Source organism: Anarhichas minor, unplaced genomic scaffold (assembly GCF_050575085.1).
Source record: "Anarhichas minor isolate MPS153535 unplaced genomic scaffold, ASM5057508v1 ptg000027l, whole genome shotgun sequence".
In the NCBI taxonomy this organism is placed as follows: Eukaryota; Metazoa; Chordata; class Actinopteri; order Perciformes; family Anarhichadidae; genus Anarhichas; species Anarhichas minor.
In genome coordinates this window covers 9,553,915-9,682,965 of record NW_027466473.1, presented here as the reverse complement: position 1 = coordinate 9,682,965, position 129,051 = coordinate 9,553,915, and the positions used below count along the sequence as shown (strand labels likewise).

Below are 129,051 nucleotides of genomic sequence, written 5' to 3'. Positions count from 1 at the left end.
ACCGTGAATGGAAATTATAAACCAAGCCAAAACATTTAGCATGAAAATGAAGAAAACTTCCTTGTGTCATTTGTTCCCAGATTACATCTTGTGATGCAGACATGCGAAGGGTTTTGCTTGTTCTCAGATATTTAGAAATGAGTGTAAGATTTATTTACGCCATTTTAAAGTTTGAAGTTTAGATTTTTTTATTTTATGCTATTTAGATTTCTCTTATTGAATGAACGTTTGTCATTTGTACCAAGATGTATTTTGATATACAGTATTCTCGCCCATTGCTGCGTAAAGTTCTTGTACCATGAAATGTAAAAGTGCAGTCGTTGCCATCTTTGGATGCTCTTCCATGCCTTTGACAATAACTTGCATCATGCTGCACTGTATGTTCTACCTGAAGCACCGTGTATCGACAGCCTTCTTTTAAGGATCAAGTGTAATTTGAACCCGAGTCGTCGTGTGTAAAAAAAGAAATGTATTAAAAGACGCTGCTCAATATTTTGTCTTGAATCAAAAAGGGCTGAAACGTAATATTGTAAATTGACAGACAGTGCCTTGCCCAGGTTTTCCATCAGATCTTGCTGCTTCAAGTCTTCCTTTCACCGATGAATAAAAATCTAAATAAACAGATTTCTTTTCCTGACTATTTTCTTACCATTATAACCATAGAACCATTTCAACTGAAGTAGGAAAACAGTTTAATTAGTCGTGTGTAATAAGCATCCTTTTACTCCATATTTCATGTCATACATTTAATCTGTTAAAATGTTTACATTAAGTCTATAATACAGTGATCACACTCATCAGATCCATCTGCGGCCCACCATCTAGGCTTTAGTTCCCATCACACCTGCTGTCGTGCACATAGTTGCAATCCTGCAATGAGCCACATGATGGCAGTTTACCCTCAGTCTTCAATCAGGGGGACATGGCAACGATTGGAAAGTTCACTCATAGTATGTACATAGTATGAAGATGTCAAGAAATTGGGCTTTGAGGTTAATTTTTCTCCAATTTAGTTCTCAGAATAGAGTTTAAAAACTAGCACAATCATCAGATAAGAAAACATACGTACATTCATACATGTGTACATACATGTGTACATACGTACATGTATACATACGTACATACATAGATGTATACATACGTATATATACATACATGTGTACATAGATACATACATACAGACATACGTACATGTATACATGTATACATGTATACATACATACTTACGGGCGACTGTGGCTAAGTGGAGAGCAGGGCCGTCCTTCAATCGGCGGTTCGAACCCCGGCTCCGCTAGTCGCATGTCAATGTGTCCTCGAGCAAGACACTTAACCCCCCCAACAAAGTTGCTCCTGCAGCTGTGCCTACGCTGTATAAAATGTGATAGAATCTGAATTGTAAGTCGCTTTGGATAAAGGCGTCTGCTAAATGACTGTAATGTAATGTAATACATGTATACATACATAATTACGTCTGTACAGGACATCCAGACCCCACGTATCAAAAATTGTTCTGCAAATTATTTTGACAATGCTAAGCAGTATGCACGTAATTATCTTCCACAGCTGATTTATTTTCCGCTTGGAAAAAGAGTTCAATGCTATTTGTTACATTTTTGAAATCCTACTTGGAGACAGGTTTGGGCTCAAAACTCAAATATATAAAGTAAAGCCAGTGACTAACAGGCAACCAAATGAAAACAACTCTCTGTTTGATTTTAGCTTTAAAACCCATGAATCTGGATGCAGCTCTCATTTTCTCACGAGTACATTAAATGATAAAGAAATAGAAAGTAATAGAAATATTTTTTTGTTTTCACCGTGTGCACAGCGCTTCTCATTTCTACTCGTGGTAGCTCAATAGTTTACATTATTAATTAAATGAATCATGAAAATAAATATTTCACCAAAAACATTCAGGTAGTCAAGAGAATGTTCAGCAATTTTTGCAAGAGGAAATTCAGTTAAGTCTTTACTTGATGGAAATCAACCATCTCTTTCTTAACACCGAAGAGAGGGTTGTGTTTTTTTCATCTCCCACTTCCTCTATATTTGTGGTATTAGTGGCCTGAAAAGGGTGTTGAAATGGTTCACACTCTGAACTGCCACGAAGAGATAAGCTACCATGAGTCTTAGTGTCTGAACAAGACTCAGTATGTAGCTCAGTGTTACACATACAATGAGTCGGGATCTCTGTAAATAGCTTTTCTCGCTTGATTCTTCTTCAGGTTGTCAGATGGGAACTCTAACAACACACCATAGCCCTTCAAGTCCTTCACTGTAATACCTTATTCTCATATTGCCAATATCTTGTTCTAAATAGCACCAAAGGGTTTGTCTCATGACTGGAATTCTTAATCCTTTCACAGCACTGGTGACTCACAAAACGGCAACAGAATTGCCAACTCTGTGGAGTTAAGGAGGGAACAAAAGGTACTTTAAAAGGGCGGACGAAAGCCAATTTGTTTTAAATTTGTCTTAAAATAATATATATAAGAACAATATGACTGGTGATATGACTATCAAGTATAGGTCATAGCATAATGGTGCACTGGGGCAATCTGGGAACTCCAAACCGGTCTATATGTGCCCAGTCCTTCAAAACCTCCACTGGCTCCCCACACAGCAAATAATCCAGTTCAAGATTCTTCTCATCACATACAAAGCCCTTCATAACCTCACCCCTTCATACTTTTCTGAACTCCTGCATCGACACGCTCCCAACTGCAACCTCAGATCCGCGGATGCCAACCTCCTTACCCCCCCCCCCACTCTGTCCAAGCATCGGACCTGGGGAGACAGGGCCTTCTCCATTGCTGCCCCCTCCCTCTGGAACTCCCTCCCCCAGCACCTCAGACACTCTCCGTCACTCGCCACTTTCAAAACAGCACTTAAAACCCATCTATTTAAATCTGCTTTTTACCTGTAAAGTCAGTTATGTATGTTTTTTCTTTCTTTTTTCGTGTTGTTCCTTACTGTTATGATGTCATATGTTTTGTTTTTATTGTAATTACTTCTATTGTTTCTGTTTTTACCATGTAAAGTGTCTTTGAGTACCCTTTAAAGCACTATACAAATAAAATGTATCGTTATTATTATTATTAATGTAAACATTTTCACTGCCCTCTGCACATTTAAATCCTGTCTCATGCCAAAACAACATAATAATGTGCTTGTCAGAGCCTTTCTTAAATCTTTAAAAGGTGCTGGTTGCCGCATTGTCTGTTCTGCAACAACTTAAAAAAGCATATTTTGAAAAAAAAGTCAAACTATTCCTTTAAACAACAAATTTTAGGGCTTTTCATCTGCCACTGCTATGCTATGCTATATTACAATATGTTACTTGCTCCATTTGGACAAGAATCAGTGTAAAGTTTGCTTGTAAGAGCTTCTAAAGTACATGATGTTATATCTGAATGTGATGATGTAGCATGGTTGCTTCCCACACTGCATACTGTCTAATATCAACTTCAGTTTTGGCATTTTACCCGCTATTGGCTTCTCCAAACTCTCTGGGTTCATTAGTCGGTCCATTTCTTTTCTGTATACTTGTGGCCTTCTGCATGCTGCTGCTGCATTTGAGACTACAGATGAAAAATAGCCTCTTGGCTAACTCTGGTGCATTTACAGCGATGTTTTTATTAATGTGCACTGTCCCTTATCAAATAAACCAATACATATATAAAAATACAGAGTGGCTGAGCATCCACAAGAACAATTGTCCACTTTGTCACCCGCCCTGAACAGTTGGTATACAGAAAAATTCAATGTTCAGTCACTTTGAGCGGTAAGGAAGTGCAAATTACAGTACACTTGTTGCTGCAGGGGGAAGTCCAGTGAGTGAGTCATCATGGTGCATTAGTCCAGATTAAAATGAGGAAGTTGCACAGCTCTGTGCAGGCGGCGCCTTCTGGTTGTTGCAAAAAACATGTAATGTTAGTGTTTATGTAAAAAGTGACAGTAATAACTTTTGACAGTTTTGAGTGTTACTTGGAAGTTAAGGATTCCAGACATTCTGAAATCATTGAGGTGAACTGACAGACCACCAATCAGCCGTGCAGACTAAATGCTGATGCTCGTCTTTGAAGCAGGAAGGAGCAGATGACAGCCAGCGAAGCATGATTTGGATGAGAATTAGAGCGAAATAGGACTGACATTGCCATTAATGGAGATACTATAAAGAATAGTGTGATTATAGAATAATAAAACAGACCATTTGATCTAATAGTCATTATTTAAATCTCCCAAGAGTGGTTGCTACTTTCTTGGCTTTTAGTGTTCTAAGCCTGCATACATGCAGTTCCATAAGCACGTTCTTCACAATAGTTGGGACACATGCAACTGTTGAAAACGTCTCAGCAAACCATTATCTCTCAAAGCCGTGAGCCTTCAACGGCATTTCACAACGATGACATGTTGACACTTTATTTCCACACATTTCCTGAGAGCTAGCTTTGCAGTTCTCTTCCTTGTTTTGACTTCCTCTTTGCAGCTTCAGGCTCGATGGTCAAATGAATTGTCTTGTGCGCGGAGTCATCACTGTGATCTCTTGTGAGAGAAAGAGGAGCGTTGCACTCTGACTCATCTGCTTCAACATCAAGAGATGCGAGCTCGCAGGTAACAGATTGGCATCTGGTTTCTGTGAAAAGGAGATTGTGTGCATGTCTTTTTTGTGTCTTTGATAATGTTTGGTTGGAGCGACACCAGTGTCTTTGTTCTTTTATTCCACAGAGCCATCTTTGACGTTGCCAGATCAGGCCCCCCACTTAGTGTATTTGACAAGCTGAGTTTGACACTCTGTATCTCTGAGTGTCAGTTTGTCAAATACCCCAAGTGAGGTGTCACTTGTCTACAAATGTGACCCATCCCGGGTTACTCCACAGACGGACCAGCCAGCTCCTCAGGGTGCTCTACCGCACCATGGACACTGAAAAGCACCATGTTTATTGTATTATCTGTTTAACTGCCATTTATTTTGTAAATCACATGCAAGTTACTCTCATGCATATCATAGTTTTAATGAATTGAAATATTATATATGCCGTGAGAATTTATTTTTTTCTAAAATAGAGGTGCTAATAGATTTATTGACCAAAAAAAACCACCCTAACCTCTTTTTTCAGTCTATTTATTTCTATGCCTGCAGCACAGTCACTACACATCTCAGCCAAAACATGCCACATGTTATTTTCAGGAGAGGTAAGGCTGCTCTGAAATTCCATCATTTGTTATGGTTCCTCGGATCATTTTTATTTCCAGAATTGTTTTGACACAATTTGCATCCAGGAGGTTACAAAGGTTCAAATAAAGTTCTGAGAAGCGTTGCTCCAAACCCCATGAGAACAACCTAAATGTGACGTCTTGAGTTTGCTGATGATCTGTTGCCAAACATTAAAATGCATGCTAAATGTGACGTATATGTATTCGCACAATTTCTTGTGAAAGAGCAAATCCATGTACTGGACAAAATGATCGGTTTCTGCCACACCTAAAGGGATGACCAGCCTTTCATAAGACTGCACACACGTCAACATTTCAGGTATTTGCCTCATATCTCCCATTTAGTCTTTTGCTTATTTGTTTTGTTCAGCCGCGATGGACGTGTCCTTTCCCTGCCAACATGTGGGAGTGCCTCTTTTCAGTTTCCCCTGTGCAAACTGGACTCTGACTCGGGTGACTTGAGGTAGAGAATAAATAAACCGTGCCCCATGTGTCCCCTGAATCTTTTGGGGACTTTTTGCGTGCAAAAATGTGTATAACAGTGTATAAGGATTGTCATAGGCTGATGTGTGATATCTCAAGGGTTCTACTTATGATCTAAAGCTGCTGGAAGTGGTGCAGACAGAAGCTTATCAGACAACTGACTGCACTTATCGGTGCACCTTGCATTTCCTGTTCCTGTGGGGACACGCTGAGTTGCCTGCATATGTGTGTGTGAACAATTGTGTATACCTGTTTGGCATTTTAAACGCCTTAACTCACTAACTGTTGTCACGAAGGTTTTTGAAAAGCACTTAGTCATTGTGGGTGAGAATAGCCAGAAAAGAAGGCTCGCTTGCATACTGCAAAATGTGACCCGATGCTGTAGCACATCCTGGTATTTTTGGCATACTGCATATGAAATACTATGCTTTGGGAAATTCTGAATGTATTTTTTTTTTTCTGGCATACTCGATGGTATGGTGGTAAGGGTGATGGAGTGCACAGTAAGTGAATGTCTACTGCTCTGCGTCATTGCACGGGTAGGCTGGTACCACATGGTGTAAATCATGAGCACTCTGTCCTGGCTGCAGAAATGAAAGCATCCATCCCTCCGTCTACCAACACATGCTTGGTGTAAACAAAAATAAGTGGATAATGTGCAGTCGGGTTTCATCTGCACAGCGTTACGTGCAGATTTTACAGATCTAGTTTTTAAGGCACACCCATATACAGTTTCATGGATAAACTGCTTTCTGGCTAGTTTGTTTAATTCCAATTCAACTATTTATGAAACAAACATTTTCACATCGTTAAGCTCTGCAGCCAAACATTGTGTCATGTTGCTCTGATTAATGTACAGATAAAGTATTTTGAAGGTTGTCCAAATTTCAATTTGTACTGTACAACTGCAACCAATCTTGTCTGGCCTCCCGAGACGGTTGGAAATGTTCTTAAATTAACATTGGTCTGGAGCGGGACTTCACCAGAATGTTTTCAGGCCATTTAAATAACCGAGTGTGTAAAAGGATCCTTTAAATGTTTTGTAAGATCAGGTCAACATCAACAATTGGTGCACCGTCATCAAACTGTTTAGACACCCAGGCTGTAGGCTTTATTTGGAAATGCAATCTGTCCTCTGCTGTTTTCATTGCACAAGAGCAATGAGGCCTCCAATGAGGCCGCCAAATTGCACACTACAGTGTTTAAATGTGTTACAGCCCCCCTGTTTCCAAGATGAAGTCTAAACCACACCTGCAATACAACCGGACCTCAATGGGAATCGCAGTAAAAGTGTTTGTTTTGTTCTCCGGCAGACCAACAGTTCCAGTCTGTCAAGTTTTAACACAAACTCCAAAGGTATCTGTGTATCTGGTGGATTCACGGCACACATTTCTCTCACATATAGTATATAGTGGAGTCATTTAGGTATATTTGGTCAATTGTGACAGCAGTGTGAAATTGTTTAAAAAAAAACTAAACATATAGAGTATTTTGTTTCAAACCGTCACTCCATTCCTAGCTTTTCTATATTTCTTCATTATTTCCTGTCTCTCATCTGTTGCTGTAATTCTACCAGTAAGTGGTGGTAGAGCTCTATTCTTTGATTTGCTTCTAACACGAGGCCAGCTTCACATTAAAGAGCCGGATATCGAACACAATACACAAATAAACATATGCAGTTTGTCGAGATGTTTATTCTTAACTGGAAAGAGAAGCTCACGTCAACAACACGACTTAGATCAATGCAACCGCACCACATCAAATATCTTCTTCTGTCTATAACTCTGAGTACACAACTGCTTGTCTATAATGACAACAACAATGTCAACTGTTGGTGTGAGTGGAATGTACTTCCTTGTGTTGCATTTTTAGTTTGTTGGAGATATCTTAAAGAGATAAAGATATCTACAGGTATAGATCCTTCTGAACCATAATGTATACATCACATTTCTTGTTATTTTTATTTGTAATTTTGATATTACCTGGTAAATTACTCATTTATTCATCTATATGCAATATCAATATAAATGTATACCACTGTAGGTCAAACGTACTACGAGGGCTGCTTTGTCGAAATGTTGTAGGGGGCGCTATTGAGCTGACTTATTGAGCTGAATATCTACATTTCATATTATGTGAAATAATGTGATCTCATGTAGTTAGATTATATCTTATTTTACTTTTTGTTAGTTTTACAGTTTAGTTATTCATCATCCCTTTACTGATGCATCTTGCCTTTGCACTATCCCCTTTGCTTCTGTAACACTGTAAATGTCCCCACTGTGGGACTAATAAAGGATAATCTCATTTTATTTTATCTAATTAATATGGCCTGCTAGCGTCCAATGATTGTTCAGCACTTTCAGTTTTGACTCAGTGCTCACGATTGAATAAACTTTTTTTGTGATTCATTTCTCATTGAAAAAAAACCAGTCAAAGTTAGTATTTCTTTTTAAATGCGACATAAGTCCTCCTGATAAGTGGTGCAGAGCATTTTTGACATGTAGTTTTCTGATTCTGACTGCTGTGCTCAACACGAGTAACTTGAGGTTCACAGTCACAGGATGTTGCTTGGTTGCAGTAAAAGCAAATACTGTCCAGAGGCCGACATATGGGATCAATTAGGGGAAAGAAAAAGATTTTACATAAAGTTTGTAACTGCTTCCTGAAGAACAACATGACGGGTGCAAATGTATTGTGTTAAGGCCAACAAACCCGGAGCAAAAACGCTATTTATGCACGTGCATGAGACGGAGATTACACATAACTTTAACACATAGATGCTTCACCATACATACAAGCCAGGTCCAAATTCTTTTATAATATCCGATAAATGACTCACAAATAAGAAGATTGAATGCTCTGAAATTCAGGTTTAATTATTGAGAAGATTCAATGTAAACATTTATGCATTTAGAGCTGAACGCCATGAGATGAAGGCTAAAGCGAGCCTGTGAATGACATGGTCAGTCAACGGTTAAGGTTCAAGGTTTAATTTGGTCAACTCAAAAAAAACATGCACATTACAATGCTTCCAACCAATGCTGATTACCTAAACACAGAAAACAGACACACGAAATAAAACTAGGAATGAACAAATCAAAAAAACTGCATCCCATTATAAAAATTGCTCAAAGAATCATTCAAACAACAGTAAGCAAACGAAATTAGCGTTCAAATTGAAATAAAATGACAGTGTACATCCTCCTGATAGATATCTAGTCGTAAGCGTTAACACGTGGATAATTGGGATCTGACCTCTGGTTGAAGCGCCACGCTGGTACGTTTAAAGTGTCGGACTGAATTGGGGAGATATCATCATTCAGCAGAATCCCTGATTTCGAAAAGTGGCGTCTAATGTTTTCAGTGAAAACGCTGAAGCACAATGCAGGGATGCATCATTCTCCCGAATGTTCTCAGAATCCAGTCGGTGATATCAGAGCTATTACCTTTAAAGAACAAACAGATAACCTCGGTTGAATACAAAATTACACTTATTTCAAATAAAGATATATTTGCAGGATCAAGAAATTCATTAAACTTCACAATGAGGTGAAAGACATTTAGAAAAAAAATATTTCTTTTTAGGTTTGAAAGATTCTTTGCTTTCATACAAATGTGTGAATTACCACTTTTCCCATTTTCAAAATCTACTGAAATCTGATATGCATTTGTAATAAACAGAATATGTTAAATGAGGGAAATGAAAGGGTGTCTCTCAGAATTCAAAGTTTCCTCTCGTCACATCTTTTCCTTCTGATTTAGGATTCAGGTTTCTTTGCGGCACAAATTAGGGTTTCAGTTGGATATTTGATATTTTGACTAATCCTGGTCTTAGTGAGGTTTTAGACTAAATTATTTAGCAATCGTATTTGGTGAAATTTGCCACTAAATGAGAAACACATAGTAAAGTATTGACTTCTCAATCTCACATTTTACCTGCATATGACTTAGTCTCTAATCAGAGGAAACACAATCTGGGGGGGGGGGGGGGGGGGGGGGGTAAATCACAGATTTACGACTGGATAAGAACATTTTAAACAAAAGATTCTGCTGCAAAACGTTTTAGGAGTGTGAATTGCCCTTGTGGAGCAGCAATCTTTGATACAACTGAAGAAGAGCAGCGTCTGTCATTCAGAGTTATTTGTTCTCAATATTAATGTATTTTAGGAAACCTTTTTGGACCTAATATTAGTGTCACCACTTGTGAATATGAATTTGTTGCTGCATTCCAGATTTGGGTCATTCACTTGGTGCCACATGTAATACAGCTGAGACGAAAGGAATCTGTGAACGAGCAGAACATCTCTATAATAGCAGGGTTCATATTTATCTATAATCCTGAAAGGAATGTTCAGTCCTGCTGTCTTCACCCCAATATGTGAATAAGGACTGAGTCCTGCTTTGGCCAGGCATTGTCCCATGTAAACATCGCTAAAGAAGCCTGGGAGCAACAGCCATCACCCCACCGCTCAGTAATAGAGTACGTGGACCAGATGCAAGGGAGGATGGGTAAAATATGGCCCCTAGTGCGGGAGCATATGCAGCAAGCACAACACGCTCAAGCCAGAATCTACAACTGGAAAGCTCAAGTGCGGGAGTTCCGGCCCGGTGAGTTTGTCCTGGTCCTGGTTCCCACGGCTGAATGTAAGTTCCTGGCCAAGTGGCATGGGCCCTATGAAGTGATTGAGAGGGTGAGCGAAGTTAACTATAAGGTGAGACAACCTGGGAAAAGGAAGGCCTGTCAAATCTATCACATCAATCTTTTAAAGAAATGGCACGCCCCTGACGGTGTTCCGATGGCAACATTAACCGTTGAAATCCCAGACCCTGTCCCTTCACAGGTACCTCTAAGCCCCCAGTTGGGCCCGGCTCACCGGCAAGACGTGTCAGACCAGTCAGTTCAAGGATGTGTTTTCTGACCTACCTGGACGCACCGATGTGATCCAACGTGACATAATCACCGAGCCAGGAAAGAAGGTGAGGCTCCGTCCCTATCGCATCCCAGAAGCAAAAAGGAAGACCATCAAGGAAGAGGTGAGAAAGATGTTGGAAATGGGGGTTATTGAGGAGTCACATAGTGCCTGGTCCAGCCCAATTGTTCTGACTCCCAAATCGGATGGCATTGATAGATTCTGCAATGACTTTAGGAAATTGAATGAAACCTCAAAATTTGATGCCTACCCCATGCCGAGAGTTGATGAGCTAATCGAGCGATTAGGCCCAGCCCGGTTTGTGTCCACTCTTGACCTCACCGAGGGTTACTGGCAGGTTCCCCTCACAGAAGGAGCCAAGGAAAAGACGGCATTTGCTACCCCGGAGGGCCTATATCACTATAAAGTCCTGCCCTTCGGAGTCCAAGGAGCGCCAGCCACATTCCAAAGGATGATGGACCAGGTGCTCCGACCTCATCGCGAGTATGCAGCGGCCTACATAGATGATGTAATCATCCACAGTCCTGACTGGACCTCCCATATAAGCCATCTGAGAGCTGTCTTAGGAAGTCTACGGAAAGCTGGCCTGACTGCCAATCCCAAAAAGTGTCACCTTGGTCTAGAAGAGGCAGAGTACCTCGGCTACACTATTGGGAGAGGCAGTGTAAGACCCCAACTCCGGAAAGTGGAAGCCATCACCATCTGGCCTAAGCCAGAAACGAAACGGCAAGTAAAAACGTTCCTGGGACTGGTGGGCTATTATCAGTGTTTTATCCCTCACTTTGCTACCATTGCAGCCCCCTTACACGAGATGACAAAAAACAGCCACCCACACCATGTACTCTGGAGCGCCGAAGCAGAGGAAGCGTTTGCAACCCTTCAGAAGGCCTTATGCACCGAGCCGGTCTTAAGTACACCAAACTTTGAGGACGTTCGTCGTCCATGCAGATGCTTCGGGATCAGGGGTTGGAGCGGTGCTGTCCCAGGTTAGGGGAGGGGAAGAACACCCAGTGACCTATATTAGCCGTAAGTTACTAAAACACGAAAAGGAACTATTCAACTGTAGAGAAGGAATGTCTGGCAATTAAATGGGCGCTAACCAAGCTACGATATTACCTCCTGGGCAGAAAATTCACTCTGGTAACAGATCATGCACCATTAAGATGGATGTCAACAGCCAAGGACACTAATGCACGAGTTACACGGTGGTTCTTGGAATTGCAAAACTTTAATTTTTCTGTTGAGCACAGGCCTGTAAAAGCCCATGGAAATGCGGATGCCCTGTCCAGGAGAGAGGAATACTGGTTGGTCGACGCTCCTAGCCCCCACCTGGAGCTGGTGGAGGTGGTGTGTGGCAAACCAGGGGGAAAAGCCGAGCCGACACAGCACAGGAGGCGGATGCCCAAGCTCAGGTTGGGGGAGGTGATAGAGGGAGTATATCCGGTGCAGGTGCTGCAGCCACTAGGCACGTGGCAGTGGTCACACCTGCAGCCCATGAGCTAATTACAATGAGCATATATTCCCAGGGCTGTGAAGCAGGAGCGGCGGACAGACTGGGCAGAAGAATACGAGGATCTCCTGAACCTTTGGAGAGGAGCTTCAGCAGACCGGAGGTAATTAAGCGGACTCACCTCTCTCCTCTGCTCTGCCCAAACAGGACGGAGGAATCATCTCACACTGGGTGTAGACCGAAGGCCAAAGACCCCGACCGGGAGGAAGCTTTTGTTGAGTTTGACCCTATCCCGCTTTACACTACCCTGTTTATTAAAGGACACTTTTTGTTACATGGCTACTGTCTCTGAGTCACCTGTTTTATCTCTGAATCTTGCCTCCACGTCCCCCGGGTTGCCACACTACACATACTTACCTAGTGAGTGGTGTACCTACTTTTCTGTTTTTTTAGCATTCAACAGCCATTGCATTTCTTCCGTGTGTGTCTAAGGTGTTCATTACGGATTTAAGACCAAAACACAGTGGAAGACTTATCCAAGAAGCATCAGAAAAAAAGGTGCTGTGATTTGAGATTCTCTATTAACTCACCCCTATAATCTATAGGAGAGTTGTGGATTGTCAGCACTAGGAGGTTGGCAGACAGTGAATGCTAAAAATAAGTACTTCTTCTTCTCTGCCTCTGTATAAATATATGATCAGACACGAGGTTTTGTTTTTCTTTTTTTAAGGTGGCTTTGGTGAAAATGCACCATCCAGCATTGAGCAATAATAAAGACCCGGGAATTATAGACTTTATAATATTTAAATATTGTGTTCTTTGAGAATGAATTAAAAATGAAAGTTTTCGCCATCACAATTAAATCCAAACCTCCAAATCAAAACATGCTGAAAATATTAATTATGTTTACACTAGTGTAAAAGACACGTCTGTTTTATAATTCAATCCATTTTTTCAAACCAGAGGAATGAAACTCACTATAAACATGTAGCACACAATGAAACCAACCTCCATTCAACAACATTACCTGATCATGTTGGCAGATAAATGCAAGCGCTTGGTGAGGGTCCCTCTGATCAGTGCAGACTGGGACTGTAGTAAAGGTAAAGGTGATACCTGCGCACGTGTGGCCCGGGGCTCAGCCATTCAGGCAGTCTCTACGCTGAACGACAGAGCACGTTCCCAACACATTGCATAATTCAATTAGTTTGTGTTGCAAAAATGCTGGTTTGTGCTCAGTTAACAGGAAAATAAACCTAACCCGGTCTGGTGTGCTCTGCAGTCTCAAAGGATCTGAAGTGGAGGTGGTGATGAATCCCGAATGGAGTCAAATCCATTTTAATCAACATTAGCAATCAATAATCATGAGAAATCCACTCTCTAACAAATGACACCCATTTGATCCCAACATTCCTCTCACTTGCTCACTATTTTTAAGCTTAGTGCCACCGACCAAGCTGCGTTATTTGACCCAATGATAGAAGTATAAAAAAAACTTGTTGAAAATGTAAAAGTGACAAAGTATGAACACATAAGCAAACTGTATATATTTGTAGATGCAAGATGGGCTTCTGTAATATCTACCTGGCAAGCGACGAAAAACCGCAATAAATGTACACATACTTCTACAGATTCTGTGTCACCGCTGCAACAATATGTTTTGGGGTGTCTAAGTATTAATAAAACGCAGTCATTTTACTTGAAAAAGTCGTGACAAACTGTTTGAATGGAACTAAAGGAATGAGATGAATCGGGTGCTGCAGCAGAGAAGAAGCTGCAGGTGTGTCTGCGGCCGCAGGAGGGCGGAGCTGAGCGCTCCATATCGCTCTGCGCACGTCCCGGAAAACACAATAGATACAAATGTTCAGTGCGTTTTCAGGGCCACGGACTGTACAGTATATAAGAAGGGCACGGGGCTAGCAGTCAGTGAACGACACAAAAGTTCACAGCAATGAAATCAAATGAAGGAGGACGTCGCCATGTGCTATGTTAAAGATTATTTGTTGTACCTTGCATATATTTTAAAAAGCTAGTTTATATCAGCCTGTGATTGAAAGCACCAAAACAAACGCACCTACGTTGTTACCTGAACAGGTGCATGCAGGGGGTTATGGCTAACGTGCTAAATGCTAAACTGCACACACAGAGACTGAGACTTGAGACTGGTCGTATCGTCCGTGGATAATGAGCAGACAGAGAGGCACAGCAGATAGTGGAGGACCTCTCGGTGCACGAGACTCGCAGACTGACGTCAGGTGAGTAGCCGACAACAACAGACACACTGTATAGAGGAGGAGGTGTGTAATTGTGCAGTCTCCCCTCTTGTTTCAGTGTGTGTGTGTGTGTGTGTGTGTGTGTATGGGCTCTAACGTTAGCGGCTGTTTATGTGTTATCTGCTTTTGTGATGTTTTACAAAGAGTGTCGGGTTATGTAATGTATGTGTCTTAATGATGCTCGTTGCCCCCGCATTATGTATTGAGGACACAGGGGAATGCATCTGTGTAATTGATAAGCAGTTGTATAAACAAGCTGCAAATGTCGGTGTGTAGAAAATATTGACAGTTTGGACATAAGGGGTCTCTGGTGTGATGTGTATACGTCATCATCATCATCATCATCATCATCATCATCATCATCATACCCCCCACATCCCTGTACATTTTTACACCAGTCATTTCAGTTTTCGTAGAGTAAGGTTTCTTTATAGTTACAGTATTGCTACTTAGATAAAATAAACTGAAACTTCCTGCTGATGAGTAAATGTGGAAAATAACATAACTAACCGGCTAATAGACGCCTAACATGCAGATACAAACTGACCAATGTCCACAAACCTGTTGCCCCAGTGCATGCTGGGAGACTTTACACTACACACTCCCGAGCAGGGATGAAAGTAGATGGAAGTTCTTGCCGGTCGTCCAAGCCCAACCTTTATCGCTTCATATTGATTTTTTTCTCACACCCCTAACTTCATGCATCCCTGAACGCATGCACCGAAACGCCTATTTGGTGTAATAAAAAATTAGAAACACTTGACATAATGTATAGCAAATTATTTATTTAACTCAGACCGACGGGTCCCCGCTGACCCCAGAGGTATACCTATATCATTCCAGCTTTTCACGACTTTGCCAATCAATTTGTTCTGAATGTCTTCATTTCATTGTTTTCTGTGTTCATTAGTGCTTTTTTTATAAACTATTTGAAATACCAATATATTGGGGTTTTAGGGCACCCAAGTCAAAAGCACCCAATCGCAGCCTATACAGTTTTAATTGATTAAAATCGAATAGATAAATGAAGTGTTTGCCATGGGTCCTAATTTGAAGTTTCAAACACTATCAGTGTAATTTTTAAGGAGACAGACAATGGTGCATTCTCCTGCTCCCCGGATTGTCCCGTTTCAGGAGTTGGGAGATCGTGCGTCTGACTTTGCGTGTTCATGAGAAGCCAAAATGTGGAAACAAAGAAGATGTGTTGTATTTTATTGCTTGAACAACACTTTAGCTGTTTTTAAGTTATTGTTACGATTTGATGGGACGTTCACCTGAATTCTCCTCAATGAGAACTCATTTTTGTTGATTATTTCGAAACTAAATAAATCTCACAATGTTTATGAAAGTGAAACATTATGCCATGTGTGCACAAACAAAGCACCTTGTGTAACAGTCTTTGGACAACAATAGAGGCCTATGGCCCAGAGGAACACAATCTATCAGGCTCTGGGTATGCAGACTAATCATCGTAGGATCTTGTTGTTTTTGGTCATTTCATGGGATTTGTTGGCAAAGGAGGAACTCGTGCACCTGTGAAATGTGCTGAATGTGCTGGTGAGATGCGTTATTTCAGCAATGGCTCAATCAAACACAAATAATTTGCCATAAAAGTTGTTGTTGCAGGAAAGAAAACTACCTAAGCCCTGCCTTTCCTGCTCGGTGGTTCAGTGTGACCCCATTAATCGTGGATGTTGCACTCTTAATGTCACTCTGACTCGTGCCTGGAGGAGACAAGCATCCTTTTGGAGGAAATTGTTAATTGAGGTAGAAACATGGTTGAAGGAGGATTACTTGTTCCCTGCCTGCTATTAAAAAAGTAATTCAAATAAAAACATCATTGAGCTCACATAATTAGTTTTTCAGTGACTGGCTGAATATCATTATTATCTTTAGCTCATGCAATGATACTTAATTGAGGAAGATCATTTTATTTTTTTGAGTGGATGACTTTGGGTTTGTCTGAAAGACAACACAGAGAGGTGCTGCTATGGTAAGAGGACTTACACAAATGCTACCGTATTAGATTTAGGACTGCACCTGTTGGACCTTCTCATGCGGAAGAGTATTTGTTCAGCTGGTCCATTTGATTAAAACAGACATTTGCGTATTAAATACTGTATTATTGACTTTTGCATTGTGAGTGCCAGAGGTTGTATTTGAGGTCATGAGACACCCTGAGCAAAGTTTGGCAAAGGCAAAGATGTTTTCCATATCTGTCAAATGGAGAAAAGTTGGAATGAAGTTTCCTGTTAGAAAGATTTTTTTTTTTTAGCTTAAGCTGCTGTCAAAACAAACCTTTAAGGCTTGATCATAGATTCAAACTCCTATTTTGTAACATACTGTGCATTCACTAAGCCAGAACGAGAACTTTTCACCCTTTTTTAAATGCTCAAATAGTGAACATTAAAATGTATTTTTCCTCTTACAGCAGGTGAAAGAAACCCCAAATCCTTTTCTTTAAAAAAAATAGGCCCACATTAGACATTTGCCATACTTTTGGTATTTGCTCAGTTGCTTTACTGCACCAAAGTGGGATAACAGTGGGACCTAATGACTTAAAGGACCATACAGGTTTGCATGTTTTTGTCTATTTACTGCTGTACAAATGATCAAATCTTAATCTGTTGCTGCTGAATCAGTTTGACATCCTGGACATGTCCTTACAACACATATTGAAGACCCTTCTGTCTGCTTCACTCTGAAATCGCTTCTTCTGTTTCCCCAAAACATAGATTCATACAGGTGATGCAGGTTAGTGACAGTGTGGGCTCCATGGTAGCTCTGGGGGCGGGGCTTAGCAAAGGGTCAACTGTACTTTAAGTAGCAATAGATACCATGCTAACACTTTTAACTGAGATGGTGAACATGGTAAACACTTGCTTAAAGGGATACTTTACATTAGCGTCCACTCATTTTTAATAGGCCTACAAAATAAACATTTTTTTTTTTAGCACAATCTTGAAATTCGCTTTTGTGTTTTTGAAGTAACCTGGTAAGATGAATATGCAAAAGAGCATCACTCAATTTTGAATGCATCACATTTGTAAAGAGGCTGTCAGTTAGACCCGTGTTGACCTGTGCGGGAGGATTAAACACCAAGTGGATGATTGGATTAAACAATTATTTTCCTGATACATCCCACTGTATTCATTTTACAGTAATTAACTTCTCCGTTGTTCAAAAACCTCACATAATGCAACGTTCAAAACAGATTGTTTGTTCGGTTTCCTAAATAGATACAGCCCTTCAGTCCTGATAGCGCTAACGGCGCTTCGGGTCGATATATTTCTGATCAGATATCAGTGTTTAATCAATATGCTGTATGCCTCACTGTGTGGAAGTCTTTTATGTGTAAGGCAGCATCAGGCTCGACTTGCACATTGCTTTCTTCACTTTTGTAAAACAAAACGTAAAACAAATATATGCATAGATATAAATATATTAAATTGTTATTAATTCAAATAATGGTATCTGATACCAGATCAGCCCATTGTACCTGATCCAGCTCTCAGTATCAGATATCAATGATGCCTCTCCGTGCTTGCTTTCACATCTTGCACGTGTATATCTAACAACCAACAGTGTGATTTCATTACCCTGATGAAGGTGAACTGTGCTAGACCTGCTCACACAAGACTTCCCTGCAGTTCAAGTTCATTTTTTTAATTAAACTTTGTGCGTAAATTACAAATCAGCAGAACTTCTCCTATTTCATTTTCAGGAGGAATGAATGTCATATTTGACTTTGGTACAACACAGACCTTTTTTGATATGTTTAGGTGTTAAGACTTCATTAGTTCATATCCCTCTCCACATTTCTTCCACTAAGTCTAACAAAAAAAAAAATCAAATGACTTATTAAAAAGTAATTCAAAACTTTGTAAAAGAATCTCGGAGTCTAAAAAAAAATTCCACTTTGCTTTAGTTGGAGACTATATTAGCGATTTGGACTGTACTTCTACATTTGTATTTTTGACAGGTACTGTATTTAAATAAAGACTCTACACACTCAGGAGTGGAAAAGTTTGTTGCATAAGACTGTAGCGCTTTCACTGACAATGTGAAACAGATGTGACCTAAAAACACCAGCAAGCAGGATATGAATCGATGCAATATATTAGAATACATGACGTTTCCTTCAGTGTGATCATTCTAAAACCTCCCTGATGTCTGTAGTTCCATGAAGAGCCCGAGGGACAAATAGGAAAAGCAACTGTGTGACTCGCCTTAAACTCATTTCAAAGAGTCTAAACTTTAAATTGGTTGCTTTATTCAGAGTAGACACCTGTAGATGCAGACAATACTGTAGGTGTGAGAATTCGCAGGGACATTTACAGTATAGGATTAAAATAAATCATTTCAAATGAATTTGAATCCTGCAGAACATGGCCTGGTCTTGTACAGCAGCTTTATGCAACAACTCTGAGCTGCTGGAGAGTAAATAGGCTCAAATGCAACAACACAGGTCAGAGCATGCAGTATCTGGTTATCTGGAAAGACCAGTTTCTCCATGTCTCCATGAGTTCTGTGTGAGTGTAATTTCCTTTGTTTGTGGTATATTGAACACCACAAATAGAAGTCCATTCACTTCTATTGAATCAGGATATTTAGGCTCTTTAGCTAGTGATCTTTTTTACGCTGATGCATTACGGTTGGTGGGAACTTCAAATCAAGTTTACTTTTAAGATAAAAAAATATATGAAAAAAAATGCGTGACTCCCTGTGGATATCATGATGATTTACTCTTTGACTTCTTTGAGCTGCAATGTTGATTCATGGTCTGTCGTTAAGATGCGGTTCCTCCATTAGCCACTATGCTGGGTACAAGGAACGTCAGATTGTAACTGAAGTTCTGGAGAAAACTCCCTAAATGTCACAGTGATCTCAGTATCAATGTTGAATGAACCCCTTCATCTAAAATATGTTAAAGCCTAAAGAGCAGTGTGTTTAGGAATGATTTGCAAGAGTATAAATTAGGTTCAAATCATTTTTTAAAGTCTCAGAATCTGTGTCTCCCCCCCCAGGCAAGATCTCTAATATCAGTCGTATTTGTATTATTTTAGCCAATACTGGTAAACGTGCAGCCTATCAAAATGTAGAACATACATGGTACATACCATACTGTACTGTTTACATAACAATGAACAAGCTGTTTCTCTCTACTTTTATTTTTTTCACAGTCTTCCAAAAAATGTGCAAGAAAATCTTTCGAGACGTAGCACACTACTGACCACCATCGCCTGGACTTAAAGTCAATTATGACTGACTGTGTGTAACGTTTGTAGATAGGCAGTTTGTATCGTCTGCTGTGGAGTTTTTTTTTTTTTTTTATATTATCTGGATTTAGGAAAACAAATTTCAAGACAGGAGAAAGACTGAGGTATTTACAAAAATGGCTATGATAATATTTAGAAACTGTTAGACGGGAATGAGAATAAAGAACCTTTTTTGATTATTTTTCTGTGTTTTGACTGCCACACAGGTGCTCCCGTGCCATGCTGGACTATGGGACATAAAGTACAACCAGTGACTGCAGAGTTGGCACCTGTAATGCAATATAAATGTCACTGTTCTAATATATAAAATGCTTTACAACCAAGAAGTCTTGCAGTGCGGAAGGCTAGACGCAACATGCATGAGGAAATTAAACTTTTCGTATTTTAATGCTTAGAATTGTATCTGTTGTTTACTATTAAAGTGCATGAAATGTCAGATTGACCAGATTAGGACTTTGCAACACACCATAAAACAGCTCAATATAACATTTCACTGTAAAACAAGTACCTCGTATGTCACCAAAAGACGGTTATAAATGAACCGGGCTCAACTATTACTACACCAATAAAATACATTACAACTTGGCTTTATATTTATAGGAAATTACATTTATAGGAAATTGGAGAGTGAGCAAGGAGATGCTGTATTGAGATATTTAAATTCATATTTGCTCGTTGAATTACATGCACAGAAACAAGAAACTATGCCTTCGATGTATTACAGTATTTTTCAATGCACTTGTTTGCAGTTTTGGCAATATAAATTTAGCTTGCCTAGTATGATGATGTACATCAATTGTTTGTATCATATTTTCCACATCTAAGCATCAGAAAAAAATCTATTCTAAGTAAGTAGTGCGACTTCCAATCCGTCTGTTACTCTGAGCCAAGACGAGCTTTAATGCAGGTCACCATGTTGTGTTCCATAAGAATAACTGAGAGCACCGAGGGCTGCTTTGTTTTCAGCTATTTGTAGTATCGTAACGTGAGCGTTGGAGGCTCTCGACCAAACTGAAGACTAATGACATGACCACTTGTCTGCCTTTATCCTTAACGTTGAAACACATGTCCCATCTTACTCACAATCTTTTCCCTGTGCTTTGACCATGATGATTTACAGTCAATCATTGTACCCAAAAGGGAATTTCATGAATTCACTCGTAATACTTGTTCCACAACTGACTGCCAGTCTCTGTTCACTTCCTGCTTCCTCAATAGTGGCAAATGGACAGCTTCCATGAGATATCCAACTAGTAGATTTGACCATCTCCGGCGTTATGGGCGGGTCCCCCAGGATAAATCTGCATTTAGTTTTTATCATCTATATTTTGTTGTTATTGTGATTTATTAATGTCATTGTTGTTGTTACTGGGTGTGCTTCATCCATTGTATTCAACTATCTTGCAATATTAGTGCGTATGGAATATGTTTTTATTGTGAGACACAAACTCTCGCTGTACTCGGCTTCTTTTCAGACCTTTCTAGAGCGACTTGCTGCTCAGAGTAAACTCGAGCAGCAACGTCTCTCCTCTCTCCTCCTGCCTGCACGCAGGAGTTAGTTACTATGGTTACAGGCATCAGTGTATGTAAGTCGATGTGAAACTCGACAATTCTATGTTTGAATTTGAGATTAGTCCACAGCCTGTCAAAATAAATGCAGGTCTCTGAGCTAACTGTGTGTGTGGGTCTGGCGACACAACAGTTGTGGAGAAATGGCAAAGCGCACATATATTCTTTTACATCATATTCAATCTGGAAAGTAAAGAAATGTTTTTGTGGTAGGCTACAGATTTAAAATACATTTAAATGATTAATACAAGGTATTCCAAGAAGGTACCAGAGTGCATGAAAAACCCATCAAAATAGAGCTTGTTGACAGAAAATGTCTGCGTCTCATTTCCTCGGCTTTGTTATTGGTTGACTGCGTTGAACTGTTCTGACTTCACCGTTGTTTCCAGATTGTTGGACATCCAGACCCGCATTTGCTATGTATGCAGCAGATAGGGAGGATTGTGCTCATTAAATGAAATGCCCGCCCACAGATTCATGTCTGCTGCCGTCGACTGAATGTTACGCTTGAAAAGGATCCATCAAAAAAAAAAGGTCTGTTTCCAATTGGTCAAATTACTTTCAAGCCAGAGAGTCGCGGTCATCACGAAACGCTCACATTTCAGTTTGTCTAGTAATAAATAATCAGTTGAATCGAATGGAGCTCCAGAGCTATAAAAAGCACAAACGCACCATATTTTTCTAAGCCAGCCAATCATCAGTCATCTGATTACCAGCTGATCATAGTAAATAAAGTCCAAAAATCATCTTAAGCTGTTTTTAAAGATCAAAACAAAAGTGGATGTATGTCGACCAAGGACATCAAGTGACCTGCAGTATCCATTCAGTTTGTTTGGTACAGACCATTACATACTGTGTGTGTACTTGAGATTTGGAGCTGAGCAGGTTTGGCATGAGCCCATAAAGACATTTTATAACATCACGAGTTTCAACACAGCGCTACTTGTTGTCATTCCTCTTTAATTGTCCACTCTCTTGAAGGACTGCATTTTGTTCCAGCAGAAGCGAGCATTATGAAGGCCACGAATGACTGCCAGACAGAAACGTCCCCGATAAGAACGCCCACTGCAACGTTTAACACCTGCATGTTCTACTTTTTTCTTCTTGCCCTATAGATGCTGCGGGAATGATGCATTGTTTTTGAAGGCCAACCCAGAAGTAAGCATCGCCCTCGACAAAGAGCCATTGGGCTTTTCCATTCGATTTTGGATTGTTGCGGAAAAGTTTGATACTTACTTGTTTTGTTCAGCAAGATTATCTTCAGAAATGAACACCACTCTTATGATTTTGAAAGCGTTAAATGCTATCGGCAGAAGTAAAACGCTAACGTTAGTGAGTTTTCATAACGATGCTTTGAAGGCAGACTTGTCGCCGTGATGAAGTTTAATGTCCCCTATAACCTCTGTAATCGCATTTAGCCATTTGTTAGCAACCTGAGTATTTAGTGACGTATTTTATATCCCAAATGGGAGTCTACTGTAACAAATGGAGTTTTTGTAAGAGATTTTTATAAGCTAAGGGAAATTGATTTAGTTAACTTGCCGCATAATGTGAAGACTTTTTTAATTGTAGATGCGAGCCAAAATGATTTATATTCCAGTGCAGTGACATTAAAATGTTCTATTTGTGTTTGCGCTGGCTTAAACCTCGCAGGCTCCGCCACTGAGAGAACCAACAAGGGATTTACACTTTCCCTGCTTAAATATTTGGCAAGAATTCACATTAACAACTTACTGTCACTATTACTTTTTTTCTGATACTATATGAAGCGTAATATTAACTTCCCTCTCGAGCTGAAAGAGGGACGAGATAAAGGCAGGAATGTGTGGGAGAGAGGGGAAAAAAGCAAGGTTTCTAAGAGGCAGAATGCCAAGGCTGAGACTTTAGACTGTCTTTTCCTGAAAAACAGGGACATCTGTGAAAGTGGAGATTCAAGGTTACGAACAGCATGGGGGTTCCCAGTTTGGACTCTTTGCCCTCACTGGGGAGACTGATAATATCTTTAGCAGTGTTGATTTCAGTTTATAATGCACATGTGTATCATTTTCTGCCGTTGCTCACAGAATAATAAGAAACGCAGCCACCGAGCATTCTTTTATCACCGCAAAATACAGTTTTTCAAGTTTAAATGTGACATTTATTTTTGAATATGTCCACCTGCTGTTTTTTCCTCAGTTTCACCTCGTCTGACTGGCTTCGGAGGGACCTCTTCTCTTGTCCTCCTGGATTAATGGGCTCCGACTAGTTTATCTCAGTGGCAGCACTGCAGAGGCGGTTGTCCCGGACAACATCAAGGTAAATGTGGATCAAAAGCGCGGAGCCTTGGCCTACATGTACTGCTTGGTAACAAGCCAACGCTTGGTCACATGGGTGAGGGTTTTTGATGCTGTAACATCCAGACACTTCGTGGCCTCTGGTTCCTTTACTGATAATGTAATCTGTATAACACATTTTATATGTTATATATTTCTTCGTATTATAAATCAAACTTCTTAATCAAGACTTTTAAGTTAACTGACTCAGAAGTGTCTGCTTACAGTCAGTTAAGACAAAAGAGTTGATGTTTTCATCTTGGTTCTTTATTTATTGCGTGTAGTTAAGAACAGGCCTTTTGCCTTTATGTGATAGTTGCTAACGGAGAGCAACAGGAAACAGAAGAAGGCAAAGAGGAGGATTTTACTCTTTCTCAGGTTCCACTTATATAATAGATCAATAGATCACAATAAAATACCATGAAAAGCAACAATCTCAGAAGATGGTGTCTGCTTGAGCAGTTTGCCTGCGGAAAGGAATGGAATGGAAGACGCCTGTGCAGCAGTGCCACAGCAGTGCCACAGCAGTCACCGTATCATCCTTGATAACATTTAAAGACATGACAGCATACCATGAAGTGTGGAAACTTCATCCTAGACTTTTATTCCCTTCACTGAAAGTGGAGCTATTTATTACATGCTACTTTCTCTGTTATTTTGTAATACCATTTAAACAGTTCTTCTTTTCCTTTTTCCTTCGATTTTTTGATGACTCACGTCATTTTAAGCCCTATGCGGTGTGTTTAAAAGAGTCTGTCTGAAGCAATCCATATTAGTTAATGTGGTTATGCTTGGAGTCAGTGGTATTCTTGTTTGGTATAATAGCTCAACACAGACTAGACAAAAACAAAATTCAGCACAACACCTTTACTGTGGTTTGTGTTGGGATTTTCACGAAAGTACCGGGGCTACTTTGACATGCGTGACCAACAACATGTAAACTGTTTGACAAGAAAAAAAGCCAGATGAACATATTTTCCAACTTATGTAAGCTCTTCCATGGCAAGAACTACTTGTGTTATATAATAGTTATACCCCACATGGCGTCTTGGTGTTAGCCATTTGAAAGGTTCCACCGGTGATGAGAATCCTTGACATTTTTAGGGAGAGCTGCAGGACAAATGTCCGCATATTTCGAAAAGACAAAAGGCCCTGCTCTTGTAGCTACAGCTCATCTAGAACAACCACAGTGTCAAATTGACAGAAGGCTGCCTCCCACACCGAGTCATGTTCTCCCAGCTGGCAATGGGTAAAATGGTCAGATAAGGGAGTTATAAAAAAAACTCAGTGAAGGCCATCTTTAAAGAAAAGTTAAGATATGTACTCAACCTTATGAGAACCCTCAGATCCACTGTAATGATCAGTGTCAAACCAAGTTCACAACATCAAGGACGCAGCACTAGCAAGGGAATAACCCAGACTTACAAATGTCACTGCTGTGTGTAGGACAGATGTTCATGTAAATGTGCATGCGCTATATGTCTTTGGACTGGCTCTCCGAGTCGCTAGTCAGCCGTTTTTATGAGCCGTTAAGCTCCTTCAGAGTTGACTGTTTGCTTGGCTCCCGGTCAAAGACGTGCTGTAGGGAAGTGAAGAAGAGTGCACGTGGCACGGATTAAAGACATGATGTAAGGGGCAGGGCAGTGGTGTAAATACATACAAACTGTAAATGTATTTAAAAAAAAAAAAAGACTCATCTAAGCCTTTAGCTAGCGTTTGAGGGAGGAGGCTCAGGTGAGGATTAACTCATAACTTGTGTGGGCGTTCACTGCATCACCATGTCCCTCAACATCCAGAACATCAACACCCCGAGCTGCATTCACTTTGCCTCTTCCTGCCACCTGTTAATTACCTGCCCAAAATTGTATGATTGATGTATAATTGCCCAAATATATAAAATGGACATGTGTTCATAAATCGATAAGCAATTCTAAAGCTAAAAACAAACATAAACAATCCTCTCACAGAGCACCTTTTTAAAGAGGCACTTGAACAGGTTAATCATGTACTGACATAAAGTTGGGTGATTTGCAAGAGACGATTTTAAAATTCATAATAGAAATTGAAGCAGATGAGGCTAAATTATCCTGACTTTAATTATCGGTCAAGCTCCTAAACTTCGGAGTCATGCATTTCCCATAATGCAACTCAAAAGCATATTTTGTCTGAACCTCCTCACTTGTTATGTCATCATGTCCCTCAAACTCCCTGACTTTGATTCTCCTTCCACATGTTTTAACAAGCTACGCCCTGCTCATGAGAAATAATCTGACTCTTGTGTAAAACTGGCGGAGTGCCCCGTGAACATCGGTTGCCAGCCGCTTTTGAATGGAGAGAAAAAGAAGAACCACACACGACTTAGTTAGCGGTTTTCAGTAGCAGTCAGGTCAGTTCGACATCTGACCTGCGAAGTTATTAGGTTCTCGATTCATTCATTGAAAATATGTTTCCATTATTTTGTCCCCCAGCAGTTGGCTTCATTTGTAATCGTTTTAAATGGATCTATTGACGATGGGTTGAGTTGTGATCTTAAAGTTTCACTCAAACTCTCTTCCTGTTTGTGCTGAGAAGACATGAGAAGCTTTGAGGTACTGGATCCAGTAGGACGGGTTACCCGAAGCTTTTTGAAATGTTTAAGCCGTGACTCTGTGTGTGTCTGTCATCGGGGGCAAAGTGGTCCTGGAGGCGACTACTGTGGCGGGAACTACCACAGATGCCGGTTGGAGAGTACTTGCTGTTTATATTTCTGTCTGTCTCAGGGCAGATTTTGTCCCCGTGATTGCGTCACAGCCGTGCGAGATGCATTCGTGAAACTTTACAGGTGGGCAATTGAGATCAAAACGAAGGCAGAGTTCAAAGATGGGAGTGGTCCGAGCAAGGGCGCCGGAAGTAGGAAGTGGAGTAAGGACCCCCCCCCCCCCCCCCCCCCTTTTTTTGTTTTGTGGCTGTAAAACGGTTCTTAGTTTCAGGACATTGACAACAGAAAGAATCTCTGGTTTGTAGAAGTTATAGCATCTGTTTATAGTCGAGACTGGGACCAAAGCAGTGGCACGACATCTCATTGATTTCGTAGTTCCAATCCCATTTCCCATCCCACAATAATTCTTTCAGAAGATTACATCATGATGATGAATTATATATATGTATCAATCATTATTTAAACATCATTTTTTAGGTCTTGATATTGACATATTGACTGCACCCTGCTGGGTTTCAGCTTCTCAGGGATCCCTTGTGAGCCTCAGTCACGCTTGAAGCTTCAGTCATCGTGAATCATGTGACGCGATAGTCTTTTGAAACAAGCATGTGACACAATGTATCGAGCAGGACACTTTAGAGAGGTGACACAAGTGTCGGCGCCTCGGCTCGCCCTTGTGTACAGAGCACCGTGAAGCAGCCGACATGGCTGTGTGTGTGCGGTTCTGGCCGAACTGCTCACTTGATTTCACGGTCGCGTCCGCGGCTGCCAAGAGCTGCAGACCAGCAAATCCTCCTGCGATTCACAAGCACAAACGTGTCTACACAACAGGGAACACACCACGAGATGGAGGAGAATCACTATTTCAGAATATCTTATTTAGTAAAAGGAAAGGTCTGCTGCTGTTGGTCCTCTATAGCCTACACTTTACTGCTTTCTGAACTTTGGGGAAATCTGAAGACCAAAAGGATACACAAGATGTCTTGAATATTCAGATGTGCTTTCATGGTGCAGTGGTCACATCCACAAATGACGGAAGAAAACAGCTACTTGTGATATTGTCACAGTGTAGAAATGTTATCCGATTCTTAAATGCACACCTCAGCTGTTTTGAGCCCTCGATAGCGTCACCACGGTGCAAGGTATGGTCACCAAACTGTACGGGTGTGTAGTTGAAGTCAAAATGAAGGCAGCGTTCAAAGATTGGTGTGGTTCGAGCAAGGCTGCCTGAAGAAAGGGGGTAGGGTAGTGGGGAATGAGCCATTGCCCCCCCACCACACACACTTTACGCCCCTGGCCCAATTTGGTGTTGCGGCTGTTGTGATCCCATCGCAAGATGGTCTCTAGTTCATGATGAAGCACTCGACTCCATGGTATTCCTCAAACTATGTGTTTAACAATATCCTGGTGGCAAAATGTGAAAAATGATAAAGCATACTTTTTTTCTTCTGATTTTCTCTAAGAAGTTAAAATGGTCGTTTGGGACCTGTGGCATGCAGGTAATGTTTTCCTGCTTGGCCTCATGATGGCGCTGTTGTCTCACTGTGCAGGATGATGAACAAGTTTATGTACATTATCTTACTGTCACAGTATTGATGGTGCAGCACCTGAGTGCCAGGTTCAGTGCAGAGCAGCCTTTGTTTGATGGTGCAGGGTTTTGATGACAGCGGCTCTGGGAATGAAGATGTAGGCTCCCCGAGTCCTCTGACGATGAGCAATTCATTCTTGTGTCACTTAGGAATCCTTTAAAAGCTGGAGAGTGAGAGTGAGGAAACTATAACTCTGATGACATGAGCTGTGAATGTGATAAAGGTCAGGAAGGATGCTGTCCAAGTAGCAGTCCCAGGAGATGTTGGGACTAATGAGGGAACCTCATTGCATTTCTCAACTGGTTCCATCCTCACTGTTACACATGCAAATAGTTTTTCTGGCCATATTTTCAACTTGGGAAGCCAGAGGATCTAGCTTGAAGAAGAAGAAAAAAAAGAGAGGTGCCACAATGTTGAGAAAAGCCGATGGGTGCTCTAGAAGTCATTTAGTAATGTTTAAAAAGTTTCTCCCAGAAACAGAAATTCAACCCACAAAGCAACGCTTAAGGGGCCACATCTGTCCTTCCCAGACAGTGCATCGCACAGCTCAGTCGGAGATGTTTTGTTGGCCTAAATGCTGCCCATGTGTTGTCAAATTGCAATGGCTAATTCGTTTGTTCATGGCCATTTGCATGGTGTTTTCTTAATACGTAGTTTGGTCTGTGTGTAGCGTGGTGATTATTGTCTGATGACTGTAGCAGTCATCAGACAATAATCACCGTAGATTCACTCCTCTGTTCTGCCTCAGCATCTAACATTTTTTAATTTGACTAATGAATCACTCAACGCTCTCATTTCAGTGGGGGGGAAAGTTCCTGCGTTTGCCAGATAGGCTACAAAAGTCCTCCGCTGAATTCACTTCTCATCAAAACCAACCCGAGCGCCTCTGACTCCGCGAATCTCCGTTTAGGAGGAGTTTGTGACTCCTGTAGCTCAGGACCTCTACCAACAGGCTCTGCGCGAGAGTTGCAGCAGAAACATTTGTCCTGCAAACTTCGGTCTCTAGGCCGAGTATACACTTTTTTCTTTTTGGGAATTGAGCCAAACTAAGTTATCTCGGAGCAAAATTTGGTCAGGGGGGGGGGGGGGAAATAAAAAGGGGCGACGCCGCGAGCGCTCCCAGCATGGCGCTAAAAACTGACGAAAGTCGGGTGTATGTCACCAAAACCTCAAAGGGAAACGGCGTCGGCAGGCTGAAAGAGCGCAACAATGCAGACGCAAACGTTTTTGGCTCCGGACATGTTGATCTGCTAGCCCGTGACATGGACAGACCCTGCTGTCAGACAGCTGCCGCTCCTCAGGAGGAGTTATTAGACGCTGACTGCCGTGTGGGCGACAGTCGCTCTTTTTCTGCCTGCGCCACAATCTCGGAAACAGCCAGGGAGCTCTGCAAAGCTGTGTCCGTGTCGCTGGGACTGGCCATGGAGTCCAATGACACGAGCGACGTGGATGCCGCTCTCCCCCCGTGCGCCGCCGCCAATGACCAAATGCGCGGGGAGTATTTGTACATGCCTCGTAACTGTCCCGGAGCTCACGGCGCCGTCACCGAGTACAAGTGCCCCGAACGAGACGACCGGCCCCCGCACGACCAGAGGCAACTGGTGGAGATGTTCAAAAGTTCCGAGACGGCCGCGCGTCTCCAACACCTCGCCCCGGATCGGACATCTGTGCATGAGCAAAACTTCGCACTGTGCAAGTCCGATGACATAACTTCAGAAGAGAGAGAGCATCTGGACACAGCGCGCGCTGCCTCTTGCCCCTATGCGCCATCCGCGCCAGGTAGCGTATTGGCACACTACGGTCAGAATGCCGGGGAGAGACCGTGCCGGGTCTACGAGCCCCCCGATGAGGCGACGGACTTCGGAGACGCCATGGAGAACAACTTCAGCGGTTATCAGCCGGAACAATACAGCGTCAAAGTGAAGTGCGAGGACGGCGAGTCTGCCGGGGCATCGTGGGGCAGTAATTACCACCCTGATGAGAAGTACAACTCTCAGTGTTGGGGCTCGAGGCAGTGCATGAATGCGCACAGCACGGAGACCACCACCGCGTTCATATGTAATCCATATGAGAGGAGCGTCGTGCGTCCCGAGCAGTGGTACCCCGGCGGGATGCTGAGGCCGCCTTATCCCAACTCCAACTACGTGAAGACCGAAGTCGGCGAGTGGCTGGATGTCGCCTACAATGACCCCAGGTAAGCTAAAATAATAATTGTGACGATAATAATAATATGTGTCTTGTGTCATGTGATGACGAAGCTGAAATAATGTTTAGGGAGCAGAGAAGGGGTGAGCTTGCTCTGACTTCTAGACGATATTGCGGCTAAATGTTGACTCTGATTCAAGTTTAATGCTGCAGGTGTCCAATGTGACCACAGTCTGACCTTAATGTGACCACAGGCACGAGCGTTAAGAGGCTGGCATGGGTGGATAAACTCCCACGTAGATTAGATGTTTTTACTCTGCGGTAAGGGCAAACAACACTTCATCATAATATAACGCCAGCTTCATAATAGATATAGATGGATTTATTCTTATTTTATTTATTTCTCGCAGACAGCTGTTTAAGGTCTTAATGTTTCTTTATATTGAAAGGAATATGTTTATTTTAAACTTCTTTTTTTTTTGGTCAGAAACCAAATGTCATCCTGAACACGTTTTCTACGGCTTAGACAAAAAGCGTACAAAAGAGTACTTTATGACATTATCAGGCTACTTTTAATAAATGCTTTGCAAACTAAAACTCAACTGAGGTTGCACTGCATTTTGAAACAGACGTAGGAATGTTTGTCTGGTTCACATCCTTGACATTTTAGATTCATGTGCAACCCTGAGCAGATTTTATGTTATTTAAAATATCACTGACAAACATTTAAAACAAAGTTCCTTTAGATTACAGGTGAGTGGAAGCAACCCTCGTTAAAATACGTTTTCCACTTTCCTTTTAATTTGAGTAATCTCCCATTGTAAAGTCATTATAAAGTTGTATTAATGTCCACACTGTAAAATAACAAAACAAAACGATAAATATACAGATAAAGTAATAATATCTTTAAGATTTGTCAATAATCAAATTCATAAACTTCTGTTCAAGAACAAATTTTGGAGTCTGTCATCAAACATAAAACAAATATAATTGTCAGTGTTTTGTCTGAGGCACCTGCTCATAACATCCACGTGAAAAACGAATGAAAGTATTTCTGAATGTACTCTGTGAAAACAATGTGTATCACTGGAAAGCGGCTTTGCTGACTATCACCACTGAATTTTGTAATTCCAGCAGAATAATGTTTGACTTCAATTTGTGTCTAAGCGGAGGGAAACATTTATAGTTCTGACAATTTCAGACGCTTGTCAATTTTACAAATGTTTCCAAAGCTGTCAGTTTTTTTTTTTTTCGTGTTGGGGTCGACGATTTGCTTGGTCTGCTAAATGAGAGTGTGGCCTTCAGGATGACAAAGCACACGGAGTGGACATGTTAACTGCCAGCCACAAGCTACCATGTGTACGGCTAACTGACGTCATCATACCTTTTCTCTGACCGGCTGTGATTGATTGAGAACTTGACACCAATCAGCTCGGTGCATTACTGTGTGTGTGTGTGTTACTAAATTAGAAATGTACGAACAAGGAATATAGATGAAGCAGCAGCAGGTGTTGTTGTTTTTAAATGAATTATTGAATTTCAGATTCTCAAAACCAGATAATAGAAAACCAAACAACACAATCCCTGAACAACAGCTGACGTAATACAGACTGTAATACTAAAATAAAAATAAGTGAGAATTTACTAATATTTAAAGATAAATAAAAGCAAATAGACAATAACAAAATAACCAATAAACTAAGGTAAATCAAAATTACAGCATTAAAGGGAAACACGAGGGGAATAGGTAAAACAAATGTAACTAAACGATATCAACATGAAACATCCCCAGTTGATTACTTATATTATGACAATTACATCTTATATTACAAGTTTCTGAAAATATCTTTAAATATGCAAATTAGTGCGAATTTGCATACATTTCCAAAACAGAAATCTGAACATTTAATAAAGCCAGGTTCAAAAATCTTCTGAAAATAAAATCATTTTGTTCTCTTTGTATCACTTCATAAAGAGAAACACGACAGACATTAAATAAATACATTGTGGCCATGTTTTTAGGAATAAACTGTTCTATAAATCTGTCTATGAATGATTTATAAACAAAAGCCTCGGTGAAGATCTTCAAAATATAGATAGGAAGGAGCTCTTGGTGAATAAGAGTATATTCATGGCTCAGACTATGAGGGAAAACGGCCTTTAAAAGTGTGTATTGCGAAATGCACTACAATTTGGAAGACGCTACAGGAGTAGGGTGAAAAAATGAACTAATAGAACTCACCATGAAACTTCCCCAGTTAATGACTTGCATTACGTTAAGACAATAACTTTTATTGTTTTACATGTCTTCTTAAATGCTATGTTTAAATGTGCAATTAAAGCATTATGTAATGCAAATGTTTGGTAAATTTATGAGAATTGTTTACAGACGCAAATAGTCAAAGTAGTAAAATAAACACCTAAATGTGTATTGTTGATATTTTCTTTCCACTCGTCTGAGGGAAGACATGTCATAGCAGCAAAATCTTAAAGTTGACCAGTGTGTGAAAACGTTTTTTTTTTTATGCCTGTGGTGTCTAACTTTACATGTTAAGTAAATGTGTCCGATGGAAACCGTGACACTGTTAACTGTCCACTCGCAGTCCTAAAAGGGGGAATGTTGAAACAGTCTCCATGTTTCCTTCTGCTGCGCCATCGAACACATCCACCCTCCGGCAGGCATGGCAGTCTCAATAAGAGCTGTCACTACAGAGATCTGTGTGTGTTTGCAAATACACACGGCAACATGATGTATCAGTCAACTATCAATACAAGCGCGCCCCGTGTGCTCTATGAGCCGTGCAGTAAACTAAATCATTCAACCTAATGCCAGAAAGGTGTGTTCACTGGTTCCCCTGTAGTGAGGGAAACTGCAGAAACGCTCTCGTGTTATTATTGTATTTCTCAAACTAATTTATTAGGCTATAGGATTATTTCTTAAAAGCCGCCACCATGTGCAGGTCTGAGATCAATTCCTGGAATAAAGTTTTCCATTTTGTCATTCTCATGTGTTTATTAAGCATAACACTTTTGATCAGTGGCGTTCCTAAATGTGAAACCAGTGAAACCAGTTGCAGTATCCCAAACAAGGAGCTGCTCCCAAACACGTGGATTTACGTGCAGACCTACCGAGCTGTGCTCCGACTTCATCTGCTTCCAATCAAGAAGACATAGAGCCCTAAACATACTTGGCCTAATGGCAAAAGGTACACGCTGGTTTTATTTTTATGGTATTTTCCTTTATTTGAATCTTTGGACTGTAGGCAAAGATAGGAAACACTGGAAAATAGAGAGACGATTCATCTGTGGCTGAGGTCCCGAGCCAGACCTCAGTGTGAGTTCACAGGGTTTATGTGGTATTCAGTTTAGACTTCTAGGTTAGCCGGATGTCACCAAGTGCAAAAGCATAAAGACATTAGAGCCCTGAGAGATCCAGCTTTCCTCTTTGTTTATCACCCCAAGTTCTTCGGCATGTCTTAAGAGGCAGGTTTTTTGAATTATATTACTGTTGCTGAATATAACCCAGAGCAGGTCTTTGATCTTACCCTGTTCCAGATCTGAGCTTTACTCTGCGGAGTTATTAAGAAAGAGTCCTTGAAATCATACAGCTGTTCGGGTTTTTGTTGCCAATTTCTTTCCCATTTAGACAGTCTATTAATTGATTGAAACACAGCTCATCGCTGTACCTACGGGGATGCAGGTTTGCTTCAGCCTTATGTAACACTTTTTGTTGTAAGAAGACAACAACCCCCTGCATTTAGGCAGCTCTTAGCGCTTAGTACGGCCCTGAGCAGGTGGAGATGGCCCCATGGTATAAATACTGTGGGGCGTAATTGGGGAATGAGGAAGGTTAGTCCGGTGACATTCAGAGTTCCCGAGTAATGCAGTGAAGTGAGACGGGAGCAGGCTGAGCAAAATGGAAACAAGTGATGAATTTGTGCCTCGGTGTTATTGGCAGAACAATATATCAATGCAGGAGATAAATGTGTTTCAGTTTTAACCGGTCTAAACGTGGAAAATCCTCAGCAAGTAATTCACTATAGAGTATTATTCATTTTGGCAGTGGTGGAATGTAACTAAGTAGTAGTACTCTACTTCAGTGTTTCCATCTTATGCAGCTTTGTACTTGTACATCACTTAATCTCACAGGCAATACTGTACTTTTTAATGCACATTGATCTGACAACTTTAGTCACTTTTCAGTAAATCATACCCCTCCTTTCCAGTGAAAACCATGTTTCTCCAAATTTAGTGATTTGGAATTTGTTTTTTTCTTGAAGGATCAAGTGTTCCTTAATGATTCTACCTCTTAAGATAAATAAACTATGTAAAACCCTTTTCAATTAGCTGGAAAATGATAGTCACAAAGGTGTTTTTCTGACTTTTTAGAGGTACGTTGTTCAGCTGAGCGACTCTTTTCGGATATGATGCACTGCTTTAGATTAAACTACCCAATCATAAACATTTAGAGCAGTAAAATGTAACATACACATTACTCCAGCAGTAATATTAAGCCAGTTTACTGCACAATGGGATACTTTAAGTACATTTTGCTGATAATACTTACATACTTGTACTTAAGGAAGACTTTGAAAACAGGCCTTTCAGACGTAGTGGAGTATTTTCACAGTGTGGTACTGCTGCTTTAACTTAAATCAAGGATCTGGAGAGTTCTTCCACCACTGTGTTTTTGGCCTTGTGTGGCAGTTGAACCGGCTCAGCTGGCTGAGGGCGTATATGGCACGGCAGTCATGTAGCTGCAGCTTTGGTTGAATTTCGGGACTCTGGCCGACACTGGTCCATCTGTGTGAATTCTTCGAACAAAGACTTTTTTAATAGGATTGCTTTGCTGGCATGTGCTGTACTTTTGATTATCATGTTCACACAAACAGACAGAAGTGATGAATTTATCTTCAATCAACCAGATTTTAAGTTTTTTTTTTTTTTTTTGCAGAGAGCGGAGTGTGAAGTGAACCCTGTAACATCTGTGTGTGGAGTGAAGTGAATTATGTCCAGAGTGTAGTGTGAGAGAAAATCCTGCTACAACCCATGAACAGAAATGTACAGTGAAGGAATTCAGTGAAGATAACTGGTCCGTATTGACATTTATGTCTTGTGACAGAGGAGGAACTGCATGCTGTTAGCATGTCATGAGTGAAAACAGATGTTTCTTCTTATTTAGCTGAAGCAACAACAGGACACGCAGTTTCCAGACTCACAATTACTTCAATTTTGACATATTCATGGACGCATATTAGTCTAGTAACTCATACAGAGTAAAATCAAGCAAGCTGAAGCAAATCTGTGCAATGAAGTCATGTATTTCAAACTCCGTGTTGATATTTATCTGACCATCAATCACGTAAGTGGCTCATGTAGCATCATCTGGTCCTCGGGCAGGGGGCTCTGCTGGCTGTTTCTAAGTCCTGGTTCAGGACTAAAAGTGGCTCAGAGCCCCTCAGCTCTGAACTCCAGTGACTTTATGTGATTCTGCAAAGTATTTCATTTTGTCTTGTGCATCTTATGTTTTGATATTTTTGTAATACAATAATTCCTGTTCCTGAATACTTGCATGTATGCAATACGTCTGGTTTGTCTCGCTCTCCAAAGGTGTGAGTAAACAAGAATATGATCATGATCTACAGCAAAAGCATTCAAGCAAATCAGCTACGATGCAATATGAGAATCATCTCAAAGATGACAGAATAATCTGTATTTAAGACCGTATGTCAAAGAAAAACGTTTAACCTCACAAGACGGGAAGAAGAAGAGTGAATGTGAAATCTTCCCCCAAGCCCTGACAGAATGAGATACATCGCATTTAAAAAGTGTAACAAATGTAAACTATATACCAGGATCTTTCATCCCTGCATGCTTTTAAATCCAGGAACTTCCAGGTCACTGGACTCGTTAATCCTACATTCTCTTCACATAAATACCACACGTGACACGCGGTTTTCTTGTACGACACACACTGGAACGAAATCAATAATAGCGGACATTGAAAGTGAGCGTGGCTTACTTAAAGCTTTAAATACTGCAGTTCTATAGGTAAATATGGGTCAGCGCCCATTTTACCAATAGAAAGCCTCAGAGCGTTGCCATACAGATCTTGACGTGCACATTTTTTAACATTTATTGTTGATGGATCCTAAACCACATAAGAATTCTCGCTATTACAAAAAGTCCCTTTTCAAGTCACTATTCATTACATCCCTGATCTCTGATCTCACGCTAGTCTGGACATCAGTCTAAAGTCTATATAATACAGGTTTCAGAGCTAAGATTAATGTTATAAAGGAAATTGAATGTAAGATCTCCATTGTTTCATAGTGTTATATAGATAATAACTTGAATACTAGACGTTACTAGACATTTTTCTACATCACTGTTCCCACTTGTCTGAATCATTTTCTTTCCTGTTGTCACCTAAACTCTACCGCGACACAGTTGAGCTTCATCCTCGTCTCTTTTACTGCGAGAACCTTGATATCTTAAGTTGCACGTCACTGAGGCAACGTTATGTCTGAACCTTTTCCAATCTCTCCGTGTTCAAGGCTGAAGCTGGGCGCCCATCGCGTCCCCGTCCCCCCCACCCACCCACCCAACCCCTTGGCCACGGTGTTGGCACTAAGATCTTTCCCACACTTTCTGTCATCACACTCTCTGTCCTCCTTAAATTGCTCACCGAGAGGCCGTAGCAGGGCTCTGGGGAGTGAATAGTAAATGCTCTTTGGTTACAGTTTGGACAGTATTAAACCAGTAAAAAACGATGGCTATACTGCGGTGTGTGCTCTCAAGGTTAGGCTTTAAAATGGGCTATTAGTTTCACAAGATAGTAAAAAACCAAGTGAAATACAGAAACAATGGATCGTAAAATTCAGTGCAGTGACCCAGCTGATGCATCCAAGCTGCGGAACATTAACATTGATTTCTAGTGAAGATAAATGGTGATATCATTTTTATTTAATACCAACAATCAAATGTTAGTCATAACCTTGTTTTTATGAGTGTGCTGTTCATCTATCCCGTTTCATATGTTTCGCTGCAGGTTCGAGACTGGCAGAGAGCACATGTTCCCAATGGAGTTCTTCTTTCCACCACAGAGGATGTGCCTGATTTGTTCAGACGAGGCATCTGGCTGCCATTACGGTGCGCTCACCTGTGGCAGCTGCAAGGTTTTCTTCAAAAGGGCTGCGGAAGGTAAAACTCAAGGGAGGGTGGAAGGGGGGTCACTCGGGCCCTGAGTTGCCAGTAGTCAACAGCTAAACCCGTTGCCTTTCATTTGAGTTAAAACACAGATTCTGTATATCCAGTGTTTCTTACATTTTCAATAATTCAACAGATTGTTTATCTACAAGTAACCTCTGGTTTCTCTGTCCGGCTTAGGCAAACAGAAATACTTGTGCGCCAGCAAAAACGACTGCACCATCGATAAGCTAAGGAGGAAGAACTGTCCGTCCTGTCGGCTGAAGAAGTGTTTTGAAGCTGGAATGACTCTTGGAGGTAGGATGAATTAAGATACTAAAATCTGCTTTTAGAAGAAACAATTGTCGTTTATTTTATGTTTTTATTAAAGCGTTGCTAACCACCGACTATTTTGTAAGTATTACCATCAGTTGCATTTCACTTCAGACAAAGGATTTGTGCCGTAATATACCTTAAAATACATACATCTGTGCAGCATGGACTACAATAAACACTTTGCACTACACACTGTATGAACAAAGCACACTACAGAGAAAGTGAAGTCCTAAAAGTGGTTTCCCAGGACCACGTACTTTATTCTCTCTGCACTGCACATCCTAGCTGGCTCTCTTCAATTGCAGCATCATCACAATAGGGGATGTTACTGATAATCAAGCCCCTGGCTGAGCTGCCATGCAATTTAGACCTATTCCATTCACTTCTCCTTACTGTCACCCACACCTGTTCGTCATATTAGGCTGTAAAGATTGACATGTAGTGGACTAATTTTAGTCTTGTGTTCAATTTTCACTCTCTCCCATTTTTCTCATTCTGTTAACGGTGAAAATTGTACTCGAAGCACAAAGCTGACATGAGACATGTGAATTAAAGCAGCAGACACGCTGGTAATTTTGCCACCAGTCACTGACAAGTCCATGGAGGGAAAATGTGATCTAATGCTGCGATTGTAAGTGAAAAGGCACACCTTTTCTAGTTGTGGCTTTAAAGAGCCTCCTTTCACAGACGTTCTCGTCCTGGACATGTAATTCACTCGCCGCATTTCACAGGAAAATTTATGACAATCATTTTTAGAAGTGGAGGCAAAAGAATTATACTTATTATCCGAGAGGGTTTTTACTCAAAATACTATAAAAAACAAATTGAAGCAGGAAGGTTTCTGGTTTGACTCACTGGATTTTTATGTATCCATTAAACTCTAAACTTTGTGTCATTAGATCAGATCATATTCTGCCTGTAGTTTCTCTCCTCGTAGTTTGGAAGGTCTAAAGAGGGAGCAAAGAAATCTTTGGCATCTGGTCAATATTGAAAAGCCTAGTTATTATAAATTGCTCAAAGATTTCATTTTTTATCATTTGAATTCCATATTATTCCTGGAATGCTAATTACATCCACAAATGGAAGTTGCGCAGGGAGGCTGCCTTCACCGAACCAGGATAGCTGTACCCTTCCTGCAGCGACCTGAAGGAAGCTCGCTGCACATCGGAACTAAAGGCTTCTTGTGTTGAAATGCAAATAGAGCTCACAGATTTTATTATACTAAAACCTTTTACAGTTTATGACCTCAAGCCCTGAATCGCAGAACAATTTGTGTCTCTAACCCAAAGTGTGCTTGACATGCGTCCAAAGCCACTTCGGTTTCCGTTTCACCACCAGCGAGTGAGAGTTGGTTAATGATTTACACGAGCTGCCGTTCTCCTCCAACTTCTCAGTGTGTGCATTGTCAGTTTAAATGTATTACTCATTCAAAAAAATGTTCTGCATTTCAGTAATGGTAATTTATTTTCATCAAATGGTGAATGAATAACCACACTGAAGCTCTTCAGGTCAGGTCCAGAGGATAGATGTATGTGGACTCAAACTCTTTTTTGATAAGCAGGTTTTATCATTGAAGGGCACGGTTCTGGATTGTTATTTGGGCATTAGTATATAGCTTTTAACTTGAAGTTAATTTTTCCATCTCAACATAGCAGCAGAAATGTCCTTTTTCCTAGAAAACATCATCTGTGGGATCCCAAGTGATTCTAAATCAGCATGCAGGTCTCAAACCTGCAGCGTGTCCTCGTCTGTCCCAGTTAGTTATTTCTGAAAACTTCTACCGGCTCTAAATGCAAAGTGACTGAGTTCTAAGGTCCCTGAGAATCACTGAGCTCTCACTTTATGCTGCTTTGGGGTAGCAAACATTTAAGGGGTGTACTGTAAAACATGTTAAATAGCACAATTTCTCACGTATAAACAAATACAGTAGTTTTGATGTAATAGCAATAGTAATAATAATTCAGGGCTTAAAAATACAATATCAACTATTTGGTACTAGTTATTGGTTATGTTTGGTGTTGGACTCTGGCCTTTCATGAATATGTCACTGGCGTAAAGCAACAAGTGTTTTTTGCTTTTCTAAAGAAACTACAATTTGTGAATCCAACTAAATATTCTAACCTTTGATATTTAGTTTGAAGCGATAATTAACAGTTTTCTTATCATTTCCAGCCCCGATTTGTGTTATTTCATAGAAACTAATAAAACAATAATATATCCACAACAATAGGAGGAAGAAAGCGACAGGAGTCTTTGTGGAAGACTTTTTTACCAGAGCTCCCTCACATCTCTCTCTCTCTCTCTCTCTCTCTTTGAGTCAGACTCTCTGACACATTACTCCCTCAAACACAACTGACATCGGTGAGCTAATGATGTAATGACATCTACAACCTGGACACCAAAGTGAGAGTAAAGTGGGATCTGCAAAGGAACACATCACAAAAATGGCATTTCAAGAGGAGCAAAACGTGCTAAAGTGACCTTCGAGTTTTTTGTGCAATCAGGTTATCCTGGCAAGCTAAAATGGCAGTCGGGCTAAAGATGGTGATTATAATGGGGATGAGACGGAGGGAAGTGGTCCACAAAATGTGAGTATATTGAGGCGAAAATGTCCAATAAATTTTACATGTGCAATTTGAGTTGAGTGAAAGTAAGCTCGTAACGGACGCGTCTGCAGCTCATTCACCGGAGGTCAGTTTCAGCTGGAAACAGTCGACGATACCGACGCCACAGCTCAGTGTGCTGGTCAATCAACGAAGTTAACAACGGCTTGACTAATTAATTGTTCCGTCTGTGTAACAGACTGCGCTTGAATCCGTCGTTTTGGATGTCAACCGCCTATTTATATTGGCTTCAACTCCAGCGCCGGGATCTTAAGGTTAGCTCAACCCACCTTATTTACACTGTACTCCGCAAAGATCAGACGCATGCCTGTGTCACAACTGAGAATCCTGGGAAAGGGATTTTTAATTAACCATTTTTATTTGAGATGTTTGTTATCAGATCAGACATAGAAATGTGAGACTTGCCAATTATCCTTCTTATATAATCTACAATTGTCTTTCAACCCCGCTGCTCTTGAGAGAGACTTAAGTCTTGTCTATAACTGGCAATTCAGTATTTATCCAAGTGAACGAGAAAGCCAGGCTGCAGTTTTAATGAGACATCCTCGACACGGAAGCTGCAAGAGGCAATTGCATTACGATTAATGCCATTTTAACTGTCAGTCAACGTTGGTATAATTGATTCAAGAAATCATTTCAAAGAGCATATCCGTTTTAGCAGATTGTAACAAAAGTTAAACACAAGTGAACAACAGACATGTCTGTTCCTTAATGCAGTCATTTCTCAGCAGATAGTCCCTATATATATATATATATATATATATATATATCTATATATATATATATATATATCTATATATATATATATATATATATATATATATATATATATATATATATATATATATATCTGTCAGTCACTCCAGCTCAGCCTGTCGTCCTGAAATAACAGGCTGTGTTGAAGCTTAACTGCCCACAGTTCTTTAACTTGTGGAAATAAATCAGTCAGTTATTGAGTGCAGTGATTGGTGGTGGTCTTAAAACCATGACGTTAAAGAACCAAATGTATTTGGCAGCTGTTTAGCAGAATAAAATCATTCCATTTTGGTTGTATCACTACTTACTGTACATGGCAATCTACTCCAGCAAATCAAAGACCTGGCTCCCATTCAGTTCCTAAGTGCAGGTTGTCATATGGAGCAGCTGCCTCGGGACATTCAGCATTAGTGGGGAAATAAATTGCAGCCTTTTCATTGCTCAAGATGAGCAAGTTGTTTTTCAAATATATGGTACTTGTTATTTTTTTTGATGTTGTCTCTTATTCCCTATATGCTTTGCAGTGTGTAGGGGAACATATGTGTAATGCAAACATGCAGGATTTAGTGAGTGGTATAGTTCAGAGATATACTTTCAACGCTCTGCAAAACCTTCTTGGGGGGAAACATGATATGGGGGGGGGGGGCATAATTTATACATTGAAATGACCAGCGAGCTCTCTTACAAGATGACCACAAGGCTTTCCACCAGATGAGGCTCATCTCTTCAGAGAGTTTTCTTTCGAATGGAATATGAGTAGATCATTAGTAGATTAGTAGAAAAAATTGCTATTTCCCTCAAAAGGTTACTTAAAACCCACAGTTGCGCTATGAATCAGATGTCTCGTAAAAGAGAATGACTTTTAGTCCATGTACTGTTCAGATTGTGCTATTTAGCAATGATGACCTGAGAGGACGTAAGTTATTGATTATCAATCAAAAGTTCAGTGCTGATAAATGCATTCACTAGTATCTGCGATTGTGATTATTTTCTGAAAGGGAAACCTTGTTCCTTCCATCACTGGAGCATCGGCAAATCATTCTGCACATCCTAGCTGTAATGGATCTTACGAGCAAGCAGAATATCCATCATGGCTCCAGACACGAGTTTTTAGAGCACAGTTGCCGCCCACAGAAACATTTTGTGAGGTCTTTGAATGTGACATGAAATGCATGCATGCATATTTGAATCATTTACAGTCACTCCACTTTCAAGAGCCTACACTTAATACACTACTCGACTCGTGCGTAAAACTGCGACCTCGTAACAAACGTCTGTCAGGTTAGGGATGACATCTTAGCAACTACAGTGGCACTATAGTGGAATTATGTTTTGTCAACAATGCTATAGTGCTGGTAAAGACAGTTAATGCTTTCAGAGGACAACTCTGCAGTTTAGCTTGGAAGTAAGAGAAGAAGGATATAGAAGCTGTGTGGTTGAGGAGAAAAGCATTTTTCAGGAATAATAGATCAACTCGTCTGACCTCGGGGGACAGATAAAGTGATCTGCTTTATCTGCAAATGGGGGAATTCGGCGCTCAAGGAATTTAATGTTCAACACCGTTTTGAGACCAATCACAAATCCTACGACGTCCTGTGCAGCCCTCAATCATATGCTGGCTCTCTATGTTGGCACTCCGTCTTCAAAACTTTGAGAACCCCTATTTTAGAGGACAACTGGATTCGTCAGTCAAAGTCAATCAAATGTAGTAATTTAGGATCATTTGCAAAACACATGCAGCTCTGGTGGATTGGAGATTAATGACCAGGCTTGCTTGTTAACTGGTTGGGTGATGAAATAACATAAACAAAATAACAAATGAATGGATTCTTAATTTCTTGCTTTTGTTTGTAGCCCGTAAACTGAAGAAGATTGGACAACAGAAAAACCCTGAGGAGGAACATCCTCTGAAGGACCCTTCAGAAGTCATCCAGAATTTTTCTCCTAAGTCAGGCCTGAACTTCAACTCCCAAATGGTCTTCCTCAATATCCTGGAGTCCATTGAACCCGAGGTGGTGAACGCAGGGCACGACTACGGCCAACCGGACTCAGCTGCCACGCTGCTCACCAGCCTCAACGAGCTGGGAGAGAGACAACTGGTCAAAGTGGTCAAATGGGCAAAAGGATTGCCAGGTAGGAACCTATTTGAGGTCTTTGAAGCAGTGTGGCTTTTTGGCTGCTAAATGCTTCGCTGTGTTCGCCAGCTAGTCGCTAACTGTGTCTGTCTGTAGTTTGGTGCTGGGCAGACGCTGTCTGAAAACTGCCTTGATCAAAGCAGTGAGAGTGAATCAAAACAGCAATGCTGCGAACAACAAAACCAAAACAATGAGCTGAAAGACGCTTAAAAGGCTCCATAGAGCTGAGGGGATTTGCAGAGTCGGGGGATAATTCTCTGTGGGTTTATCACTACTTGTGTGTGTGACCCCTTTCACACACAAGTGGTTATTTGATCTGTTGTTAATGTAAATATCCTGATTATAGCAGCTTTAGATTCTGATGATAAGCAAATATGGTTCCATCTCATATGAGCCAACCTTTACAATGTTTGTGTCTTGGCCGTGCATGGGTCATATGATGCAGCTTCCATTTCCTGGCTATTGATCAAACAGTGCTCACGTGGATATTATTTCGTTGCCTTTCCTGATTTATTCATGTCTATTACTTTCTTTGATAGCTCTCTGTCATTCTGAAGAAAAGCTTTGAAATTAAAGACCATTCTGACCAATGATACTTCAATTTAGGAGGTCATTTTAATGTTTCACAGGATTGTACACAATTAAGAGAATTGCGTTCTCATTAGAGCAATATTCCTCATCTGTGTAAAAAGCTTCCAGATCATGGATGTTTAATTCAGACAAACCTGATGACTATTAAGGGGGTTTTAATAAATGAATTGGTCCTGTGTCATTGCAAGACACGGCCATGTAAAGCTGTGTATCATCAGTATCGGTATCTTACAGTTTATCATCTACAGAAACAAATATTTACAACTGTCTGCCAGAGAGATGAAGTAGGAGGCATATCAATTAAATGCCACATGTCAAATATGTGTTGTATTCAATGATGCTGAATCTTTGTCCTTAGGTTTCAGAAATCTCCATATGGACGACCAAATGACTGTCATTCAACACTCATGGATGGGGGTGATGGTGTTTGCCCTGGGATGGAGGTCTTACAAGAACGTCAACGGCCGGATGCTTTACTTCGCCCCGGATCTTGTGTTCAATGAGTATGTACAACTCTGAAGTCTTGAATTCAACTGTGTTCTCTAAAATGATTTCATCAGTGGGTGACCAACATGCTGCTGCTTTAGAGATCAGCCCCAGCGAGTGAGTTGGCGCTGTCGTACATAATACAGACGCATCAGTTTCTCTCTGTCTTCATCTCTTTCTCTCTCTCTTCCATTTCTCAAAACACAAAGACGTCTCTAACATTTTTTTGGCTGGCTTTTTTGGATCATGTTCATCCAATTCCCGCCGTAGGTGTTCTTTTGTCAATGTGAGATTAAAGGGAGGGACTCTCACAGCCCTGGTGAAGCTTATTCAGCTCTGAATATTACTCATGAGTCTGTGTGAGTGTTAGTGAGGAATATTAATGGTCTTATTTAGTCCCATCAAATGTTTACTGCCATAGATCTGTGGGAGTAGAACATGTAAGTTGATCTTTAAATCAATAATTATTCCTTTAAAAGCTCAAGTATTTTGTGTGTTGTGTAAACCGTTGATACATGGTATGCCGGGTTTTTTACACATTATAATTGTGTAGTTTATAACAGCAGCACTATTTAAGCTATACTTGCATGCATTCATTATTTATGTCTACTTTATGTGAAATGTTGTTCATCTACAGTAACCAAACAAATGTATTAAATTCAGAGGTTTGTTGCTGATAAATACTGCCTGTCATATTTAGAGAAAATGTATCTTTTTTTTAAAATGTAAACCTACAGCATATACCACCTGCCATTTGCTATATTCAGTTTTTATGCAAAACTACAGTAACAATAAGTTTTAGTACCTCTGTGAAGTTTGCTTGGGAGAAAAACCTCAATCGTAATTAATATTTATGAATATCAATAAAAGGAGCAACTGGAAAGTATCTGGCTCGATCTTGAACTGGTTGATAAATCTGGCTGGTAGCATCAACATTTAATACAACATCCTGAAGCGAGCACAGATTTACTTACTGTTTGGGTCAACTCCTGCAGCAGTGAGTAAACTTTAAAGCTGTGCTCTTATATTATTTTTTAGTTTATGTTTGCATATCGTGCAGGTAGTAAATCGTGTCTCCCATTAAACCCTTTCTGCCCACCAGTTTATAAATCAGGCTTTCTGCAAAATATACTGATGTCGACTCCGTACCGGAGATAACCTTAATAACATCACTATGACAACAACACGATGACATCATGGTTATTTTGCCATTTTAAAAGCTTCCTCCACAGACAGTTAATTCAGTTAAGTTAACAATTCTGATATTTTTCGTTTTGATTTCCATTAAAACAATAACTGCAATATTTAGCCAGTAGACAAAACAGCATTGCCCCGTGACAATATAACAAGGGGCAATCTAAAAGGGCACTCAGAGAGAGCAGACCTCCGCCAAGGCCGTTTCCATAGGTGAGGAAAAACACCACCTGTGATTCGGATCCTCTTCATAAGTGTAATGGGTTCCTTCCACCAAGGTTCATGACAATTGGGGCCAGTAGTGTAATCCTGCTGACAAACAAACAAACTGAACCGAATACATAACCTCTTGGTGGAGGTAATAAAGCCATAACGTACACAGCTCTCCGTGAAGCCGCTTGCAGTTGTTGTGTTTGCTGAATGTCACCTCACCGAGTATCCGAACAGATTATGTTGATTATGTAAATCTAAAAATGCACACCGACTGAGACAGAGCAGAGAACTGCTCTGTACTCAAACTCTCCTTGCTTCACATTTTTTTGTCACACCCAGTTCAGTGATTTGACAGCAGGTGTTTTTCCTTTTACAGCTGACAGAATATACAGAATATAAACGGAATATGAACACTGGGCTTAGAGGAGGAGGAACACACCAGGGAATCCCAAACAGATTCCAGTTGAAAGTTTCAAGTTATGATTAAAGAGAGAATGTAGTTGTTTTCCTCTCATTTTCCATAACCTTTTACTCAAGTCAAAATCCATATCTAGGAAACTAAAGAAGACCAAAGTTCCTTATCATGGTAGAAGTTAATTTATTCAGCTGTTTTTTGAGGGTTGGTGGATCAGTAGTTCAGATTTTCTAGGATTAAATTAGGGCTGGCGGAGGCCATGTAAATCAGAAAGGTGGATCATTTGAGCTACTTGAAAGAAATTTTGCATAAAATGTTAAGTGCTCCTTGTGATCTTTTAAATTAGCTGCTTACCGTCTCCTGTAGGGCCAAGTCTTTCCTCCTTAAGAGGGGTAAAAACCCCGGCACAGTCATTGTAATTGGAGACTGAAATAAGGACTCAGATGGAGGAGATTATTGGGCTTTTTCATTCAACTAAAAGTGCAGGTGTACTACTTATATACCTCACCAACAATCCCGCCATCACATCAGGCATACTGGTTTACTTTATTTTTTATAAGAATATATTCACATGAAAGAACAGATATCTGCTGTGATACATGATCTCATAAGACAGTTGATAGATACATGTAATCTATGATGGTTGTGTAGGTTTGTATACAGAAGCAGGTTGTCATACAGACATTTTTAGCTGCTGGTATGACTGGCTCAAAGAAGTAGTTTGACATTTTTGGAAATTATTTGTTTTCTTGCCAAGGGCTGCATGAGAAGATTGATAGCCTACTGCTTAGCTTAGCATAATGTCTAGAGACTAACGCTGCTCCTGGCCAAAAATAGTCTGTTAAACTAACACAAAAATAAGAAATAACATGCCTTGCGTTATAATGAGTGAGGTTTAGAGGTGCTAGTTGGCAGATGTTGTCGACTTTGGACAGACTTAGGCTAGCTGTTTCCAGGCTTTACGCAAAGCTAAGCTAACAAGCTGAGCTAAGCTAACCAGCCACTGGTCATAGCGGTATACTAACCAGCGAGACATGAGAGTGGTATCTTCTAATCTAACTCGCGGCAAGAAAGTCAATTTCCCAACTAACCAGTTAACTAAGCTTACATTTTGCATACAGTTTGGTTGTTTTACGTGTGTCCGTCAGACCTGACTGGGGGTTCTGTGTATGTTCTGCTGTGTTAGCCGTTTCAAATCACGTATCAACTGTTTCTACAATGACTTTTTCAAGCAAGAAAGTTCAGCCATCAGATTGATGAGGACGTTTGAAAGTCACATATTGTAGCGTTTTAAAAGAAGGTTTCAGCAGCTCGGTGTGCAGTAGCTCTGGTCATTGTTTGGAGATGGGTGTCAGTGCAGCAATGACATCATCCCCGTTAACAAACCATCTCCATCATCGTCCTCACAAAGCTGGCTTTTAGGAATCTATCAAAAATGTGCAATTATTGGATTGTACGTGATCTGTGTCTGTTATGCACGTATACGATTGCATATCTGACACTTTGCATTCATTTGAGAGATGGGGAACATTCAGGTCTATCTAGCTCTATTGTATTTCTATCATCACGGCATAGAACAATGTTACAAACTGTCTCTTTCATCAGTGATAATAAAGGCACAATCGTTTTATCACACTGAATAGAGATGGCAAACTTTGATCACGATGCCTGTTCTCCCACTCTCCTTCTCCCAGGCTCGTTTAAATAACTGAAGATTGTTCACGTGTGACGAACATGAAATATCCAATCACCGCTTTTAATATTCCACTATGAATGATGAGGACATTTTACTGAACTGTATTGCCATTCACAATGGACGAGATTCTAGTGTAACGGAGTTGTGTGTTTTAAACATCTTGCTCCAAATGTCAAAGATCACACGGCAGAAATCTGTATTGTTTTATAGATAATTCAGTGCCAATGACCCCATTACAGCATTGATAGATATGGATCCAACCTCTGACATTCTTTCCCATTCAGTAGTTAATTATTACAGAATAAATGTCCAAGGTGTAAAGCAAGTTGTTCCTTCACTCTCGGATTTGAAAATGTCCTTTTTATTTCACATTTCTGATCCCGACCTTTTTTTACATCTGCAGACATCGGATGCAGATTTCCTCAATGTACGAGCACTGCATAAGGATGAGACATCTTTCACAGGAGTTCCTGCTGCTGCAGATCTCTCAGGAAGAGTTCCTCTGCATGAAGGCCTTGCTCCTCTTCAGCATTCGTAAGTCTTGTCCGGTGTGCCGAGCATCAACATGTCAAAACAAACTGCTTAGCTTGATCCCATAAGTGGACACGCAGGAGAGAGACAACTGCTGAGCATGTAGTCAAAGCAGTTTTTTTTTCTGTTTTCACCAGTTCCTGTCGAGGGTCTGAAGAGTCAGAAGTACTTCGATGAATTGCGTCTCACCTACATCAACGAACTCGATCGGCTCATTAACTATCGAATGGCGACCAATTGTCCTCAGCGGTTCTACCAGCTTACCCGACTCTTGGACTCTCTCCAGATGGTGAGATACACCGCTTCAAATGGCTTCAACTGTGGGCGCATCACAGACAAGCTAGGAGGACAGTCTAAAGCGAGACAAATTGTACTTTGCTGAAAACATTTCTTGGCTTTGCCGTGCAATTAAATCTCATGGGATGCTGTGTTTTTTAATAGCCCATGGAAAATGCAGCATTTAAGCCAGCGCAAGCGGAATCTCTTTTTTAGAAAAAAAAAGTTTAACGGAGGAGTTTGACATGATTTTTCATTATGTTATGTATTTTCATGAGACATGTCTCCTGAGTCATTGTGAAAACCCTGTTTGTAGTCAATTTTAGCCAAATGATTTATTTGTGTTTCTTCTGTTTCAGACGGTAAAGAAGCTCCACCAGTTTACATTTGACCTTTTCGTCCAGGCTCAGTCGCTCCACACGAAGGTCAGCTTCCCAGAGATGATTGGAGAAATAATCTCAGTACATGTACCAAAGATGCTGGCAGGTTTGGCTAAACCGATCCTGTTTCACCAGTAGAGGGATTTTTAATTGATCAAAAAGTGACTCATCTTTGCTGCCTCCGTAAACTTTAACAAAGGTACTGTTTACCTACATCTTCAGTCTAATAGCTCTTAGCACTGTCCTGTAATCAAGTGTTTTTTTTTTTTTTTGTTCCTTTTAGCCATAATTGAGATTGTTTGTTCAAAAACTGTTAAAGCTTTTATCCGAGGCACTGCAAGGCATCACCTGTTGACAGCTCTGCTTTTTCTGAGTGGACAGTTTTGTGTTTTCAGAGATTCTACTTTACATACACAGTACTGTTCTGTAAATCATGATTACAGCAACCAAAAAGTAACAGGGTCAAAAACATTTTTTGGAAGTTTTGCATGTGACCTTTATTATACATACACATGGCAAGGTATTCATAAATACTGAAAAACAAGAGACGGCCCCAAAGAGCAGATGAGAATTTGATCACAGAAATATACAAATACTTGTTTCCCATCAACTTTCCCAAAATCAGTTTTTCTAAGTGCCGATGCACCTGCTAAGTTCCTGCTTGTGATATTTAGAGTAATTAATACAACTTGTGAGGCATTTAAGTGCTTAAGTGCCTTAAAATAAAAAAAAAAGTTTATAACAACTGTCAAAGACAAACTTGATGTGCTACATCGTCATTGTTTACAGTGAACCTACAATACTAGATTGTCCTGCTGTGCGACTGTCCAGTGGTTTTGCGGCTGCAGGTCGGTCATTCAGGATAAAGTCTACTGTCTAGAACACATGCTGTCGTAATTTGAAACTAAATCAAGCCAAGTAGAGTATTGGTTACTGAATCGGTAATCCAACTATGAAATTATAAATAACATCATTGTTACTACCTCTTGGGCTCACATGTCTCTCAACAACTTAAGTTGTTGCACTGAGTATTTAGCTGAAGTAGTTCTGACCGCAATCGCAGGCAGCTGCAGTATATTTGTTTTTACCTGACTGTAACAAATATGTATGCAAGACTGTGTTCATCCAGCATTCACTTAAAAATCACTTTTATTGAAGCTTAAATTCACAATAAAGTCAAAGACTTACTTACTTTACACTGTGAACAAGATGACGGGTAATGTCAGGCTGTGGGTCAGCTGTTGTGTCTGGCAGCACCCGTACAACCAAAACGGCACTTTGTGTTGTTTAAAGGGAAGATTTGCAACCCTAAATCATGGATGATTATAAATGTAATCGATCGAGGCAATAAATTCCTCAGTGGGTGCCGTGTTATTGACGGAGAAAGCTGAGTTCACAGCTGCAAAAATGTTCCTGCATCCAGCGCCGTCTTCTGACAGTGGCAGTGACGTAGTTGGAAGCATGGAAGAAATACTGGCTGTTTGAGAGCATGGATTTGTGGACTCTAACTCTGGGTGGCCACTGCCATGGGGTGTGCTCCAGATGCTGCTAAAAAACAGAACTTCCTAAATCTGTTGTAAGTTTCATTGTGTAAATACAGTTGACAAACAAATACCACACATAACTTACTTGTTCTCTTCGCTTGTATAGCAACAGCGAACATGGCATCCAAAAATAAGAGTGCAGAGGATGTTATGGATGAGGATACTTTTTACAGTGTATTGACTGAGTATTGGGGCCGTATTTATTCCAGCCTTACTTGAGTAGACGTCCGAACAAATGCTTCTGATCCTGGGCATCAGAAGCTCGCTTTGCAATGCATCCTGGTTACGTGTAGGCACTGCCGGCACAGCTCTGTGCGAAATAACAAATATTTCACCCGGTCATCACTATTTGCTCGTCTACTTCTAAAAATCAAATATCATACGTGATCATGCATGAGCTGTACAATTCTTACAAAACACAGCATGACGTAACATTTCAGCCAGGTGACGGTCACGGAAGAAGCAACCGGAGTCCTATAATGTTAAAGTGTAAACGGTCCGTTGTTTGATTGAGTCGATGCAGCACAGTTCAGACATCTGCAGCTCACTGCATGCTTACTGTCGTTCTGCACTTCGAACCTTTTCAATTCACATTGGCAGCAAATGTGCAAAGCTGTTTTCTTTATGTTACAAAATTAACTTCAAAATATTTAGTCGGTAAACTTGTCAAAGCAGGTACTTGGCATTAGTGACATTGTAGAAAATTGGACTGTTAGTTTAAGAAGTTTCGGTACTTTATTTCTCCACTGCACAGCTACAAAACTATTGATAACTGAATATTCCTAGTGCAACTTTGAAGAAGTCGCCAAAGATATATATATTTTTTTCTGCATGACAAACTATGTTTGTATAGATATTTAGAAAGTATCAACCCCCCCACCGAGTTTGTTTTTGCATTTACTTTAAAGCATATAAAGGCAGCGCAAAAGATTCATTGATACAACTAAAACTATGCTGTCTGCACTCAGCGCTGTGTACTACAGCAGAGTAGAACATCCATGATAGACAGCACGGTGTTGACAGCATCATGGTGTTGACAGCGTCATGCTGCTTGCGGCACTGGTAGACTTGTAGGGACACAAGACGAGAGCATGGCACCAAATACAGGCAAAGACTGGATGAGAGCTTGGATGATCCAAATAGCCAGCGATCTCAGATTAGGCCAGTCATGTTCCAACAGGACAACAAATAGAAACTTACAGCCAACTTGTAACTGGAAGGGCTTCAGATGTAGAATGTGAAAGTCCTTGACTTGTCCTGGCAAACCTTGGAGATGAAAACCAAGGGGGAAAAAAAAAAACCTGAAGAATGCCTTGAAGATAAGTGATCAAAGACACTTGAGTCCAACTGCTGAAAAGTATAAATTCAAGTAGTCAAATACAGTTATTGGTTTTTGTATGTTATTTAAGAACCAAGGCGAGGAAATACAAGGTCCTTTGTACAATGATCTTGGTCTACTTGATGCGGAGCGTACATTACACTGGAATAGTGTATTTCGGTCGATGAACTAGAAGTGTCGGGCACTCACAATCCAACGCAAACAAAACTTCAAATTCACTTCTGTGGTACATTCTGCAGGAGCGTTTCGTAACTCTGTAAATTCAACACTTTTTAACAGTTCCACATTTATTTCACAAGCTTGTATAGATGCATGCGTCATGTGATTGTTTAAATGTAGGCATCGGGTTTCGCTTCACACAAAGCAATGCATGGACATCCACGGATCACTCCGAGTTCCTGTCTTTTTGCGTACTGACTGATGGCGTCAGCATTGTTCGATGCATGGGACATCTGTCAGAAGGCATGAAGCCATTTTGTTGTACAGTGCAAAGTGGTACGTTGACTAGAACAGTCATTTTCAGTGTTTTGTAACTGATTCATTCATAAACTTCAGTCGAGCGCTTCAGAGTACTTTACTTCGTCTGCAGAAATGAATGTCTTCGTCTTGTCTTTTTATACAATCTTTGCTATGCAGGAACGGGGGAGAAAATGGAATCCAGTAGCTATAGACGAGTTCACTTGACCCCCACCACAGCGGCCGATTACAGCCCTGACACTTGAATACATGTGTCCGCTGTTATTAGAGAGAGCGACAGTTCAGTGTGAAGTTGCAACTACACAGAAGCTTAATTAAACGATAATAAGAACCCAAGTTATATATAAAACAGTTAAATGATTCGCAGTACCTGTCATTTTAAGTATACACATAATGCTTCAGTTTTGATCATATAAAAATAAAAAATTCAGAAATGGATATTTATCAAACCTCACATTTCCTGTATGCACTATATTGTCAGACTGATGTTGCAGCAACTCTTTATCCTTTTAAATTAACGCTGGTTCTAAAGAATGTTGTGATTTTTTTAAAATGCTGTTTTAACTTTATTATGCATTACATATGGGGAATTTGAAGGCACTTCTAGTGCCGGTGAGTAATGCACTTCAATGAGTCATTTTTGTAATACTAATATGATTTAATCACAGTAGACTACAGTGTTTGTATTATGTCAATTGACAAAAGCTGGTATGTGCCCAGTGTACTGCATCTTCACCTGATCTTTGTACATGCTACAGTAACTGTATATATTGATTTGTTTAATGTCTGTTTTGGTGTCCCAACACTTGACTTTTAAAGTCATCTCTTGTATGATTTTTACCTTTTGTGACTTGGATATGTGTGTTTTTCAAAATGTGTAAAGCTGCATCATCTTTTAAAGGCAATTAAAACAATTCTGAATTTCCTTGTTTGAAGTAATTCTACAAGACACTGTAAAGTAACGCCGATGGCATGTCATCATTTTATCTCCAAGTCCAAATGTTTACGTCGTCTTTGATTGGGGGGGAAAAACAAAAGAAGAGCTGCTTGGAACAACTCAGATTTGAGACATAAAGAGGCTTACTTCATTTTAATCGTATGGATTCTAAACTGCGTACACTGCTTGAATGCCGGACAGAAAAGACAATAACAGTAAAATCTTAAAAAATGTGCCGTAGTTCTCTGGTAAGCATGATGCTTTTAACTAAAAAGTATAACAAATATTCATCCATTATAAATGCCTTACCAAAGAAATATGTTGGCACCAAATGTTTAGTTCAGCTTGGACATCCCCCTGAACCATGCGCTCGCTTCAGTGAGAACATGCACTTTTTTGTTCTCGTTCTTGTGCTCCCCGATTTGAAAGTGTCGCACTCGGCTGTAAATTGATTTACTGCAGCTGTCCGACTTTATCTTTATAGAACGGACTGAGTGCGTGATGATAGGAACTGTTGTGCTGCTCCTTTTCACTTGGAATGTCACGGGTGGTAAAGTAACTGTTTGAACTAAACTTGCATTTTAAGAATATCTTGCTCCTTCAATTGTACGCATTTCCTGTTGATAAAGGATAATTTAAGTGAATATAGATAAAACCTCATGGAAATGTGACACTAGATGACTTATTGTGCTTGTCAAAGGCAGCATGTTTTGCATGCAGCAAGTATTGAAGGCCACAGTGGATGGACTGGATGGACACACTGGAGACTTGGAATGCTAGCAGCATGCGCTCTGGGGATGGCAATCTCTGTGGTCCAGAGTGAACAACAACTATTGAACGGACCGACTGAACTCGCCGTCACCACAGAGGAAAGCGGTCTTGACTTCAGGGATCCACTGACTTTTCCGGACATGCCTCCAGCAGGTTGACATTTGTGTTGCCGTGGATAATTTAGTACACATAGTCTGTTTATGTTCCTCTCAGGAGGAATCGTAATGACTTCGGTCATTTTGGATTTTTGTCGCTGGCACAGAGGCTTGATGTTTTCGGGTCGTCAGTCCGTCGATGTCCGGCCCGCTATCGTGAACGCAATATCTCAGGATCTCCTGAAGGGAAGTTCTTCAAAAGCGTCCAACTGGATTCAAGGATTAGATGATTAGATTTTGGAGATCAAAGGTCGAGGTCACTGTGACCTAACCTCCGCACCATTCTTGAGATATTAAATTTCTTCAAGTTTGGCACAAACATTGACTTGGACTCAAGGATGAACTGATTAGAATTCGGTGATCAAAAGTCATTTTTACCTCAGAAAACACATTTTTGGCCATAACTCAAGAATTCATATGCTAGTTATGAGAATTTACCACAAATGTCTAATAAGATAAAGTGATGACATTTCTGACAGACATGGATGTGAACTGCAACATGACTGGTTGCTGGAGGCATACAGCCGCGGGTAAAAATGTCAGTTTAATGGCACCTCCATTGTTTGTCGGTTTGATTTAGTTGTAGCATAATTTCCACCACTGTTGAGTGAATTCTAGCCTTTATATTTACATATTCATTTCCTGTATCGTTTACATTTTCCTTGTGCTGAATTAAGAATCATAAAATAATGACTCATTCCAAACATCAGACTATAACATCGTGCAATAACACAATAATATGTTCATGAGGCATGTTAACAACTTTTATTTTATGTTTTGCAAACAAATCCAACGACCAGAATTATCAAGTTGGGTTATTAAACAAAAGTGTAAAATTAACAGAACGATTTTGAAGACAAAGAAATAAAACAAAACATCGGAGTGTAATCTTCACAAACTATTGTAACAGTCAGTTTACGTGACCCGTTTTGGTAATTTATTTGAGGTGCAACAAATTCAGGTAAACTTCTTCTTGTGCAACCTGACCTACCTCCATGAAGTAAGGAGGGATCGACACCAAGGTCAGAAGTGAGGGAATGTACACTAGTGAATCTAGTTTTAATAACTCCCTATTAAACTAGCATTAGCATTGTATTCATCATGTCGATTATAACCACACTGACTGGAATACAGGCCGGCACTGGGTAGCAAAATACATTTTTGTAATGCCTCTTAAAAAGTGACTCATCGCTGAATGACACGTTTTGTCAAATTCAATTTTGATCTAAAATTTCTTTCTGAACGAACAAACTAAAACAGCTTCCACAGAAATAGTTATTCTATGGATGTAACTTGCTTCATGAATTAGCTTTATCCAGCTCGTTCACAGACCCTTACATGGTTCATTATACAATCTAGAAGTTAATGAGACTAATATTTCACGTTTTCAAAAGAATAATGATTAACCCCATTTAATCAATTAGTCATCTTTGGGAGATCTATTTTACAATTTAAAAACAAGTGTTAAGAGTGTCGACAAGATGTCGAAGTAATCGGTTATAACAAGTTATGGCAGTTTGTTGCCTCTAATAAAATTGGCCATTCAAAGTTGTTAACACTGTAAAATAACTAAATATTGTAATATTAGTTGACAAAATTGTCACCTGGCATGAAACAAGGGGGGAAATAGTACAGTTACTCCATCTTAACTTTGGAATAATGATCAAAGCCCAATCAAAAGTCCATTTGCTAACGTGTTCCCTTACAACATCATTCTCACCATTAAACATAAGATGGAATCAAATATATGTATTATGATATATGGGGAGCCACCTCTTCAGTCTATCCGCTAAGATCATTGACAATGACTCCCTCCAGCTTCATCAGCACATGTAGAGGTCACATGATGTTGTCCGAGGCTCCTTAACTTTAATTCTGAGGAAACAGACAAATTAAAAACGGAGAAATCACGTCTCACTTCATTATACAGGTCGACTCTCAACGTATTCAGTGTTTTAATGCTGTTGAATCTGTCACGATCACAGTAAATCTCACCTCTTTTGTCACTGTTGATAATTACGGAGAGGCGGGTGGACTAAATTAGCAGAGAGAAAAAAGAAAAGAAAATTAATTACAAATCCATTTTCGATTCTGGGGAAACATGGTTGCTACTCAACACCCAAACAAATACTAACTACACAAAGAAAGAAAAGCTTCAAAAAGCTCAGAACAACTGAGGGTCTTTCAGTTTAATTGGCTCCTTTTTGAAGTAAGAATTCAACAGTTAAAACAGAGGCTACCAACTAATTGTGAGATCTTAATATATCTACACGATATTCTTATTATACAGCTGTGTGGGATAATAATCACTATATGAGTCACACTGTGCTTCTTCTTTCCAAAAGGCCAAACGACATCTTTGTATGTCTATATGTAACATTGATAGAATACAATGTAGAAAGAGATAAACTCTCTTTGATAAAACTCCTACACACTCTTCCCACTCAGGCATTCTTCATCTCCAGCCTTCATCACTGCATGTGCAGGGAGGGCAGCAAGGACCTGAACTCGGACCATCCAAGCAAATCATAAAAGAGGAGACATGTTTCCACTTCCATATTTACGTCATCAGAAGGAAGAGGGTAACTTTAATCTTCAGTTGGGTTTTTTTTTTATGAACTGTCATCTACAGGACTGTAAAAACATGTGTGTGTGATGAGTGTACTGAACTACAGAAAAGGACAGACAGGAGCACATACACAAATATAAGCTTCTACATACCTGCCAACGTGCCTGGAGGCATTCTCAAAAAACTTAGTTTTGGAGGCAACACTGCAGAAAAAAAAAAAAAAAAAAACATGTTGGTATTAAACCTATGATTCATCTCATCGGGGAGATTCCAGATCCTTTTGTGATCCAACAGTATCATTCGGTAGACGGCGCTTTTTATACTTCACTACCTGCCTGTACGGTTCCCACCGATTTTTGGGTGTACGAAAGCTAAGCCATGGCTGCAAGCCATGTTGGTGAAAGACTGAAGACTCATCTGTTCAGATTCCACCTTGGCCCATGAAGACACACTCACCTCTTTCTCTATCTCCTATCGACTCCTATCTTATGTAGCGGTTCGATGTAGATCAGCACATTTAATGACGTCGATGTACTTGTACGATTCTTGCTCTTCTGGAGGGACCCACATGGTCGAACGCTCTTATTGTAAGTCACTTTGGATGAAAGCTAAATAGTTGTAATGTATTGTCGCTCCAGTTCTCTGATGGTGTGCATGCTGACTTACCGAGCCACTTAATGGAACAGAGGAACAGAGCCATTGTTAATCTTATAAATTACACATGGTATGGTGGTCTTTATCTAATCTTTGGGATGACAGAATCTAAAAGATAATTGTCTTCTTGGCAACATGTCCATTCTTTGATCGGAAAGTTTTGATCATCGAAACTACTAATGGCTTTAAGGGTTGCCGATTCGGCACGTCTGGAATCCATTTCAAGGTTTTTTAAATAAAAAAAACGCAGATCCATTGAGTTCTTGACCAGTACCTCAAAAAAGGAGGCGAGAGACTTTTATTATACAGAAGAGCACTTACTAGGATGAGGCTGTGCCCTCGCTGCTGGCTGCACTCGGGGTCTTTTGTGGAGCGGGGTGTCTGGAGGGGGGTTCAGGAGGCCTGACAGGTGGTCTACAAATGGCATGTTTCTCTGTGGACCTTGTTCTGGTCAGACCATCAGAATCTCCTGGAAGACATACAACAATAATATAGAATTACAAATCTTTGCAATACAATTGTAAATGGCAAAATTAAGACTAAAGGCTGCGATGGCTTAAAAAGGTTAGGAAACCCATTTGAACTTTCACTACGATAGAGGTCTTCTATAATCACAAAAGATCTCTGCAATGACCTGCTGGGAGTTAGAACATAAGCTACTTTATTGGGCAAATAACTCAACAAGAAACAAACAAATCAGCAAAGGCTTTATGTCTGCAACGAAGCTCTGAACAGCGACTGCTTCATCCTGCGGCCACCATTAATGCTTGAATAACTCTCATTCGATTTTCCGTTGATTAGCAATTTCTTAATAACATTGTTAAATTGAAACAAGCTAAAAACCAAACCTATTTGTTTAAAGATAAATTAAAATGGAGAAAAACGTGAACAGATGACTAACATCTTTCCGAGGCCAGTTTGTAAAGCGTGTATACAGAAGGTGGACATGTTGCAGCCCATTTCATCAAACCAGTCACGGTACAGTCTTCAACCATGTCTGTCCAAAATGTCTTCACTTCATCATTCTGTTCATTTGTGTGAAATTGTCGTAATTAGGAATTCTCAAGTTATGGACCAAAAGACCATAATCGCATCACTCCATCTTTGAGTTCAAGTGGATGTTTGTGCAAAATTCGAAGAAATTCCCTCAGGGCGATAGATTGACAAGATAACTCGAAAAGCTAACGCCTCTGGATCCGTCTATTACTGGCTGCAGCCACATGACAAATTGAAAACAATCAGCCAATTTTTAAGAGCTGACTGACGATGTTCTATGTCCTAACATATCTGATTGCTAAATCACAACTTTGATTCTTACATTACACTACATCCCTTTGTGTTCATTTATTTTTAAATCACATAAAACTTATGTAGTTTTGTTAGTTAAAGAAAACAGGTTTATGTGGGAAGTTTCCCCACATAAACACAGGGTTCACCATACCTTCTCTGTTGGCTGGTGAGCCTTTGGGAGGTTGTCTTCTGCTCTGGAAGGACGGTACTCTGCTCACATAGACTCCAGACTCTCCATTGGCCGCCGAAGAAGAATCTGGCCTTTGCCTTGTGTCGTCTATCTTGCCGGTGTCAGAGTCTAAGTGTCTTTCCTGACGGCTAGCTGGTCTGGGCATCAATGCTAACCTCGGAGGAGGTTCTCTTGGAACGAGTGGAGGAACGCTTCCTGGTCTTGTCCGCTGCAGGGGAACAGGGTTCGTTGAGACTTCCCCGTCCACGACACAGCTGTCGTTCTGGCCATCTGTTGCAAAGAAAGAACACACCGATGAATGCAAGGTACTGGACTACTTGGAGTGGACTCAACGGACAAACATTGAGACGGAGAAAGGGATATTGTTGCGATTCCTATCTGAGACAGTAACTTCCGGGCCTCAGTCTAAAGTAAATTGTTTTCCTCTATGAAATAATACAAATTGTCTTCAGTGTGCAAGAAAAACAACAAACATGCAAAGCACAGCAAAACATGTACTGAAGGTCGCACAACAATACAATGTAGTTGAATGTAAGAATCTTAGTTACACAACCACTTCAGTGGTTTCAGAAAATAAAGCTTTGGACTAGTCATACAGGGCTGCTTATTTTACCCATCCCTGTATATAGGGAGCAGTGGGCTGCCAATGACAGGTGCCCAGGGAGCCTGTGGTTCAGTGTATTGCTCAGGTACACTACAACACGTGACACGAGCCGAGGATCGAACCGTTGACCTTCCGGTTCCCAGACAACCCTCTTAACCCAGTGAGCCACGGTCGCCCTAGATTACATGATTCAGCCAGAGGCTTAGCCTGCTTTAGTTCATTTGTACTTAAAATAAAAATAACACCAGAGGAATTTAATATTAACAATAAAGAATAAGAAAAAAGGGAATAAATACAGGGAACAAATAGATTGATTCCATGTTAAGGAAACACACTGAATCCCATTTTTCTGTAGTGCACTTGAGAAATGTTAGGAGCCGACTCTGCAGGGAAGTTGTGGCTCAAATCTTTCTGCAGTATTTTAAGAAATAAAAAATAATCGACTGTACTACAGCCTGGATAGGGTGGGTTAATGATGAGGATGATGATGATAGTTACTCTCTGTGTGCTGGAAGAGGTTGGGAGTAAGAGCTTGATAAACACGAGGCGGCCGCTTGGAGATTGTGATTGGTTGCCTCTTTCTCGGGTTGATCCGCGGAGGAGGGACTGGTGGGGAAGTGCTGTCCTCTGGCATATGACTGAAGATCTGTAATCGCAAGAAAAGTTAAAGTGACACTTTGCTTTAGTGGCTACTGTTACAGCCTGTAACTGAATAAATGAAAAAAAGACAAATTACCGCTATTCTTCACAGAACAATCTTAACGAAAGGACTCGGCACAAAAACCAAATTAGTGATTTAGTGACGTCTATGGCAAACAAATGCTTCTGCTGCACAAACTCACATTGAGAAGCATTACATAGCTCAACAATTTATGAAATACTTATTCTTCCATGAGAAGATCAACATCCTCTGTTATCGGCTATTGTTGGCTCAGACCAGTGGCATTGTTGTATCTCGTTTGTTTCATAGGTATACAAACCAACACGTGAAAACGTCAATTTGGAAGTTTACTGGTGGTTATTTACTAAGTTATTTCTTCGACGGGACCAGTAACTTCATACAGTCTCCGCCGGTTGCCTGGCAATTAACGAGCGGTATCAATTTTGTCATCTTAATCTCTGCAAAGCATAAAAGCATTTCCAAAAACATTTTTTTTTAAAGTTACGCAATATTATATTGCTCGATGGTCTCTTACAGTCTTTGAAAACGTACCTTTTTGAAGTCCCCAATCAGAATCTCAACGACAATATTTTGGAACTTGATATCCAACATGGCCGCCACCGTCTCCTCCTTGGCTCTCATGAGCGTGGGTCCAAAGATAACGGCCATGTTCGAAGGGATCATTCGATTTTCTTCACTGTGACTGCACACGCTGTTAAAATAATGAGCGATTGAACTGTGACACATTATCTCAGATCATTTGCGACAGTGAGCAAGAGGTACATCAATAAATAAATACACTGTGTGCTAGAACTCACTTGACCAGGTGTTTAATAAGCATCTCCACCATCTCCCGGTTCTTCTCTGGTAGTTTGTGGGAAAGGGAATGAATCTCACTCAGTCGAAAGTCCAGATTGTCTGACTCTGTGATACAAAGACAACACAAAGTATCTGTAGACATAAATCACAAGAAACACAATATAGAATAGGACCCAGCCCTACACTGCAATGGCATGAGACGAGTACAAAAACGTCTCGAAGTCAAACTCAGGCCGTTTAATTAGGAGCCCCTATTAAAATACTGAATGACATTTCCAGGAAACTAAAGTAACAATTTGTCTCACTGTAACATCCTGCGGCTGTTGCTATTAAACTCATTGGTTTCTCTGTTTTACGACGACGCCGTGTGACGGATATAAATATGCAGATGACTTTTATGGCTTCCAGACTGGCCTAGTGCTGCCTGTTAAACTGCGGAACCTGCCTCTTTTGTACCTGCCATCCGGGCAATGCCTATCCACGGTAACGCAGGTGTAAAGATAAGCAGGACGCAACTCCCCAAACTATCTGGAAAAGATCATCTGAAATCTGTAAAAATGTAATCTGAGCATCTCTCCTGTGCTTAATAGATTATACAAGCCAACAGTCTGTTAAGTTCAGGAAACTGCGTCATTTAATTGTAACATATTGTTAAAACCAAGAAATTACAACATTTAAACCACAAGTATATACAAACAGCATGTTCCATGCACGCGTCAGTTTATATTTCTTATCTTTGCAAATAGAAAGCATGAAGCCTTTTGGTACTTTATTAAGTAGAACATGAATAAGCATGATAGCAAAATAGTTTCACTATTGAATGCTAACAGGTGAGGACAAGTTTCCTAATTCCTTTGAAGTCATCAAGAGGATTCGATTTTGATTGAAACTCAAGTGTGAGTTTGACACATATTTCAGCCTCAGGTGGAGAGCCGAGAACATGAACATGCAAACAAAACTCCTTAATCTTTGCGCTGGATGATGTGTAAAACACATCTTACTTGCAGCACACATGAGGTCTCTGTGTAGACTGTAGGTCATCAGCGGTTCAGACAAGCTCCTGCAGATAAATACACACACACTCGTAAACAAGTGCAACATAACTCAACACGTCAAACACAGGGAACTCTGGGATTTGTACTAGGAAGAATTCTGCAAAGTTACAAATGAGACTGTTCATCAACGTAACAATTATATTATAGTTGGATGTAGTTAATGTAGGCGTGTCTAACATAAAATACAGAGCAGACGTACAGATTTGATAATTAAAACAATGTCAGTCAAAAAAACAGTCGTAGATCTGGAGCCACACGGTGTTTTTCAGTCTTTTCCACATATTAGCTTTGTGTCTCCTGCTCACATGCATCTACTCGCAGACCAAACACACCTTAGATAAAACTTCAGTGCACTTGTGATGGTTTTAACGTCCCAGTCGCTGCTCTGGAGATCCACATCTCCTGGGTTTGTGGGGTCTATGAAGGAGCAAATCAAAACAATGCAACGCCATTATGGTTCAATTCCACGTAAACAACACTGACGTCCACCTGTGATTAGTACCTTAATTGATCAAAGTAACTGGCTAGTTGTGGCATGTGCTAGCCATAATTAAATAATAAGCAATATGTGGCCAGGTTCACCAGCTTGTGTGGTGCTGGGCAGGTAGAGCGCATTTGAAGTTTTAAAATCAATCGCTGGGCGATGATTCTTTGTGGGTTTGCCGCTACAAACCACGCCTTTTTAATGCATAGTCATTTGATTGCATACAAATATAATATAGAGCCGCTTTAAGGCAGAGCCGCTCCAGAGTAGGAGCACTGAGACTGCGAGTCAGCGACCTGCTGATATTTCCTCGTCATTCATACAGACAACCTTCACGAAAGCGGCAGAACCTGCAGTGTAGGAAGGAAGACGAGCCCGAGCAAAGAAGACACGGCGAAATGGACAGATGCGGAAACATGTTCACGGGCTTAATTTCCTTACCAAAGAAGGCATTTAATAGCTTCTGCACTTGGATGTTGCTGCCAACAGTTCTGTACACTCCTTCCTGTGTGACTCCTGGAAAAGACGAGAGGGGGGGGGGGGGAGGGAGGTAAAAAGAAAATTGAAAAAAGAGGGGAGTGTAACCTGGACAAATACAGAGCAGTGGAAATGTACCACATGCAGAGGTTGCAGGAGCCAGAATTAAGCTACAGATGTTCTTTCCTGATTGTGCACGCTTCATTTAAGCATTTCGTTTGAGACAGAAAAATGCGCCAGGCTTGGATCATAAGTCCAATTACATGCTTATGGCTCGAGTGCTCGTTCTTTTCTTGTAAGACGAATCACCCTTTTGGCGAAACATTTAGCGACTGTAGAATTATAAAGTTGCATCGTCCCTCGGGACAGGTTTGAGTTATTGGGCTTCTATGTTTTAGCATGCATGGAGAGAAGGGCTTTACATAAAGAAATACTAATACAAAAAATGTTGTTGTGAAGCAAACATTTATTCTCTGAAAGGAGTCTGCAGGCTTGGCATCAACATTTAACATACGACTCAACCACGCCCCCTTCAGGGAAAGTAAGTAAACTAACAGAGCTAAAGACAGCTGGAATAAACCTGGAACAGGACCCTTTACCTTTTGTTTCAATGTAGTTGATGCACTTTCGCACAAACTTAAATCCAATTTCATTCAGTTCCACTGTGGAAGTAAAAAAAAAAAAAAGAAAAAGATGAAAAGATTGAACAGCAAACAATAATTTGAAGAGAAATCTTCTGATTGTTAAAACATGAACACAGATGACCTCGGTGACGCATCGGGGTGTTACTGTGTTTGTCTACACCTCATTACATCAACATCGCACCGTAAGACCTGGAGGTCAACAAACAACTTACTTTCAGCTTGATTGTGAATTGGGGAATGATAGATCTGAAATGAAAAAAAAAAAATGTGAAAATGAAATTGAGGAAACATTATGGAGAATATAAGACCGGCCTCACAACATGATTAAATGAACACAATGTGTTTTTTAGAGAATAAGAGAGCAACTTGAGGACAGCAGGAGGACACAAAGCTGCTTCACTAAAATCAAACTTGGCTGGATGTAGTGATCGCTTCCCGGGTAGTTTATGGCTCTATTAGCCCCGTTTTCCTGTTTACCTTATGAGCCAATTCAAATTGCATGAAAATAATAACAATGGAAACAGAGAGAAACCGAATGTGTGTTTTGTTAACTGATGGAAAACGGGAAAGATTCCTGATTCAAAAACAAACCAAATGAAAAGAATTCTCTTCTCTTGGGATTCATTTAGAAAACCTTTAAAACTCACAGCCAACACAAAGTAGTTTTTTTTATATCAAAGCTTTGTCTTATTCTTCCCCCAAATTTGTTTCGACGCTGTCCGCTCTCCCCACTAATGGCGGTCAGAGGCCAGGGCCAGCTACAGAGCAGCTGGAAGCAGTAAAGTGGAGTCTTGTTTATTACGGTCTCCTAAGCAAGGACGAGTGCTTGCTGTCACTGAAGTGTGAAATATCTCCATCATCACGCCGTGTTATTGATTCACGCCTGAGAGTGGAACAACTACTACGTCACTCTCTGCTTCGCTTTTTTGGGAGGAAATCTCTCAAAATCTAACATGAGTTTCTCTAATTCAAAAAATAAGATCACATGGAAGCCATGCTTTAAAACTGACGAATCTGATCTAGACATGCAAAAAATTATGAAGCTTTCAGAAGAAGGAATTACTGGCAGTGAAAAGTCAGCTTCTTTCCAATGTTGGAATGATTACCGTAAGAATTTTTTTTTACCAAAATGTCCTCGCGCTTAGGCGAGTTTGGAGAGGAACGTGCAGTTTTCATACCAAATACTTTTTTTAATTTATAAGAAGTTCCACTGGAAAGTGCACAACAATGGGCCTCTAAGTGATCTGCAAGTGTAGCGTTACATAATATGTGCCATACTGGCACACACGGGTCATACATGTCAACCAAAGTTTTCCAAAAAAAAAGAGACTAATGAACCAGCTGGCTGCCTGGAGCCCGGCGTCCGCCCGCTTTTGTTTCCAGAGCTCCTGAGGGGGTTTATTATGGGCAAAGAAAACGCTTAAATTATCGTCCACCATTATTTTTTTTTATTATCGCTTAAATCGTCAGATATAAATCTTGATTAATTGGTCAGTTGTTTTGTCAATAAAATGTCAGAAGATGGTGAGAAATTAACAACCACAGTTTGCCAGAACCCCAGGTGACATCATCCAAACAATCCAAACAATCTAAAAGTCAAAAATACTTAGTTAACTATCATCATGTATAACGAGGAACTGCAGCAAACCCTCACATTTGAAGAGCTGGAATGAATATTCAGCTCGAAAAATTACTTTTAAAATTGCCGATTACTTTTGTTGCTCACTTCAGCTCTAGTGTCTACTCCAAGCCAATACTTGTTAGATGATAGGGATTACTAGATTAACGCTGTGCATTAAAAGTGCAAGAGAACCGTCACACTCTTAGAGCAAAGCTCTGGACTCGGCACTCTAACTATGAGACAGCAGAGTAAGAGAACGGTTCAGAAACATGTTGAAACACATCAGCATATGCATCGACACGCTGCAGTACGAGGCCCATGTGAGCAAATATGAAGCGTCCATAAGACTGCATCTTATACGTCAGCCGTTCAAACGGCTAAAGGGCATTCAGTGTGTAATAAAGACGACTGTGGAAGAAGAGATTATTCTAACAGAGCCCCAGAGTTGATTCGTGTCCAGAGTAGACCTGGCAGCGGTGCGGCGCATCTTTGCTTGACAACATTTGGGCAGAGTGGGTGGAAAAGCTCTTGTGAAATGTGCACCATATAGAGAAGTCATTGGGGAAGTTGCGCAGGAAGAAAGGGCGCTGAAAAGTGTGCCTTCTGTTATTTTCACATCCTCTGGCAGTCGCGGTCTATTTGTTGTGTCCGCAACTCACGCGACACCTAAGCCTGAACCTGAACCATCCAACATGAAAAGGACTGCAGAGGGAGCAGAGTTCACAACCGAAAGAGGAATCGACTACATCGTAAATCTGGCGAGTAAGGCTATTTGGTACATCCTCGCCTCAAAGCTGCTGAATACAGAGACGGCCTGTGGGAGCAGCAAATTTTGGCTGCTTTTACAGAGAGGTTTCAATTAACACCTAAACATGATTATAAGAGCAAAAAAGAAAAATCCCTGATGGTGTGAACTCAGCCGTGCTGTGTGGGGCCGTTAAAGCTAACCAGGTGTCCCCATTAACTGCACACCGGTGGTATAATGAGGCCTGACAGGCTTCATACCACCTCACACGTCTGGAATAGAGAAGCCATAATGACATCACCCTTGCCGTCGTCCCGCGGCGCTTAAGAAATGTCCCATGTGAGCTGTTAAGTCCCTTACATGATGAATTCGATAGCAAAAAAAAAAAAAACCCAATGTTTCTGTTAAACAAACAGCACAGTATTTAACAAATCGGGTTTTTCAGAAGCCGATATTGTGAATGTAAAACACGTTTAATTAGGTGCAATTAAATTAAGAAGCTGCAAATGACATTCATCTTGGTAACTGTGGCTTCTTCCCTCAAAGATTGAAGACGGAAGTGTAACTACCTGCCAGCATTTAAGGAGGTTGAATTTAACACAGGTTGGATAGACTCTGCAATCCAGATTGGAAATGGAAACTGGCTGATTGGGAGTGTTAAGAGTCACCACAATAACCAGTGGCCATGTCTCCCTTTAGCAGCAGACTCCATATTGCATAGCACATATTTTTGGCAGTGAAGCAGTTTTGACAAAAAATGATGTCTAGGAGAAGAATAATCCAAAATGAGATGAGAAATGAACTCACAGGCTCTTTTCCATCCATGGCCTCCATCCACGACTTCCTGTCCGCCTCCGAAAGAGCTTGGAAAGTGACGGGTGTGTTTCTATGGAAACAGTAACAAATGCCATTAAAAGAGGAAAACGGCTGCAATTAAATTATTCAGTCGCACTCTGTTCAGGCTGCTTTTTTCCAACCCGTTGTGAACATTTCGTTTTTTCAGAGCTCTTACGCATTTTTCAGAGTGGACAAAATACCAAGAACAGCACAAGATGAAGTAAGCGTCGTCGTTGAAGTCCCTGATTAAATGCCTGATGCATGATGGAGGCGAATGAGACGAGCGTCAAGAGATGATGAGAGTCAACTGTTGCAATCTGTCTTCTGCAGAAGCAACTAAATCCGGTGCCAAATTTTGCAGCTTATAGGCGACTGGATCAATTGTTAACTAAGACAACTGTGCTACGAGTTTAAGGCTGCCAACTGCACTAATCAGCCAACTATGACAACCTTAAAAAGTCTGATAAAAATTAACTTAATCTATCAACAGCTAACCCTGATAGGAGCCACGTGGCGACGGTGTTCCCTGATTTGTTTTGAAGCCCTTGTATGTCAGTACGCCTGAAACCGCCAATCCAACACTCGTATGTTGGCGTTGTGCAAAGACAAGTTCAGCTAACAAACGACCTGAGATATTAACAGCAGAGGAATGTATAAACCCTATGTCAACACCTTCTAGGAACGAGGTCCGGGTCGGGAAGCAGTACTGGACTAAAACATCTCGAGCCAACAACATAATCTCCTCCACTAGACAGCACTGCCACCTGCAGTTTATCAAACAGCCTACTCCTCGCCGTGTTGTTGTTCAGCTCGCACACCGACACAAATTAGTTGCTCGACATTCAGAGACACTTTCGAGCGCTTCCTGAATAATTCAAGCAGCTTTTAAACCTTTAAAGACACCCTGTCGACAGTATTTCCACATATTTCAAGAAACCCCAATGTAAGCAGCCTACGGCTCAAGTGTCTATTAAAATGCATGCTGTGCTGCATGGCCCGCTTGTATTAATATGAACTTGTTGTGTTCCTTCCCCTGACTGAAATGACGGAGTTCTCCATCTGTCTCCAGCCCCTGCCCGTCGCTTAGGGATTGTTTGGGCTACAGTCCATTTAGCCCTCACACTCTGTCCTTGTGAGCCACCTGTTCACCTCGCCCGCCTGAACCCGTTCATCCCACAAGGCTCCCCCGTTGTTGCCTCATCTCCCAGCGTCGCAGGTTTGTTTGCGCTAACCTCTCGTGAGTTTCCACGTCAAAGCAAAAGCGCTTGTCGATGGACTCCGTCTTCCGGCGGATGCAGGATTTCAGTGTCAGCTGCGTAGTGCCCTGCAGCAATAGAGAGAGGGGGGGAGAGAGGGAGAGAGGGGGAGAGGGAGGGGGAGAGAGAGGGTTGGCAGTCTGGGGATATAAACTGGCTACAGGTGCTGAAGATGTCAGAGCATGTTGGTCTGTGGCTATGAGTGGTGGATTTGTTTATAATTATAATTCATTTCTTTTGCAGTGAAGCACCTGTTTAGTTATAGGCTTCTGCTCGCAAGGCACCATGACCAGCTGTCTCCCCTCCTTGCGATACTTGCAATAATATTTGACCCACGACATGCCCAGAGCCCCTGTTGGGACAAAAAAGAAACAAAAAGAAAAGAAAGGACAGGGTTTGTCAGAGTGAATTCCAGCAGGAGCGCGTACAAGTACCCTGCTTCTGTATAGACATCTAGCACACGTACACTTCTCATGACAGTACAGATAGCCCTCCGTGGGCAGAAAGCTGTGCATTTTACAGATCTGGGACGGGTGTTTCATTCTTCTCATCAGCTCCTCCATCTCCTCGCGAGTGCTCTCGTAGTTGTTTCTTGTCTGCAGGCGAAACCGGACAGCACTTTAGAAATCTCATCGGACATCCGATGAAGACGATATCAAATCTCACCGACGGCGTCATTCGCTGCACCACTCACGTTCTGCAAGCTGAGCTGCAGTTCTTGCTTGTAAGGCATGAAGTCATGAGTCATCTCCACAGTCAGGTTGTTGAGCGTTAGAACGCTGTGCAGAAACGCCAGCACCTGTCCCAACCAAAGCGTGAATTACATGCTGTAGATATCCATCATCGAGTTCTTCTATTCTGTTATGCATTTCCTCTATCTCTTGTTACAGCAAAGAGGAAGAGTGGGGAGACCACAGGCAGAACTCACCGGCTCCACCACGTCAAACTTCTTCCTGTCCTGCACCTGATGGATCTGGTACACGTAGTCCACCGACGATTCATAGAAGTTCACCCGCTCTTTGTCAAGGACTTCATCGGCCTGTTGTTAAAAAAAATATTAAAAAGGAAATTTGAAACAGTGACTTCTTCGTCGCTCTCAGTTCTACGTTTCACTGCACAACAGATGAATGCTTCGTCGTACTCCACCTCTTGAAGTTGACTCTCTTTCTTCTTTGCAGAGAGATTCAGGTGTTTGTCTACCTGGGAGTGGTATTTTTCACTCTCCTTCTCGAACTTCTTTTTCTTTTCCTGCGGGACAGATGTGTAATTGGGGAAAATTAAAGATTAAATAAAATAATCTGGCAAAGCTTGATTAAAAGACTGAAAAAAAGATACAAAAAAGCTGATTTTATGGGCCGATATTTCAAGTGAATAAAAGTTTTGCTGAAGATTCTTTAAATTTACATCGTATGTAGGTTTTGCATGAAGCTTTGAAAAAAGCTCCGTGGTGGTGGGCAGACTATGCGATGGAGACACACTTTCTAAACTACATATTTTGGCATATTTCTATGCTGCAATTTCTTCTGATAAATACGCTGATGCCAACACATTTGCAATAGGCTAATATAGGTCAGTTATTTCCAACCAGGGGGTACTTTTGTAGTTGCCTAGGGGTATTTGGGGGAAAATGAAAAATGTAAATACTGATTTGATCTGACAAAAATAAATAGTAGTAAAATACTAATATAATAGTAAGCTGAATAAATTGTTAGCTATTTGAAACACGATGAAGAGGTGTGATGGTAAATTTCCACTGTGACTTATCTCTCCTGTTGTATTAGCTGACCACTGTGTTTTGGCCCTTTGGTATTAACAAAGTTAATACATGTCAGACATGGTCAGCGAGGGTCCTCTCAGGTTGAGTAATATTGGATGTGTGTCTTAATCAGGGGCATGATACTGTCAACTTAGATAGGGGGCTGAATGGGGATGCAATCAGTGGAACAATCAGTGATTAACCATTCAATGGTTGGTCAGTGAATGATCACTGTTGTCCGGATGTCCTAGTGATGAACTCCTCCTATCCCACCTTGTGCTCAAGGCCTTTATAAGTCGTACACAACCAACACTCTGGGTGCCTTCCTCCTTCAGACCGCATTGCGGTCTGTATGACGATTGAACCTTCTCTACACAGAGAATAAAGACTCTAAGGACAAACTTCTTGTTTCTTGATTTCAGTATCATAGGACTCACTCAGTACTATTGAATAGTTTTTTCCACCACAGAGGTACTCGAGTTCATCTGATAGGGCGGTGGGGCTCAGACAAAGTAGGTTGTGGGTTGATCTAGTATTCATTTTGACCACTTTCACTATTTCTAGAACATTGTTTACTCACATGTACATTCTCCTTGTAAAGGACACAATACCCCTTTTTCTCTTATTGAGATAACACAGATTTCTTAACCAGTACATTATTAGTATTGCTGAAATGAACAGTAATTTGTTTTATTAGTATTATTCTGAATAAGCTGCAGTAGTTACTGGAACAATCACAATACATCTTTAGATTAAATTAAATGTGTTAAATATGCATTTGTTTTCCAGGTCATGTGGTGCCTGTATATTTCATCTATCATTCAATTCTGCTTGCGTAACAAATCGGCACAGCAGCAAGAACAGCAGAAACCGTCTGGTTAATAAATACACTGATCACCAGAGCACAACCAGAAAAAAACAAAAAACCTCAAATGTCAGTCTGAATAATCACGGTGATATCCCACAGAGACTGCTGATGACTTTAAAAGCAGAATAAAACATTGGTAGAGTAGCACACAGGGGGGGGGGGGGGGGGGGTCACCTTAGAAAAGCATGAGCTGTTCTCAACGACAACAACTGCTTTCAACAAAATGAGGAAGAAGAAGGGACGTAAATGTTAGTGTTCTTAACAGATTAATGTTTCACATATACACTCATAAATAGATTGGAGGAAGTAGCTCAAAACAGCCTGTCTGGTCTGTAAGCACCTCAGAAAATCATTATATATATATATATATATATATATATATATATATATATATATATATATATATATATATATATATATATATATATATATATATATATATATATATATATATATATATATATATATATATATATATATATATATATATATATATATATATATATATATATATATATATATATATATATATATATATAAGATGCATAATGTTGTTTAAGGATTTGACTTTTCATGCATAGCAACACCAGAACAGTGCTTTGCAGTGCTGACTTAAGAACTGATTACTTTTCACTTGCAGAGCAGATGAATCAGCAGAAAACACTTACTTTTGTAACTCCTATTTGCTCCTTTCTGAACTTCTCCAACGGCTTGATGAGCAGATCGGAGGCGTTCTGAACCTGGACGGGCAAACACGGAGCGGCCGTTACTGCGGTGCAATTCCACATGCAAAAACACTCACACACACACACACACACACACATAATGTATTGCCTTATGTAGGACACACTCTTTCACACGGCATGTTCGTAGATAAACATCAAACATTGTTGAAAGAGTGTGAATGTTAAGTAGGGGTGTGGCACTTTCTTAACGATGCTGCTCCTCCTCCGCACCATTGTCAGCACAATTTACCAGATGACTTCTGGTTTATAATTTAGATCCGTATCCAGAAAAGCCAGTCTAACTGGAACTGCTGCGCCTGCTGTCACGACTCGATTGCTGTCGTGTACAAGGATGAATGTTACACTTACACATTTAGTTTACTGTAGTTTACTAGATTATGGGTCCATAAATGTGGTCCACACACGTCTCGGTGCTCAAAAACTCCGGCGTAGAAACATATGCGTCTTTCAAATGGAAACGTAGCAGTGTGGACGTGGCCAAAGACGGTTCGTTTGCAGTTTATCTGGCTTGGTTAAATAAGGAAAGATGAGGGAAAACTTGTGCGTAACTAAATTAGGAAAATAAAGCAAATAGATTAAAAAACAAACAGCAGCAGCACTCTAAAATATTCAGTAGTTACAGTAAAATAAATGTGTGAAATAACGGCATCAGAAGCATTTACGAAAAGGGAACAAGAAACCCGAGAGGGAAACTCGGCCACAGCATCGAGGTGTGTGCATGTGTCTCATTATAGCACATTTCAGAAAGTGTTGATTTTGCATCTTAACAAACAGGAAGTTAGTTATCTGTAACCGAATGTGCCAAACGTTTCCTTTCAAGTGGTCTAATCTTTAGTGCTGGATATGTTGGTGTGGTTTCTAATATCTAAATGAGGGTTTAAATGGGATGCAGAGTCAGCGTGGAGGAAGTTGATAACCCACCAGCATCATCCTGTCGTGCTCTACTTCCTGCAAGAGTTCGGCAAACTCCTGGAACGACTGAGCTGGAGGGGGGGGAAAACACAAACACGATGACCGGAATAAAGACATAGCACATTCTTATCTTAAGTGTCCGACGCAGGAAACACAAGGCGGGGATGTCTTTTTGCTAATTCTGATGTAACGTGTGTATTTATCCACATGGTATTAGTGCAGAATACATACAGGAAAAACCTGCTGGAATATGACATGACGTCTCCCGCAAGTTGTCTAAAAGTCAGTTCATGAGTTTGAAAAGTCAGTAAACACAAAGTAGCATCGTCTTACTAATGTTAATTTCATCATCTGTCAGGGAGTCGCCGACGACGTCGAACTGGAAGATGCTGAGAGTCTGGGAAAACTTCTGTACTGCCAGAGAATAGCCTGTAAAAAAAAAAAAAAGAACATTTACTCCTTTTTGAAACATCTGAATTGAGTTACATATGCCTCTGTCACAACTACGTTACACAACAACATGGCATATTCATCCTCTAAATACAACACTCATAAGATTCAAGTGCAGGCCAGGATCATTGCTACAGTGCTTTTCTATTCCCTGCTAGGAAAGTCCAAAGTATTAAATAAATCCGTGGCAGGTTTGTATCAGATCAGCAGCAGAAAGGATGCGTTGTATAATATATAATAACATTTTATCCCTGCTTTGTCTGGGTTTTATTATCAAATCAAAACTATCTGTCAGATCAATACTGTCGGGCTTTTTGCCAGAGGAACTTGGCACACTCCTTAAATCCTTCTTGATTACGCAACAGTTTTAACCTTCCCATCATTTCACATGTTTTCTTCCCCCCCATCAACAAAATGTGTGTTTAGTTTATTTAGGATTCTTGCTTTAATAGTGCCTTTTTATGAAAGGCTTTTATTGTTGAGAAAGTGCAGAACACACGCAGCCTATTTCACAGCACTTACAGCTGGAGATCAGTGTTTACAATTTAAAAAAATAAGTTCCACAGTACATGTGCAGAGAGTCCAGATCATCAGGACTTGAGATAAATATGTGACTTTCAATGAATATCTCTTGGTGCAGTTTACCCCAAACACAGAGCACTCGTGACCCACTGGCTATTCTCACCACGCCTACAATGACCGTTTCTGTTTGCGAGGTGAAAAGCTGGTCACTGCTGATTTGGAGGGCACAATGGTTATTGGCAAGTCAAACAACAACAACAACAACAACAACAACAACAACAACAACAACAACAACAGCGCTGGCCTTCACGGGTGCCACGCTGACCCAAATAAAGGCATCTACTGCCTTCTGTCACTGGCTGTGGTCCATACTCTCAGTGGGACAGATGACAGACAGCATCACGCAGTAGAGTAGAGGTGTGTGTGTGTGTGGGGGGGGGGGGCAACACAAGAAGGCAGCTGTTGCGTTGTTTTGGGAAACAAAACTGAGCCGCTCATGCTGCACATCTGCACCATGATCCGTGGCCTTTCAGAGCGGGCTGTTTGGTCTTCTCCCAGGGGAGCACTAGCACCTCCCTGAATGAGCCTGTCCCACCCACACTGATCCTGTGGGCCCTTAAAAAAAAAGGCCCCACTGATGCTGATCCCACGCCCCATCATGCCTCTGTATTCACATGCAATGTGTAACAAAACAAAACGAGAGAGGTCGTATTTAAGGATCCTTACCTCTGATCGCAGTGATTACACTGTTGCCGTCTTTTATCAACTCTTTGAGGAATTTGCTCGTCCTCTCCAGCTCCAATTCATAACACTTGAGAGTCTCCCTGAACTCCGGGCTGTCCAGATAGCACTCACTGAACTCCAGAGGAGGATGCCCCATCTTCTGGACGACAGGGGGGGGGGTTTCAGACGATAAAGCCACGGAGTTAGTCCTCGTGAGCCACGCAGCCTACGCTCGTCTACCGCTCACTGGTCAATGCTGCTCGGTCGAAGCGACTCCACACTCTCTCATCTGGTCACAGGAGCAGAAGCCATGGTGTCCGTGGGAGCCTGCAGCAGCCGCTGGTCTCGTGTGAAGTGCACGAAACGGTGACAGGACACGGTGTTGTATTTACTTCCTTCTTTTTCTTCCTCTGACGCGCTATCGAAACTGTAATTTAGTTGTGTCCTGGTCCTCTTTGCCACTTTTTCCTTGTTGCGGTGTCGTGATTAGAAGAGCGGCTAAAATTCATTTGGACGCGTTCGTTTCCTAAATATTTCCCACTTTCCTTAAACCTCACCCGGCCTTTACCTTGGTTTGAAGTCACATTTGATTTTTAAAGTTCGCCGCGCGCTATAAATAATCACTGAATACGCATTGGTGAATGCATATTCTCAAACTGAGGTGTCATACACATCCTTTAAGTCCCACAGCTTTACAAAGAGGGGTAACTCAAAGCTGAATGGGACGCAACCATCTGGCTCCGGACTCGCTGAAATCTTCCCCTTTTCCACACCCAGGAGGTTCTTAAAGGGGACAGTTGCTGTTCACGATGCTGCGTTCACGTGCTGTGGGCAATAAATGGCCAAAACAATGTGGTAATAAAAACTAGGAAAGTGAAGAAAAAAAGAATAGTCCAGTTATAATACAATAATAACAATACATATAATATAATAATATAATATTAATAAAATAATAATAAATACTAATGTGCGTCTTAAAATACCTTTGATGAAAGCTACGGTAGCACTGTGTTGGAGGAACATGGTTTTAAGTTCAAAGCTTCTCATGATACAGACACACCTGCATGGACACTTAGTCATTAAAGTGCGGGGCCCTGAACATATCACGAGAACGTGATTATTCCACAATGAGACAGGTGACTCCTGAATGTGACTGGGTGTGTTACATATAAGAATAAGCGCCATGATATCACTGGTGTGGTCATAGGCAGCTTCACCAGACTTACAGGAAACATTTGTGTAATTTAAACTTACACAATGGAAACATTAATGTAAAACTATGTCATCACACAAAAACAATAGTATTAAGGTGACATGACTCACCAGTATAGGAGTATCAGAGAAATATCAAGATGTCTGTAAATAAAGGTATTGCTCACTTCCTGATTGCAAATGTTATGCAACGTTCAAATAATTTGACATACCTGCAGACTTGTTTCTCTCCGCAGAGGCCTGTGTTGAGGTGTTGAGGAATGTGATGATATCACTGATGATGTCACTGATGTCACTTTCCCAAGACTGAATTCACTTCTGCAGAGTGAAGCGTTATTACAATGCTGCAATGACTGTTACTGACCACCAGATGTCATCATTCAGTCTGAACTGAAGCAGGGGACCACAGCATTCGTCAGTTTCAGTTCATCTGGTTAATTTACATCTTCATTCATTACACATCCATGTACAGGTCCCAATACTTTGGGCCTTCATTTACAAAAACAACGTCAGGAGTTTTCGAAATGTTGCAGAACAGGTCACGAGGGATTGTATATCACCTTTGCATCCCATAAGAATGTTTGCACATTTGGTAAAACCACCTCTCTGACATACGGTCATGCCGTGTAACATGGAGCCCTTTAACCAGTGGTGGAAGAAGTACTCTCATCTTTTACTGAAGTAACGATACAATTAAAGTAGCAATACCACATTGCAGAAATACTCTGTTTACTCAAGTAAAAGTAACATAAGTATTTGCAGCAAAATATTCTTGAAGTATCAATAATGTCCCTTTTCAGATCATAGATATTATATCACAGGATTTGATACATAAATGTGTTCATCACTTAATGTTGAGGCTGATAAAGGTGGAGCTAATTGTAATTGTTTTTCATTTTGTATTAATAATTAAAATATGCAAAATAACTAAATGTAGTGGAGAAAGCACAATATTAAAGTAGAGCTTTGAAGCAGCAAACAATGAAAACTACACTAGCAAAGTACAAGTACAGAACAAGTACCTCAAAAATTGTACTCAAGGGACAGTACTTGAGTAAATATCAACCATCAACCGTCACAATGCCTGCAACTGATTTTAAGTGTTGATCAGATTGACAATGCATCAAACAATGCAGATGAGAGCACACGCACAAACACACACACACACACACACACACACACACACACACACACACACACACACACACACACACACAGTGATACACTTAGGAAGACGCATTTATTTCCTGGAGATAACCTAACTTCAACCTGAGTCGAACCAAATTGTATTCACATCCCAGAGAGTGAAATCAGATTGTATTGTTGTGCGTGTGGGCATGAAAGTGATATTTTGCTTGCATTTGATATCGTTGATTATAATAGGTTGTTTCTTTCCATTAGGTTTTGATGATTCTGCTTACTGCCGGTTGAGATCACATCTTTCTAGTAGAGTTCAGACTGTTGTTGCCAATAGCTTCAAATCAAGTATGGTCTATAAAGGTGTCCCGCAAGGATCAGTATTGGCCCCCTTTCTGTACTGTATGTACATATAACTATTTTCAAAATCAACATTGCAATGTAAATTTAAACGCCATTAAAAGATGTCAACAGCAGACTCTATCCTTCTTCAGGTCACTGCCTGCTCTTGACAACCTCCAGACCCATTTTATTTATCTGAAGCATGTATGTATTTCAAAGCAGCACGGAGCTTCAATGTTCCCGCTCAGATCCTTACTTTTATTAGAAATATCATAGATACAGTGGAGCATGATAAATACTTGTGTGGATGTTGTGGAAATGCTTCAATACATAAATATTTCTTTTCAAAGTTATGTAGACGTCATTGAACACCCCACTGCTAAAACCGGCGAGCTGAAAAGGTTATTCAGCCTTTAAAAAACGAGCCATTAATCCCACAGGAATACGTCAAACTGTGGTAACGAGCAGGTTTAGTCTGAGGTTAGATATCAGGCGGGCAGCGACAATGTGGATGTAAAGGCTAAGGAGGAAAAAAAAGATGATTATTATGATAATAAACTCTTGTTCTCTTATCTTAAGATTTTATGGCTCATTCTTTGTTCTAGACCTTTATGTTTTCCTCCATATTGCGTCAAAAACAGCCTCCACTTCCCCTGCAGAACACAGCACAATGAGGACGTGAGGACAGTCCGCAGTCCCCACACAGATTCCTCAGCTGGGCAGGAATTAAAACGTTTGATCTGAATTGTGAAGCCGTTTGTTTGGCGTCTGTAAATGGGGCTATTGTATGCAAATATCGCACACAGAAGCATATGACCAGTGCAGGGCAGTGGCTAGTGTGAGGGAAATCATTAGCAATGCAAAGTCATGGTGCTCTGATACTCTTGTTCACAGATTGGGAAAAAAAGGATCTGCTAATGTTAACGTAAATGTTTCTGGATGTGCTTTATTCCAAACTACAGCTGACGGTGAGTCTGCTTCATTTCAGATCATGTAGCTGAGGACAAGAAGGGCATTTCTTTCATTGTGTTCAGATGGTTGAATCTGTGTTTATGGGTAGTTTGTGCTTTACTGTTATGTCTTGACTCTGAAGAGTTTGTGCATTTACAGTTGGTTAGAGATGAAACTGTGACACTCCAGCATGTTTTTTTTAGATATTTTATGACAAAAGTTGCCTTTCTTTCGGTGATAATCAAACAAAACAGTATTTTGCAGTCCCTGAGTCATGTTTATGATAAGCTGTACAGCTGGTCAAGAAGTGGATTTGTCAGATTCTCTGAATCTTCGTAAGTTTGTAACCAGAGGAGTCCTTCTTTAATGAACATCAAAACACTTTTGGACCACACTTTATTTTCCTGAGGAGAATTAAGAGTATTAGACACCGTGATGTTGGGTGCAGATGCCCACCTTGTGCTACACCATGGCGACTGGTGAAAGCATGTCACATGACACATGGTGCCAGACTTCAGTGTTGCACTTTTAAGGGGCCTGCCAACTGCAGAGGGGGGCAGAGAGCCATCCTTCTTCTCTGGATTCACATCCATGCAAAACCAGCGGGTCAACATTGTCCTCTACGCTGTCTCCTATGCCTCTTACGCCTCCTGCTGAGCCGGGTAACAACTCTGACATTTGTACTAGACTGGACATTCAAGCATGTTAGGAACTCAGGGCAACCAGTAATGATCAGCACAGAGTAGATACAACATTTTGCATGATTTGTAGGCTTGAAATTAATCCTGAATTTGAAAAACTAAAGCGATGGAAAGAAGTCTAAAACTGGAAGTATGATACATTTTTATTCAAGCATCCAAAGTTCACTTTTGAGTGTATACATTCATATTAAGGTACAGTATTATGTGGACTACTATGTAAATACTAAATCTGCTCAAGTTGTGTTTGTAAGTTTGCTTCTAAATACTTGAAAAATATTTCTAGCTTCTTTAATAATCTTTCAATGTTTTGAGTCTCTGGTTGTCACTGATATACAACTGAAGATTGGAAATTGAACCTGCAACCTCTTTACTGTGAGGCCACAATGATTATGTTCACTGTTGATTAATCTGCCAATTATTTTCTCGATTATTCTGTTAATCGCTTACAAAATTTTTTTTTTTAAATTGCACAAATTCCTCAAGTCCTAGGTGACCCATTCAAATCACTTGTTTTGTCTGACCACCAGTCTGAAGATATTTAGTTTATCATGTAAGACAAAGAAAAGCAGCAAATCCTCACAATTGACAAGTTGGAACTATAGTGAATGTTCAGTAGGCTATTTTACTCAAAATAGTAACTGCTTGATTTTCAAGCTTATTATTTCATCTTATTATTGCAGCTTTAAAATCTACTGGTTTCTCCTCACGGTAAACAAACATTCTCAACGCTCCTCATAGTTCTCCATTTTTTAGGAAATGTTTGATGCGCAAAAATGAAATTTTATTTTTCAACAATTAGTTTTTAATGTATCTAGTAATCAGTAGCTGATCATAACCAACAGGAACACATTCTAACCTTAAGATTCCCTAATCTTACCTCAGCTAATGATGCAGTCAACACATTTACACACTACAAAATTATACACAGGTATTATTATACACCAGTTAAACTTTTAATAAATGGCTGTACTGTTATTCCAGTTACTTTTTTAAATGATCATGAAGATGCACTGATGCATTTAATGTGGGAATGTTTCTTTTGTTTCTCCTTTTTGGAAATGAGTAGTCAACAGTATTTTTGAGAGAATGGTCGCATCTACCCATCTCTGTGTATTAGGAACCAGGTCTCTTGGACTTGCACTGACTTATCGGCACTTCAGGGATTGGTCTCCACTAGTGGAAAAGTCAGACAAAGCCTGATTTTTCTAAAAGGTTCGGATTAATGAAAGACATTGCCTCTTTTGGTTCTAAAGTAGGAAGAAAGTACTCCTATTTAATACTGTGAAAATGTTGTTTTTATGTTATAGTTTTTTATAGTATGCATCGTATTATTAGTTTTTTTCTTTTCTTTCTGTTAGCTAATTGTATGTGCCCAACAGGTTCTGTTTATTCTGCTCCATGTTCCTCAATGATGTACTGTAGGTCTTGTGTTGCATTATGTTCTTTTTGCACTGGAAAAGATTCCATTACAACAAAAACCTAACATATTCAGCACAATATTCTCTCAGCTGTTGACAATTTGATATATTCTCCATCAGACCAGGAACCAAAGATGAACTGGGCATCATTTTATGCTGTCATCAGCGGTGTGAACAGACACTCCACAGGCATTGGTCGCATCTGGCTCTCTGTCCTGTTCATTTTCCGCATCATGGTTCTGGTAGTTGCAGCGGAGAGCGTGTGGGGCGACGAGAAGTCCGGATTCACCTGCAACACCCAGCAGCCGGGCTGCAACAGCGTCTGCTACGACCACTTCTTCCCCATCTCCCACATCCGCCTCTGGGCGCTTCAGCTCATCCTGGTCTCCACCCCTGCCCTGCTGGTCGCCATGCATGTGGCCCACCGCCGCCACGTCGACAAGAGGCTCTACAAACTATCAGGGCGGAGCAACCCCAAAGACCTGGAGCAGATAAAGACCCAGAAGATGAAAATCTCTGGGGCTCTGTGGTGGACGTACGTCATCAGCCTGATGTTCCGCATTATCTTTGAGGTCATCTTTATGTATCTGTTTTATATGATCTACCCTGGTTACAAGATGATCCGGCTGGTGAAGTGCGACTCGTACCCCTGTCCCAACACGGTGGACTGCTTCGTGTCGAGGCCCACAGAGAAGACTGTCTTCACCGTGTTCATGCTGACTGCATCAGGGGTTTGTATTCTGCTCAACATTGCAGAGGTGGTCTTCTTGGTGGGGAAGGCCTGCAGTAAGCACACTGCTGGAGACTCGACTGTGGGGGCTTGGATCCAACAAAAGCTCTGCTCGTACTAATAAAACACACAGATTTCATACTTGCACAAAGGGACATATATATGTGACATTGGATCCAAGCGACAGCCATTGATTTAACTTGTGAGTAAAGTGCATATAATATACTGTATGTTGCAGTTTGACATAAGATGATTTATTATTTATCCAGTGGTTTATAATCTCAGTGACAAAGCATTCAATGCCAAAGTCACCAGACTTAAGCTAATACCCCACAGGAACTACCGTTTACACATTCTGCTATGAACCTAAAGACTGTATACAGCAGCACTTTGTACTGACATGATGTAATATCTTGATGTTAGGCCAATAGACATCAATTAAGTAACATGTTGTGAAGAAATACGCCAACTGATCACATTATAGGCTTTCATTGTCATGTACGTTGATATCCACAGTGGTGGACATTTGTTTGAACTTGAAATGAAAATATTAAACTATGAAATGTGACATGTTATCTAAAATAATAAGAGAAGTGTGCCGGAAAATACAATGTAGTAGTATTTTGGGCGTTGTTATTTATAATATTCTATTATTTACATTAAATATGATCACAAACATCACGTGTTTGCCTAATCGCCATGGACTGAGTCTAATGGACTGGAAGATTTATCTTTTTCTTTTCTTGAGTTATGAGAGAGATGTTGTACTAATACATGGAAAACATGTAAAATCATTGACAGTGTTTGTTGAATACTGATGTTTTTTTGATTTACTACTAATTGCTTAACATGTTATATAATCCTTGTGCTTATGGGACATTTTTGGCTTTTTAATAATTTTTGCAAAGGCGTGAGTTGGTTTTTTTCTTGAATTTTGGAAGATCGACCTCATAAACCGACAAAAAGGTCACCATTCAAACCACGATTATTGATCCCACGGCCATTACAGCATAACATTGTGTATTCTATTATAGCAGATCTAGAGCCCTGGTTTTTAAATTGTACTTTTTTTCTGATGTACTTGCCCTGCAAAAACATAATGCAATGCATCAAAATCAATGTTGTATTTGACATTATGTGGAAAAAAATCACACTGGCATTTATACTACAAAGAATAATCATTAAAACACAACAGTGGCGTAATGTAAAAAAACAACAACAACTGGCATTTAACTAGTGGAAGTTTTTTTAGAGTTTAAAATGCAGTATTTTCTTAAGAAAACAATACATAGACTAATACAAAACGAATCCCTCTCAATCATTATGACCAACATGTTGTAGAGACCCTCTGTCTGCATTTTCACTCTTCTTAGTTTGCTGTGTGCTCTTACATTGCAGTGTGTTTTTATGTGTTTTAGTGGAGGGGGGGAGACGAAGAGCAGGGAAAACTGCTCTTCGTCTCTCTCTCTCCCCCCCCCCCCCCTCCCTGCTTCCTGCACGGTTGTGCGGAGGTGTGGGTGTGTTTATTTGTGCTTTAGAAACGTAACCACCATGAAACAATCTGGAAAATACGATTTTATTTCTCTGCTTTGGTCTCGCTAACGCTGCTCCCTCTCTTCATTCACTCTCTTGCTCGACCACTGCTTTGCTTCCATTTAGTATTCAGAAAATAATTCAAATATTGTGTTATTTTCATAACAACAGAGGCATCATGTAAAGAACCTGCAATTTTAAAGGGTTACAATTCTGAAAATGAATGAATATTTGGTGGTGATGATCAGGGCTGAAGTTGGCTGAAAGACTTAACTTTGTGAAAGTGGAAATTGATATACATGTATAATTTTCTGGCAGTTTATTAATGTGGACATTTTTGCAAGCAACATTTTTTTCTTTAAAGTGAGGCACAAGGGTTAAATTGATCCATTTTGAAGCTGGATGTTTATATGTCTTCAGTACACAGAAGAATAAAATCAACCACAGTTTGTGTAATTGTGTAATTTCTGCTTTCTTTTCCAAATCCAAAATGTGATTTACAAATGCTAAAATGACTCTTGTGAATTGCCTGTGGCTTCTTAAATTGTCGTTTGACTCCAATGGGAGAGCTCCAACATATAACAGGGGAACATTTTTCTGGTGTACGGTATGTTGATATATTCTGAAATTACCGGAGAGCAGCACCTTTTTGCAAGAAGAAATGAATCTGCACTTACAGTTGTGCCACTTTCAGAAACGTGAATGAAACGTCATCACACATTTACAGTAGTGGCGACGTTACCATCTTTAGGCCAGAGATCTTCGGAGCCGCGTTGCCACCTGTGAGGAAACGTCTTAAGCTCCTTCTGAAGGCCAGAGTGCAGAGTTTTGGGTTATCAATAGCATGGCCATGTAAGGGGTCAGTGTGTGGGTGACAATGGTTGACCCTGCGGACAGCTGGACCTGAACTGACCGAGCATGGGGGCATTTCACACCCATCTATAGTGTTCAGATTGACCTGAAGCATATTAGCAGCACTGCACCAAAAAAACAAATTCCTCCAATCTGGTATTCCTGTCTGTGACTAGTTAGTGGTGTCTGTGCGTTGTTACATACGTATATGTGGGGCATCTCAGTACCACCCACACGTTTTGATGAAGAGATTGGCAAAGTTAGTTTATAGAAGTGTTCTGGATGGAAATTTGAATCGGAAAAAGTAACAACAGTTGTGTAAATACTCAGAGTACAAGACGAGTACTTATAACTGTCCAGTATGTGAGTAAATGTAGACTACTTTGTTGTTATTTTTCACCACTGTTGTGTGGTTTGCACCACAGCAACGCCACCATGCATGGAGCTTATCAGTCACTCAACAAGCAGCAACGCTCACCGCAGCGCTGAGTGAAGGCTCGACAGTGTCTGACGCTCCTCCACACTGTCAAGGGTCACCAGTGAGAGTGACAACAAAGCCACTCCCATCACCGTGAATTATATTTAGATCCTACTGACATGTAAGGCTAACCTGCATCCTCACTGGACTCTCCAGCTGCCACTCCATTGAACGGAAACACCCCTTGAGGAAGGGGTTTTATGCTTTCCTACAAGTGGGAATGTTTTGATCTGTGCTGGCACAGAGACCGGGTGGGTTTAGTTGTGGTGGCTTGTTGAACAGTGGGCACTGATCAGGTCAGAGTGGGAGTGCAGCAGGCGGGATCACAGAACCTCCTGTGAAAACTATCTGAGAGAAGTTTATCTCGGCGATGCAGTCTCTTCAGGAGAACATGGCCTCTCTGTGAATGAAAGAGGCTGAGTCACCAACTGACTCTGGATCTGCTCTGCTGTAGGAGATGAACATTTTAAGGTACGTTTTTCTTAATGAAGATATACCCGAGCTAATCTTTTTTTAATGTCTAACTTAATATTCCAAAAATATGTTACAGTTCTGAAGTTAATTTGCCCATCTAAAGTATCTTTTATATTGTATATCTGAGTAGAAATTTGGGAATGAAACCCAGGCTCAGTATTAAGTTCACTTACAACAGTTACTGCTGCATGAAAAGTGTTGATCCTTTAAAATATCCTTTCATTTCTGCTTGACAATCTTTACGTTTTTCAAACAGGTGTTCCGATTCACAATATGTGTACTTCTCATCACCCGGGACAAGCACAACTATTTTTAAAGTACATTTTTGCCCATGTTGTAACCAATAGGCCCCTGAAATCTAAACTAGAAACCTAATTCTGGAGTCGGGGGAGCACTGCTGGCTACTGTGTCACAAGATCGAGGAGTCTCCCCTGCCTGCTCCGGGGCTTTCTCTCGCACACAGTCAGCTGTGTCCTTGCCCTTTTTATTAGCCTACTCTGGATAGGACACAACCTCTGGGAGTACAAGCAGTGAATTCATAATAAATCAGTGTCTCTATCAGTAAGTCTCATCTGAAGTACAGTAGCCTTTGGTTGAAGGGTAACGGCAGAGAAAAAACAAATACCATATTTATAATGGTTAACATGGAATGCCATGCGTAAATCGAACAGCAACTTCACTGTTTTAACTAAATGTCCTTATTGGATTGAATGTGAGCTTAAATTACTATTAAGATTTACGTCATGTTTCCCACATTAAGTGCGTGATACAGATATCGTGCATGCATAAAAATGCCCAATGTATTTGATGTCAGGTTTATTTAGATCCTGTTGTGAACACCTACTTCTGAAATTCTCTTTAAGCTGCTAGAATAAATACTCTAAATCACCACATCAACTTAAAAGTGTGTCTTCACAGCTTGTTTCCGCTGCCCCAGAGCGGCTAAAAAAATCAGTTATCGCTGATTTAAATTTCTCTATGTTACCATGATATAGTAGTTAGTATATGTATTTTTTTTGGAAGGTTCAAGTTATAAAAGATACAAGAAAAGAAAGAAAACCACTTTCACAACTACAATTTCACAGCCAAACCATGTCAAAGCAAGGGGCCTGATTTGTAGCTTCAGGACATACTCCACCAAATCTTTAAGTTTATATGACTAGGCCAGAGTCTGCCACATTACTGTGTTCATTTTATCCAAGTCAAATATTTTTAACTCCCTCTCCTTACAGATATCTCTCCTGGTTTTTTCGATAAATTGAGTCTACATTTGTGAGCCAGTATGGGGGACTGGAACTCGTTGGGGAAGCTGCTGGAGAGTGCCCAGGAACACTCCACCGTTGTGGGCAAGGTCTGGCTGACAGTGTTGTTCATCTTCCGCATCCTGGTGCTGGGATCCGCCGCTGAGAAGGTGTGGGGCGACGAGCAGTCCGGCTTCACGTGTGACACCAAGCAGCCCGGTTGTCAGAACGTCTGCTACGACAAAACCTTCCCCATTTCTCATATCCGCTTCTGGGTGTTGCAGATCATCTTTGTCTCAACGCCAACTCTTATTTATCTGGGCCACATCCTTCATCTGGTCCGCATGGAGGAAAAGGAGGAACAGAGAGAGAAGGAACTTGCCATCCACAATGAAAAGCACCAGCAGTTACATGTAACCAAAGCCAAGAAGGCCCCAATCAAAGACAACCAGGGCCACGTGCGCTTGAAAGGCGCACTGTTGCGAACCTACGTCTTCAACGTTATTTTTAAGACCCTGTTTGAAGTGGCCTTTATTGTAGCTCAGTACTTCCTGTATGGTTTCGAGCTCAAGCCAATGTACACCTGCGACCGCTGGCCTTGCCCTAATATGGTGAACTGCTACATCTCTCGACCCACTGAGAAGACGATATTCATCCTGTTCATGCTGGCCGTGGCCTGCCTCTCCCTGCTGCTCAACCTGGTGGAAATGTACCATTTAGGTTTCACAAAGTGCCACCAGGGTCTCCGTTACAGACGATCGCAGGCTGCAGGCGAGGCTCCCAAGGCCCTAAATGAGGCGGTCATGCCGTATGTCCCGAACTACAACTTCTTTGCTGGTCATGCTGCGGTGCCTGAACCTTTCCCCGCGGACTCAAAGTACAGCATGGCAGAGCCTAACGCTGCCTACAGCCCTTACAACAGCAAAGCGGTCCACAAGCAGAACAGAGACAATATGGCCGTGGAGAGAAAAGGTAAACCAGAGGGAGACGATGTGAAGGAGAGGAAAATCTCCAGCCCTATCTTTGAGTTGCCCATTGAAAATCAGCGCAGAAACAGTCAGTCAAGCAAGCACAGCAGTAACAAGAGCAGGCTGGATGACCTGAAGATCTAGTGACCGGTGTTTTTACCCAAGACTCAGGAACAACATGCGTTTGTCTGTGAAAATGTCTGCATGAGTATGGAAGACTATTACTGCCAACACTATTGAGTGACCACAAGATTTGAGAGTGCACAAGGACAGCTTTGTAAACGTCGAACATGTGAGAGGCCATTACAATCGGGCTTTAAAAGAACGTACTGTACCCACAAATAGCTTTGTGGTCAAATTTCTTTCAGCAGTAAACCTGATAGTTTAGTAACATGATGTTACTTGGAAGGCACGGTTGAATATTGTGACACTTGAATGTGTTTTATTCTGCTCTCACCACGAGTTTGTGTGTGATGGATATAACTTTGAAAAAAATAAGCAAAGGAAGCTACACTTCTCATTCAAATCATAATTTAATGAGCTCCTCTTGTGGTATGAAATTATCAACTACGACCACAATTCATCGTTTGCTCTCAAAAACCGTCCTGTGTTGACTTGCAGATTAAATAATGAGCAAATTAGTTTTGAACTTGCTCAATAGTTTTGACATTACTGAACTTCCATAGTGGTGGGGGATAAAGATGCAGACTACTTGATAATTGTTTTGTTTACAAGCAATTTACTCTCTAAAACTGTGACATGCACGGAAACTGTCAAAGCAAAAAGCTTTTGTTGGACAAAAATGAACCTCTTACTGCAGTTGGAATATGTGGAATGTTAGTGAAATGCTTTTATCATCATGTTGCTGTACCGTTTCTGTTTTTCCATTGAACATTTGCTTTTATAAACCAAATTATGGGCAACAAATGTCCATATGCTTATTTGGAAGAGTATATATATGTTGAAATACACACACATTTAATTGTTAATATGTGACTTTGTAATTTGATTAAACTAACGCACGGTTGTCCGGCTGGCAACCAGACATCCAGCTTTTGACTGCCCAAAATGAACTTGAAATTTACTTTATATTTTGAGTTATGATTCTATGCAGTTATACTGTACATCAGCTTCATAATGAAAATGTAAAAGAATAAAAGCTTTATTACAGTAACCAAACAAGTTTCCTTTGTAGTTTGTGTTTTATCTGATACTTTACACAATTTGAATCTTAAGTGTTGTCCGTTAAATTGTCCAACCTCATTTCCTGATCGATACCAGCAGTGCAGCTGTTGTCATGTTCTTCACAGATCCCTCAAAATGAATCCCGCAAGTCACGGGTTGTTTGTTCATCCGTTTCTTTTGGTTTTCTGGACCTTTGTGCTGATTCCCAGCACTGCAGATCCATTGGCCCTTCAACATTGAAGTGTTGTCCATCATCTATACTTTCAGAGATGACCTCCAATCTGTCCTGATTCTGCTTGGTCAGCTGATACCCCTCTCACATCCGGCTGAAGAGACTGAGAGAGCAAACACCACATCATGTAGCATCAGAAATGTTGTATGCTGTCTCTATTTTTGATATGTAAAGAAATGGTTGATGGCTAAAATGTTTTGCAATGGCAACCTGCCAACTGTTACTGGCAAGCCTTATGATGTGCAGCAAAATATTGTTTTGTTAATATTGATGTTGTAAGTCAGATAGCAGATATATTGTGATCATCGAGAGGCAAAAAATAATATTGATTCCTTGAATATTTATCATGAAAACGTTATACTTTGATATTCTCTGGCGGTATTTCTTCTGCTAACATGCAGTGTTTCCATAACAAACACACTGCTGGAGACAAGTTGGTGACATAAAAATGTATGATTCATCCTGCAGCTCAGCAAGTGTCACAGTTTCAGAGGCAGACTATATTAGTATTCACATAAACCTCTTATAAGATGACTGATGTTTCAGTGTTTATCACAATTGTGACACCTAGATTTCAAGTATTTTGGACATCAAATGTTTTAGTCGGCACACTTTGGTGTTTGCACTTTCACCTTATTATGAATGTTTTAATCATTTAAGTGGATATAGATTAAAATATACAGTATATCGAAACATTTACCTCCAAGTCAGGTCTAAACATATCAGACATGAAAAGTATTAATGACTTACTTACTTTGACTGCAACCTGTCAACTAGTATATAACGTTTTTTGCTGTATTATAACCTAGAAGAGGAGAGTTGATATTTATTCACTGAGCCTGTTCACATAGAATAAAAAAAGAAGCCACACTTTATTGAAAAACTCCCTTGTTTGAGATCAACTGCCATGCATTTATTTAAAAAGATAATGTCACATGAACTACAAAAATGCTTGCACATAGTTAGAAATCACAGCTACAGATGTAGCTACAGCTAAATATTAATTTCTCATTCTCTCATTTTAATCTCTTTTTTGTTTGTGACCTACAAGATACATAAATATTGAATGTAGCTAAAAAACAATTAAGAAAAACAAATTAACCTCTTGCAAAAACCAAAGCAGTATTGAGAAATCAAAATTGGTTCTGTGAGTAGAACGAATGCTAAAAATAAGGGTCATCTTGGTCAAACAGTTCTATTTTATTCTTGGCAGAAATAAACACATTTGCTAAACTCCAATGCTAAGCTGTTATCCCTAATCTCTGTTTGTCAGTAGCAAAGCTCTATGTACAAACAATCAGGCATGCTTCTCGCTAGCCCGGCGCTGACACCTCTACCAGTCCACACTCCAACCAGCTACCCTTTAGTTCCTAAGTCCAGTCCCCTATGGACGTAGCTTCTACTGACATATTTAATTTGGAATCAGGTAAAAATTAGGGGGGTGTCAGATAGAGCAGGCTACAGCTCTTATTTTGATGTGTCAGATGCATGTTAAATCAACATTTCATTTGTTACATTAGATCAGATTCTGTATTGGCAGATACACAATATTAAAAGAGTCTAATCAGGAACAGAAATGAGGGGAACACTTGCTCAGGACGTCCCTATAATAATCCTTGTCATGAGGTTTTTATAACAAATAAATGCTGAGCAAAAGGTTTGGATCCTACTGTGGACAACTGCTGTCATGTCTGTTTAAATGCCATACTCTCACCTTATTGGCTGGGAGTTGGTGACCATTATTTGAAGGAGCCAATCAAAAACAAGCCTTGTGCTGAATGGATCAGTTTGGTGAAAGAAAATATTTAAAAAAAACAGTAGAATTCTATCAAGCGAATTTGTAAGATAATTTGTCTAATTGTGAACCGCAATCACTGCTATGATTAGATTTGCCAAGCGTGTCAATACAGCCCTTCTAGCCTGAAGCTGCCATTTTAACTGCTTGGTTTCCAGCAGCTGCAGCAAACATGCACAGACTGAGTCTGCCGTGTGGATGGAACCATTTCCAAAACACATGCCAACACATGAACTGGTGAGAGCTCTGCTTCAAAGACTTCCTCACTGCTGCTATAAATAACTCTCGTGCACACTTGCAGGAGCATTGTGGGTGTATTGGGGGTAGGGGGCCAAACGCTTCTTCCCCTGCATCAGCAACAATAACAAGTTGTTGCCAACAATTTGGCCCAAGTAAAGACCGATAAGTAGACCGACAAGTAAAGACCGGTGTAAAGACCGGTGTGAAAACAATTGCGGTTGTTAATCAGCTGCAGGGCAGAGATCAGACGACACAATTGTTTTCATTCATTCAGTCAAATATTCTAAATACTACAGTGTAACGCCAGCGACATTTTGAAGTTAGAATGCTTTTTTTTCAGTGGCATGCACAGCTTTAATATCAGTCCTGATGAAAAATGGTGGTAGTCTGGTCAGGAAGGACAGTTTGTCTATGAGAACTTAGGAGAAATGCTTAAAGGGATAGTGTGGGCCTTTTGAAGTTGGGTTGTGTCAATAGTCAGTGTATTACCTACAGTAGTCGGCCCTTCTGTGGCGGCGTGCCGACTGCCATCTAATGTGGCTAATACACTGACTATAGATAATACCTCATTCAAAAACACTTCAAAAGATCCAAACTATCCCTTTAAGGTCCCCATTGGCTTTCATCAATGTTATGAACCAAGATAAGAACCCTCAACCTTCTGGAGCAGCCCAATCTCTCTTGACAGGACAAGAGTGAAAACTGAACAGGTGACCAGGGTGAAGGTTGTGAACTCTGAACCGTATGCAACCAAATCTCCGAGCCAGAATAGTACGAGTGATACGCAGACACCATCCGTCACTGAGTCACACTGCTACTTGTAAATCAGACGGACAGAGTGCAAGCTTTCGGACAAGTTAACGAGGGGACATTTCAGGGTTAATGAAGATTTATTGTAGGCCTATATATACTGTATGCTTCTCCACAAATCATTTGCATGTTGGAAGTTCAATTCCTGGTATTCGAAAAACAAAGTATTTCGAATGCATTTTCATCCTACTCTCACATACATGTGGTGTGGAAAAGCCAGGAAGTGAACGGGTAATATCCGTGTAGTTTAGTCTATGTATTGGTTTTTCTCACCAAGCGCAGCACTTTTTAAAAAAGCTTTCAAAGTTCTCACATACTGGCCGTAAAGTTGTCTATAACCATATAGCCTAATGCCAGGATTTTCCATTAAAACAGTCATTTTTACTGTACGTTGTGGCACCATATGAGACTGAATTTCAAGGCTTTTGTGGACCCAGACCTGGATAGGAAACATGCCAGGGACTGTAGGTATTTATTGTTTGTTGGTGATTGGGTAGTCAGCTGTTATGAGAGAGGCAGACAAATTCCAGACCTGTGGGTTAAGTTTGGAGCCTCTCTCACTACAACTATGACAGATACAAAGAGCGTATATTGAGTCAAAGGCTTCCTTCTATCAGTTGACAAGAGTTTCAGCTCATAATTTAGCTCTCCGACCCACAACTTTACTGATTTGGTTCACGGTCACGCTTTGGTAATATTTTTGGCCGCAACAGGCAGTTGACAGACGGACACAGTTAGCAGCTAAGAGAGCAAGTGAACATAGTCGAGCATTTAGCTGTCAGACAGCAAGATGTTTCCCCTTTAAAACAGAGTGGAGAGTGAATATTATTGGACTTAAATTCACCAGGTGAATACAAACACGATTCCAAAGGACTATTCTCGCTCCATAACTGCTGGTAAATAACCATCTAAACCAAAAAGCAAATTGCAGGTTTAATGTCTCTAGTAGGCCTGCTAAACATACTGCACATATTGTTAAACATTAGTTGCATTGCATGGATATAAATAGGGCATTGAACACAGACCCACCTTCCTTTCTTTGTTTGTTGTGACGTCTTCAAAATTAAGTTTTTCAAAAAGAATTTTGACTTACCACAATAACAGTCTGCTTATTCATCCATGACTATATTTATTATACAATAAAATCCTACATAACTTTCCCTATATTATATGCAGATAGACAAATATAAACATACATGACTTATTGATATATATTCTAGATACATATTTATATATATATATAGAGAATTTTATTACCCTTAAAACACAAATAAACAAGTACCAATTAACATGTCATGAGTCACTGTTGGTGTGTGTACATCCAAGGTGCTCCAGGTAACACTCAGAAGGACCAAAACATGATAACAAAATAACCTTATTATTCATAGAATCATCACTCTTTATTCCGATACCTTTGAATGGAGAAAATCAAAAGCATAATCAAGAAGATGAACCAAAATATCTGTGCTTCACACATTTTGCAAAGCGAGCTCTCAATCAAAAGCTACAGACTATAGAAGCAGTCGACTACACTTGGAAATATACGGACTTGATTAGTAATCGTAGACTAATGCAGGAGCTGGAGCATTGTCCATGCCTGCTGTATAAATGATGCTTAATGGCAGATCTGGTAGCATGCCGGGGATAAAGATTTCCAACCGTAACATTTTCCTTCCTCTGTTCCTAAAATGTCCTTTATTTCCTCAGCAAGCGAAAAGCTATTTTGGGCAAAAGAAAGTTCAATTTTCAAAAGGTTTTGCCAAAAGAACCAGAGTTAAGAAATGACTGAGCATCTTAAGATGCGTTATGTCTTAACCACTGTACAACATTTCGCCCATAAAGACCAACAAATGAAATTAAACTTTTGTTTAATTTTTAATCTTTAAGATATCACATAATCATTAACTAAGCAATTAACTGAAATGAAGAGCTCAGAACCATCGCAGAAAGACTAAAAACGCAGTCTTTGATTAGATGTTTTAATCTGCATTTTATAATCATTTCTTGAAGTTCGGAGATGTTACAAACTGCAGCATGAAACTGCCGAGGGGAAAAGTCGTACTGAAATAGCCAGACCATGGTCGGAGAACATTGTTTAAATAGATAGCCATGCTGCTTTGAAACTCTGCGGTTTCATTATGGCTTAATGCACTGGACAGACGTCACTGACTGAGCTTTGGAGTAGAGCAGTGACATGACATCAAAGACGATAGGGTGTATTTTTGATATTCATTTTTTTACATTAGTCATGTAAACAGCAACAGATGTGTCTTTTTCAGTTCCACTGAGTTTTCAAAAAGTATGTACAACTCACGTTAACAATCAATTAACCCAATAATTACACAATGAAATACATTTCCTTATATCTTAATTGAAAAAAAATAAATAAAAATACGTTACTACCAAATGGCAAAATAATAAAAAAATAAAAGGACACAGAGAATTGCACTTGCACTTAAAGAGCTTCTAAAAACAAGCAGAGTTAAAGCTCCGAGTTTGGCCCCGAGAGAAGCTGCAGCCGAAGCGGTCACAAGCTTTTTGGAATCAGACGCCTAGAAGATCTGGCCGAGATACAGGCTTACCTAGAACGTGTGAATCTCAAACAATTGTGCGGATGATTCACTGAGACAGAAGCCAAAAAAAACAAACAGAGAAGCAGAAAATGCACAGACGAAAAAGGAAAAAAACTCAAATACTGTAAATCACATCTGGCTTCCTGCAGCGAGCAGTTATAGTTGCTGTTCATTGAAAGTTAGCATAATGTTAAGTTAGCATAATGTGGCGAGCAATGCAACTATGCTACTCATGCTCTATATATTTTAACGTTACAGATATTTGTAAGCTAACTCCGTGACATACTTTATATATCCCAGATCCAAAAAATATCCCTTTTCTCCCTTTTATTTTACACAAATTGCACCCTGAGATTTGATAAAATAAAATGTCCTTCAAAAAGGTTTAAGTTGTGTCCACAACAGTCTACGAGCTCATATCTTACACGCCTCATAAATACTACTGAAGTGATCTCTATGTACAAAATGCTGCACTTATACTAGAGCATAACATTCTACATGTACGTTAAGACGCACATAAGGACACACAAGTACATCAACCAATAGCACTCTGAAGCGAACACACGGCACATTTTCAGAGGCCGATGCAGGAGGTTTCCCTGCAGCAGCAGCAGCACTCAGAGTATTTTACCTTTACTGACCATCGTTTGCAGTATGACGTGCTTGAAGTCATGCTATGATGTCATTAGAGGAACGAGTCAGTCGAGTGTGGCAGTACGGCATCCTCTCTTGTGTATTATTGCAAATGTATAATACCATGATTGAATCTTTTATGCAGTGAATAAAATGCATCTGACATTGAGATAATCCGTATGGCTTTCCTTGCTCACTGTACTACTGTTTATTCTGTGCCTCTTCAACTGGAAAGCTGTTGTTTCTCACAATAAGTTGACATTTACAGAACAACATTAATGCTGCCTAAGAACAGGACACACTAGTTTGTTTTACGACAGCAGCGACTAGTTATCTTCAGCAGAAAACACATCACGATATCCAGAGGGAGAATCGTTTGAACTTCAGCATCATGACATCAGAGAGAGGGCGGGACTAAATCTGCTGTCACGTTTCTAAATACAGGGAACAGTACTGAATGTCCCTTACAAAATGCAAAGCTATACTGTAGATGCTCCATGGCGCATAGGGGAAACAAATATTCTGAGGCTACATGAGAGGATGAATTTCATCACAGAGCTTGAAAATGCATAATCAGATTTAAGGAACGACAGTCTGCAACGAGGCCTAACATGAAAATGCAGCGACGGTGTCGGTCAGTGGACTGCAACAACAGTGTTTACAGTGGCTTTCAGATTGTGTGCCTTATTTGTTTCAGAAGCTATCATTGCACGAAGCCAACACACACACACACACAGAGCCCAGATTATTGAAATCTGATGTCTCCTCTTCATTAATGATACCACCGTCTGCCTCGTCAAAAAAACCCTGCTGTCCTTTCCAAGCGGAGAACGGAAATTCATGGTGACTTTAGGGTTTGAATCAGAAGCCAAGTATCAATTCACTTGTGTATCCTTTCACTTATTCGCCTTTAGCTTCAGCTGGGCAACCCGAGCTTGTCCCAGCTTAGTCTGAACATCGACAGGCCTTTCGAAGAAGCTCACGATGGTCGGCTCGTTGAGCAGAGAAGCGAGGACCTGCTCGAACGAAAAGGACCACTCCATCTCCGTGAGGTCGGTCCCCGCATCCCGACTGTAGCGGGAGCTGGAGGTGTCGGAGCTCTCCGGGGTGGTCGAAGCTTCCTCCGTCGTAGGCTCCTCCTCTTCCGCAGCGGCGGCGGCGTTGGCAGGTTTTGCGGACTCGGACGGGCTCCTCGGCTCCTGCAGCCTCCGCCCCACCTCCTCCATCCTCAGGAGAAGACTGGTCACGTGAGCCACGGCTCGGTACAGAGACTCCTCCTCTGGATCGCCGTGAAAGATGTTGTACAGTGTCTTGGAGAACTGGATGAACTGAGTCTGAGATTAAAAAAAAAAATATATATATATATATATATATATATATATATATAAGTTTTGTGCTTCATCAGATAATCTGACGTATCATATAATGTTTTTGTGTAAATTACCTGATTAATTCGGGGTAGGTCTTTAATGGTTTCCTCTTTCTTAAGTATTTCATTCTGCCATTGTTTCAGGTAGGCCTGGAGGTCCACTTTTCCTCTCCCTGTCAATTTCACACACAAACTGTAAACTATCACACATGACATGCGCAGTTGTTTTTTGTTATAGCCATGGAGTGTTTGTGATGGATTGGATTTGTTGAAATGCTACCTCTTTCAGGGCTTTTCTTTATCACGCCGTCTTCTGGTAGATCAAATGCTGAAATATAGAAGCAGCATGTGAACAAATAGCACAGCGAAATGCTTCAACAACAATCATTCAATTTAAGGAAATCAGGCAAGCATTAAGACAGAATCATGACAGAATTTAGGAGGGAAGGGTAAAGGTGCAATTTGAGTTTTACAAGGAAAAGAAGGAGTAAAGAGGCTAACCAGTGAGTCTACTCAAGTGAGAAGAGTCTTCAGTCACTGGAATAAAGTGCTGGATTCTTTCTTCCTTTAAGTGCAAAGGACTACCTGTAAAAGCTAGAAGATAGCGACTGTGAGAGCACTGAGAGGAAAGATCAGAATCAGAACCGTTTATTGCCAAGTACGTTACACATACAAGGAATTTGACTTGGTGGAAGATGAAGACTGAGGATCCACATCAGCAATGTAGATGACATTTGTGAGAGAAAACATAGATATTCATACATGCTGAGTTACCAGTTTATTACACACAGTGTGACGCAGCCCCGTCTGAGAACCCCAAAATAGATTTGCATCTTTGTGAATCTTACAAAGTCTGAGGTCATGCTGAATGAGATGTGCTATACTTCTCTGCTCCAACCCCCCACCAATGACTGTGTGTGTGTGTGTGTGTGTGTGTGTGTGTTCATACATGCGTGTCTGTTTGCATTGCTGGATTAAACAATTACCCACACAAGCCAGCAGTGGCATTATATTTGGCAGATAGCTTCGTGCTGCATAAGCGGCACAGCCCGCTCTGTGTGTCTGACGGGAAATCTGTTGCAGAAGTAACCTTAATCATCGTGGTGACCTTTCCTAACACAAGATACAGCTTAATAGTTGCCATGTGTTATCATGTTCATGCTCCACAATTGTACAACTCTTAATAGCAAGGGCACTCCTGATGTTAACATGTTGTTATCGGTGGCGAGAAGTTAAGGTACGACAAGGCATTGTGTTGTCCTTACAACACAGAGGATGACACTGTGTAGCCCCTGCTCTCTGATTAAAGCTGCTGTACTTGTACGTGTTTGGACTAAAAACCGTACAGACTACAGAGCACATGATTTAATTTCCTCAATCAATGATGCATTTGGCCCGGTTCCAGGGCCCAGGGCTGTCCCACTGTGAAATCGGCAAGTGTTTGAGGTCCCCGTGGTTTACTTTTTCAGCTCTCTCTCTCTCTCTCTGTGTACACTTTCCAAAAGTCCACGAAAAAACCCACAATGCATCGCAGCGCGACATCAAAAGCGGCGATGACAGCGCCTTTTTGCATCATAGCAAACGAAACACTGAGCATGTCGTCGTTTGTCTTAATTAATATGTTGATTTGGTCCGACATAACTCGTTTACTTCTACACAGGAAGCAAAACAACAAACGGTACACTTTGTTAAACGTACTGAAACATCAGCCTCACACTACTGTGCTCGGAAACATCACTGTGCAGGTAAAGTGACGTCACAGCGGTGCTGTCAGACAGCGTTTGGAGCACTCGCGCTGATTAAAGACCGGAGGAGTTCAGTACTGGGGATCTGTCCTTGGTGCTGAAGGAATGTACGCTCTCCCCATGACACAGAACAAGCTCTGCTGCTTGACGTTCACAGGCCTGGCACATCACAGACGGTGACTCAGAGCTCCGTCTGCTGCTAAAGCTGTCACTTGTAATTTGAGCACTTCATCCTCATCACAGACCCTCTTTGTGGAGGAACTAGACTGCTGCAAAATGCCCTTACAGCACCTCGGCACCAATCGTTGCCATGGCAAACCTTCTTTCACCCAATACGGGCTATTCTTGCTTCATGCCTTCAAGCCCACACTGCCACATCACGCAGTCAGAAGTCACACATCCAAGGACAGTGTCTACCCCGAGGCAATGAGCGCACTCATCAAATGCTGAGTTATGGACAAATCCTACATATCCCGGCCCTGTAGCACAAAGACTGATGCCCATCTGACCTTGTGATTTACTTTAGGCTGCTTCTGTCGGCAGCCGTCATGTTATGCAGAGTCTGGAGAACGATAAAGGATCCAGTCGGAGAAAAAAATGTGGCGCGTTTGAACTTTGAAACCGAAGGAGTGTATCATCACCGTAGACATGTTGTGAGAGAAATGGGTCGGAGGTTGAAGCTGAAGGTGCACTAACACACATCTATCTTGTAGTTTACAATAGACAGAGAACTATTAATCTGTTTATTATGTCATTGAGATTTAACGCTACCATTGTTCTTCACTCACCTGGTGGCAGGTGCAGCTTGAAGAGGAATTTCAGCTTATTTGTGAACGATCCACTGTACAAAGTATCTGCGGGAGGAGCAATTAGAAATTATAGCAGACGCTAAAGGGTAACGGCCGCATTAGCGGAGAGCAGAGAGCGAGTGAACTCACCGAGGGCAAAGCAGAACTCTTTAAAGTTGACGAGGCCGTCCTGGTTCTCGTCTATCAGGCGGAAGACCCAGAGGGAGAGGGTGCTCTTGGCGTTGCAGAAAGCCCAGGGCGCCAGCAGAGAGAAGAGCACGCTGAACTGTTGGAAACCCAACTGGTACTGCTCCAAATAGGCCAGGCTGGGGTCATGATGGAGCAGAGCGGGACTCTTCATTGTCCAGTAGCAGCTCAGGAAATGCTGCCTCTGAAAGTAGGAGACAAAATAAAAACGTCCATTTTTCCCATTTAAAAAGAAAAATACGACTGTGGACATTTTTTGAATTATGAAACTCAAGATGCTGTGTCATGTAATTGACTCACTTTGAACAAGTTATAAAGGCCGTCAAGGTGTGACGCACTGAATCTGACTTCTTGGGTCACCACCCGAATCTGAAAAAAAGAATTCATCCTTAATACCGCAGAAACAATGCAAGTGCACCAACTACTGTAAACCCAACGGCCACTTACCACATTCTGTTTGGTTGTATCCTCCAGTGTCTGGATCACGTGCAGTTTGTTTCTTTTCCGTGAACTCTCGACTTCCTCTGAACGGATATTTCCATATTTCTAAAAAAACCAAGCACAACTAGTTAATTCAACCACAAAAACCTCCATCACTGAACAATACAGACACAGAGAAACACACCGTACCTCGTAGGCCTCTCGGATCAGTTCGCTGATATCCACGTTGAAGTGTGAGGCTTTGTCGTTATTGCCCACTGAAGCTTGCTTCACGGTGGAAGGCAGGGGGCTGTCTTTGTTTGTCACACTGTCAAAGAATCTGAAACCACATCGTCAGAGAAAGAGGGACAATATTTTACACGGTGATAATGTTTAAAAACAATCGGTCCCAGCTTGGTTTGCATTCACACAAACTTGTTGAGGATGGTGACGGCCTCTGCGTCGTCCTGGCAGCTGATCAGAGCCCCCATGTTGTAGTCCAGCACCGCCAGGCCCAGCTGCAAGATGGCTTTTATGCCGTCGTAGAAAAAACAGTCGACCACGTTCACAGCACTCTCTATGGGGAGGACGCTGATGAAAAGAGTGAGGAACCAGGACAAGGACACGGACGAGAAGAAGCTCAGGTCTGTCATGTGATCCACCAGCTGGGGGAGATGGTCTCTAATCAGATCCTCAAACACCGCCTGGTCCACCAAAGCACCTGAGGAAAGCAACATCGGCAACATTTCAGAGTGCTATTTAACTCTTGAAGTCCTAGAATTACCAGCAGAGACAGAATGAGAATCGCTTCCACTCTCACCGATAATTCGGCGGTTGAAGTAATCCGGCAACATCCTCTCACAGACGGCCACTAAGAGCCAGAAAGCCTCCTCTTCTTTGGCGTAGAGCAGAAGGACGGAGGTGAGGATGTTCATGGCCTGGACAGGTAAAAAAAAAGGATTGTTAAAAAAAACAGACTACTTCCTCTCTAAGTATAAGGTTCCAGTAACTGGGGGGGCGGGGGGCCAATATACAAATGTGTGTTCAAAAAAAAGGTACGTTTTTCAAAGCACCCGTGCCTTTAAAAAAAAAAAAGTTTTCAACGGTTTTGGATCAGGTGTGGCCATTTTTCTAAGGTACTTGGCCTATTTAAAAATCACCTCTGCTTTTCAGAGTTGCTGCACTCCTCGATGTCATGAAACGGCCAATCGCAGTAAAGGACACGGGTTTAAAACTGAAAGGGTTCAAAGTCTGTACTATAACCACCTTCACCTCATCTGTCACTGTTCAAAGAGCAATGTGAGGATGACCTCACATGAATTACCACTACAAATGAAGAGTTGAATAATGATCATGTGAGCAAATTGACTGGACACTGTTTATGTGTGCATATTCATCATATATCTACATTGTTCTGTGATAAACTTCTGGCTACATAAAGTCACGTGGCTAATGTCCCTCCATTTCAGTTTCCATCAGGGCTTTACTGCCCGTTAAAAACAAGAAATCAAAGCACCTGGCAGTAGCCAATTTTAGGGTTCCTGTATGCATAGGCCGTGAGGACTCTGCGTAGAGCTGAGATTCCGGTGTCGCTCTGAAAGGCCGGGTGCTCTGGCAGAGAGCGGTGCAAGTCTCTCTCGATCTCATCTGTAGCCAAAGTGCTCGTTCCCAGAGACTGCTCAACCAGATCAGTGTAATAGCCGGGATGGGTGGCCATGTCGTTAACAGCCCCTACAGAGGTAGAACCACAGTCAGTCCAAAAAAAAACAAGATGCTGCACAGATCCCACATCAACCATGTTTTATTGAATTATTCATGTTGAGTAAGCACTCGGTACATAACACTTCGCTTCGCTAACAAATCACTGACCCGGCATATCACTTGGTATACATTTCATGGCCAGAGTAACGTCTGCTGTGTGAATACCTGAAAAAAGCATCCACAGCTCTCCTCTCAAGGCCTCGGGAACACCACGAACAATCAAGTCTCGCGTCTTCCTGGTGAAGAACATACTCGTGCCGCGTCCATATTCAGAGAAATGGATGTTCCACGACTGCTCCTTCATCTTTTCTTTAAGCTGCCGAACGCACACGAGGCACAGACCAACAGGGTTATTGTACAATGCTCTGCAACACTGTTAAACCTGGTTGTATTTCTAAACAGAGGCATTTTTTATTCATGTCCACCCCCTGAATTGATTAGACACCCACTAAGACACCCCCATCCCGCAGAACATGAGAAGATCCTGGTGAATTACAATGACATCAAGCTGATCCAGTCAGATTCTGTGAGTGGTGGTTATGTCTCATTTGAAACTCTGATATTTACCATTTTGGGGTCAAGGTTCTCGGCATCCTGGGGGTGGAAAACAGTCATGAGGGCCTCGGTGCTTACAGCCTTGCTGCTGTCCTTCTGTCCCACCATCAGCGTTACGTCCTCTGGGTTGTCGTCAAAGTGGTTGATGAGCGACTGGCACTCGCCTCGTATGGCCTTAGACATAAATACATATTATTTTTCAATGTCAGAAAGCACCGCTAGCTGGAAGTACAACGGCACGAATGAAACAATAGACGCGTTACCTCCGATGACGCAGAGTGCTGGGGGCTTGGACTAATCCCACACCTGCTACGGATGGAGTTGGCGAGCCGCTGGTAGCCTCGCACCTCGGAGAAACGCAGCGCCCTCTTTCCACGCACGCACACCGTTAGAGCCCTGCTGCCGGAGTCTGGCTTCTCTACATTAATAACCTGGAAGAGGGCAATGTTTTAGGTTTCCTGCTACTCATCCGGGTGCCTTTTTGAGTCGTTATCGTTTACAATCATTCCCGTTTCACGTTACCTCTCGCATCGGAATGATGACGTGACATTGGCTTCCATCTTGGCTGGCGAAACACAGGTAGTTCTCAGACAGACAGATCTTGCCAAGTGTGTTATAATGGCTGAAGGGCACCCACAGGAAGCTCTCATGCACCTCCAACAGGTTTTCCTCTTTGGGAAGCCGGAAAAATGTCCGGAACTGCTCGCTCTTTGCATGAGCTTCTAGGCCTCTGTAGGGGGGGGGGGTAAAGCAGAAAATAATGAGCAGAACATCACATTTAAGTTTTCTAAGAACAACCTTTTAGCAGCTTCCAGACTCAAACACACACAGAAGTCTCACAATAACCTCTTTTTTGTTCTCTTGACCATCACCTTCCATATCGAGCTCTCGAATATTAATCTACTTCAGTGTCTACGAGTACTTTAGATCATTACCAATATATACAGTACAATACTATAATACTGTATGTTATAGTATATTGACATTCAGTTTCTAAATTGTCCTGTTGTATCATTATAACCTTAAATTACAGCATTTAGAATTAAAATGTCTCAATTTAAAAAGCATGGTTCTAGCTGATTGACATCCTGAATATGTAGTCAAAACTACAGTACGTTGATTTTAAAATACCAGACACTGGCATCGTCATGTATGGTCTACCTGCCGCTACAGCCAGGCTAACACAAACACAAATGCTTTTTTGACTGAAGTCAGACTTCATGTTTACTCCAGCACTAACTGGATCATGTGAAGCTGTGCAGTGCAGCGGGCAGGCGGCGGCTACCTCTTGGTAATTTGCAGGGGGTCGGAGAGCGCCGGCTCTCTCTGGAAGGCCTCTTTATCAAAAAGGCGCTTGATGGAGTAGTCAGCCAGCTGCTCCATGATAACAAATGTTTCACTGAGGTGCAGCAGCATGGAGAAGTAGTGGTCCTCCCCATGGACCGAGACGCGGATGCTCTCAGTCAGGATAACGTTAGAGGTTTTCTCCAGCCTCCAGATCTCATCCCAGGAGATGATCAGTTTCACTGCAGAGGCATCACAATAAGTGGAAATTAGACTAAGGCTCACAGCTGCCAGGATAAGGATCTTCAATGAATGGGTAGATTATAATTAAGTAGAGAAATAAAAAAAAAATAGAAATATAGGAAATGCATTGCAGTAACAACATACTCCCTAGTGCCTAACAATGAAAATGTTCATAACATTATTGTGATAATTCTTAAAATGTCACTTGGCTTCGTTAATATTCAGCGTTATCCATTATCCACACTGCTTTTCAAGTCTACCTCCACTATGACGTCTGCTACAGTAAAATGGCTTTTTCACAATTATGGAACCTATAATTACCTGAAAAAAGAAATATTCAAAAAGTGTTTCTTTCAGACTATAAAAGCCAACTCTGGTGGCCATTAGCAGCTGCCACAGTCTTTGTTAATATACATGAAACAGAAATCAGCTTACCCTCAGCTCCCAGCAGGTATGAGTAGAAGCACATGAAGTTAGTGCTGAGGTAGAGCCAGCCCTGGCAGGGCACTTTGCCTCTCCAATAGCTGCAGGAGTAATACGTGACCAGCTTCTCCTTCGGTGGCAGCTCGAACCACTTCTCAAACCTCAAAAGCGCTTCCCGGAACTTCTCTGGATCTTCCTCCAGCACCAGGGACGTCTTCCCTTCCTCAGCAATAAGACCCTAACACAGTGAACATCCAAGGTTACTGCGGACTGAGGGTGACAGTAAAAGAATGCACCATCATCTTCGTATCAACAATGGAAAAAAATTAAATGACTGTGTGTAATCTGATAAGTGTTGCTGTTGGTGACTAACCCACAACCTTCGTGTTCGCTAAGTGGCCAGAAAAATGACTCCAAATAATCAGGGATGAGCACAGTAATACAGGAATCAAGAGGCCATTATACAGTATTTGATAGCGTTACAATCACAGCCCTGCTGAGAGATCAACATGTCGACATATTAGCCGTGTGGGATGAGGAGTCCCCATTTTAAAAAAGGATTTTTTTTTCAGAGGTTCTTACTCTAATCTTGCCCTGTACAAAGCTGGTGATGTCTTCGCTGGAGTCAAACACAGAGAGTGTCCTCATGATGTTCTGCTGCAGCCAATCCCAGTGCTGTAAGATTTCCTCTTTGGTGACACCTGACCCGAAGTCAAGAGAGAAAATATTACAAAAATTCATCTGTCAATTGATTTTTTTTACTGTAAAATCTTTTAACTTAAACTTGGATTTGGAAATATTGGCTTCATTGTTTTTATAAAATGTCCACATGTGACATAATATGCAATTAATCAAAAGACATTTGGCAACTAGTAATCTTGAAAAACCTAATCGTTTGCCAGAATAACATTGAAATACAGCGACATACATACCACATGCTATGGACCAGTACACTTGTGAGTCTGGCGTGTGGTGCAGAATGCGGAAGGGAGCAACTTTGGACGTGGAGTCCAACACAGTATCCAGAGTTCCCACAAGGAGGCCTGTAACATACAGCACATTGACATGTTTAACCACCTCTGTCACACACGTGACCAAAGGCCATGTGCCATGGCTGAATCACAAAGACAAATATCGGACATATATGAAATAAAAAACAAAATAAAAAATACGAGCGAAAATAACAACTTTTCATTTTTTGACCACTGCGTGTTAATTAATCCCAGCTGTGTCAAACTGTATAAGTAATGATGAATAGTTGCACTGAGAGTGTAGAATGGAGAGATCCCCTCATGGTCCACGTCAGAGCCGCACAACTGAAATTAGCTGAATCCGTTATACCTTTATAACATCTCTCAGACATGTCCTCCATGAATTATTAACACGGTCGATGTGAAACCACACTCATGCGCTGCATCAGCATTATACCGGCCTGCCTGCTGAACATGGACCAGCTCTCCACATGCTTCTACTGGTGAGCTGTAAAGGATTCAAATTCATGTTCTCATCAGTGCAGAACAGCATCACACAGGAGAGCATATAGACTTGAACACATAAAAGGCTCTTGTGCTGGAGAGGCATTCAAGTGCGTCATGCCTTGTACCATCAGGTAGTATTTAACCTCCACTGCCATTAAACACCACACAAAGAGACATTGATCCTTTGGTCTTCAGCTAGAACACCATTCATTATCATTAACTATCCATTAATTACCTCGCGGCTGTCACACAGAGGCATGTGGTTAGAAAGTGTAGGTTACAATCATTGGCGGTATTATAGGCACCACTTTAATACCGGCAGGTGAGAACGGTCCAAGATCCAAGTTAGTAAAGACTGTCATGCAGTAAGGTTGTGTCTGCATTAAAAAACGGAGAACCAAGGACGTGAGAGTGCACTCAACAGAGAATGACGCTATTTTTAAGAGTTCACACATTTATTCTTTTTGTTCAGTTCAACTGGTTACTTTGAAAATGCACCACTCTTCCCTAAAACTGGTTTAAGTTCAGCTTAAATATAAATTATAAGATATCAAATCGAATCAAATTTATAATAATCCATATGGATTGGTGCAACCGATGACTGTCCCTTACCGAGGACTACTCATTTAAAAGTATCAGATCAGTGTGTCGGCACTATTATAACAATACTGCTGGCCAGTTATACCGGACATATATATATCATAATTAATTAAGTTTTTTAACAAGGAAAAATACAAAAGCATTCACTTGTTTTGGCTTTTAAAATCTGAGGAGTTCCTGCCTGTTCTTTATGATTTTAACTGATTGACAGATTAATCAATAGGCCTAAAAAACCAAAACAATCATTAGTTGTAGCCTGTAAAAACAGCAGTCACAGCGCTGACGTAGTCTAAATTACAGCGTAACAACAATTTAGCAACAATGTGTCTACAAAGTCGCTGACACACTTATTGTGCAGGAAGCAGCGGCCCCTGACATTACAAATGCAAAGGGTTTAGAGAGCTGACTGAACTGCCCCCTTGGGCACCACCACAACAACAACAACATGTGACTGCTTACATATTCCTTCAGAGGTAAAGTCTGCATATATTCTCATAGCATAGCTACTCCAACATGTTGTTTGCTTTTGTCAGCTGGTAGTTTGCCTTGAGTGCAAATCTGTCAACAATGGCTCAAAGTTTTTAGGCCTATGTGTTCATCTTGTAAACCTAACCTCCGTCCAGTATCGAAACGGACTCGCTTAATGTTGACACCTGGCTCATACCTGTTGCTACGAGGGTATTTAGGCTATATAAGGCTACATGGCAGCACCGCCCTATACGGGGCAGACTGCACGTCAGCTATGCAAACGTATAGCGAGTTAACCCGTTCATAACGTGCTGGTTGTAACGTGTCCCCGGCGATGCCGCAGCAGCTGTCCGACACATGCGAGGAGGCGAGAACACGCCCGCTATACGTTACCTGTCAAACCGCCTCCACCTTCTCCGTAACCTCGTCTCCTTTGCAGTACGAAGTACTCGTTATCCTCTTCCGTCACCCACAGTTTGAACGCGTTTTTCAGCAGCATCTCGTCGGGTTTGAGCCACATGTTTCAGCTGTCATGGAGTTACCTTAACAAATGCACCTGACATGTCACAGTTATCTGTAACGTAGCCCAACATCAAACCCGTGGACGTTTGTTTGTTGACCGAATCCCTCCCTTCCCACGTCGACAAGAAATGCTGCCAGAGCTGCAAGGCATTCTGGGATTGTAGTTTCTGAAGAGAAGGCGGTTCTCCGGGACGCGACACAAGCTGTTTAATGAATGAAATAAAGAGAAAACCCCACTACTGGTTCATTTTTTCATTATATATATATATATATATATATATATATATATATATATATATATATATTTGTTTTTGTATTTTTTACATGTTTTTATATGTGCTCATTTAATACTGCCAAACTTAAATGATCGTTGCTTCGAGGAAACACGAGTACCATGATGGCTGATTCACTTGCCAGGAAGTTAGCGCAATGATTTTTCGCAGAGATCAGCAGTATGAATAACTGTAAATCCATTACCATTGATGGCGTGAGTGTTAACTTCTGGCAGAAGTATTGTGACATGGTGAATTAAATGCACAGCCGAAAGGTTACAGTTGATTATTTGTTACATGATAGTGAGGTCTGAGGAAGTGTCTCAAGATACACAATGTGGTGAAACGTATGTGGACTCCCACACATATGTGACTGTCGATCTTACATCAAGAGCCTCCACTCCTCTGGGAAGGCTCCCCCCCAAAAAATTGTAGAATGCAGAGTGCAGATATATGCTCTCACTCACTGTTGGATGGGGTTGAGGTCGGGGCTCTGTGTAGGCCAGTCAAGTTCATACACCTAAAATTCAGAAAACTATTTCTTGGACCTTGGTTTGCGTCAGGGGATGTTTTCATGATGAATCAGGAAAGGGTCTTCCCAAAACTTTTGCTTCAAAGTTGAAAGTGCAATGTTACAAAACCATTGTATGCTGTTGAATTAAGGTGTCCCTTAATTGGGAAAAAATAGGCCTGGCCCACACCAAGAACAACAGCCCAATTATGTGGACATATTTTTGATCATGTACTGTACAAGAAAGCAAAGGACTCATTTCCTAACTGAGGAGGTTGGCTTGCAGTAACTTCATTTGGACAACAGAGGTCCTGTTGAGCTCTTGGAGCCTTCCTCCATTTTTTTTCATTCAACAGTCAACAGTCAAGTTGATGTGGAAGTGATTGTGTTAGACCCAACTTAAAACAATATATATATATATATAATATATACACACTATGTAAAAACTATTTTATTTTTCTATTACCTCATGTGTTTTGGATAAAATATATTTGAGTAAATCCTCATTATGTTTCCATGTGTTTTACATGAATCATGTATTTACACAACCTCATGTTTTATCTCTATCTTCTCCGAAACATACCTGTTCTTTATTCTCCGTCTCTATAGTTAAAACGTACTGCATGTTAAATGTACTGTAGAGGGCAGCAGTAGTACATTGTGGCTGCATGTAAACTGTAGAAATGTCAAGAAGAAGAACTGGGATCATGACCGTTACCAAAGAGTCTTGAAGGAAAGATATGTACGGCTGAGACTCGATGTAACAGCATTTAATACAGAGTTTGAATCTGAAATAACACACACGTTAACAACGTATAGGATAAGAAAATAAATACTATGATCCATCATAACTCAAAAATAACAACAAAAAAACGTCAAGTCACGGCCAAACACTGTCACTGATATCATCAGCGACGCCATCTTTCTTCCAATGCCGTTGTGCTACTTAGCTTTCTAGGGGTGATCACTCTCACACATTCAAAGAGTCTTTACAATTACCCATGACACCCCTGAAACGTATGACCTGTCTCCTGTGTGTGGCCTTGGCTCGTAACGCGTCTGTCAGTGCGTGCTGGCTGTAGGACTTAATTAACGGTAACTAGCTAGTGTTCGTGTCCGACAGATCGGCTAGTTAACTGGGAGCCGTTACAGCGGAGTCGAGCCACAATGCTGAAATGTAGAACTGTATGGAAAAAGCTTGCACCACTAGCTAGATCCTCCTCAACTGTGTGCCGGCAGAATGTGAGACGACCAGGTAAGTTAAGTAACTTATGTAAGACTCGGCGTCTTCTTGTTAGCTTGCCTCAATTGAAACACGCATTGCTTGTAGCATAATATCGCACAATGTGGACAGTTTGTTAAACTGCACGGGGTGTCTTTTAATGGCCCAGTCTAGGTATTATGACCTTCGAATGGCTGTTTCAAAGCTAACGTTAACTGCGCAAACTAGGAACTGGCAACATGCAGAGAAGTCAATGACGTCTCGATAACTAACGTTAGGTCAGCTCGGACCGTAAGGCACGACACTGGTTGTAGCTCTCGTCTGAGCATTGACGGAAAGCAACGTTAGTGAATGAGAAATAAACGGGTGTCACTGACACATGTTTTTGATACAGTGCTGGTTTTAATGGTGTTACGCCATAGTCTCTATCCCGTCAGACTTGCTTACATAGGCCGGATCACGGGGATTTTTCAGTCTCCTGTGACCCTGAGATTGAAAGTACAGTATGTGCAACTGTGTCCCTCTGCATAGTGTACTTCTGATTGCTGTACTTAAGGAAGCGGTGGGGAGTTATTACAGTAATGTAGTTCACGAGAGAGGTTGATCATAATGTGGATTCAAGTCTCAAAACTCAACTCGCATTGTGTGCGCGCCCTTTCTTTCATTTACCCAATTTACAAGCAGACATAGCAGCAAAATGTGCCACACTTCATTTTGGGGAATGTCAAGCTTATGCTGACTTGTACAGATGTAATATTATCTTTGACATCAGCATAATATGCTTGCATTTAAGATCTTGGAGTAAGACGTGTTTTCATTGTCAGCAGGCATGTTCAGCAGCATTTACACAAACAGTTCATGCTTTTAGAAAGTGTAACTGGTTCTTCTTTAACAATCCCTGCTAGGAATGTAGCAGTCACCTTCATACACCTGTTATAGTTACCATAGAAAGGAAATGTAGCGTCACGCTTGTTACATGTGGCCTCATTGTTGTTGGCGTCTAGCCATATAGCAAAGTGAGATGTTATGAACAATGAATATATCATTTGATCAAGTGGCATTGTCAGTCAGATAGCTGCAACTAAGCCTGATCAACATAAACAAAATGCATCTCCAGCCTAAGAATAAGAAATGTTAGCAAAAAACTACAAGTCTCAGTTCAGTGTATTAATCATGTGTGTGTGTATCGTAATGCATGGCGTGGAGATGTACTGCAGCTGCGACTGACCTGTCTTTGGATTACTTTTGTGACCAACATCAAGGGTGTTCGACTGAAATTAGTGCAATTTTGACCAATCCAAATGTTTGTTATTTGTCTTTGTGTTCAGGGTTAAACAGTGGCAGGATACCAACATGTGTACCTGCAGCTCACATGTCCACAGGGCCTGCAGGGGGAGGCAGAGAAAACCAGCTGTACGTTCTTCTGGTTGCAGCAACCTGCGTCGGCGGTGGAGTTTATGTGAGTCAGTCCGTCATAACAACACAGCACGTGTATTGAAAATCAGAAGTAATTAGTTGCAGGTGGTTCACACTTTTCTGTTTTCACAGGCGTACCTAACTGTCAAGGGAGACAGCCAAAGATATCAGGACCGTATCGATGAAATTTCATCCCGACCAAGTAAACAAGCCGCAGGACAAGCAGCCGCACTCATCCAGTTAGAGCCTCCCGGTGAGCAGGTTACAAGTCTAAAGAGATTTCTATCAGAGCCACGGCATTTTTAGTTTCGATCAATTAAGAGTTTCACTGATGGTGGTTTTGTATTTTGTTTTGTTTTAGCTGTGGAAGCCATTGAAACAGCGGGTGAGTGATTCCCTTCTCCTTTTGAGTAGATATTTATAGATCAAACTCCAACTCTGTTAATAAGTTAGGTAGGAACACTTAACCGGGATATATTCACCACTGTGAACAAGGAGCTATGCATATGCTACAAACATCAGCTACAACATAAGAGAATGGTAGGATAAGAATATGAAAATGTTCTTGCATGAGGTCAAATGCCTGTAAGTGACACTCTGTTGACTGAAAGGTTTTTGTTTTTAAATCATATTCTGTTGTGCACGGTTAAACTGTATTTAAATGAGTGGTATATTGCTTTAAATCCTGTTCTCTTTCTGATTGATGAACCAGCCGTCCCTGAGCCAGAACCTCAAGCAGCACCAGCACCTTCACCAGAAGAGCCGAGCCCCCCGGCCCCCGATGCTGAAGTACTGGCCCCTGTTGAAACAACTGAACCCCCCCCAGGTTGTCTGCATACTTTTCTATATATGCATGCATAACATGTGCCTCCTGTATAAACCGTGTGCTTGAACCAAAAAGTGAGAGGAAAAAATGACTTCAAAGCGTATTTGATCTGGAATTATGTGTACTGTCCCACTTTGTACACACACACTATACTTGAAAGAGAAGTGAGGTGTCAGAAATGGTGACGCCAAGTGGTAAACTCAGGTCAGTGCAAAAAAAGCAGGCTGCAAAACACACCTGTGTCGAATCAGACAAAGGTTTTTGTTTACATTTCAGATTATGTATGTGCTCTTTAAGTTCTGTCAAATATTTTTGGCTGAATTTTAAGAAGTGCACACTTTTTTTGCCACAGTAATTTTTGTCATTTCCCCACCACGAAGGAATTTGTTTTTTTGGAGGGGGGGGGGGGGGGGGGGGGGACGGGTTCAACATCCTTAGAGTACAAAAATGACAAAATTCACAGGCAATGGCAATAAAATATGCAATTCTCAATGATTTATTTTGGTCTCAAACAGCACATACATGTGGTTTGAACAAAATCTAGAATATGAACAAAAACCTGTCTTTTCTTGCCTCATTACACTCTTTGCTCACAGTTGTCCCACACATGTAATATGTTAAAGATGCACTTTCATGGTGATGGCATGTTTTATACACGAGGCCCTCTGGAATCAGAACTTGTATTGTTTATGTCCAGAAGCTTTTTACTGCATAAACTGTGACTTTCTCCTCTTGTTGCATGCGTTCGTTTTTTCCTTCACCGTCTTGTATTTGGTGATGCGCGTGTCGCGCTCGGTGTGTTCTGTACGGTTCCATTTACTTTGCGTCCTCTAACCTACATTAACCTTTTCCAGTTTCAGTACAACTGTGGACACTCACACACTCACTTCCACCCTGAACTCCAAATGTTCCTGTTGTAGCGGGACACAGTCATTGGAGTCGTCACTGTTTCCTCCAAATATCTTGGCTCCTGGTGTGCTTTGTCATATTTGTGACGTAGCATGGTTTTTGACATTTTCTCTGAGTTTGTCAAACTTTGTGAAACTTTGTCCTGTCATAGCACTCAAGATGTTTATTTTCCACTAATATGATATTATTGTTCATAACTGGAAGCTGCCCTTTTGAAGTGAATTTGATTTCTTAACTTCAAAGTCGTCACAGCTGTTTCATAGGAAGTCTTCAAACTGAACGGTCCCTGGTGAATATCAGTGTGATAACACAAGCTCGAGTAAAAATGAGTTTACAACACTACGCTCAGCTCTATGATGGTGTACAGTATGTACGTCTCTGCAGATGTTACACATCATTTGGGCAGCTTCCACGTGTTCTTGTGTTTAGTTTGCATGCTCCGCAGAATGTTCCCAAAGTGAAGCCGAGGAAATGCATGGATCCTGATTATCCTCCCCTTAGATAATCTCTTAAAGAGTTCTAACTAAACCCGTAGTTTGGATTCCCTCAACAGCAGCTGAGCCGGTGGTAGAAGCTTCCCCAGAGGAGGCAGCAGAACCACCTGCTGCAGCTGTAGTTGAGGAGGGTAAGGTTTGAGAAGAAAGGATACTCTGATCTAATTCATTCACTCATTCAATTGTAGTGCACCTCCAAGGTTAACTTGTAACTTTTACCACTATACTACCAGAACCACCAGCCCCCTCTGAGCCGTCCCCAGCTGAGCTCACAGAGCCGGCCCCTGCACCTGTTGCGGAGAGTGGTAAGCACTCAGTCCGTGCATGGCGATGTACATTTACCACATCCGAGGGTTTAATGTGTCATAACTGGTCTAACTCCGGTTATAACAGAACCTACAGCAGCAGCAGAAAGTCCCGCAGCAGAGCCAACCGAGCCTCAGCCGGAGGTTGTGGCAGAGAGTGGTAAGACCAGAGTCCAGCCTCGGCTGGAGAGGGGAGGCGGGCCCACACCGTTACTTTTTCCCATTTTGTTAATTTCAAACACCGTTTCTCCTTTTTTTTTTTTCTATTAATAATTTTAAATTTTTTTCCTCATTACAGCTTTCCCGCCATTTTATGTCTTTATCACATTGTTTGGGTTCGTGTAATGATAATGGTTAATCTCACTCGCATGAAAGATGTCATTTCTTTTTCCATTTCCTCCTTTCAGGTGTGTTTGTGTAAGTCATGGGTGCTGATGAGCATCCAAGATCATGCACTGACTTTGTCTCTTTCTCCTGCTTTTTGCCTTTCTCTCACTCTCTCTCTCTCTCTCTCTTTCTCTCTCTGTCTCTGTCTCTCTTTTACTCTCACTCTCTCTGGCTTGCTGTCGCTCTCTCATACAAACTCCAGGAGACTCCTCACCTGCCTCTCTCAAGCTCCCCTCACACACACCCTACCTCCTTATCGGTGGAGGCACCGCCTCTTTCGCTGCGGCCCGGTCCATTCGAGCCAGAGACCCCGGTGCCAAGGTCAGCATTCAGTGCATCATCCATCTTGCTGCACCTTGACTTTCTCTGTTACATTCGTGTGTCGTCCTCACGTACTGCATCTGCCTTTCTTTGACTTGTTGCTACCAGGTGTTGATTGTGACTGATGAGCTAGTCCCTCCATACATGAGGCCGCCTCTTTCTAAGGAACTGTGGTTCTCTGACGATCCCAGTGTGACGGAAACACTGCGCTTCAAACAGTGGAATGGAAAGGAAAGGAGGTGTGTTTAGCTTCATGTACTGTGCTTCTGGTTTATTCAACTCTTTCTGTCTCTCGGTGCCTTTCTTACAATGTGTCTCCACAGTTGTCTCTCTGCTAGGATAAGTGGTCATTACATTGAGTTAGACAGTTGTCCTGTGACATCTCTTTATTTGCTTCATTACAAAATGATAGGTTCTGTTGCTGGTTTTCTTTTTGTAAGAAAAATGTTGAAAGATTTGTAATACTTTTGTGTTTATTCGTCAGTATCTACTTCCAGCCACCATCATTCTACATTAATGCAGAGGAATTGGATGGTGCAGAAAACGGTGGAGTGGCAGTTCTCTCCGGCAGAAAGGTTGGTTTAGACGCCACAATGTGCTGATGTCCTGATTATGTACTGTAAACAATAGTAGTATTAATAGTATTCATATACCAGAAGTGAGGAATTTACACGTACAATTTAATCCGTTTTAGGTGGTTCACATGGATGTGAGGGGTAACAAAATAACGCTGGACGATGATACTGAGATTTCCTACGACAAGTGTTTGATTGCTACAGGTAAGCCTCCTTCAGATGCGTGTGTTGCCGTGTGTGGTTTAAACTCGGCGGAAGCTGATTTGAACGGTTTGCTTTCAGGTGGTGCGCCAAGAAATCTACAGGTCATTGAAAGAGCCGGAGAGGAGGTGATGAAGAAGACCACGTTGTTCCGCAAGGTCAGTGTTTAGCCACAAGGGGGCGGTGGCCTTCTTTATGTTTTGGAATTTCTGGCTGTTAGTACAAAGCCCTGGAAGAGTAAAGGTGTGACATCATGGAGATATTTAGATGACAATATTTTTGACTCTGAAAAAGTTGTTTGGAGGAGTTAAACAAACAAACAAGCTCTCTGAATGTTCATCCCACCTCTCTGGAATAGGTCAGAATTACAAAGCTTTGTCTCAAACAATGCAAAGTTGACCTTTTATGCTAAAATCATAAAAACAACACGTTACTTTGCTCAGTAACTCCAATGGCATTAAGTTTGTGCAATGTTTACTTTTGTTGGTTCACTGTCCTTATGATTCATTCATCACAATCCCTTCATTGTTGCACAGACAAGTCACCACACTGATGTGGCCATTTCAATGTGTGACGTATCACTACCTTAACAAAAAGAGTCAATTTGATTTAAATGTTGTTTCCCTCCACAGGTCGAGGACTTCAAATCCTTAGATAAGGTCTCCAGAAACGTCAAGTCCATCACAATCATTGGGGGCGGCTTCCTGGGCAGCGAGCTGGCCTGTGCCCTCGGCAGGAGATGTAAGACTACTGGACCAGATGAGAGAATGAAGAATAGATGATACTAGTTCAACAGAATAATGCTCAGCCTCTTTCTCCTTTTCTTTCTCAGCAACTGAGTGTGACCTGGAGGTGATACAGATGTTCCCTGAGAAGGGCAACATGGGGAAAGTGTTGCCCGAGTATCTGAGCAACTGGACGACAGAAAAAGTCAAGAGAGGTTAATGAGCTCTAACACGTCTGAACTTTCATATCTAGCTGAACATCCCTCGAAAGAGTTTTTTTTAAATCTCATTTCTTCGTTTATTACATATTCTTAATTTTGTCTTCCAGAGGGTGTGAAAGTTATCCCTGAAGCGCTGGTGAAATCTGTGGTGTGCAAGGATGACAAATTAGAAATCCAACTGAAGGATGGCCGATTGGTAGGTCCACGTTTCTTTTCTCAAGTGCGATTCAGGAAATGACTCGTTAGTGATTGATTTATCTTGTGCTTCAACCTCGTAGGTGAGAACGGACCACATTGTTGCAGCCGTTGGCCTGGAGCCCAATGTCGACCTTGCCAAGTCAGCAGGTCTGGAGGTGGACTCTGACTTCGGTGGCTTTCGAGTCAATGCAGAGCTGCAAGCCAGATCCAATATTTGGGTGGTAGGTTCATGTTCATGAGGTAGTGGAAATGTTCCAACAACAGTCAACAGGTTCATGCCGTGCTGAAACAGGCTTTGGAAATGAAAGTGCATATGTTCTTAATTTAGGGAAACTTGTCACTAGTTGTGGCAGAACTTTCATTGAGTCGATGGTTCTTGGTGATGTGACTCACCCTCGTTATTCCAATAGGACAAACTTATATTCATGTAAACATGGCAATCAACTTTTAATGAGTTGATTAAAAAAGTATTACAATGTTGACTGGTCGAGGTGAGCCGCATACGAGCTTTCATAAATGTACGTTTATGAAAGCTTGTTCTTTCAGTCATATCTTTTATTCTAATGCCCCCTTGAGGTAGACTCGGGTCCTGGTCCAGAAGCAATGCACCTGTAGACTTGTAATATGGCGTGGTGTAGTCAGACATGTTAATCCATCCTCGATCCCTTCTGTGTGGATCCAGGCAGGAGATGCTGCGTGTTTCTATGACATCCGACTGGGCCGCAGACGAGTGGAGCACCACGATCACGCCGTCGTGAGCGGAAGGCTAGCGGGAGAGAACATGACGGGAGCCAACAAACCCTACTGGCATCAGTCCATGTTCTGGTGGGTACTTGGGGGTACTTCCTGTTTCCTGCTTGTGATGCTAATTCAAGGTTTTCATGCGTCACAAATTCAAACCGTTTGGCAAATGAGAGCCGCAAGCCATTGAGCCAGCTTAAAGTGGAAATGAAGGGAACATATTTGTGAAAGCGACGGACAGTCTGAATTGTTGATCGCACAGGTCCACATTCATCGACTACATTTAAATAAGTGGGCACTGGGGCAGCACGTACAATCCTGCAAAATGACTCAGATTGAATCCTTTTAGAATCCAGAGGTACATGCATGATTGCGTTGTAGTCTTGAATGCCATTAAGTTCTAAAATATTTAAACTGCCTTTAGAGGACATTAGGGCAGGAGTTTCCAGCAGAGGGCTGCGTTCTTCAAGTCCGTCATACGTTTAATAACTCTTTCAAAAACATCACTCGGCCAGATATTCAGGGCCTTGCCAAAAAACTTCAACCAGCGTGTGGCATGCGGCCCGCATTAAACAGATGAATGCTTGTTTTTAACAGCTGGTGAAATACGGCCCACTGCTGTCAACATGGCTTCATTGCAAACAAACAAACACAGGAGACAAACTATTGTGACTCAGATGATATGTTGCGATATCATAATTCAGCAGCACTGGTCACTTAGTTCGTTTTGAGGTCGTCCATTTGTTTTATATTTAAGGGGTAGCTTCTGTATTTTTCAACAGTATTTCCAGTATTGAGCGAAAACGCTGCAGCCGATCACTGGCTGCAATATAATCCTATTGGGCAATTGCGCACCGTCAATTTAGGTCCACTTGTTTTTGCCACCGATTGTCTCAGATTGTTCTAATAGGTGTCAACATTATCGAAAGGCAGTGGCGGGCCGTGCATTTTATACCTGGGCCTACTGTGCTGTCCTACTGAGCTACGGTTATTTGTTTCTATTGGTGTAACAATACACGTATTCGTATTAAACCGTTTGGTACGAGGCTTACGAACCGAACAATACGTTTGAATAATACTAGTGCATTTGGAAAATGCAGAAGCATAAATTGTGGGAAATATAATGTTTTCGGTGGACTGCGCTCACGTAACAGACAACGGGATGTGTGACCTTTTGAACCCGGAACAATAACAAAATATTGCTGGGGCCGGCGTTCGGCTTTCGCCGTTCGCCGGCCGGCTTTGCTATGGCATCCTCAGGATAGCATAGCATAGAGAAATAGGGGCTGAATCTTTATTATTATTAAATTATAAAATAGCTATAACTTTGTGATTCTGTTTAGGCCAGCAGAGAAGGCTTAGCTGGCCCTGACGACCCACCACTGTCGAAAGGGCACTACAGAGAAACAAAGTTTTTCTTACCCTTCTTTTCTATAATTGGCTTGTGTGCATGTATTCGTGCGTGCATCCATAAATGAGTTTGCACCTCTGTGTTTTTCCACGACCAATCTTGCATTCTGCTGCAGCAAGCAGCATGATATTATGGGTGGCCAGTTATGGCCGCATCATGCTCAAGAACCCGTTATTGGCGGTTTTATACTGATATTGACCGCTTGCTGACTCGTCACTAACTACCCTTAACCAGCCACAGGACGGTAGGGGCCGCAAGTGAAAACACAGCTGAGTGCATCTCTGCGGTCAGAAACTCTATGGGAAAACAACAGAAGTACACACACAGCAGACTGATTTTCAGTGTCATGGCTGAATACTTTGCTGATTTTGACATAATGTTGATGCGACGCGAGATTTCAGAACAAGACTTGTCCGAGTGTGACACGCAATACCAAACAAACCGTGTTAAGCTAATACTGCATATATACACATACATCAAAACATATTTCAAATGGTAAAAGTCACTATTAATTTACTTTTACTTTAATAGTTTCAAGTGCTGCTAGCAGCTGCTGCTGTCTTACTAAAAGCCTTCAACAGTAACACTGAAAAAGGTCCAACACGTTTCCAAAAGAATCCTGATTTGTATGTTTCTAAGTGATGCCACACACGGTGTACAAGCTCTCTGGGCAGGACTACCACAGCATGTCGTTTGTTAAGGTCATTCCACTGTGACATCACTTCAGCTTGACACTCATCAGGGGGGGGTGGGGGTCACTGGCATTCACAACTGGCAAGTGCCCTCTCGGCCTTGTTTGTTTTGTGTGTATTTGTGTGTGAGGTGCACACACATACACGATGTTATGCAGAAGTTGCTGCACTTCACATTGGAGGATAAACTTCAGCAAACTACTTTCAACAGAATTTTGAATGCAGATAAATAAATAATAAAAAGTAAATAAACTAAATCGTCGTCAGACGATAGGCGATGGGTTTTCGAGATTGTGTTTTGGCCGATGCGTTCCACCTCTTTTGCTCTCAACATGGACTGTTTAACTGCATGGCACCAAAGCCTGTGATTGGTCAATACTACTCGGACCACAAACGGAAACCAGACCGCTTCAGATACCAAAATCTTGTCCCGTTGCCTGCAGATCCTGTAATCCTATGCAGATATCTGTTTTATAGAGATCAATATCGGCTTAAATCCATGAACAATATCATTAGGATGTGGGGGAAAAAGCCATTGGTTTGAAATAAAGTATGTTTTAGAAGTTATTCTTTAATTCCATTTTGCACTAGAAGCTCTTGTAAATCGGTGGAAATAGAAATCAGTGAAGAAAGAAAGCTTCTTGCTCTGAGAGCCTTGAATGTAATTATTCCCTCAACATGCTTTCCAATCTAATCTCATGGTGTCTCACAGGAGTGACCTGGGACCTGATGTCGGCTACGAGGCTATTGGGATTGTTGACAGCAGCCTACCAACAGTAGGAGTGTTTGCCAAAGCCACAGCCAAGGATACACCCAGAGCTGCTACGGAGAAGTCGGGTACTAATGACATTCTTTTATCCTATAAAGCAAAAAATAAACGGCGAATTTGAGGACCGAGGCTCAGATTTAGTCTTCCGTGTTCCATTTATTGCAGGAACTGGGATCCGGTCAGAGAGTGAAACCGAGGACACGGCTACCAGCGCAGTGGCCTCTTCGACGTCCGCTCCCGCCATGGTGCAGCAGAAAGACGAGTATGGAAAAGGAGTCATCTTCTACCTGAGAGACAAAGTGGTGGTGGGCATCATCCTGTGGAACGTGTTCAACAGGATGCCCATCGCGAGGAAGGTACGTGACTCCGTAGGGAAAAAGAGTTCGTTTCAAAGTAAGGATGTAAAATATAGATTTGGTTATTGTAAATGTTTTTTTTTTTTTTTTGTAGATTATCAAGGATGGAGAGGAACACGCAGATCTGAATGAAGTGGCCAAACTGTTCAACATCCATGACGATTAAGGTGGCGGCGGCCGGCACTTATTGTGAGAGCGGAGCTTCATGTGAGGACTGAACTCTGGCAGCCTTTGTCTTTAAGACGCGACTGATCATACACACAAAACAGGAGGATTCATGTAAATGATGTCTGAGATATTTTTCAAATTTGGAGTTTGTATCTGCTGCACCTGTTTCGTTTGTTTCTTTTTTTTTTTTGTCTATCTAGGAAAACTTGTCTCACTTGTCTCATCCGCCGTTTTGCTCGTGTTTTTGAAAATCACGGTCCAGATGTGATCGTCCGTCTGCTTGTCCACACCAGGCTGAAAAACGTGCTGAGCGTGGATTATTGTTTTCCTCTGTGTGATCAGAGCAGCTTGTCGTGAGAGAAACTGCAATAAAGGCTATTTTTAAAAGTGGGAGTGATCCAATTATTATCATTTTTGCTCCCAGATATTATCACTGATGATGACGACATGTATCCTGACCTCCATTCTGAGCTGTGATGGTTGTTAAAGTCTTGTGTGGTTGAGCTCATCTGTCCCGAAGTGTTTCAGTCACTGTGCACTGCTTCGCTCATACATGCGACCTACAGTCGTTGGACCTTTTTTTTTTTTTTTTTTTTTTTTTTTTTTTTTGTTAAATGAGGTATGTTACAGGTCTAACCTCAGCTAAAAGCACTGGGCACAGGCAGGCTTGTATAAAGGGCATCTGACAAGTACACTTTACAGTGTGTACAAGTACGATCAAATTAAGCAGAGTCAATGTGCACTCCAACAAGAACAACATTAAGATGACGCTTGGCCTACTTAATCCTGTCCGGAGGTAAAAACGTTCAAGCATGCAGAAGCAATGGGGGGGGGGGTTTTTTCCTTCTGCTGTGGGCTTCTTGTTATTAGGATTGCGTTCATGTTCTGTATTCTCACAAATTTCTTATCCTACTTGACACTGTGGGCTCCAGAGCGATGTGTGGCACGGCCTTTTTTTTTTCGAGTGAGGCAGAACACGTGCAGCCATAACGTCCCATCGCTTTCTTTGACATCAATTTTGCATGGGTAAATGGCTGAACTGCCTCCCTGCTCTGTGTGGAGGAATAAACATGAGCTTCCACATTTATATTTGAATTTGCTTGGCGATTTTGGAGATGAAGTAATTCGACCAGAAACGTTGGACGGCTCTGCTAAAGATAAATAACCTCTGGATGTGTATACTGACACTGACACAAACATGTTACACTTGAATGAATGGGAGATTCGTGCCCTCCCTCTTGAATGCAACAGTCTTGTTTCACCCGTCTGCTTCTATCCTTTGTCTTCAATCTGCAGTCTTGTAGGATTGCTCACCATTTTAGGCAATTCGGTTTAGATTTAAATGATCAGATCTCTCTTAAAGATGGGTAAACACATTTACTCTACTGGACATTATATACTGGTAGTACTGGCTTTTTTTGTTGGGTTTTTTGCAACAATTTATCACCTTAATATGAAAAACTAAGTAAACGGCCAACGTGGAAGATATCGCTGTCATTTAAATTTCTGTGAATGTTCTAATTTTAGGGTCAAAAACATCTTTACCGGCAGTGAAAGAGTGGTTTAAATTCTTAATGGATTTGAAAACATGATGCCTTATTTAAGAATATGTATTTTTCTGTCTTAACATATTTATTTGAATATGTCTTATTTTCAGCAGAAAGTAAATACTACTGCTAATCTGATGCCATGAGGAAGAGCAGTGTGGGCCACTCTGCTTTGGGAACGGTCGTGTCTCTTTAAATTCTTTCAGTAATTCTTTGAACATGCATATGGCCATAAAAAAGAGATGAAGCTTGAAGTCGTCCACACAGGCATTTTGAATAATACAGCAGCAGCTTCCTGTATTTTACACTTGCAGAGAGGGAGGGAGGCTCCGCTGAGTCCACAAGACAGAGCCTGGCTGGAGGAGCAACAATAAGTTTCCTGCATCTCTGCTTTTCTTTTCTTTTCCACTTCTTCCTCCCTCCATTGGTATATTACATGTTCTTTTTCTACTAACTAAGAATGCTATTCCACATCGCGTGTATGCTGTGGACGTCATCTGTCATGTTTCTTCAAGGCAGGTTAGAGACTATTTCAAGTTTGTACTATTTGTTGGAGAAATCTGTAATTTGCTGTTTGGTTGGCCATTGCAATGTCTTGTAAATGCATGTTTGTTTGAAAATGTAAATTTCTTTTATTAATTTAAAAAGATTTGAAATGTATAATGTAAGACATTAGATGATCTCTGTGGTTCTTTGACCAAGGGGCACATCAGCGTGACTGTTCTCTTGGAATTAAATATGTTTCATCTATAATTAAATTAAACCAATTAAGTGAAAGTGTGCATTAATATAAGATGCAGGATTGACTCAACAGAAGAAAAGAAGCTTGTGTTTGAGTTAAGGTTACAAGATGTGTGCCAAAGTAATTTCCTGGATAATTTGAACTGTCTTTGTATAAAAATGTTAAATACTAAATGGTTAAATACATCTAATCTGAATCCTGTTATGTATACTCTGTATATGTCGCCTTTTAAATGACAAAATGTGTTGCCAACCAGTAAAACACCTTTCCAGCTAAAACGATAGTTCTTGTAAACCTTTAGTACAAATTACATAAACGCTTTCCTGAAGAGGAATTGGAGGTTTTAAATATTGCATGAAGAGAATATCAGTGCATCCGGTGTAGACTGTCCTGTCACCTGGCAGGTCTGTGCTCTGTAAGGAGACGAAGCTCCCCAGCAGGGCAGCTAACCCCCCCTCTCCATCTGACTTTCTGGACAAGCTGATGGGACGCACATCTGGCTATGACGCTCGCATCAGACCAAACTTCAAAGGTAAACACACACACTGCGGTGTGCAGTGGGAGGATCTCCTCGGTCAGGACAGGTGTGGGGAAAGTGCAATTTGCATCCCAATTTGGGCAGTGAAGTAGCACAAATCATTCACAGATGGGTCAGAAGTAAGAGGTCCTGCAGGCTATGATGTTTTCACACAGGAAGCCTTTTTATAACGCGTTGTTACCGTTTTTTATGCCGACCCACAGCTGTAGGTTATGATGTTTATACACGGGCTTCTCTTTCATATTTGTCAGAAATGTGCACTTACCCCACAGGCCCATTTCAGCCCATTTCAGTCCAATCTTGATCTGAGTGAAGCCAGCAGACTCTCTCCGTCACATACTCCTCCCTCAGTCTCCGGGGTCGCATTCCATATATATTTCATTCTTGCTCAACATCTTTGTCAGTGCATGCTAGCTAAATCACGTGTGATTATCTTTAAATACACTAATGTAACTAAAGGAGAATCAATAAATTATTGCCTCTAAGGAAACCCTGAAATATTTAAAGTTCCGGTGGTCGACAGAAGGACGATACTGGAAATGACAACTCAATCACATGCTGGTTATCTTTATTAATACGTCTGTTCATCAGGACAGAGCGTGGCACGTTACGAAGAGGGCAAGCAGATGTCATTTTGTTTCTGCTCTTTACTGGCTTCAATACGTCATGTGATCCCCTCAGATCACATAGAATCCACTGTGACTATGATGTGTGTTCTGCCAGGTCCTCCTGTCAATGTCACCTGCAACATCTTCATCAACAGCTTCGGATCCATCACTGAAACAACTATGGTAAGAATGTGAACATCTGCATTTAACATCTGGTTGTTGGATGTCAAACTTTGACTGTTTATCTTCACTGTGACTTTAAGGTGTCGCTGCATTGTATGCAAACAATTCAGCAACGAATGTGACTACAAGTCACATGTCAGGTCCTGTTCAATATCATTTTCATATTATTGTTGTTTTGTGACAGGTTGTTGTATTCAGTGTGTGCAACTGATTCCTGTCACAGAAGTTGAGTATCATGTCTCACCAGTGGTTGAAGAAGTACTCGCATCTTTTACTAAAAAAGTAGAAATACAGATTACGACTTCATAAAAAAAAATAGCAATACAGCAGTGTAAAAATACTCTGTTACAACTATATCTTGCATTCAATATTTTACTTCAGTGAAAGTACATAAGTATTAGCATCACAACATACTTAAAGTACCAAAGGTAACAGTAGCAATTAGAACGGCCCATTTCATTTCTATATGATTAGATTATCATTTCTGATGCATCCATGCGTAAACATCACTTATGGTGCAGCAGGAAAGATATGGCTGATTTAAACTACCTTATATACTGCTGGCTGGGTAGCTCTATCCACAATCATGTATCATCATGTATTTGTTGATTACATTTTGTAATAATACAATCAACAATAATATGAATCTGGAAAGTAACTAATAACTAAAGCTGTCAAATGAATGTAGTGGTAGTAAAAAGAAAGTTAAAAAGTAAAAGCAAGCACATTTATCGGACGCATCGGACCCTTTGGTGGTCAATGATTGGAAGAGTTTTTGGCGCTTCTCTCTCTGTTTGGAAGCACTACTCATGATGCCCAAACATGCTGTTGTTAGATTATGACTAATTGATGACTGCAAACACCATCTTGTAAGTTCATTACATAATATCAGCTATGATTTTCTCATCTCTCTGTCTCGGTTAAATAAGGGGAATCCTTTATTTATGCGGCCCATTATGATATCCACCATGGCACAATTGCCACTTGTGGCTATATATTTTGTTTCGGTCATTTATATTTATTCTAACTTCCAATTACGACTTAACTCCAAACTTTAGGACTACCGGCTCAATGTATTTCTGCGACAGCAGTGGAGTGACCCTCGACTGGCATATAAAGAGTACCCGGATGACTCTCTGGACCTGGACCCCTCTATGTTGGACTCCATTTGGAAACCTGACCTGTTCTTTGCCAATGAAAAGGGAGCAAGCTTTCACGAGGTTACAACAGACAACAAACTGCTTCGTATATTCCAGAATGGAAATGTCCTCTACAGCATCAGGTGATCTGTTTTTTTTAAAGTGCTAATTTTGCTAAATAATGCACCAAGATGTACCTCTATCAGACATTACAAATCCAGTTCCATGGTTTGTCACGTTGCTAACTGAACATGAACTTCTAGTTGTAGTTGTAGTCTTAACCTCTGAGTATACGGTCCTGCAACATGTTTGTTTCACTCCAGTTCAGTTCAGTTGTCACTGTATTGTCCAACACCCACTGAAAATAATAACTGCAGGCTAAGACAGAATCAGGTCAGCAGTGTGGCACTAAAGCAGGGGGGAATTGTAGCGTAATGGTTTTCATTACAATATAAGCAAGATGAAGCAATGTATAAAGCCGTATTAGCAAATATGTTAAGCATGAACTAAATGATCGGTTGCTTCTCTGGTCATGGAACCTTAAAAGTAACCCCCTAAAACTAAGGGGATCACACTGGAAGTGCCAAGTTACAGCTGGCAACCAACACAATTATTTAAAAAAAAAAAACGGGGTCCTAAAGTTAGAAACAATAAAAAGATGTATGCCCTCATTCACTTGCGCACAGATAGCTAGCCGCCATATCTAGTGGATGACACTGAATCAAGATCATTTGCATCAGCAGCATTTCTCATTTGTGTGAGATTCTTAACTTTGTCCTTGCTGGAATAAAGAGAAGAGGGGTCCTTAAAAATGAGCAGCGAAAGACATTATGTTTCAACAAAAATAAAAGCAATGTCAGCAACAGAAACTCAGAGAATAGAGTGATGCCGGGATGACGTATTTTTGCAGGACAATCTGGAAGTTAGCATCACACTGGTTACAAAAAGCCAATTGGATTTTTGTCAGATAGGTAGAGCTGCTCGATGGGGTTCAGTGGCACATAAGCAGGAGACGGTGCTGTAGGTTTCTCCACTCATGAGTTGGTGTGTGAGGGTATCACTTTATCATTAAACACCCCATTCCTTTATGGTGTTGCTGTCTCTGTGTTCCAGGCTGACGCTTACCCTTTCCTGTCCCATGGATCTGAAAAACTTCCCCATGGACAGCCAGAAGTGTACAATGCAGCTCGAAAGCTGTGAGTTGATCTTTGAAGGCAGGCTTGAAAACACTACAAACGGATGTTGTTCTCATCGCGTACAGTACACCTTCTCTCTGTCTTTCTTCTAGTTGGCTACACCATGAATGATCTCATTTTTGAATGGCTGGATGTGGGAGCAGTGCAGGTGGCCGATGATCTGACGCTCCCTCAGTTTGTGCTGAAAGAGGAGAAAGGCCTCGGCTACTGCACCAAGCACTACAACACAGGTACACGACGACCTGCCAAGGAACATCCTTGATAGATACTGTCAATAAACTTCTAATAAGACTGTCAGTTTGCACCCGTATCTCCTCCTGTGGTTAGGTAAATTCACCTGCATTGAGGTCAAATTCTACCTGGAGCGTCAAATGGGCTACTACCTGATCCAGATGTACATACCGAGCCTGCTCACCGTCATCCTGTCCTGGGTGTCGTTCTGGATCAACATGGACGCGGCTCCGGCCAGAGTGGGACTGGGGATCACCACGGTGCTCACCATGACGACACAGAGCTCTGGCTCCAGGGCCTCCCTGCCAAAGGTAAGTCACGGTTTGTGACACTTTACAGTGAGACATACAAGTCGGTCACTCTTACCGGCCACAACAGTGAGTTTGAGTTCCAAGATGGGTGTGCTCTGAGAAAATGCGCCTCTTTGTGCCACTGGCCCAATCTGGCATTGCGGCTGGTGTGATCCCATCACTAGATGGTCTGTATAGTATACTTTTTGTCATACTGTGCTGTTCTGCCGTGACTTTTTTATGATGTTATTTACAACATACTGGAACAAGGGTAGGCAACCTTATGCACCTAGCGAGGTAGCTCAACCAATGTCTCACTAGTGGTGTGAAATGAAACGACCTCTTTCACAGCCATTGACATTTGCGCGGCCTGTTGTTTTTTTATGGCTTTTTTACGTCATATGACTTTTTAGTACTTTTTTCGACATACTATACTATGACTTTTTTATGACTTTTTGACATACTATACTATGACTTATGTAAGAAATACTATACTGTAGATTTTACGACATACTATGGGTTTCTTTTAGGACACACTGTACTATGATTCTTTTCTAGCTTACTCTACAATTACTTTTTCTCACATTTTCACGACATACAGTACAGTACTATGATTTATTATGACATTTATACTTTTACTATGAATTTTTTACGACATTTTTCCAACGCACTATACTATGACATTTTTTATGACTTTTATGACGTATTATTTTATGACATTTCTACAACATTTTTGACAGACTGTAATATTACTTTTTTTTTTCCATGGCTTACTGCACTTCGACTCATGACTCCTTACGAAATACTTAAATACTTCTTTTGATGGCATACTATACATTCGCTTTTTAGTGACATTTTAACCACATTCCATACTATGACATTTTTTATGGCATACTATAATATATTTTACTTATTCATGACTTACTATATTACCTTTTTAGGGCGTGCTATACCATGAATATTTAATGACCTTTTAACAGCTATGACTTTTTTTCTGACATTTGATACTAAAACATGGACGTACTATACTATGACTTTTTCATGACTGTTTACGGCATACGTTTTGGGACATACTATGATATTTGTTTACTTTTTACAGCATACTGTACTATGACTTTATTACATTATAAAAACATAATATACTATGACTTTTTTTCCATTTTTACTGACATTTCATACTAGGCCTTCCTTTTTTGACATACCTTGTATATACAGTGTGGTTTTGTTCAATGTAGTTGTTAAATAAAGTAAAACTTAATGTAATATGTTGCTGTTGACGCAGACTTTTTAATTCCATGTCTTTCATGTCACTGCCTAACATGGCATGAACGCTAATGTTAACTGAGTGGTTTCACTGATTTCATTCTCACTGTGTCACAGGTGTCCTACGTCAAAGCCATAGACATCTGGATGGCCGTGTGTCTTCTTTTCGTGTTTGCTGCACTGCTGGAGTATGCAGCCGTTAATTTTGTTTCACGGCAGCACAAGGAGTTCTTCAGACTGAGGAAGAAGCTCAAAGAGCAACAGCGGCAGAGAACCGTGAGTGCAACCAACCCACTCAGCCCCTCGGGCGACTGTCACCTGCTATTCCCTGGATCCCAGCAATGCACGAGCACCGCAACTCAGCTGTGTGTGTGTGTTGCACTCCAGCCGGGAAATGCAGAACAGCACTGACCTGTAACAAATTCAAGCCATCATCTTGTTCTATTGTTCTCAACATCTTGCTGCCTCACATGTGGAGAGAAAAAGTCGGCCAAACTAGCTTTGAATATAAAGTGTTTCTTAAATGAAGCGTTGTGACAGCAGCTACAGGATTTATTAATACCTTGTAACATTTATAACACAATACAAAAAACATCTGCTTGAATCCTTATGTATGTATTTATTTATTAGTTTGGGATTATGCAGTGCCACTGAAATTTGTCTCATTTCAAATTAATTTCAGACTTGTATTAATTTGATGATGATTGCTTGCTGATGAAGATCTGAAACACACATGCATCACACAGGAGTTTTGTCAGGGTTGTGATGCAGTCTGTTTGATGTGTTGCGTTTTCTCCATCAGCAGGGAAGCGGTGACAGCAAGGTGAAAGGAAAAAACATGTCGGGAAACAATGCTCCTCATGGCAACACAGCCCAGCAGTGCACTGCCTGTGCCAGGGTATGTACTGTCGCCTTGTTCTGTTTAACACTGGCGTCAGTAAAGCTGTGTGGTTCTCTGTTGAGAGCAGATTGTTATGCTGTGCTGTATTTTCCCTTCCAGGAGGAGGAGCTGGCGCAGCAGGGTTTACTCTTCCAGAGTTTTGGACTTGGAATGTCAGCAGGAGGTGCACCGGAAATGGATGCACCGGTCTTTGCCGATTTACCTCCTGGCTTAGGTTTCTATGACATCCGCAAGCGCTTTGTGGATCGGGCAAAAAGGATTGATACCATCGCCCGAGCTCTTTTCCCCATGAGTTTCCTCATGTTTAATGTTCTCTACTGGCTTACCTACAAAGTTCTACGACATGAAGACCTTCTAGCCGCGCTGTGACAATACAACGAGGACTGTACAGACACTGGATACCTATTAATTCTGCTCTCTTCATTAAAACATTTAAAAGGCTGAGAGTCCTCAGCTGTGCCATGCAAGATGCGCTGTGACTGCATGTCCAGTGCCATTGGGAGATTCCATGACATCGAAGAGTCCATTAGTTTCTTTTCATTTTTTAATACTTCCAAAGAAATGCACTTTTTCTCAGAACTGATGCTTTATGCATTCCACCTCAGTGTACAGTATGTGTGCAGTCAGCTTCTTAAGTATATCAGCTCACTTTTTTTTTTTATTGTAGCTTTATTGTTGCAGATCCTAACCAGGCCTACATTTTTACTTTTTAATATTCATTTTACTGGTGCCATGGTAAAAGCTGTTTCCTAAATTTAAATGTGATATTTGAAGAAGTGAAAAGATTACATTATCCATAGATATTTAGATGTGACTATTATTATTATTAGATATGTGATATGATGGCATTGCACACACATAGCCAAATGTAGTACATCTTTTTTTTATCATTCATCAACCAAATCTATCTCAATTTCAAGTCTTCAGTTTCAAACCTGCATTTGACCAGATATTTATATTGTAACGGGTACAATGGAACAGTTATCAAAACATATTGTTTAACTTGTACCAAGTTCTCCCGAGGCCGGCACAATGGGTGTGGAATTGATGTTTAACAAGGTCCAACTAAGTTACACACACACAATACATTTTCTCTGTATTTCTTTTGTTTTGTTTCTAGAAACAAATGTATCTCCAAAATTGTTTGTCGGGTCAATATAAAATAAAGAAATACTTCAATTTGAAATACTGACTGCATCATAGTGTGAGCTTTGTTATTTATGACCGTTTTTAAATTATCATTGTATCCCTATATATAATATGAGAAAACATGTTTTCCTCTGTAACAGCATGCCCGGATCTAAATCAAAGGATTACACTTAATGATCAGCTGTGATATTCAAATTTTCAAACTATGACATTTTCTAAAGGCCAGAGACCAGCAATTAAGTAGCTCTCACTCCATTTTTCTTCCACCTAATACTTTCCTCTATTAAGATTATTTTCAATCCTCACTCCATTTTATGAGGTAAAAGTGCAAAATGAGCTCAGTACTTCACACCGTGCGGGTTTTTAACATATTGCAACTTAAGTATTTATTTGTATGCATGTCTGTGGACTGGGACCATCTCTAGAAACAGTCTCATTTTAAATATAAATCATGTTATATATTCATATTTTATTTGCTGGCCCATGCATATATACAGTAGGAGCTGCAGTGCATACATCAGCGCTTCTGTGTCTGTGTGAAACATAAATTGATAAATGGTGAGGAAATTATTACAGTATCCTTGATATTGGACCGTTAAAGTATTTGCGGACATCAAGGCTAAGTTTAAAAAAATAGTTTGACGACAATGAAATGATTTTTTACTAAAGATTGTGAACTTTATATAGTTGTTGAAGGGGATATAGTACATATATAATTACAAAGAATGTGTTTCACATAACATCACATTTTGTCTTGAAAAATTCTAAATACATCTTTATCTTACTAATTTATTCTGTTACATTAAGCTCATCTTTACCAGTCCCAACTATGAATCTTATACAGCACCTGCTAAATGAATTACCTGTACGTAGCTTTCAATATTTTTATATTTTATTGTAAATTTCAATAAGTTTCTATTTTTAAATCACGTCTTGTATTTTGCACTGTGTTGATTGTTTAATGTTATGCACCATCCACCATCTCAAATTCATTGTATGTGCAACATACTCAATAAAACGGTTCTGATGTTGATTCTGATTCACTGCTTCTCATCTGAGACTTTGTATCTGTAGCCACTAGAGGCTGCTGTTCGCTCTTTTATGTCTATGTGAGCAACATTGCCCTCTGGCATAGGCCACATATTATACAGTATAGCATGTCGAAAAAGTCAAAACACAGAATGTCGAAAAAAAACGTGATAAAAAGTCTTCGTATACTATGTCCAAAACGATTTAATACATTATATGAAAAAAAAGTAATTAAAAGACCAAGTATAGTATGTCGAAGAAGTCATAAAAA

At 41.0% G+C, this 129,051-nt stretch overlaps 7 protein-coding genes and 1 long non-coding RNA gene across 11 annotated transcripts; 6 read left to right on the top strand and 2 right to left on the bottom strand.

The window, feature by feature from the left end:
* The first annotated feature begins 4,489 nt into the window (after window positions 1–4,489).
* On the top strand, window positions 4,490–5,982 carry LOC142960612 (uncharacterized). The gene is made up of 2 exons (XR_012956342.1): window positions 4,490–4,614; window positions 4,729–5,982. It is a non-coding gene; the product is annotated as an uncharacterized LOC142960612 (long non-coding RNA).
* Window positions 5,983–28,913: 22,931 nt separating this feature from the next.
* On the top strand, window positions 28,914–53,055 carry ar (androgen receptor). The gene is made up of 8 exons (XM_076102280.1): window positions 28,914–29,998; window positions 37,001–37,152; window positions 37,339–37,455; window positions 42,708–42,986; window positions 43,938–44,082; window positions 47,987–48,117; window positions 48,252–48,403; window positions 48,750–53,055. Exons 1-8 carry the CDS (start codon window positions 28,929–28,931, stop codon window positions 48,906–48,908), a joined length of 2,205 nt encoding a protein of 734 aa, XP_075958395.1. The 5' UTR covers window positions 28,914–28,928; the 3' UTR covers window positions 48,909–53,055.
* Window positions 53,056–54,743: 1,688 nt separating this feature from the next.
* ophn1 (oligophrenin 1) lies at window positions 54,744–74,596 on the bottom strand. The gene is made up of 24 exons (XM_076101204.1): window positions 73,880–74,596; window positions 72,515–72,610; window positions 72,191–72,252; window positions 71,192–71,263; window positions 69,046–69,147; window positions 68,828–68,938; window positions 68,594–68,698; window positions 68,366–68,495; window positions 68,151–68,251; window positions 67,876–67,967; window positions 66,614–66,692; window positions 63,653–63,686; window positions 63,396–63,458; window positions 62,761–62,835; window positions 62,168–62,252; window positions 61,782–61,840; window positions 60,780–60,885; window positions 60,514–60,673; window positions 59,799–59,946; window positions 58,658–58,966; window positions 57,538–57,685; window positions 56,715–56,765; window positions 55,989–56,028; window positions 54,744–55,868 (listed from the first exon to the last, which is right to left on the bottom strand). The coding sequence occupies exons 1-23, from the start codon at window positions 74,031–74,033 to the stop codon at window positions 56,010–56,012; spliced, it is 2,361 nt and encodes a 786-aa protein (XP_075957319.1). The 5' UTR covers window positions 74,034–74,596; the 3' UTR covers window positions 54,744–55,868; window positions 55,989–56,009.
* gjb1a (gap junction protein beta 1a) lies at window positions 73,720–82,356 on the top strand. Its single transcript, XM_076101205.1, has one exon. The coding sequence runs from the start codon at window positions 79,772–79,774 to the stop codon at window positions 80,486–80,488; it is 717 nt and encodes a 238-aa protein (XP_075957320.1). The 5' UTR covers window positions 73,720–79,771; the 3' UTR covers window positions 80,489–82,356.
* Window positions 82,357–84,986: 2,630 nt separating this feature from the next.
* On the top strand, window positions 84,987–86,320 carry gja2 (gap junction protein, alpha 2). Its single transcript, XM_076101342.1, has one exon. The coding sequence runs from the start codon at window positions 84,987–84,989 to the stop codon at window positions 86,055–86,057; it is 1,071 nt and encodes a 356-aa protein (XP_075957457.1). The 3' UTR covers window positions 86,058–86,320.
* Window positions 86,321–91,279: 4,959 nt separating this feature from the next.
* On the bottom strand, window positions 91,280–105,373 carry tbc1d8b (TBC1 domain family member 8B). 2 transcript variants are annotated; one of them, XM_076101340.1, is made up of 21 exons: window positions 105,116–105,373; window positions 103,109–103,219; window positions 102,759–102,877; window positions 102,189–102,414; window positions 101,512–101,752; window positions 100,749–100,956; window positions 100,490–100,657; window positions 100,239–100,400; window positions 99,837–99,987; window positions 99,427–99,641; window positions 98,731–98,848; window positions 98,346–98,631; window positions 98,121–98,250; window positions 97,938–98,036; window positions 97,791–97,859; window positions 97,434–97,674; window positions 97,284–97,349; window positions 95,252–95,344; window positions 95,031–95,078; window positions 94,826–94,923; window positions 91,280–94,715 (listed from the first exon to the last, which is right to left on the bottom strand). In XM_076101340.1, exons 1-21 carry the CDS (start codon window positions 105,240–105,242, stop codon window positions 94,278–94,280), a joined length of 3,414 nt encoding a protein of 1,137 aa, XP_075957455.1. In that variant the 5' UTR covers window positions 105,243–105,373; the 3' UTR covers window positions 91,280–94,277. The 2 variants fall into 2 exon arrangements, with proteins under 2 accessions (XP_075957455.1, XP_075957456.1); XM_076101341.1 differs by lacking the exon at window positions 95,252–95,344.
* Window positions 105,374–107,030: 1,657 nt separating this feature from the next.
* aifm1 (apoptosis inducing factor mitochondrion associated 1) lies at window positions 107,031–118,354 on the top strand. Of its 3 annotated transcripts, XM_076101960.1 has the most exons (22): window positions 107,031–107,282; window positions 108,578–108,708; window positions 108,798–108,918; window positions 109,027–109,050; window positions 109,378–109,491; window positions 110,954–111,025; window positions 111,128–111,199; window positions 111,288–111,359; window positions 111,789–111,907; window positions 112,016–112,146; window positions 112,392–112,482; window positions 112,602–112,686; window positions 112,765–112,841; window positions 113,316–113,424; window positions 113,516–113,623; window positions 113,737–113,825; window positions 113,908–114,048; window positions 114,510–114,652; window positions 117,384–117,508; window positions 117,606–117,796; window positions 117,891–118,003; window positions 118,165–118,354. In XM_076101960.1, the coding sequence occupies exons 1-21, from the start codon at window positions 107,195–107,197 to the stop codon at window positions 117,960–117,962; spliced, it is 2,175 nt and encodes a 724-aa protein (XP_075958075.1). In that variant the 5' UTR covers window positions 107,031–107,194; the 3' UTR covers window positions 117,963–118,003; window positions 118,165–118,354. The 3 variants fall into 3 exon arrangements, with proteins under 3 accessions (XP_075958075.1, XP_075958074.1, XP_075958076.1); XM_076101959.1 differs by having other exon boundaries at window positions 107,032–107,282; window positions 117,891–118,354; XM_076101961.1 differs by lacking the exons at window positions 110,954–111,025; window positions 111,128–111,199; window positions 111,288–111,359 and having other exon boundaries at window positions 107,036–107,282; window positions 117,891–118,354.
* Window positions 118,355–118,486: 132 nt separating this feature from the next.
* On the top strand, window positions 118,487–128,223 carry glra4b (glycine receptor, alpha 4b). The gene is made up of 10 exons (XM_076101962.1): window positions 118,487–120,030; window positions 120,658–120,785; window positions 121,515–121,582; window positions 122,641–122,864; window positions 123,835–123,917; window positions 124,010–124,147; window positions 124,245–124,459; window positions 125,819–125,977; window positions 126,504–126,599; window positions 126,702–128,223. Exons 1-10 carry the CDS (start codon window positions 119,972–119,974, stop codon window positions 126,969–126,971), a joined length of 1,440 nt encoding a protein of 479 aa, XP_075958077.1. The 5' UTR covers window positions 118,487–119,971; the 3' UTR covers window positions 126,972–128,223.
* Window positions 128,224–129,051: the final 828 nt, after the last annotated feature.

Coding starts and splice junctions, on each gene's coding strand:
- ar (XM_076102280.1), top strand. CDS start 28,929: ATGGCGCTAAAAACTGACGAAAGTCGGGTGTATGTCACCAAAACCTCA. Junction 29,999..37,000: donor GTCGCCTACAATGACCCCAG/GTAAGCTAAAAT, acceptor GTTTCGCTGCAG/GTTCGAGACTGGCAGAGAGC. Junction 44,083..47,986: donor CCGGATCTTGTGTTCAATGA/GTATGTACAACT, acceptor TTACATCTGCAG/ACATCGGATGCAGATTTCCT.
- ophn1 (XM_076101204.1), bottom strand. CDS start 74,033: ATGGGGCATCCTCCTCTGGAGTTCAGTGAGTGCTATCTGGACAGCCCG. Junction 72,253..72,514: donor AGATGATGAAATTAACATTA/GTAAGACGATGC, acceptor CCCCCCCTCCAG/CTCAGTCGTTCCAGGAGTTT. Junction 63,459..63,652: donor AATTCACAATCAAGCTGAAA/GTAAGTTGTTTG, acceptor TTACTTCCACAG/TGGAACTGAATGAAATTGGA.
- gjb1a (XM_076101205.1), top strand. CDS start 79,772: ATGAACTGGGCATCATTTTATGCTGTCATCAGCGGTGTGAACAGACAC.
- gja2 (XM_076101342.1), top strand. CDS start 84,987: ATGGGGGACTGGAACTCGTTGGGGAAGCTGCTGGAGAGTGCCCAGGAA.
- tbc1d8b (XM_076101340.1), bottom strand. CDS start 105,242: ATGTGGCTCAAACCCGACGAGATGCTGCTGAAAAACGCGTTCAAACTG. Junction 98,632..98,730: donor CTTCAACCGCCGAATTATCG/GTGAGAGTGGAA, acceptor TGCTTTCCTCAG/GTGCTTTGGTGGACCAGGCG. Junction 94,924..95,030: donor AAAGAAAAGCCCTGAAAGAG/GTAGCATTTCAA, acceptor TGAAATTGACAG/GGAGAGGAAAAGTGGACCTC.
- aifm1 (XM_076101960.1), top strand. CDS start 107,195: ATGCTGAAATGTAGAACTGTATGGAAAAAGCTTGCACCACTAGCTAGA. Junction 109,051..109,377: donor GGAAGCCATTGAAACAGCGG/GTGAGTGATTCC, acceptor TTGATGAACCAG/CCGTCCCTGAGCCAGAACCT. Junction 114,653..117,383: donor TGGCATCAGTCCATGTTCTG/GTGGGTACTTGG, acceptor GGTGTCTCACAG/GAGTGACCTGGGACCTGATG.
- glra4b (XM_076101962.1), top strand. CDS start 119,972: ATGCTATTCCACATCGCGTGTATGCTGTGGACGTCATCTGTCATGTTT. Junction 124,460..125,818: donor CCAGGGCCTCCCTGCCAAAG/GTAAGTCACGGT, acceptor ACTGTGTCACAG/GTGTCCTACGTCAAAGCCAT. Junction 126,600..126,701: donor AGTGCACTGCCTGTGCCAGG/GTATGTACTGTC, acceptor TTTCCCTTCCAG/GAGGAGGAGCTGGCGCAGCA.